The sequence below is a fragment of the Gambusia affinis genome, linkage group LG19 (genome assembly GCF_019740435.1).
Source record: "Gambusia affinis linkage group LG19, SWU_Gaff_1.0, whole genome shotgun sequence".
NCBI lineage: Eukaryota > Metazoa > Chordata > Actinopteri > Cyprinodontiformes > Poeciliidae > Gambusia > Gambusia affinis.
This window is the reverse complement of record NC_057886.1, coordinates 6,130,214-6,250,114: the sequence shown is the minus strand read 5'-3', so window position 1 is coordinate 6,250,114 and position 119,901 is coordinate 6,130,214. Positions and strand designations below refer to the sequence as shown.

The following is a 119,901-nucleotide window of genomic DNA, read 5'->3' as shown; positions in this document are numbered from 1 at the left end:
TTTCCATCAAGCAACAGTGGAGTTGTCTGAAGAGAGGCGAGTGTCAGGGTCAAAGGTCATCCCGATGATGAAAATGCTCCATCTTGCATGAGAGCATAATGTTTCAATCTTGTGCACACAGTCTGCCATACACCTACATGAACACCTGAAGCATTGAGTCACAGACACTGCTTCCACTCTGGAGTCGTTCAGTGTGTTGACCATAGCAACACTTCTTGAACCCCGATTTAAATCACTCGGGTTGTGCAGTTCCTCCAAGTGCAATAAGGCCATCAACAGACCACGGTCAGAACGTGTGTCTGTAATCAAATGCACAAATGAACCCCAGCTGGGAACGTCTGTCTGCATCCAGTTTAGACATGTTATTCAGCATTATTTGTTGTTTGGAAACCATCTACTAAAATGTCCGTTCCTTGTTTTTTTAAATAACCTTTGGCAACATCTGGACATGGAAGTGGGCAGGCAGACCAAAAGTGCCACAGCTGATGCCATCCAGGAGATGCAGAGAGGACAATATTGTCAGGTACCAGGATCCTCTGAGATACTGGGATAATAAAAAAACAATCTATCTAAACCTCTTCCACCCACAGGTTGCGCTACACTTTTTTGTTGTCCATCATTTTGTCTGACAGCATCAAAAAAAAAAAGTCTTCCAGCTTCAGTTATTAAAACCGCAGGTTGACTTAAGTTCAAATCTTCACAGTGTCAGAGCCACCTGTGCATTAGGTGTGCAGCACATTAACCTTGTTACAGTCTAATTAACTTCTGCACCTTTATTTCCTCAAGATTGACCTCATCCTCCTCTGTTTATACTATAAATAGATTCACACATTGCATTTTCTTTCATTTTTCTCAGTTGTGTATGTACTGGAGACTGGAATTAAATGCGCCATTTCAACCAAAGTTTGGCTTCTGAACCAGTCGCGCTCCAAGGCGTCCGATCCATCACTCTCTAACACACTGTCAGCTCCCGGTCAGCAAGATGCATTTAATTCAGTGACCATGAGATAATAATCAGAAAGGATTTTTATTATATACATTTTTAATAAAGTTTATAATGTACATGTGCACCAGTCAATGGTGCACAATTATAACCTGTAAAAATAGGGAAAATATTCCTTTAACATGATCTCTGCTTCTGCCTTTTCTTAGAATTTCTTTGAACTCTTGCCTCATCTGTGCCGTCTCAGCCTGTGTTTTCTACACCTGGAGAAGTTGTATCAGAAAAGCATAACAGAGGCTTTTATGTTGTAATACATAGTCGCATTATTTATTGATTTATCAAAAATATGAAATGTATTTTAAACTTAAAGGAAGATATGAAACAATTGTATATAAAATAGGACTTAAATTATACCATTGTGTATACTAGGTCATCAAATCAGCATCATTTGACAGTTTCAACTAGGTGACCTGTAGGGATTTTTAAGGTGGAGAGAGTGTCAGTATTCAGTGATACAGTATCAATACAGTTGGGCAATGTGTCGAAACGCTTCATAACGCCTCATTAACTTATCACTACTAAAACCTGTGGTGGAAAAAACAAGAAAATAATAAAAAAAATAAAGTTTTCTGCCTCTTGAAATTAAAATACTATTCTTGCAAAGGCAGCATTTTTGTCAGACTCAGCATACTATTGAAGGTAAACACTCAGGAGTCGAAGAACTGGCAACTGGCTCCTTTTATCCTGCTGATGAGCCCAGATGAATTGCAGGTGCAAGTAATCAGCCATCTTGTCCACCCTCTGTCAGGGCTGCAGTTCCCTGGCCCCCTCTGGTGGAGAAAAGTGGAAACCCATGCAGAACCCCAAACCCCACCTTCAAAACAAAAATCAAATCCAATGACAAGCAGATTCCAGACCAGCTTTTGTGATTAACTAGATGCTCTATTTTATGGTGATGCAGGTGATGCTTCCTTTGTGTGTACCTCAATGACTTCTGGAATGATGTGAGAAATAACTATTATTTGTCTCTGCTAATATTTACCCATGTAGTTCTTCAGCTTAAGAGTAAATTAAAGATACTTTTTCTGTATGAATCAGAATGACATGCTTAAAGTAGAACTTCATGGTGAATGGGAAATCCAGATGTCCAATTGTATTGATGTTATCATTTATAATTAGTGTAATGGGGGATTTTCAAACTGACAAAACTTTAAGATCCACTAAGAAATAAAGCTGTTGTTGCACACGAACACATATCTAAGAAAGTAGACTGGATTAAATTTATACTGAAATTAAAAACTTAAAGCAAAAGTCTTTTATTGACACAAAGGAACTACATGAAATAGAAAGTTTTAAAAGTTGTTCACTCTGCTTTATGTGATGCATAACATGATTCTTGCAAGAGATTATGTGAAAACTGAATCTACCAAACCAGATACACGTTTGTTTTATGAATTGGTGAAGATGAGAAAACAGGAGCAGATGTATCATTGTCATTTTATTAATCAGGTTATACAATTTACAATCAAAGCACAATTTTAACTGGTAAAGCAGTCTTCTGTCTTATTTGTGTTATCTATGTCCTATTCCATCTTACATTAAGCATTATAAAAGATATATATTAATTGCCTGTTTATTATATATATTTCAAGATAAAAATAATTTTTTTAGATGACTATATTGTATTGCAAAACTTAATATTATTTGGACTAACAAACAAAGTCAATATGGCACATGACCCTGCCCTTCACCCCTACCAATGGAACACGAAAATTTAAAAGGCCAAACAAACAAATCATTTAGCAATTTAAACATAAGTAAAAAAACAGTAAGCAATAAAAAAAATAACATTTTGTTCATAAAACTCAAATGTGTGATATTTTATATGTATTTACTCAATCATTATCATTGCCATTACTCTTCAAATTTTACTCTTACAATACATTTATTAAACATGAAACATAAACATGTGATGGAATTCATTTTGATTCCATCTAGATAAAGAGAAAACCTGTTTACATAATGTAACCCCTGTCAATTCTCATATTTGACATTTCAATGTTAGTGGCCATTTCAGTGATATTTAACTTGAAGCATAATTCCATCAGCACTTACAAAAAAAGGTAATATTATGCTTATCTATTCATTTTCACATCAATAGTTTTGTACACTGATTGGAAACAGACCTTCCACTTTATGAATGAGATTAGATTTTATGAATGGTTTTGTTTCTTCACAAACGACACATTTCATTCAGACTTTTAATGGCGTCCTTCTTACTGAAGGATTTCCAATAGTGAGGAATTTCACCACTACCCTGGAATTTCATTTCATAGTGCTCTTCCAGTTGCTTTTGAAAGCGGCAGACAAACCATTTCCAGTAGGCCAGCATAGAGTTATCAGCCGTAATGCTCCATGAACGATATTTTCCTCCAGCAGTTTGATAACGCTTATACGGAACTGTCTGCTCTGAGTCATGTTTCGGGTGAAATTTCATATCACTTGCAACTAACGTGGTACAGAAATCAATGACCAGATCAATTGTTCCTCTGTAATGCCAACCTTCGACTCCAGACGGTCGATGAAAAGGAACGCTGTGCTTCTCAGGACTGTGGTCCTTCAAAGTGTTTGTGCAAACAGCGGCACAGAATGGACACCTTTCCCAGCAGCAGTTGCACAGCTGATCAATCAGGATCTGATCAGGCTTCTGCCTGCAGTCATTCACTTTTTCCAGGGAGAGTTTGCTCATCTCTGTTGTGATGCTTTCCAGGCTTTTTTCTATCTCTTCTTTAAAGAAGTCAAAGCTGTTTATGTCGCTGAAGTTTTGACAACTAACAGTATCAAGTATCAACTTTGGTTTTAGCTTACTAGAAAATTCCTCCACCCACATTTCTATATTTCCTTTCTTGTGTTTGAATTTCTCCGTTGCCTCAAACAGAGCCTGACTGATGACTCTGGTGATGTCTTCTACATTTTTTTTAAGGATATTCTGGGCTTTAACTTTCTGCGTCGTGAACATGTATTTCTTTACTTCTTCTTTGATGAAAGCCTCTACTTGAGCTCTTGGATTTCTGATGTAGGTGGTGAATCTGCTAAAGTCTTCTTTCTCTGCCAGAGATGCCAACACATGCTTCTCTAAATTCAGTCTGTTCTCACTGAATGCTGGGAAATTGGACCTCATCTCGCCAGCAATATCAACTCCAGTCTTGTTACAGACGGCTTCAGCGGCAGAGACTTTAAGTTTTCCACAAATAATTTCTCCAAACACCACAGTAGATGAACTTCCTCTGCAGAAGCTTCTGAAAATGTTGTAATACTCATTTTTCTTGTTGTCCAAATAAGTCAGTGCATCATTGTTGTCTCTGTAGATCTTGTGGGCGTTTAAGAGCCAACCTTCTGCCCTATCAAACACATGCAGTGAAAGGTCAACTGTAAACTCCTTCTTGAATGTAAATTTCTTCCCTGATTCAAATTCTGTCACTCTTTGTTTGACATTTTTGGCAAGTTCCTGCAAGTAGGTTGACCTGTAACCTCTTGTTGCAACAGGTTTGCTCTTAATGGCTTCAAGACATTCTTTTACAACCTTTTTAACAAATGATCTGATCAGTTCCTGTTCTTCATACTGTAAAGGATTTTTTGGTTTACTTTCGTCCACATGCTGTGTTGTTGATGCCATTCCAAACCATTGTTGGAAAACCCCCAAAAAGGTTTTGCTTTGTCCACTTGTGTTTTTGTCTGCTTCTCTCTTGTTTTCCTGAGACTGTTGGCTTTCCTCATTGAGGTTTTGATACTTCTTTTGGGTTATGTAGCCGAAGTAGTTTCCAGTTTCTGACAGATTTTTGTATCTCTTACTTCTTTTTGACTCATCAATGAGTCCCCATTCTACACCAAGATCTAGAAGGACAAGTTGCTGATCCTCCTCCAAGTTTATGTTCTCAATGGGTTTTGTATCTGAGGTTAAGTCCTTTTCTAAGTTTGTCCAAACAGTGTTGAATTGTCTTTTCAGGTCCTCTTCATTTTCTGCCATTGCTTTTGACTCGTGAGCGAGCTCTTTGCTCTTCTGGAGTAGCTTGTTTTCAAACTCTGTCTTCTTCTTGTCAAGCATTTTTCTAGCATTATTTTGCTGAATTACTTCATCCAGTTTTCTTTTCACTCCTCTCACAAGTTCCTCATGAAACTCTTTGATTTTGTTCTCAAATCGGCCCCGCCATTGAACCAACATTTCTTTGTCTTTGTCATCTTCAAAGTAAGCCGTCATACTTTTTGTTACTTCTTCATATGTTTTAGCCATTTCTTTATTAAGGTAACTCAGCTCAACTTTGTCCAGTTGGCCCTTTTCAATTCTGGGATAAAGTTGGTTTTCAATATTCAGCATCTCACTCCTCAGGGCCCAAGTCCAGTTTCCATATTGGACCTCCAGTTTTCTATAAACTGCAATTTCCTGTGTATTTTTGAAACTAAAAACAAAGTGTTCATTCATCAAAGCGTTCCACAGGTCTTGAATTTTGGTGCTGAAATGTGACAGAGTGGTTCCAGTAGACTGTTTGGCTTTAGACAAGATGATGGACTTGAGTTCTTGGATGCTCTCACTATAACCTGGATTTGGAGGAGCCATTGGTGGACTTCCCTCCCACAGCTGAGCAAAGTATTTCACATCTTTTTGCACATCAAACGCGATGACATCACTGAAGCACTCAACATCACATCCTTCCTCTTTGGCAGCAAGTTGAGTCATCTTGTCCAGTTTTTCCTGCAAACGTCTTTTTCCATCCATGTTTTTCTCTGCTGCTGTAATATCTGTGACATTCTGATGGACAAACACACAACTTGGAGAAAGTTTGACTTTCTTCATCCTCATGAAAGCCTGCACAACAATTTGTAGGACATCTTGCATGTCAGCTGGATTCTCACCAAAGATGTTGATCAGTGTCATGTTTCCCAGACCAACAACAAATGTTGCAAGTTCATTGTCATGATGAAGGGTGATATTATCTGCTAACTCAAGAGCACGCAGTCCTTCAGTGTCTACAACTAGAATGTAGTCAAACTGGTATTTATCCTTGTTTTCCTCTGACAGCTTAACCAATTGCATGTAGGCACCCTTGGTGCACCTTCCAGCACTGACTGCAAACTGCAGGCCAAACATGGCATTCAGCATCGTTGACTTTCCGCTACTTTGTACACCCAGAACTGACAGCACAAAAACTCTCTGGTCACCAAGTTTGTTGATGACTTCCTGTAAAAGATTAGAGATCCATATTAAAGGCACATGGCCTGCATCCCCATCCATCAGCTCCATTGGGTGTCCTGATATCATCAGATCTGCAGCCAGCTCAGGGTATTTGGTCCAATCATGTTGTTTGTCCAGCAATGGTTTCTTCAAAGATTTATGGGCTTCATAGATCTGTCCCATCTCTCTGAAGATGTGTTCCAGACCAAAGGTTGCTGATTGAAGCTTTTGTGACCACAGTTCAAGCTCCGTTTGTTTGCGTTTTAATTTATCAGATTTGTCATGTTTATTTTTCAAGACCAAGACCTCTGACCAGGTTTCATCATAATTTTGGAGAATTGAAGAGAGATCATCTGTGGAGAGGGCATCTATAAGGATCTGAGTCCATGTCAAGAAATATTCTCTTTCTTTTGGAGGCACACTCTGGAGGCTTTGAGTGAACAACCTCATCAGTTTACTATTAGACACATCACACTGTTTCTCTCGTAGTTTCATTAGCTGATGTCTCTTCTGATGCTGTTCTTTCTCAATATCTCCCTTTAAATGATGCAAGTCTTTATTGATTTTGCACCAGTTGGACCAAAGTTGACCTTGGCAGGGAAGAAATTCATCTTTGATTTTGGCAACGTCCATCCTTTCAATCAATTCAATTATTTCCATTGCCGCAGATTTCCCATTCTGGCAGACTTTCTGATCTTCATCCACTTTGACCCCAGAGATTTTGGCCATAGTTTCCAGTCTGAAGGATGTGTGGGGTCCAGACAAAAGGCTTTTTATAATCTTCTTTAGTTCTTCAGAAACATCCGACTGGCTTCTTTCTTTCAGCCCTATTTTGTATTTTTGTGGTTCCATCTGAACTGCAGTACAGTCATTGTCAGCACTGAGAATAATTAGAGGTTTTGAAGACTTGTACAGTGTCTCAATAATTGTACTGCTTTCCTTGCTTTTTTCTAAAGCTGGTATCAGAACAACAATGACTGATGACATTTCAGTCAGGATTTCACGCTGTTTTCCAATTGCTAGAGAATCCCCATGAAGATTACAGAAGGCAATGCAGTCAGTAAAGAAATCATTGTCTTTTCCAGCAGGGCAGTACCAGGCAATCTCTGCCACGCCATCCATCAAATAACAAGATTTGGTGCTGCCTTTACAGTTTCTGTGGAAGAATGTGTCGTGGCGGTTGTTGATCAAGGCATTCATCAGCTGAGATTTGGACAAAGACATGGAGCCCAGTCGGAAAAATGAAACCATGGGAGTCTTAGCTTTGTAGATTGGCATGCTTTTCATGGTGACAGTGGTTGCATTTTCTTTGTTTGTGCTTATTTTCCATGTTTTTGTTATTTGTCTGAACGTCCACAAAGGACACTCAATATTTGTTGAGAGAGGATCAGGAACAAGCAGTGGTAAGGCATACTGACACTGTGACAACTTTGTGATCATTTTCTGTTTAAGGAAGCTGTCTGAGCAGTGAAATACTGCCATTTGAACATCCATTGGATGCACATGATTATTTTTTGACTGATCTGACTCTGTGTTAGTGCTATAAAGAGCACTAAAGTCACCTTTGTCTGTATTCTTGGTTTTGGACACTAGACCAGCCTTTGAATTGCTTACATCTGAAGGTATTTGTTGCACAGGGATATATCTGGCTCTATAGTCTAGCGTCCATAGCCTCTGAAGAAAAGTACAAACTAGATCTTTCTCCGAAACTTCATTGGTCTGCTTGATAGGTGGACCTATCTTAAGAAATTCTGCTGGAGTCCATTTGTTTGTAAGTTCAAGCCTTTCAAACAGCATTTCAGTCTCTTTTCGAAGCATTTTTTCTTGTTCTGCAGAAGAATTGTATAACGGCTGGAAAGAATACAAGAATTAAAATTAATTTCAGGAATCACAAAACAGCACACATAAACCATTAAAAAGAAAGATTTCTGACCTTTTCTTTGTTCCAATTCATATAAAGAGCACCTGCAATTTATTTGATAATTTACTAACAATTTATTTCCCAAATTAATCAAATGGCTTTTTTGACAAACAATTTATAAGTGCATAACAAATGATGATATACCAGAAATGATGACAGGTTGTGTGGATGAATGTTGCAAAGTTTTGCTCTCCTGGCTTGGTTCCCAAGTGTTGATTCCAGACCTTTTTCCTCTGTCTTCATCATTCATCTCTAAGTCTTTACGATCATCATGTTCCTATTTCAAACATGTACAAATATTACTGTCAGAATTCTAATTTTAGTGATTTGAATTTAAATGTACTACTAATAAGATCAAACATTACTGTAGTCCCAGTTTCACTCTTCTTCTTTTGTCCTGCTGAGAGATATAAGAAAGAGACTCATTACATGACCTTTATAGCAAACAGAGTTACGGGTGTCATTCACTTAGTTTTACCTTCCTTGCTTTGTTCTCTGCTATCATCATTCATGTCTGAGTCTTCACCATCAAAACTTTCCTTAACAAAGAAAGCATAGTACTTGAATAACTATTAACCAGTCAGTGTTTGGAAATAATCTTGTAAATGGTAACCGGCAAAATAAATAATCTTATCAGATCAACCTGAAGATGTTAAATCAGGTACTGTAGTAAAGCAGTTTATCATTTTATTATTATTATTATTATTTTAAAACATTTACTATTCTAATTTGCATTAGATATAATATAAATTAGAATAATTTGCATATTTAAGAAAAAGACCTGAGTTTATTTCCCAAACTTGAATTTAAATAAAATAGAAAATAGTAAATCAGCAAACAATTTCAGAACATCCAAACAGTAATTACAAAGTAATTTCAACATACCTTTAACTTATTTTCACTCTCCTCTTTTTGTCCTGTAGAATTATTTAGGAAAACAAAAAGCAATGGATAAAATTACAAAAGAAAAATTGATAATATAACCAATATCCATATTAGTAATGCTAGCAGGATGCTACCATGAGCTAATGTCTTGTGGGTGAAATTATTTGGTCCCCATTATTGATGATTGGTCTGGCTGGGTTTTAATACTTAAAAAGATCTTTATTACTATGCTGCAAATTTACTAACCTAACTTTAATGTTTTTTGTATAATAGCATGAGCACCCTGATATAATTGAATTTTATCACTACCAAAGCATGTCAATGGTGGAGACAACAGAGATAATACCAACTGGGTAAAAATTGTTAGGCATTTGTTCCCTTGTTATGATAAAGAGAAAACTTTGACTTTACACTCAAAAACTGGCAGCAAGTTAAAACAAGAATGTTGTCAACAGCCAAAGACAAAAGTGTGAAGTGTCTGTGCTAAGTGAGAAGAAACACAATTATTGATACGTATAACAAAGCAAACAAGATGAAACAAACACTAATTTGTTCTAAATTAATTTAGACTATTTCATATACATGGCTTTTTAAATCTATACTATATAAACATGTGCAAAGTACAGGTCGTATGTGTACAACCTTTGTGATGTCTATCCTTTTCTTTCCACAAAAGGGTAGTGGAGTAGCAATCTATGTGATATTTATTTTCACTATACAAATGTTGATTTCTAAATCTTCCCCTAATCCTGAAAAATTTTAAACTTTAAATATAAATTTAAAGCACAAAACCAGCAGGCACACACTGTTCCTAAACAAACCTATAAGCAAAGTACTTCTCCTCCCACTCCTTCTACATCTGCTGGGAAACTAGACTACTTCCTTTTCCAGCTCAAGCCCATGGCCTCAGATTTGGAGGCACTGATTCTCATTCCGGCCACTTCACACTCGGCTGTGAACCTCTCCAGTAGAAGCTGTAGATCATGACCTGATGAAGCCAATAGGACCACATCATCTGCAAAAAGCAGAGATGCAATCCTAAGGTCACCAAAATGAATCACCTCAACAACTTGACTGAGCCTAAAAATTCTGTCCATAATAGTAATGAACAGAATCGGTAACAAGGGCAGTCTGGGTGGAGTCCAACTCTCACCGGAGCCCATCTTACTGCAGACCAGACTCCGGCACCGGTCATAGGGACCTAACAGCCCCTATCAAAGGACCAGGTTCCCCATAGTGCCTTAGAAGCCCCACAGGGCTGGCTGAGGGACACAGTCGAATGCCTTCTCCAAGTCCACAAAACACATGTAGACCGATTGGTTCGCCCAGGACCCTACTGAGGTTGTAGAGCTGGTCCAGTGCTCTACGACCAGGACGAAAACCACACTGTTCTTTCTGAATCCAAGGTTTGACTATCCAACAAACCCTCCTCTCCAAGACCCCTGAATAGATCTTATCATGGAGGCTTAAGACTGTGACCCCCTGTAATTGGAGCACACTCTGAGGTCCCCCTTTTGAATAGGGGGACCAGGACCCCAGTCTGCCAATCCAGGGGAACTGCCCTGTCTATTCATTATGGTAGAGTCGCATCAACCAACAAAACCCTACAACATCCAGACCCTTAAGGAACTCCAGGCGAATCTCATCCACCGCCGGGTCCTTGCCACCAAAGGGCTATTTAACGACCTTGGTAACCAGAGAATGGAGAGCCCGATCCAAAGTCCCCATGCTCAGCTTCCTCAATGGAAGATATGTTGGTTGGATTGATTGGGTTAGTGTTCGCATTTGAGGTCAGCAGCACACCTTCCTCACTATAAACAGTGTTAGTGCTGTACTGCCTCCCCCTCCTGAGACACCAGATGATGGGCCAGAATCGCCTCGATACCATACGCACGTCTTTCTTTGTGGCCTCTCCAAACTCCTCCCATGCCAAAGTTCTTGCCTCAGCAACTACCCAGGCTACATGCTACTTGGACTACTGGTACCCATCAGCTGCTTCTGGGGTCCCATAGGCCAAAAAGGCCTGATAGGACTCCTTCTTCAGCCTGACAGCATCCCTAACCGAAGGTGTCCACCAATGGGTTTGAGGGTTCCACCTCCCTATGGAAGAGCTATGGTATGCTGGGAGACTGGGAGACTCAAACCCTTTCATCGTGATATGATAGAGGTCCATAGAGGGGCTACTGAAGTGCACTTTTTCCAAATGTCAAAGGCATTTGACACTGTGAATCATGAGTTGTTATGTCAGACTTTTTGATATCATCCCTACAGACAAAGATATCGACTGGTTTTCAAATATTCCTTCTGACCTATAAGCAACATGCTAAACTGTAAAATGTCTTGCAATTTACATTAATATTTTGGGCAGACATTATCTACCATTGGCACACTGCATAGCTTACAGGAGGTTGATTGACAGTGCCAAGACATTCTCCTTGGTTCTGATTGGTTGTTTTTGATTTGGAGTGGTGCATGTCTTCAGACCACAAAGATAGCTCAGGGAGGAGGTGGAAAAGCTTGATATTTTCACAGAATATCTGTCTCATATCATGCTGTCATAACATTGTGACAGTTTAATATGGACAAAACATATTTTTTGTGAAAGTTACATATTGCCGATTTAAGCCACAGATAACAAATTTGTATGACTACCTCATTTCACAAGACAGATACTTTTAGCCTTTGAAATAAAAAATAGTTTTATTTTAAGTGACCAAGCAATGGATTTATTAAGAAGATGACTACTGCAGATGAAACAAACTTTATAAATCTTGTGTATAACTATTTTAAAACCAAAAGTATTAAAATACTATGAGATTTAAATCTATTCTATGCAAATAGTAAACTGGAGCATGCTGGGGGATGAAACAGATTTTCAAGGGCTATCACAATAATTTGCACTGCAATTAAAAAAATGATTAGTTATCCTGATGTTAAGATTCTTACCTGTTCTCAATGTTTCATCAAGATTGGTTTCTTTTCCTTCAGTCTTTTGTCTACTTTCAAAAACCATGGCATCTATTTTTGTCAGAAGACGTATTATCTCATTTTCATCCATCATACTTCTTGTACATGTATGGTATCTTTTTTCAGAAAAACTGCTCTTTGCTTTCAGCTTCTGAAGTTCATTTTCACTAATTTCTTCTGAGTCATCATGAGTCACGACTGTCATCACATAAGAGCTGAACTCCTTTCCCAGTGTTTCTTCTAACCACTGCATTCCAGAAGTATACTGGTTTTCATGCTGGTCATTTGATACCAGCAAAATAAAGGCACGATCTTCTAGGATCTCTGGTATCATGTCAATACTTGGAAACCCAAGCATATTAATTACAGAGATCTGATGACCCAATAGGTCATACAGTCTTGATGAAAACTCTTTCACATGTATCTCCTGGTCATGGTCCAGTAAGATGTTTTTTGATCCAATCTCAATGGAATTTTTGTTTCCAATTAACACAAGTGTAAGTGGAGGAGTCACTGAAAAACAGAACATGAGAACTGTTAAATAACAGAGTTGTTTATAGCAGCCTTAAAAACTGTAGCTCATAGAAATATAATACTAAAATATTTATGATTTCATTTGAATCATGTTCTAAAACTCTTACCTTCATTTCTTGGTGGTGATCCAGAAATGTTTTCAGTCTCTTGTACATTTTTATCTCTCCTTTCTGCATGTTGAGTATCGCAGCCATTCATTACTATAAAAAAACATGTATTCATCAGTCATCGAGCCGTTTACATTAATATATTAAATGGTACTTTTTAAACTGAAAATAGTGTTTTATGCACAACCTGCCTATTTATTTATATTTATTTATATAACTGATTTATGGATCAGTTATTGATTAACTGATCCATGGATCAAAGGAACCATAACTGATTTAATGAGCCATTCACAGTTTCACTGTACCAGCCGTGTGTACTTAGACTTGCATGGCTTAATTTTTGAAACAAGCATATGCGACTGGCAGGATCAACCAGGTAGACCCCCAGGCGAGCATGTGTGGGTCATCGCTGCAGATCGGGTTGCCCCAACTGCTGCCTATTTAGGTTGGTTGTGCCTATTTATTTATGAATAAATAGGTATTATTTATGTATAAATGGTCTAAGTATGTCACTTAACAAAGTACTTGCTAAGTGACATACAAACACCTCATTGCTTCAGATGCACCGACATATGCATGCACCCACACCAAACCACATGTGATGTGGTAAGATTGTCAAGATCTTCCTCTTTAAGATCGTCCTTCCCTTTCTATCACTTCCCCCTTCAGCATGTCATTGGAAAACAATGCTCAATGCTTCTCCATTATGCTGTTTACAACCAGTCTTAGTAGTATTGTACTTTATATGATAAGTTTAGCAGACATGCAGTTCCACCAAGTGTTTATTAATTGCCAAGGAGGGGTGAATGTGGAGCTGGAGCTCAGCTGGGGTCTGAAGCTCAAAGGTGAATCTTTGGGTAAATAGATTATGTTTTGCATGCGCAGTCGTTAACTCTCCTCTGAATGGTTTTCTCTTGACATTCAAGGATTCCTCACTCATTACTAAATGACTAAAAGAGCAATACTGTAGTTATTGATGAGGGGATGACACAACATGATTTAAACCTCAAAAAGGTTGATTAAATTTGGCTAAACTGCAGGAGTGGAAGAGGGAGAGAGGGTAGAAAGCATCAGTGCAAACACAGAGGGCCCAGAGAAACTTAATGACGGAAGTAAGATTTTTGTTTAAAACTATCAAAAACGCCCAAAGCCTTATGGGGTGACCACTGTAAAACTTAGTTCTTAAAGTGGCAGTTTTATGTGTTTTCCAGGCACATTGTATCATTTAGTAGAATAATCGGGTAACTATGCTACCTTTAGTTATAAAATTGATAAGTCAAAGATGAGTTTTTAAAAAAAAAAACAAAAAAAAAAAACTTCCTGATTGAAATTGGGTCTTTGTCTCTTTAGAAACTCCTGCTTTTAGCAACGTTTCTACCAGAGTTGCACTGAGAAGTAGCTGCTATGATGATCTCGGCAGATGCAAAGTTCCACCAGGTGTTTGCTAATTGTTGCTGGCATCTGAAGGAGCTGAGTGGGAGAGTCACGAGAGAGGGCTGGTCTGTGAGGTGGAAGATCGGAAGCTTGGAAACTGCAGCTCAGAAGTTTGGTCCACCTATTTGTTTTGCAAAGCTGAATTCTTATTGTTTGTTGGAAGTCTAGTGTTGAAACCATTTGGTCTCTTTATTCTTCTAAAAAAAGCTGTCCTGCCAGAAATATTACTTTTGAAAAGATTCTTTGCAGTTTTCAAAAATAACCTCACAGTGTCATGTAAGCCAGAAAGTTATTCCTTGTGCATGTTAATGGCACCAGATCTTGGGGAATCTGATCCAGCAATAAGTGGCACACAGGCAGAACAATGCTGTAGTCAATATCTGTGAATCACAGAGGAAACAAGTTGCTATAATGTTGCTCCAGTCAGAGCTAATTTATTGTGAGCTGCGTATGATTGGAGCCAGAAAATTCATTCTCAGTGGCAAACCCACAGTGATACGAGAGTGCCCCTACTGGTAAGATGTTGCACATACATATTGAGGCAATAGCTTTTTGATTCAGTTTTCAAAAAACAATGCAGAGTCAGAAACTCTAATATTTCTTTCTGACGCAGATGACAGGGGACGAATATGGTGAGGTGGATTTCCTAATCCAATCATCGTCAACATTTGGTACATATTCTTTCACCTCCTTATTCAGGGGCTATGGAATTGCACTATAGGATGACGTTCTTAAGATAAATGATCAACTGCAAACTTTTAATGCAGCCATTGTCAAGGATTTCAGACTCCACAAACAACTTATTCCTGACTAATTTCTGTTCATTCTCCCCCAAGTGAGACAAATCAACAGCAGGATCTCAGACATGTCATCTTGTGTCTCACCACTTTCTGATATCAACTGTGCCATGCATGAGGTTACAGTAGAATGAATCATTCTGGTTGTTCTGAACTAGATTCACCTCAATGACCTCCACTAAAGTTAATAGAACTGTTCTTTTGCTATAGTAGATGGCATGTTTAGTGGGGTTCTGATTTGGGATTTTAACAGCAGCTATTAATCCACTTGGTACTTGAACTAAAGCTGGGAAAAGCAATAGATGATTGGACTTTACCAAGAGCTTTGTGTATCCTATGGTACAGTGTGTGCAGAAATGTACCCTGTACCAGTTCCTTGTAACTAAACTGCACCAGGTTGCTCTGACTCAAAAAGGACATGCTGTTTAAGTCCCATTATTCTGTACAGAAATTCCTGTGCACCTTTTCTCTTGCTGCTTTGCATTGCTTAAATCTTGGAAAGGCTCAGTGCTATTTTTATCTCTGATATGTGAGCGTAGGAAACGCTTACTCTCATCAATGTTTAAATCACATTTACTAGGTAACATTTCTTTGAATGTATGTGGCTTCATTATCTTGAGGATTGTGTGAATGACTTCTGTCTCAGGAAAACCTTTGTGCAATCCATCTATTCATCTACATAGGTTATTTTATGACACATCAGAACCAAAATCAGAGATTTGTCCACCACAAAGCCTAAACTCTCTGCATGGAAACAAAGCTCCAACATAATTTCACCTCATAATCTGGTCTCCCACACTGGAAGAGCGGCTCTTCTTACCAGTTTCATTTGCTGTTGGTGGTATGTCATCAGTGGAGCTTCCTGTTGTCTCTGTTGGTGATGGTATGTCATCAGTGGAGCTTCCTGTTGTCTCTGTGAGTTCAGAAGTCACTGAAAAATAAAACATAAGTACAGTTTATTGGAAGAATTTGTTATAGAAGCCTTTGTAGGAATAAACAACTAAAATATATATGAAATCACTGCATTTATGATCCCAGAAGTCTTACCTGCATTGCTTGCTGACATATTTTTGATCCCGTCTTGAACCTTTTTGTCACTGTTCTCTAAGTGTTGAGCGTCATGGCTATTCATGACTATAAAAAAAATCCATATATTAATCAATCAATCACCCAGCTGTAAACATAGCTATATGACATAGTACTTCCTAAAATAGAAATCTATAGGTTCCATATACTGTTATCAGGCATCTTATGCCCTCACCGGCCATTTTATTAGGTACACCGTGCTAGTACTGGGTTGGACCCCCTTTTGCCTTCAGAACTGTCTTAATTCTTTGTGACATAAATTCAACAAGGTACTGGAAACATTCCTGAGAGTCTGGTCCAGAAATTGAGTCTCATCAGACCAGGCAATGTTTATCCAATCTTCTATTGTCCCGTTTTGGTGAGCCTGTGTGAATTGTAGCCTCAGTTTCTCGTTCTTAGCTGGCAGTAGTGACACCTCTGAATTAAATTTTGTTGATTCAGAGAATGGTCAGACTGGTTCTAGCTGATAGAACTGCAACAGCATCTCAAATAACCACTAATTACAACCAAATTATGCAGAAGAGCATCTGAACATACAACATGTGGAACCTTGAGGCGGATGTGTTACAGCAGGCTGGTGGTAGTGGTACAAGTGTATAGTGTCAAGAAGCACCAGTCAGCTCAGACTGGTTCCCATTAGAGTTCACTGAACTCGAATGGCCTCCACAGTCACCAGATCTCAATCCAGTAGAGAACCTTTGGAATGTGGTGGAACAGGAGATTCACATCATGGATGTGAAGCGAACAAATCTGCAGCAACCTCACGATGTAACATGTCAATATGGAGCAGACTCTATGAAGAATGTTTCTAGTACCTTGTTAAATCTATGCCACAAAGGATCAAGGCAGTTCTGATGGCAAAAGTGGGTCCAACCCGGTACTAGCAAGGTCTATCTAGTAAAGTGGTCAGTGAGTGTAAGAACATTTGGATAGAAACGTTTACAATTACTTTGGAATTTGGTTTTTTGGCTCACTTCATTTGAGTTCACCAATCCTCCTTCAACTAAATGATCTTCCTTATATTTTAAAACTCTACTTAACTCTATTCTTCCTGTCTGGGAAATATTTCAATATGAAGGAATATGGCCTACTTGCATGCAGGACAAGATGTGCACCTTGACAAGACAAAACCCCCCACCATATGTAAAAAACAAACAAACAGCATGTCATTACTTTATGCCTAAATTTATTTCATTGCTTACCTCCAAACCTTCCTTGGGTTTGTCTTTAAAATTGATGCTTCCACCAGCAGCTTATCCTAAACAAACAGGGTGAACAGGTTAGGGAGTAAGCTTCAACTGAATTAATATTATAACATAGTACAGAATTTATCCAACTGTAAAAAAAAGCTAAAATTTAATGTCAACATTTTCTCTTTTTTCTCCGTATCACTGGCATCATCTCTCTCCTTTGCTTTTTCAGTGATGCATCTTATTAATACTGTTTTGCAAAAAATCAATAGTAAGATAATAACCTGAGTGTCACTGACAGGACTGTTAAGACTGATAAATTGTACTTATTTGTGCTTGCAAAATCAGGATTTGGGCTTTATGTCACCCTTTAAGGTGAATATGAGCTTTTCTATCTGTCCTAGAGTTTGAGATGATTTTCAAACTTTATAGTTCAAGAAAAAAGAATTAGAATCTGGAAACCTATTTAATACAGAAAAATATACAATATAATGTATAGTAAGAACAGAGAAATAGTTTACTGTTTCAGTTCTGGACCACACTTATACTCCTTATGGGAACAAACACAGTGTGACCCGAACAATAAGATCGAACTCTTCTTAAGCCTCCAAAGTATTTAAGCTACGTCAAAAAGGGCGTTCCCTTGAGAAGTCAGTTCCTTAATATGTTTATTCAGTGCTGGATGTCAGCAACTGGTTCTACTAGTTTTTCTATTTGCATAATATTGCATGTAATATGTAGATAAAAATCAGAATTTTCTGCTACAGCTGCAGGAGGCTGACGACCTTTGACCTAATCAACACATTTTAACTCATTGCAGTCTGATTAACATAAAGAAAACTTAAAAGCCCTAACATGTAAACATGATCCTGTAACAGCTGATTTTATTATTTTATGCTGTGATGCTTATAAAACTAAACAAATGTATTTCTGTGATTGAATGTAAATGTTGATGTGTGTAAACGGTGCTGCTGTCTTGTCAGGTTCCTCTTGAAAAAGAGATTATAGATCTCAGTGAGGTTTTTTATATGATTAAATAAAGGTCATAATTATTTAAAGTATTACTTAAACATTTAAAAAGACCCATCAATTTTTACTTTGTACATGGCAGGTTAAAACTGATTCAGTTTTTTGTGCTGTGTAGTTTATTCAGTACAACAAGGAAGTCTGCTGGGTCAGTACACTCTCTGTTAGGGTGTGGTGAAGAATAAAATGTAATTTTGTCTTTGCATGTTATAATTCCAAAAGGATATAAATTACATGTGGAAGAGGAGAAATACATTCTGAAATATTCACTCTTGCATTCTTTTCCAACTGCTGGACAAATTAGTAAAACTTTTTTGTAAAAATAATATTTTAAGACAAGATCTGACTTACATCATTGTCAAAACTTTCAAAATCTCCACTTACCTTGTTTCCTTTTTACTGACTTGACTCGCCTTCTGGACCTCTGACCACAGCAGAATGTGTTTGTTTCTGTTTAGCCAGAAATCGTCTGGATTCTTGTTTTTAATGTGTCTTCCTCTAACAGACTCCTCCTCTTGTGTATTGCCGTCGTCAATGTGAGGAAATGGAAACTGAAGTGAAGATTTGTTTTTTATCATGAGAAACTTACAAATAAGCTACATGAAAACACAAAAAAGTTACCTTAAAATGCAAAAGGATCATTTTTAGTTTTACAAATTAAATCTTAACCTTAAGTGACACCTTAGTTTAAGTAAAACTTAACCTTTAGTGAAACTGAAGGTTAAGGTAAAGGTTGTCAGACACTGTTAATATTAACTTTTTACAGATGCTGAAAAATTTAATTTTTTACAGTGTAAGCACAATATTTCATATATGTATTTCTTGTATGTATCATCTTACCATACAAACAGATGTGTATGGGACATGTATTGTCCTGGGAGTGTTCCTTACTTCATCTCAACAAAGCTGACCTAATATTAGTTATTTCAAGCTGAGTAAAGAAATACATTTTAATTTATTCAATGATAAACCAATAAAATATTACAATAAACAACAACTCAGTTTACAAATTAGATTGTTAAATGTGTGAATTAAATCATGGAAGAGTAGAATGTCCAAATTTCCTAAATATACATTTTACAAGAAGCTAAAACAAAGTATGGTTGTTATCACTGGATAGATGTACAAAAGTGTTATTTATAAAGTGTACATATCAGTAGGAACATAAAAACATTGATCTCATACATGTTTTCCAAACCACTTGCAAACACTTCAAATCAAAAGTGTTTTCAGACCGTTGTATTTTCATAGTGTCAGCTGATATATCACAACCACACTGGAAGAAAACCAGATGGACAAAAGTTAAAGACTAATAAAGAATGTTAAAGTGAAGAGACAACCAGTCTCCCATTTGACTGTAGATGAATCCAGATGTTTGGTTAGTCGTTCTTAATGTCTCTACACTTTGATCTCTTCCTCCTCCTCAGATAAACCATGTGGTGTTTTTTGGCTGGTCCTCGTTCCTCTGGTGAAGGATCCTCCACCATAATGTCTAGCAAGGACATCCGCCGCCTTCTGGAACCTCTCTGCCTCGATGGCCGATTCCTCCTGGTGAGAAGAACAGGAAGTGACATCAGGCGTCCTCACAGACCCCCGGTCCTCCTTACGCTCCTTCCAGGTAGAGATAACGCTCCCGTTCACTTTGGACCTAAAAGACGCGCTGCACTGCGACGGGTTGGGGGAACTCGCTGTCGGGGTCTGAACAGGTGTCTCTGTCAGAGAGCTGGTGTCAGCTTTATCCTCTTCCTCCTCTTCCTCGCCTGCTGCCTGGCTGTGATTGGATACCTGTAGAGAGCTGGGGTTGTCAATCAAAGCCAACACCTCAGTCATTAGAGAAGGTCCGAGGTCGACGGTGAAGGAGGCCAGGGAGTCAGAGCGAGTCAAGGCGCCGCAGCCGCTGTCTGCTGGAGACGTTCTCCACACGTCGCCATCTTGAATCTGTCTGTCAAGTCGAGAGACTCGAGGCAGAGTCAGGAATCCAGACTGGAGACCTGGAAAGAGAAAATGAAAACAAATGCTGGTTTAACCTTGTATTTAGATTAAGGGATTTTTTTTCAATATAAACTCAATTTAAAGAAAACGTGTTAAATAGTGCCAGGTTAGTTTCTCTGACCGGTTCCAGTTTGTCCATGCTATTGTAACTCTTTCTCATGCAACATGAGTTAATTATTGAGAACCACCTTCACACTTTTCTTTTTATATAAGACATAAAAATGTTCACGTCTTTGGACCTGAGGACCTTAGAACGAGACCAGTTAGGCAGTTAAATACGATGGATGCATTAATTTAAGACAAATAACTTGGTGTCACAGTGGGGCAACATGAATAAACAGCAGTTGGGATCTTTAACAAACATTAAATCATAGGTGCTGAGATACAGTAGATAGAAGACAAGGTGTGTGTTGCCCTTTAACCTATTGATATTGATACCTTGGTATTTGTCTTCAGTCAGCACATACTGGTTCAGTCCCATAATAGAAAAGTTTTTTAGATAACCTTTTATTTCTTAGTCCTGCTTATTCTTCCCACAGCGTTGTAGTAAACTTCCAGACTGGATTATCTTATTTCCTCATGATCCGAATACTAATAATTAACCCATCAGGCATCAGGACAAGCTTATCAGTCCTACCAAGTTATTTCTAAGCTACATGTTCATTTTTAAAAAAAAAATCCTGTTAAAACCATGTTTTCCAAAGAATGACTGAAGATGGAGGTCAACTCTACTCATTCATTAGCCTACCAGAAGATTGGCTGATAACTGAAATTGAAAATTGGACTACATTTAATATTTTTATTACATTAGTAGTACGTATCCTGTTGAATTAAAAATTTTCTAACAGGAAGGCATTAAACACTACCTCTATTAAGGTGTACATTGTTATAGTGTTTGTGAAAACATACAATATTAGAGAAACCATTGAGACTAAAGGCTTCATTCACTCCAGTTCAGTTTATTGTGGGGCTGCAGCTTTAGTAGATCGCCTCCTCTGACTGGAAGAGTTTCAAGTTTAAGTTTATGCAAGCTGGGTGGAGAACCATGTCTGACTTCCTGTTAATGCTGGATAGTAGTGAGCTTCATGTTTAGTGTTGTGGAGCTCTGATTGGTAGTCTGTACCTATAAACAGAAATATGTAAAGCGTCAGCTCCTCTTATTTGACCCAGAAATTAATAAGTAAATGTGACAACCATTAATATTAAGACTCTTTACAGACATTTGCTGTAAGTCGTGGACGTCATAAAATAGAAAAAGAAACTATTTGGGTTTTTGCTCAGCAGTGCAGCTGTCTGACCAGAAGGTGGCGGTATAAACTAAGAGTTTAGATGTTTCCCACTGTGTCATCCTGACTAAACTCTCAGGTTTCAACATCACAACTGTCTGGTCATAAATAATAAACATTTCAGTTAGATATCACACCACTTAAAGAGAGTAGGAAAACAATAACTGTATGAAGGAAATATCAAATTACCAAATTCACATAAATGCCATCAAATAATAATGTCCCATGTGAACAGTTAGAGGTAAACATGGTTGTAAATGAAAGCAAGTAATTATAAAACATCAAAAGCACAATCATCCCAAAGATCTCTGCCTCTCTCTCTCCGTCTCATTGGGCTAATTCCTTTTGAGTTGGATAAGAAACTGGGAAAGGGGGCGAGGGGATTTCCATTCCCTACACACAGCTGGCTGAAAGGCTCTGATTGGAGAGCAGATGCAACAAATGTTGGGTTTGTGCTCATTTTCTCAGGCCCACACACACAAACAGGAGAGATGACAGGAAATACCCGGTGAGTCTCTCTCCGCTCAGCAGAACGGTGTTTGTGTTTGTCGGTCTAATCGTGTGCAGGTGTTGCCGAGGTGAATCCAGATGAGTCAGAAGAAGCTGGGATGTTTGCTGGTTGTCTTGGAGGAATGTGGGGGGGGGGAGATGTAAAACAAAACAGAGGAGGTGGGTTTCGTCTTCTCTGTTTGCGTCTCCTGACTTTTATAGTTCTGTTTGCACCAAGGTGGTGATGAGTTAGATTTGCTTTGTGTTAAATCACTCTTACAATCTCATACGTTCAGAAAAAGTATTCATAGCACTTTGGCTTTTTCACATGTTCTCCCACGACTTCTACAGACTATCAGCTACAAACTGACACCAACTGAAAAAACTCTTATTTATGCAGTGGGAGGAAAATACAAGGTATTATATGAATAACAACCATAAAAGTGTGGTTTGCAATTTAGAAAAGTTCAAAACAGCATCCCAAGTTCTCACAAAGCATCACTTAATCCACACATTTCCTGCAACTGACTGCTAACATTTCGAGACATGGCCGTCCACCTAAACGTCCAGGTGGGGGAAGGAGAAAATTAATCAGAGAATCAGCAAAGATTCATGGTAAATGTGAATGCACTGACAGCCACATAGCAGATAAAGCAAACATGTAGAGGAAGGTGATCTGGTGATATGAAACAAAAATAGAACCATGTGAACTACATTAACTCTGAAACTGAATCACTCTCTGAACACACTTTTCATTAGCAGGTCCATGGTGGTTGATCAGAAATGGATGGAGCTAAATATAACAAAATGCTGGAAGAAAACCTGTTGGAGGCTGAAAAAGACTTGAAACCGAGACGAAAGTTCACCTTCCAGCTGCACACCGATCCTAACGAGAGCCCTGTGTTAGACTGGCCTAGCCAAAGTCCAGACCTAAATCCCAACAGATAATCAGTAGCAAGACTTGAAAACTGCTATTCAAAGATTGTCTTCATCCGACCGGACTGAGCAAAGACTCAGTGAAAACGTTGAAGTGGTGTGAATACTTTTGTAAGCTGTATGTCTTTTCAGCATCTCTGTGTTTTCTTGTACATTTTTATGCACAAAGTTTTATCAGTTGTATTGACAAGAAGCATTGCAGCCTTTCATAGAATCAGTTGTTCATTATTATTTTCACTGTCTTTAATAACTAACACCTGTAGGTTGTAAAACCCGCTGAAGAAAATGTCAAAAGTCCTCCTGAAAGTTGATGCTGACTTAAGACCGTAAAAGGTTTGGCCTGCGTTGGTCTGACAGTGTTCATAACCTGACCGATCACGTTCTTTCACTTACCTGTGACGACCCATTTCATTAATCTTGATTTATTTGTTATGAAATAATCCCTGACAGTGAGGATCATGCTTCATCGTCTAGTAAAACTATCATGTTTGAGTATGATCTCAACCTTTAAAGTATCTCTGCTCACTTTTAATGAAGATAATCCCCCGTCTGTAAGATCCTTAACACCAATCCCATGCTGGCACAGATTATCTGTCTTATCTCACCATATGTGCAGAAGGAGTCATCCGCCGAGTCCATGGAGTTGGGGAACAGCGTCCTCTGCAGGCATCCGTTCACAGCGTCTATGTTCAGCTGAGGCAAAGAGATGGCGTTTTTAATGATGGGTGAGATGTCCGGAGGCGGGGACGACAGGTCCCGGGAGCCGCCCCGGGGCCGCGGCACAGAGGTCCTCCGCACGTGGCGGAAGGTGCGCGTGAAGAAGCCGGTGGACTTGGAGCTGCTCGCCGAGTCGGGGCTCCCCGGCTCCCGGATGCCGCCGTAGTTGCTGAGGAAGGACGTGTCGCCAAACACGTCGCCGCCGCGGCCCACGTGCATGGTGTGTCGGAAGTCCCCGAGCGGGGGGCTGATCATGTCCACCGAGAGGTCGCTCTTGAAGCGACGTTTCCCCTGAGAGCCAGACACCAGGCCTTTGATTCCTGGCAGCTTTCCCAGACTCATGGTGGAAGAAAGAGTTGTGTAAAATCCCTTTTAAAATGACTGATTGTATCTTGAGTTTGAGTTCATGTCAGTCAAGTTTAGAAAATCTTTGGCTCCACTGTAAAACCAGAGAGAAAGAAACCAAATCAGTCAAGGACAGGAAGCATAAATGTTCAGCTGTTCAAATATTAAATCCATTCTTCATACATTCACTGCGCTTCCCACTGCTTCTCTTTATGATCCGCGCCGTGGGATGCCAGCACAGCCACTCTGTCTGCTTATGTGCTTTTCTCTCTTCCCTGCACATCTTTCCCAAGCAGCCCAACTCCCTTTTCTCCTGCTCAGCAGCAGCTTTCAGTCACGACAGCATAACAAAGAGGAGAAATTACAAGGCCGCGCTGGGTCTCCTCTGGTTACCACAGTCCGTGCGGTTGGAGAGTTGTGGTCCGTCAGGGCACCGGGTATATTTGGTTCAGTGGATGGCTGCCCAGACATACACAATCCAACCGCATGTGTACATACACCGAAAGCTTGCTGTGAGATGAAGGCAATAAAAAAAGACTTGCGTTTACTCTTAATTTTATATTTTTTTTAGACATCGGGGAACTGAACTGATCTCAGTTGGAGCTCGGCGCCTTAAGAGGATCACCTCCCCAGGAAACCGTACAAAGCTACAACGTGCGTGGCCTTCTACCCAAACCTACCAAGGTTTCTTGTGCTTAAACTTCATCTTCAGGAGATGGGCCAGCTTTCTTGCTGAAAGTTAAGCAACTTTTAAGAGAAAATGTAAAGAATCTTACAAAGTGCAACGCAGTTTTGTCTCTTTACCCTTATTTTATTAACCTACAAACACTTCATACGTTGTTTCTATCCTTGTACGATTACAACATGCTTGAAATTTCCTACAAACAAAGAAATAAATCGTTCCTTACTGTAAGTGAGGCCTGGTCACAAAGTCCAGCAAGACCTTCAGTGTCTCTCTGTCAGACTAAGGTGAAAAGGCAGGGGTCCATAATCGCATGCTGAAAAGGTTTATCCATGTGTGTGGCACCATGCAGTCCGGCAGGACATCCTGTCGCTTCTCTTCTCAGTCCACCGCTTCCTCTGCACCAAAGATCCAAGTCCGCACCGAATCAAAACCGTCACAGAAGAATTTGGACGCGCCGTCGTAAAGCGTTTAAATCCAGGAACTGTTTTGTCTGCATCGTCCTGGAAGAACGGCAAAACTCCCCCCAGGATTGTTCGTTGGCCTGGATTAGCTGCTAATCCTCTCTGTGTGTCTCCCCTCCCTGCCCCGACTCCCTCGATCGGTGGCTGCCTTCTTCAATCCACTTAGTCCCTCAGAGTTTTCCAGGTGGCGGCGGGGGGCCTCTGTTTTCATTTAGTTCACATTAGGAAGGCTAAAGACCAGAGAGAGAAAAGGAGAGAGCAGTCAGTGGTTTATCAGGGCGAAGGCAAGCAGCATTCAGGCGAACATAAAAACATTAGGAAACTTTGCTCTGATTGATGCTTTTTCACTGTAAAACAAACTTGACAGTGTAGGAGGCTTAAGTTGGGGTCTCTTGCCAGATTTCATAATGTTACATAGTTCACAATTAGGCTTATTTAACCAATGAGAGAGATGGTCAACAAAACAGTTACTTGACGCAGCGCCTTTTGAGCTTCTCACTTCTGCTGATGTACATTTTGAATTTTTCTGTTTACTCAATCCGAAGGCCGTGCTGTTTTGTTATTCCTGGTCAATGTTTTTCCTGGAGAAATGAAAATAAGGAAACGGTGCTGAGCTCCAAACACGTGACCTGTCCGGGACACGGCCAGAGTTGGATTAACGTCTCAGGGTGTTGGAATTTACAAGCCGGAGATGCAACCCGGTCGATCTTTAAATTGTGATGCAACAACTTTTAAATCCTCTTGCAGGACTTTTAGCTAACCTGCCTTTTCTATTGTTTTAGGAATGTGCCTATGATTTTAAGTATTCTATTGGTAAAGGAGACGTTGCAAGTACTCCACTCCTATTATGTATTGACACCCGATACGTAATGGTCTCCTGCATCATAGTGTAAGCAAAGCTGCACCAAAAAAGTAATTTTTTTTTTACTTGAATCTGCTCATTTCCAGCTGGAAACGCAGTAATTAAATTGTCCACCGATCAGTAAACACCACAACTATTAGCGCTGACTAATCATGATCTCAGCAACCATCTTTAGTATGAAGTGAAAAGATTGTGGTAGGAAATCAAAGGAAGCTATTTCAAGTACAGTAATATGTATCCAAAATCTGAGAAGTAAGCAGATATTCAATAGCAAACTGTTTTCTACCCAATTCTTACTCAAATTTAAACTTCTGTGGACATTATAACGGACATTTGCATTTTGGAGGAAAGTCTGTTGTCGCGCCACACAGAATAGGTGGAGCACTGTTCAAACCGGGCTGTGCCGCACGCCGAGACGTTTGAATGCAGAGCATATATGAGACAATCAAGGAGCCACTGAAATGCGATAATTGATTAAATTATTTTGCATGATAAAAGAAAGAAATATACCATAAAATCAACTGATTACAGAGTGAATATATGCATCGGCTGCTTCACATAGAGCCAACATCCGGCCTCACATGATGGAGTAAAAGGAGAAGTAGAGACAAGAGGAAGATGATGAGTCATTCAAAGCAATTCACACTTCTGAGAGGCTGAAATATATTTATATATATATATATATATACATAAATATATATATATATATATATATATATATATATATATATATATATATATATATATATATATATATATATATATTACATTTATTTTTATAGCTTTATTATACTAATTGTATGTAGTGTTTAAATCAGTGCTGTGAAAACAGCAGGTATCAAACTGAGATTCAATATTGGCACCTCATCTTAAAGGAATCTGGATCTGTATCAAGAAAAACTCTCGATCCAAACATCTGACTCGTTATATCCACCTCTGTATTTGGGTCAGTTCTCTTTGTAAAGTCAGAACATTTTGATGTACTTAGGGGTTAGCATCAAACAAGTACAGAATGTGAAAACAGCAAAGTCTTATTCAAACAATCTGTATGTTATGGTATGAGTTGTATATTGGATTTTACAGGATGAATTATCCTGTATGAATGCTAGTTCCATACAACACCCACTGTTACATTTGATTCTTTATAGCCTACTATAATTCTTTTCCCATTTTAATCCCATTTTGTCATCATGAGCCTTAATTTTCCACCACAAAATAGGGAGAAATGCACCGAAAGACATTCAATTATTGATCATTCCCTTTGAAGTTTGGGGGGAACGAAAAGCATCTGTTCTTATTGTAACGAAAAGAAGATTTAAGTGCAAAATAGTTAGTTAAACGTCTGTTAACCTGATTTTCTTGCTACAGCTGCAGTAGTGGATCTCAGGTCACAATGAGCCTATTGAAAAAAACAAACCCATCCCCAGAGTGCTGGGAAGCCCTGAAGCTAGGCGGACATGTGCTGTATCAATCTCCTGATCAGTCGATTTGGCTGATTGGCTGACTGTCTCCCGGAAATATTTTTCCCACAGTGAGGCCTGGAAAGCACAGGAATGTTCAATCTTCAGCCTGTCAGAAAAATCAGGAGTTTACGGCGTGATTGACCGAGTGAGGTCAGACTGGTGAGTCCCAGCTGATCTGGAGGATTGAAACGTTGCGTAGCAGGGACACAAAGGAACTCCAGGTGAAACCCAGACGTGATTCATCTGAACTAAACAATACCAAACATAACAACAATTGCTTGTAAAATTGTAGACTGACATAGTGTTCAATCACTAAGAACATTTTCAGTTGAAAGTGTTTTATAGGCGCAGTCTTATGTGAAATCGACTTTTTTGAGCTTTACTTCATGTTATTTTATTATTCCCTCGTCAGAAGCCTACCTGGAGTGTGTTTTTGATTATTCCATGACTATTTAAGAAATCCAGTAATCTCCCATGGTAACCATTCAGCTTGGCAAAACGCCCGGGTGGACCTAGCCGCGCCTTCAAGGACGAAGCTCCTCCTCAGAGCTGCAGTTTTTGGGCTTTTGCCTCCCAGAGCAGCCCTCCCCTGCAACTCCCCCACTCCGCTCCTTCAGACTAGCCAGCGGCAATTAGCAAACACCTGGTGGAACTAGACATCAGCTGAGTTCATTATAGGAGCTGCTTCTTATTGAAACGCTGGTAAAAACATTGCTAACAGATGAATAGAGGAGTGCTTTTATGATGAATTCCTGAAGGTGGAGTTTCAGAAAGAGCAGGAGATTTTAAAGAGGAGCCCAATTTCAAATTTCTTTTAAGTCATATTTTATTTGCACAACATTTTTAAAGTAACTGAAGTTAATATAGTTGCAGGATTGCGCTGTAAAACTCAAACTTTAGCCTTTCGAAAGGCTAAAGTCACCTGAAACAGTGTGCATCTGAGTATCATGTAAGCTTAGTCGTCTGTAAGGATTTATTTACACTCCAACAAGCTCAGGAATATGAAAAAAGTTTCCTATTTCCTTTGGAGTACATTTTTTAGCTACATTTAAGAGAATCTAACTTGTAATTCAAAGATTTTTTTAAAAACTTAATTGACTGGTTCTCACTTTCTACTCTCCATTTCAAATTCCTCTCCCCTCCTTTCAGCTCTACGTGTGACTTTTCTCCTTCCCAAGTCATTTTGTGTGCAGTTAAACTTAACCATAAGTGCTCCTTTAAACTGCAAAACCAGCACATTAACTCACTTTGGGTACTTCATTCCCTAAATTGGTCCTGTTAGAAACACAGAGAAAGTCATTAAGGTCTGTCAGACATGGCGTTTATCTCCAAACTGTACCTGCAGGCGCCCCGTAAACAAGCCTCAGAGCAGACATGGTGGTCGGAGGCCATGATGGGAAAGGCATGCAAATAAACTATCTAACATTTTTACCTTCTAACATGTGCTTCTACTTCCTTTCCTTTTCTTTTTGTCTGCCGAATAAATCAGACTTGGTGTCATTTGTTTCTGTCTTCCTCTTAGGCACACACACGCACACACACGCATACACACACACACACGCAGTCACACATACTTCCCTCTTCATGCGTTTTTCTTCTGCTGCAAGCGGACTTACTGCTTTAAGCAAACATCCGGCGCTACGGAACCAGAAACGGCAGAACAGAGCGCTGTTGATATTTCTGGGTTTGCCCAGGCATCTCGGTGAGGACCGCACAAACAGATGCAGGTCACCGCTGCCGTTGGACAGCTCCGGCCCCGTTTGCTCTGGTCCGACTGGAGGCACGGCACCAGCTAGCTGTGGTTGAGGTCAGAATGCCCTGACCGCTACGCAGAGCTCAAAAATACAGTAGTTTATAGGAATCTGCTGCTCCAACGTGGCGATGCATTTTTCTGTCCGGCCTCAGGCTTATAAACATATTTGACATATGGCTTCAGACTGGATATATTTAAATATCTCTACCATACAGAGATTGAAATTTATGCCTTTTTGTTTTGGAAAAGAGCTCAGACAGATTTTATGGAGAAAGGGGTTGTGTTATGTGTTTTCCAGCCATATAGTATCGATTTATATTACAATTAAGTGGGTATGTTACCTTAAATCTTTATTAAAAATGATTTAAAATAAATTTGACTTTCTAATTTGATACCTTGAATTTGGGCCTCTGTCTCTTTAAGAAGCTCCTGCTCTTGCTGAATCTCCACCTTCAGGAAGTCATCACAACATGGCTCCTCTATTAATCCTTTAACAAGGATTTTACCAGCGTTGCTCTGAGAAGTAGCTCCTATAATGAGCTCAGCTGATGCACAGCTCCACCAGGTGTTTGCTAATTGCTACTGGCTAGTCTGAAGGAGCTGAGTAGGGGGATGTTGTAATCAAGGTGAAGTACAGGGGTATTTTTTCCACAATGCATAAAGTTTTGTATATAAATGTGTAGAGTCAGGCATGTAGGCATTTCTTTCTTGATATTTATTACTATCAGAGGAAAGGAAGTTGAATACAAATCATGGTTTTCTTTTCTGTAACATGACAAAATATGAAAAAGTTCAACAGGTATAAAGTGTTTTTCAAATTTCTGCACCAGTGACAAATTTCAGATATCAGTTTCTCTATCCGGAGCTTCACGCTGCAACGCACTGAAAAGTGATTTGACACTCGGATCAGAACTGGCACTGTAAATGAACTTCCTGTTTCCTCCCCTTCGCGCTTTTATTGATGGTCTGCCGAGTCAACAAAATAGTTCAAGAGACAGAAAGGTGAAAAAAAAAAGATTCTCTAGGCTCCCATGGTGATTTATCTTATTGTACTGTAAAGAAGGCAGAGCAGGAAAGAAAAACAAACATGTCAGACGTTACAGGGAGGCTCATAGCTGTGCAATCGTTCGCTGGTTTCATAAGCTCTTCTTAATACATGAGGGGGTCTGTCAACAAACCACAAGGGGGGAAAAGGTCAAACATGAGTGAAGTGCAAACATTTCTAAGCTCTTTTAAAAGCTCGGCAGAACAAAGAGCTCATCTAAACTTCCACCCGGCAAACACAAGAGCTGCAGCAAAGATAAACCTGGATCTTCAAAAGGGTTTTTGCAAAGTCTACGCCCAAAAACAAAAGACATGCGTTGAACAAGTGCAGTACAGCTGACATATTGTGTCAAAACGTTGGACTGCCAGGTGGAAGAATTAAAGTCTGTGCTCTTTAATACATGCTTTTGAATTAAAGAACATTAAAGCATTTTTATTTTTTTTGCAGTTTAGATCAAATTCAAATTTACTTAGTTTGTTAAATACTGTCTTGCTTTTGTGATAAATTCATCTTACATAAGTTTTAACTTTGTAGCTGTTTCGTGTGTCAACATTAAGCAGTGATGGAGTTTAAGACTGAACTTTGGAGGGAAACTCCAAACTCTTTAAAGAACACCAGGAGATTTTCAATTTATAAATCCGGTGATTCAGCCAGTAAACAGAAAATGACTCTTTATTAGGTCTTCAAGTGGGACAATTATCCAAAGTGTTACACTTTGGTAATCTGACACTAAATCGACCCTCTTTTTGGTCATCAGACCCAATATCCTATATTAACTAATGGGATGAGAATAAATCTGGGAGTAACCAGAGAAATGCATGGGGAGACTCTGGCCAGGATTTAAATCAAAGACATAAAGTGAGGCAGCAGATCTTGATGTCACCTCTTATGTTTGATTGACATCTTTGTAAAATAGTTCTGAAACACACAGACAGATATTTACCTGCTCCAGCATATCCTTAAACTGATGTTCATCAAACACAATTTGTGGGTTTAATCTTCATTGTGCCCTGGTTTATGTATTTTGCGGTAACACTTTATTTGACGGCTTGTGAATAAGACTGTCATGACAACGTCAATTTCAAACTTTAGAAATTATGTAGCTTTGATTAAAGCTAAAGTTTAATCAGTAATACTTTAATAACAAAAATTTATGTCAGATCAGGATTTCTTGGTTAATGTCAAGTTGTCATAACAAAGACATTTTGAATAATGTCAACTTTGTATTAAAAGTCTCATGATTTACTGAATGACATTTCATGACAACAGTCATAAATATTCATGAAGACTTTATGACAGGTGTTATGTCATGTTTATGATGGTGTCATAACAGTCTTATTCACAAATAAAGTGTTACCACTTTTGCTTCCTGCAACATTCCTCAGTCGTTTACTTCTCATAATTCAACAATGTTCACCTCCACTGGCTTCCCATTTACATTTATTTGTCCTCCTGCAGCAGCTTATACACAACGCTAACAGGAGCACACTTGAATGTGAAGTTGAACTGAATTATGCATGACATCATATCAGTGGTGCTTCAGAAGTTTAGATAAATTAATGTTTTTATCTCAAAAGCAGAATCGTGGCCAGGTTAGCTGACCAATTATCCATAGCTCTAAGGATTGTGTGTTTGTTTTTAATACCTTGTGGGGACCATTTCCCTGACACACACACAACGCTGTGCGGACCGAAGCCTGGTCCCAACAAGGGTGAACGCTGTTTTTGGTTTCAGGGGTTATATTTAGGACTAAGGTGTGAATTGAGTTTTGAATCGGGTTAGGTATGTAATGATTAAGGGTTAGGATAGGGGAAAGGGTAAGGTTTAGGCTGTAGAAATGAATGGAAGTCAATGGAAAGTTCCCACAAAGATAGCCACGCAAACGTGTGTGTGTGTGTGTCTGGTTTCAATGGAGAAAAATGAGCTGCCTGGTTGTAGATTTATACATCTAATGCCAAACTTCTCATTGCGTCTCATATTACAACTGAATTCAGTCCTGTTGTAATTTCATAAAACGAGTCACAATCAAGATTAATGTGATGTTCCAAAAATAAAAAGGCTTAATATTGTCGCACTAAAACCACACAACTTATTGCTGTTTGTTTGGTGGTGCAGGGTTAGTCTGAGGTTGCGGCATGAATTTCAAATTTCACACAGAATTTTTAGAAAGTAGCATTAGCATGACTGATTGACAGTTTGGTCTTAGCTGCTACAGATTTTAATGCAATGTTATTTATGCACACAGATGGACTCCAGTGTGTTTTTGCAGATTAAAGGCAAACTCTTCCTGCACAACACCCTGCAGATGACTCTTTAACCACTGAAATTACAATCAGTTTCTGTTCAGTCCTACCTTAAATAGCTCGGATCGTGACTCTCTGCGCAGTGAGCACTTCCCCATCTGTTATCTTTGTCTTCCTGCTGGGTTTGCCGCGACTTTCTGATCAGACCCGAACTTTGCACTGAAGCAGAGCCGCAGTGGAGCAACTCCGCTGCTGCTGCTGCTGCTGCTGACAAGCTGGAAGAGGATGGAAAGAAGAGAAGAGAAGGAGGCAGAGGAGGAGGAAGAGGTGGTGGAGGGTGGACCCTATGGAACCTCAGTGACTGCATATTAATGAAGGTTTGCATGTTAAAGGGGCAGTGTTATGTGTTTTCCTGCCACATATATAGTTTCACCTTATAGCACGATCAAGTAATTATGTTACCTTTAGTTATAAAAATGCTATATATTTCAAATATGACTTAAAATAAATTTTACTTTGTAAATTGGGCCTCTGTCTCATTAAAAAACATCTTCTCATTCTGAAACTCCACCTTCAGGAAGTTGTCACAATCTCTATTATCCCTTTAACAACATTTTTACCAGAGTTACACTAAGAAGTAGCTATTAGATGCACAGTTCCACCAGGTGTTTGCTAATTGCTGCTGGCTAGTCTGAAGGATCTGAGTGGGGGGAGAAGCAGAGGAGGGGGGGGGGCTGATCTATGAGGCAGAAGATCTGAAGCTTGGAAACAGAGCTGCATCTTGAAGGTGGAGCTGGATCCAACCAGGCGTTTTGCACAGCTGAATGGTTGCCATGGAGTTTAAACGATTACTCAAACAGAATCAGAAAGAATCAAGGCAACACTTCAGGTAACCTACTTAATAACATGATGCAAAACTCAAAAAGTCAATTTTATGTAACACTTCTTTGTTTTATTCCAATTAATTTTTTAAATGATGAAAACAAATGTTGCATTTTAACTATTCTGGTTCATGCTGACAATATTTGTGCATTTATATGTTAATAATAAAATGAAAGCACATAATGATTCAATAAAACCAGAATATCAGCATGTATTCAACATGTTGTTTTTTTAGCACAAGTTTTGCTGCATTTGGATTTCTTTTAGGCATAAAATGTCCTAGAAATAGCAACAAGCTGTTTAATATCTTTTCAAAGAAAGTGGCATTTAAACATTTTCCCAGACAAACACAGCTAGAATGTGGTTTTCATTAGCCTTTGCTAGCAAAAATGAAGTTGAGCATTAGCGCATTTACTGGGCTGGAAAAAGCTCAATCCAATCTTTAAATCTGGCTCTAAACTACAACTGCTTATATAACATTTCTCAACTTTTACAAAGTTTGAATATTCATTCAGAATATAACCTGCTCAAATACTTTGACTTAAGGTTCTCTACTAGACACAACGCAGAACGAAGGAGCAGAGCTAACAGCTAGCCAAAACAACATCTTCAGCTAACTTTTCCAAAAGAAAGTATCTCAGATTGATAGAATTTAGCAATTATTAAACATTACATTTTCAACCTGTTACAGTTTACCACAATTTAAACACTTTTAATGGCTAAAATGTAATACCATACAAAGTTATTTTTTGCTGTGTACAAAAACTTTCTGTTTTGCTAAAATGTAGCCGTCCAAACAACAGAAGATAGTTCAGAACCATAACAGCGTATCACTCTGAGGATATCACAGGAGGCAAAGTGGTGAAGAATCACATTCTGATGTCAGGGTGAGGCCTCCAATAATAAACCGCTGTGAGTTCCCACACTGCTCTGTTTGCGTGTGGTTGGGCTCATGGTCTCATGTAAAAATGGGTTTTGTTTTGCCCTTGTGTTTTTGTTTTTTTCTTTTTCTGACCGTGCTCATTTGTTTAGTGTAAGAACTCTCCATGTCTGAACTGGTGATTTTATTTCTTCTCTGGGAATGAAGTGACTCTTTTAATCAATCACCAGACATTATCCCTGACCTTTAACCTGCTCCTTAAGAATGATACCCTCAATACTACACAGGAGGTTATATAACTTTTGGACAAAAAAGAAATTCTCTTCACCATGGTTATGTAGTATACTTACTTACTATACTTTCAAAAGTATCCATACTGGGTAAACATTTACACATTTTGTCATGTTACATCCACAAACTGTGATGAATTTTACCTGTTATGCAAAATGTATTTTCTGCCTGTTTTTATACTTCTATTTGAGTCTCAACAGCATCAAAACAGCCCAACCACTTAAGAAAATAACACCCAGACTTTTTTTGCCAATAAGTTAATGTTTTTGGTGTCTAGAAAATGAATAATTTTCCTACATCGTTACCCAGCAAACCAAATTGAGCTGGTTTTATCGCTGTTTGCGCTGTACAATGGCCGCTGGAAAAGTCAAGTGTTTTTTTGTTGACTTACCATTTAGAAACTACTTGCTGCATTCTTGGCTGTGCAGGAGGCTCCACTTCTGCTTTTTAAAAATGAAAGATTACATAAATATGCATCTGTTTGCAGCCATTGTCATGTGTGAGCAGCAATTTATGTAGATTTAAATTGACAAGAAGCCCCAAAACAGAATAAAGCAAACTAAAACCTCAAAATAGGTCACCTTTAAGTGACAGACTGCTTGTTTGGTGTTGGTTTATCACATACAATCCTAGTGAAATACAATGAAATTTGAGGTTGGAACCTGAAAAAAATTAAGGAAGTTCAAAGAAGATGAATACTTTTGCAAGACACTGTTAAATATAAAAGATTATTGCACGTTTTTGACTCATTACAATTTCTCATATGCATTACCAATTCTCTGGACACATGCATAAACTATCCTGCATTCAAGTTAAACTTTGCTAAAAGTTACATTATGATTTGTCAAAGTATATTTGCTGCGATATTTTTTATAAGGCAGAAACATTCAAAAGGAAACAAAAAAACCCAGCTCTTCACATCCTCAGGATTTCTGGGATTAGGTTTCATTCAGCCTGCCAATTTACTTATACGCACTGAGAGAAGACTTAATGCCAGCGCCGGCTGTTGCAACCTGAGAAATAATCTTTTAAAAGTTTCAAGATTCCTCCGGACGAGCCAGATCCCAGAGGTTCGGGCCAGCTGGGAAAAACTGATATCTTGTGACATGTGTGAGAGAGAAAAAATGGAGCAAGCTAAAAAACCCCCGGGGGGGGGGGAGCCTGGATCGACTGAGAGTCGAGGTGGAAAACGTAGGAAAAGAGCCTGGAGGATGCTGGGAGATGAGGATGACAGCTCTCTGTGTGAGAAGAAAAAAGAGAAGCAGATGTGAGGATGAAGGCAGACGTCGTCTGAGATGGGAAACATTTGTCCCGTCGACAAGCATCACATGGCCTCTGGTGAGCAGGGAGGGTAAAAAACAACGAGGAGACAATAACAGGAAGTCAGGCGGCGCAATCTATCATCCTCAAAACATCTCTGTGAAGATCTGTGAGGAATAATATTTAGGTCCTTGTTGCTTATTTTAGGCATGCTTGTAATAAGATCCAGTGAGGATTAAGAGGAGGACCACCCTACCAAAACACAAAGCTGAAGAGGAGGAGGAGGGGGGCAAACAGAGAAGGCGAGGAAACGGGCGGAGAGGAGGAGATCCAGTTAAACAGGATGAAGAGTTCCAGCCAGGAGTTTCTTCCCCAGGAAATGACTTTCTCACAAATCAGACGCCCGGCCAAGAAACCTCCACTTCTTCTTAAGCTACTACCTGTTTAGCAATATTCTTCTTCTTTATGTTTTTAGTGACTCTTTAATACAGTGATAATGGGTTGTGAAGCATAAAAACAAATCAATGATAGATTTTAAAGTGTTTCTCCGTCTCTCAGTCGGTTATCTTCCAGCTCCATGAAGGGACACATTCATAAAAACACGAGGACAAAAACATTTATTTGATTTAGATTGATACGGCAGAGCAGTAGATCCATGTGTTTTTCTTATTGACAGCAATGTTTTGTGTTTTCAGACCTGGCAGGAAACTGAGAGATGGACTATAGAGAGTTGCTAAGTCAGTCTTTAAATCTTAAATAGCTCTGTCACTTTAGTCCTGATTTTTTTATGAACCTTAATTTATCATTTTTATTTTTTGGTTGAATTATCACATGTTTGGGCAATTAATCCCTCTGGTTCGTCCCGTGTTCTTTAACACGGGACAAATTATTGTTTTTTACTTTAAGGCAGTTGTCATGCGTAACTTTTGCAGCAAGGTGATATTTTGACATTGGAAGCAGCTGAATTAGCATCTCAAAAGCTAAAATGCTAATAACAACTGAACACAGATGCATAAAGAGGTGCAGCAGAAGCAGATGAGGTGGATCAGAAGTGTTTGATAAAAACAGCTGATGGGGTCTTCCAGCACATATTACTGTGGAATATTGTTTCTACTGCCCAGAAATTGAGCTGACTGACAGTCTTCAGTCAGAGGCCTCTACAGATTTGTTGCAAAACTGACTGCTACCATCCAGAATGACTCTTAAAATGTACCATAAAAACAGTGGTTTTTCGTCATCAGGCCTCTGGTGAAAGTAAATTAAACATTTAAGGACACTGTTGGGTCTCAAGTTGTGCATCTTTTGTTTCTAAAATCAGATTTCTGCTCCTGTTAAACAGCGACCGAGACAAGAGTCGCTTCTTGTTTTCCTTCGGAAGAGAAAGCCATTGTTTGTTCAGACAGTCGCTGATGTCAAGCTGGACGTGGAGACAGTTTAGGGACCAAACAATGAATAGGTGTGGCAACAACAACAAAAATAAAACAAAGAGTAACCCTCATTCCAGACTTCAATATCTCTGTACTTCTGGTGCTTCAATGTTTTATGAACTCCGTGTTGTGTTAACTCCCGTCAGGTCAAGAAACCCAAATTACAGCGGGATTTGACTCAGCAGCAGGAGAAGCTGCTGCTCAGTCCAAATTTGTCCATTTAAGCTCTGAACGCTATAACTAACTCCAAAGTATGCACCCTGGCATTCTCCTAGAGAGTTCTGCTTATCGTGGTCATCTGTCTCCGCAAGTCGACATTTATCTGGCGGTTTGTGAAGGAGCATTTTTAACGCCGCACGTCTGGAAAGTGATGTGCAGCAGTTGGTAAAGTCTGCGTCTCCGGTTCCAGAGTCTGTGCTGCACCCTGTAATTCAGCCGCCGGCGTGAACCTCGCTGCCCTGGAAGGGAGCGCGGCGGGAAGCAGAGTTATTGTGTGTGCTGTTTTCCACCACACACAACAACGCTTGTCTGAGTCGGTGTTCCTAAATGTGAAAAGTACAGCCTGCGGAGAGCATGATGGGACCGTAATGACGGATGCATTCCCCCACCAACCGTGTGCTGGAGCTGGTGGAAGGTTTAATTCTGCACTATATTACGTCTCCTGCAGTGTTCAGTATGTTTTATTTAACACGGGTCATTTTTTAAATTTATTTTTATTGTAGCCGCTAAGAACAGCCGTAACCGCAGTATGATTTAAGGTGGTTGTAAATATGCAAACAGAGGATGAGGGTTTCTTAAGACTGGCCACACAAGCAAAAAAATAAAATAAAATAAAATTTAATTATATATATATATATATATATATATATATATATATATATATATATATATATATATATATATATATATATATATATATATATATATACATTGGGATATTTGGATTCTGGGTCAATTCTTACTGATACTTTAACTTTAACTTTAACTGATGCAACCAGTTAAGAGTCATTAAATGCTTCATTAAAACTATTTCCTAAAGAAAACGTTTCAGTTTTTCTTCTTACTTTAATTCTTTACCTTCAACCATTCCAGTTTATACTTTGTAGAAACGCCTTTAGCCGTAGTTACAGCTGCAACTCCTTTTTTCAGTGTTATGTTTGCTGATTTCCATGGTTTTTGGTGTATACTGTACAGAGTTGGGTAGAGTACCAAAAATATATACCTACATAGGAGTAGCATTACGTCAATATATTTTTATGCAACTAGAAAGTAGCCGCTGCTCTGTAAATGCGTAGTAATTCCTCCATGACTCAATGTTACCTGAGAAATTCCTACAAAAGGTGATTTCCTAATGACATAACCAGAAGAAAAGATTACATGCGATGCGTTTCTCTGAGTTTTCTCATCTTTATCCACTCTGGAGACCTGCTGACTGATGAGACATGGTTTGATGAGTCAACAGCTTTGAAATGTCATCACCATGACTTTCCTAACAATGACTGCGAATAAACCATTGCCCTAAGCTAATTAAGGAGTTAAGCGATCTTAAGAGTTAAGATCTGTATGAGTTGGTCCAGCTGTGACACGCTCATCTTTTCCTTTTCTGTCGCAAATCCATCTCAAAATAAGAAAAATAATGCTTTAGTGTATATTAACTAATTTTTAGAGATCAGTTGGTTTTCCTCTAGCTTCATATAACAAATAGGGAGACTTGGCGTTCATATTTTTCACATACCAGTGTAAGTCTTATTTGTATTACATATAATCAAACCAGACTCAAAAGTCTGACTGCGGTCTGGTTAGCGAGCTAGGCTAACATGCTAATCCACAGCTAGCTTATCAGAAGAGTAGGAATAGCTCTGCTAACTGTTGTAGCTACATTAGCTAAGTTGGCAGAAATGTTTCTTTTCATCCCCATGCATAGTTAGCCTTAAGAATCGTCATTGGTCAATTTGACATTGCCTGTGTTTACATCTACAAGTTAGTGCATTTTCAAGCTAACTTTGATCAAGGGATAAGTGCAATATATGTGATAATTTATAGTGTTTTTTCAAGTAAGACATTGTTTTTATCTGGAGAATTTCATCCAAATTTTATTGTACAATATTTTATAATAAAAGTAAAGTTTCTATTCTACTTTGTTCTATTGTATTTAAATTAAACTTTCTTGTTGAACTGCCTTCTTGATGTTTTAGCTGTTTATAAACTCCACTCTTCTAGGGTGACCAGACGTCCTCTTTTTCCCGGACATGTCCTACTTTTCAGACCTAAAAAAATGTCCGGGGGGAATTTTAAAATCGTCCGGGATTTTGGTCAACTGCCTCAAAACACATTACATAGCTTACAGTGCATTGTGATTACATTGCCACTCCGTTCCACTACTCCATTCCAGGTTTCTTTATATGGCAAATTAGGCTCGCCCTTCTCCCCAAATCCAATCACGTTGCATTATGTGTGCGAGTGTGTGTGGGAAAAGTAAAGATAGCTGAGATGACCTGTACACCGGCCGCTAGACTAGTTAAACCTTAAGTGTGACAGGCGATAGCACATGTGTGTCCGTCGATTCTACGGCAAAAATGAAGTATCCCCCCCAACCCCCCTGCCAACAAAAAAAAGTGTCCTCCTTTTCAGAAACCCAAATCTGGTCACCCTAACTCTTCTATTTTGTTTTTTACTTCCTGGTAAATGTTCAGTGTTTTGAAAGTGTTCACAAATAAAGTTTTTATTATTATTCTATTCTATTCATATCAGCTTCAGTATCTATAGGTCAGGTCAGAACTTTGACTAGACCATTGCAACACATGGGTTTGTATGATCTAAACTATTGCGTTGTAATGTTGCTGGAAGGTGAAACTCAGTCTTTTGCAACAAATTTGAAACAGTTCACGAACTGCTGTGCACAATCTGTGTGGCTTTCTATTTCTTCACACACACAAAAAAAACAGTTTCTTTGCGCTTCGTTTGTCCCTTTCTTTTCCCTTACTTTGGATCAGAAGTCTGCCCCGAAGTGTTTAATGGTGTTTTATTCCCGAGCCGCCGTCCCGTATCTGACTCACAAAGGAAACATAAATCACTGCAGATTTAAATCTCTGCCAGTTACTCATGCCTCCACCACTCTCTTTCTCCTCTTCCAAAAAAAAAGTGAGAAAAACAAAAAAAAAAAGACACATTCTTCTTCAGCACAAAGGGCCGATTCTGTGCAGCCGCCGGGCTTGAGTCATAGATCGGGTCCTGGGGGGTCAGCTGCTGGATGAAGAGCTGGGTCTGTTGTGCTCTGAGCGGGAGCAGAGTGGGACAAACAGCGCGAATAAAGGCAACAGACACTGCTGCAATTTAATCTGCGTGTTGTGGAATGTAGCTCTCATCCTGCTTTAAAAGCCTCTCATCAGAGCTATTTATTATCAGCTCTAACGTCTTTATAAAAGGCAGTAAGAAGCAAGGAAATCGGCTGAAATAATAATGTTTTATTTTATTGTGATCTAGAATGATGTTGCCTTCATGTTTATTGGAGATTAGGATCTGCAAAAAGCTTTAAATGATAATTCATTTATATTTTGAATGCAGTAATCTCAAAAACAAATACTCGGATAAGACTTTTTGACAACTACCACACCAGTTGGGTTTGGTGTGAAATAAAGAATGAATGTGTGGCAAAGCACATTGTGCTCCCTGTTTGGTACGGTGGAGAGTTGTGTTTCCATCAACCATAAAGTTACCCAAATTGAAATTGCAGAAATAAATTCGCTTAATGGAAACACGTCAATTTCGGTAAAAAAATTAATTAATTAATTAATTTAAAAATTTTTTGATAAAAAGTGTTTGCCGCTAGGATGATGTGGTTTTTCTACTGAATAAAAATTTGTGTATTTCGCAAAACCACAATGGAGATACTCTTTTTTTGCGTCATACGAGTCACATGACCAACAACTGGATGTTACTACTGGCGAAAACGACAAAGAAGACACAAGGAAGTGATAGTAGGATGATTGTTTTTTTAATGACTCAAAGCGTGAACAACCTTACTCTTGTGTTATTTGAACTGCGCATCTTGTTTGTTGGAAACACCACAATTGCAAAATTGCGGGGGGGTTTTCTACATTAGCAAGAATATCAATCACGTTTTGCATATATTTGCAATGGAAACACAACTTATATCTTCCAAATGTCTCAGGAACCTTGCGTTGAGTGCATGGCCTCATGAAATCATTGAAATGATCCAAAACCTGATCAAATTAACACAGAAATGATTTACAGTCAGCCTCTATCCATAGACCTAAATCCTAGGGGAGGAGTTAAGTAGTGGAGAGATCCAAAGCTCTAGAGAGATTGAGCAAAGATAATTGGTCAAAGATCTCTCTCTGTATGCTCTCTGCTATTAAAGACTAAGTGCTGAGCTGTTGGTAAACAGTACTCCATTGGTGCCAATTATTGTGCCACAGGTGATTTTGTAATTTCAATAAAAACAATAACAAGTCATAAAAGCTACAACTCCAAGCTCATGAGCCAAATGATTTCTGGGAAATCGGGCTATTTCTGTTAAGATATCCCACATTCCAGCATGAGTAAACCGTGGGGCGATGGCCTGGTTCAATGTCCTCTCTGTGTCGCCGTCACCTCAGAGACAGGAGCAGGAATGCCCTCCCCAAACATACTGTCACCCCCTGACACACAAACACTGCTGGAGGATGGGGTGTCCTGACAAACGCTGACGGCAGACCAAGGGAGGAAGAACACAGAGCAGAAAAGGGGTGGACATGTTAGGATCAGAGGGACATGGACGACTACTCTGACTTTCCAGGCTTGTGTAAATGCATGACCAAGAAGAAATGCAGGTGACAGAAAGCAGACAGAATCACAGGGAGATCCAAGTTTGATATCCACTTTAACATCTCAAATTTAAGATGATTGGATCAGCTGGTAGATCTTCATTAATTCAGGTCATTTTAACAAACTATTAATCCCTTAATATTGTTGAAATATTTACCAGCTATAAGTGACATAATCTGCCTGTGGAACAAGACATTTCCCCCAGATTGCAAACTAAAATGTCTTGTTCCACTTCCTCCCTTATAACTAGTGCCTTTTTATCAATATTAAGATTTATCAATATTGACCTAAGCAAGCCCCAATATCATGCTGAAAAGTTACTTGTAAGTTAGTTTTGTCGTATTGTAAGTGTGCCAAGATATTTGCACAGGAAACCAGACCAAAAATAGTTTGTAGGCTTGTTTTTTTGCAGAGAGCATCTTCAGTAACTATGGAAACCAAACTGTGACTACGACGGAACCAAACAAACGCTCAAGCAGAATCTCCTCAGCCAATCAAAATTCAGGATTCAACACTGAGTATCACTTTCACCCACGTCAACAGGGATCCTAACACATGAGTTTTGTTTTATTCAAACCGTTCTGCTGTAGCTCTGGATGAGAAATGTTTCAGGTTTTTGTTCTGTTGGACACTAAACCTCTGCTCCAGTTTTCAGCCCAACAGATTTTCTTCATCAAATCTAACCAGCTTCTCTGTCCCTGCTATAAACCTTATTCCTAAAGACTTTTGAACTTATTTCTCTTTTATTGCTTACTTTTTTTATTTTTAAGTTTTTAAACGCCCGCAGGTTCCATCTTAGGAGACCCGGAGACGGAGGGCAGCCTAAAGCTTCCTATTAACATTCCAGGGAAACGGGGAATTCTCCTGTGGCCGGTCATCCACTTCCTGTCTGGTCCTGTACTGTAACTGAAAGACATTTTCACACCCTGTCAGTGGCAGGAGGCGATATGAGCGACAAGCTGTTACAGTAAAATCTGGAATCACTTGTTCAGTCCCTCAGTTTCACGTGGCAGTAAAATATGCAACTTGACATACTGTTTCAACAGGTGAAGATTCAGAGAGGATTAATTACCACAGCAACAGAACACAGAGGAGACCAGAGATGTAGAGAACTGCAGAGATGAATTTTAGAACCACGGCGATGCCACCCTGACGTAAAACTGAATCCAGATAAGATGGCAGAAGAGCAAATAAAGTAAGTTCCACGTGACTCATGAAAGTTGATGCTCCCAAACAAACAATAACTTTGGGCTGTCAAAAATAAGAGCATCACATCTTATGTTTTTTGAACAATAACAATATTTGTTGTTAATCTGTTGCTAAGCGATAAGCTCTTTTTCTGGTAACCAAGTGCCACGAAGTAAACATCTGAGTTTTACTTTAGCAAACTTCACCAACTGTAAATTTGTTGCTTACTTATTAATTTGATGTTAAGATATGAGCACAGAGTATAAATCTGATTTTTACTTTTGTGTTGAATGTTTGCTTTATAATATATTCACCACCAATGAAAAAAAAAATAGAATTTTCTGCAAAATTCACCAACTGAACAATCCTTAGATAGTATAAGTAGTATTTCAAAAGAGCAGAGGAAATATTATGTTTTTTGAAGTAAACATCTGATTTTTATTTTTCTGTTGAATGTCTGTTTTATAATATATGTATAGCAAAAGTACACATCAGAAGACAGTGCATAAACTTTAGTACTAACGTTAGCAGGCAGTGCGTTTCCCCTAAAATAAGCTTCTTAGCTATTTTGTTTATTTATTAGCCATGTTTAGCACACTGAATGGAGGAAGTCAATAGGACAACATGCTAGTTATACTCCACATGCCGCTGGCAGCACATGGGCTAACATTAGCATTGAGGCTAATTTTAGCTCACACACTATTTTTTACATACTGAATGGAGTAGGGCCATGTTACTCAATATGCTTGTGACTCTCCACATGTTATTGAGTACATTGTACTTTACTTTGGCATTGATGCTAATGTTTAGCATCAGAACGCTGCATTCCAACCGACGGGCGCAATTTGGCAGGCCCCGTTTAAATTTCTTTTATTTAGTTTTATTTGTTGTTTTTGTCGTTCTGTTGATTTATTCTGGCATATTTAAAATGTATTTAATTTCAAAGTGTTAAATGCTCATTGGAATTTAAAGTTCATCACAGTAACTCCTGAGACAACAAAACATTTGTTGTCGCGGCAGGCCTTTGTTATTTTTTGCGGCTGACACCGTTTCTGAATACTTTCCATAGTTTCAAATGACTGATTTCTTGTTGGTTTGGATTTTTTGAGGTGATGTTCCGTGAAGTTCTCATTAGTAACTTTAGCTGCTTGTAGTAGAAAGACGTCGTATCACAGCAGGTTAGTTGTTATTTAAATTAGTCATATCACCAGTGGAAGCTAACAGCTACACTGTCTGCTTTAACTATGTTGAGCCGTTTAAAACAACTCAAATTGCCTTTCGTTGCCTGGGCAGGTTGCCAGTTCATCTCAGGGGGCAACACAGACACACACACAGTAATGGACAACCATGGGCAACATGCTAACAGTGCTAACAGCTGCAGCCCACACAAAGCCATGTCACCACATATTTAGAGTTGGCAGTTTCACAACACAACTTGTCACGTTTGGTGCTGTTTTCTCAGCCGGACGCCGTCCAGTGTTCAGTGTGAATCTGTTTTTGTTTGAGCCTGTTGGTTTCTATCGGTTCCCCCAGATTGCCTGCAGCTCATCTGTCCCCTCAAGAGATAATTAGAATTATACCATTTATCTCTTTAAAGGATGATGCACATTGCCAAGGGCAACCTGGAAAAAGGACTACAGGTGTGATTCAAACTTCTAACCAAATTCCTACTTGTGAATCATGTTCGTCAAATGAGAAATTTTGCAGTTCAGCAAAGTTCTCTGTGCTCCTCTCAACGAATTGTTCGATCACTGGCATAGAAAATGGACTCCTCATTTACTCTATATTGTTTTACTTTGCAGAGAAGAACTAACTGCTGTCGTTTTTGTAGTTCATATAAAAAAACTGAATCACACTGAAATAACATTTTCCAGTTCAAGTGGAGAAAAAAACTTAAAATATCAAATGATGAGAAAATTAAAAACGGACCAGCCCCTTTAATTTCCTTTCCATTTCTAAATTAAGTGATGCCAACGAGTCTGTGGTGAAAAGAGAGCGCTTGCGGACATTAAAGAGTTATTTTTAAAAGTGAGGTTCTGTGATGTCATGGGTAATAGTTTCCTTACCCATCTAAGAGAGATGTTGTGCTTGTTGAAAAAGTCAATATATCTTCAGAGCAGAGCTGCACTGTACTATTCTACTGTAGGAATAATGTGCAAAAATTCACTGTTTAACAAAAACGTTGTTAAAATGCCAACAAAAATATTTACACCCCTTAGACTTCATACCTTATTTATCACAAAGATTAAAGAACACTAGTTCTTTAATGTTTCATAAGCCTTAATTTGAGATATAAAGGGCCTTGTAAATAAAACTGATTATGATTATTATTACTACTAGTATAGTGAACAAAGATGACCACAGTTCTTCAGACAAAAATGAAAATGTTTCGACCGTCATGCAAAATGACAAAAACTACCCCTTCTGCACGTCATTGAACGCATCGCAGTGGCATCATCATGCTGTGGAGATGTTTTTCTTCAGCAAAGAGAGTAAAACTACTGAGTTTCATGGGGAATATTTCAGTCCTTGAAGAAAACCCGGAAGAGACAAACAGCAACAAACAGTGAGAGGTTCACTGAACCAGATCCAGAGACACAACAGAATGGTTTAAATATTCAACTTTTAGGTTAATTTGCAAGTTAGCTGCCTTAGTCAAATTTTCTGTTCCTGGGGAAAACTCCAGCTGCAGCCAACACCTGTAGTGAGTCCTTATTATTATTATAATTTTTTTTAAGAGGCTTGGTTTCATGACGAAACTCAGTTGAAACCTGAAGCCTAAAGGGACTGAGAGCGGATCTGCACTCCAGGAAGCGTTTCGTAACATTGGACAATCGTCTTAATAACACAGAGCTCGTGCTTTCCATAGCGGCCGTGCATAAGTCCAAAGCGCCATCTGGCGCTGGCGGCCGCAGAATACACGACCACTTCCAATCCATTGAGCCGAATCCGTGCAAATGTTCTGACCGCGGGGATTGAGGCAGCTGTTAAGTGTTGGCGCATTGATCCACTCCCCCCACCTGAGGGTTGTTGACTTTAGCAGGGAGAGACACTGAGCAGGAGCACGGCGCGCAGAGTCGTGTGAGTGTGGGCCTTAAGAAAAACCCGCCTGTGCGCTCCGGAGCTCCCCAGTCTCAGGAGGGCCCACCCACCCACTGCTGTCACCCCCCGGTTTTTACTCGAAACTCGTATTTGGAGCTGAAAGAGGGATGTGGAGCTGATTACTCTGCCTTCAGCCCGGTGTGATCCCCGCAGGAAGAAGAGATGAGCGGTAAGAAACGTTTTTTGGAGAAGTTTCTCACTCTATCTGTGCTCAGTGGGTAACGAGGAAATAACACCCGGCTTTGTTTTGGTAAATCCTTCTGCGCTTCAAACTGGAACAATAACCGATAAGGCGGTTATCGGGAGATCCCCACTGACCTGTAAAAATGGTTAGTAGTAAAAATAACTACTAACCCAGAAATATGCGTGTCAATTTTTTATTATTTATCTCATTTATATGTGACTATTTTTTAAATGCCGTATTGAGAATTATTTATGCCTTTTGAAACCCTTTTTGGAATGAATTTCCAGTTGAGTAGAGCACCCAGAAATTATACGCAAGTAAGAAATAGGCCTACTTCAATATATTTTTACTCAAGTGAAAATACAAAGTAGTCAAATGAGTCACGTAAGAGTAAAAATGTAATTTTGTAAAAAAAAAAAAAGGCTGAGTAACTGGTGATGTCATTAGATGGTATATAGTATACTGTATGTGCAGTTCTTTCACCTAAAACTCTAAAATTAAGTAAATTACACGAATAAATAACGTTAAGTACAAATTAGCATGATTACATAATGGCAAATTCAGACAGAATTTCAATTCTTTTTTCTTTTTTTTTAAATAAAGGACTCAGCAGATAGAAAATAATATTAGAATAACAAAGCTTGTGTACAAACAAGAGATCTCACTTCAACATAAGCTGTAAGTCTGTGGCTGGTGCATTTGTTTCTTATTTTTGTAAAGTTTGTTGTACACTCAGTGAAGTTACCCATAGTTGGCAGAGACTCTGTAAATTTTACTTAAGTAAGAGTTCATAATATTCTTACTCAAGTAAAGTACAACCACTTCTAGAAGTGCATTATTTTAAAAAAAAAAGTTACTCGGGGAAACGTAGCTGGTTCCTACCCAACTCTGGGTATTTGTGATGATTTTTCTCTGTTGGGAAGACCTACATACCATCACCCTAATATTTTATGTCCAGACTCTATGAAAGTCAAGCCAGGATTCTGCTGGGTCACTCCAAAATGTAAGCATGACTTCCAATCAGAAAAAAATAAATAAATATGACAGTCAGAATCGAAGACTAATTTAAACCTTAATATGCCAGGGGTATAAATAATTGTGGGTTTTAGCTGTAGTGTTGCAAAAATCACAAAATCAGCTCAAGATGTAAGTGGCATGTCAGAGATGGTGACTTAGGTTAAAGATTTGTCTTTTAGTCACAAAAGTAATTCTTTAGACTTGACTTAAACTTTAAGTCTGAGACTCAAGTTGCTACAGACAGCAGCTCTGACACCAGTGAGCTCCATTTACTGAGAGGCCATGTGTGACTTATTATCCTTTGACATTAAGGTAGTTCCAGCTCTAAATGATTTATAACATTTAACATCGTGTTAGATGTAGCATCACAATCTCAGGTTTCTCTGAACGACCACTGGAAACCAAAAATACCACATCACACTCACATCACGTTCTGTTGCTGTTAAGCTAGCAGCATCATTGCAAACCAACAACACTTCCTGCTTATGAAAAGATTATGTTCATTAAGAAATTCAACATTGCTTTTTGAGTTGCCACACTGAGCCTTTTTCGTTATGTTGTAATTTGTATTGAGCCTTGTGGATCTTTACATTTCCCACTTAATACGGGCTTTGGGTGACGATTTAAAACTCGGTTTCTCAATTCTGTCAACACTCAACAGTCACGTTTGTTTGATTTGTTCAAAGCTTGACATGAACCAGTGTTCAGATCTTTCTATTTTATAAATACATATTTAAATGTCTCAGAGTGCATCATTAGCCTTTAACACATTTTATAAATGTTATTAACATTTTTTTTCTTCACTGAAAAATCTTTGTTTCAGACATTATATGCCAGAAAAAATGAATTCTTGTGAACATATCTAACCTCATAACCAAAAGTTCTTTAATTCTTGCACTTTATATATACAGTAGATCTCAAAATAAAACATATCAAGACTTTCCTTTTTTCGGCTATTTAAAATTCAATTTCTAAATAATACATCTGATAAGATTTAAGCAAACTGACAAGTTTGCTAGTTGTAGGCGGTCATTTTACTACTCCAGACGTGTACAGTGTTGGTCTATTCATACCTGACTTGTTTGGGTTAAAACGGTTCTCTAATCTACAGAAATGTATTTATGTGACTCCATAAATAACATCTCAGCAACAGGAGGTCACTAAGAGCTGGTTTCGTTCAATCTGGGGTTGGAGTCAACGGGCCAAGATGGGGGTAATACATGCAGAGTAATAAAAGTGTTTTAGTCGATTATAAAGATGTTAATGTACATGGAATTTGATATCTTCTCTACAATTCATAAAAATATTTCCCCCAAAAAAATCTAATAAATTCATGTGCAAAGGTTAAATATATTCCCATGAAATGGAAAACGTTACTGAGGACAAAATGACAATGCGTAGTGAAGTCGTTGATAATTATGTTTAGTTATTTATTAATGCTTCCATTTTTGTCTTTTTTTTTTCCGCTCAGGTTGCATTTTGTCCCATATCGCATTTTGGATAAATCTAAACAAGATTTATCAGTTTAAGTCAAACCAAAAATAATTTATTATGCTCATTAGAATCTAAAATACTTAATTTTTAGTGTTATTGGTTTATCTAGTTTGAAGTGACTCATTGGATTCATCTGCCCATAAAGACTTTCTCCAAAAATCGACTCACTAGTTGACTATCAAGGCCCAATAGATAGATGGGTAAACAACTTAAATGGGATGGCGGTGTTGCTATGGCGACTGGTTGGTAATAGGATTATCTAGGAGCGGGTTTCCAAGTCCAGTCCTGGTAACCTTAAAACAACTCTGCAAAAACAACGTCAGAGCCTTTTAAAAGGTCACCATCATTCGCATAAAAAAGTCATTTTTATAAAATTATAAGTTAATGTGACTTGTAACATGTAAATGTTTCAAAAACAAAAGAGGAAAGCAATGAAGAAATGATCTTTACTTCGCCTTAGGTTGTGTGATTTTCCACCAGTTCACAAACAGTGGTTAAAATTTCATAAATGTTACAAAAACAAAAATATGAATGAAAGTTATTAATAGAGAGTACTTTTTTTCTATGCTTACTTTTTAGAAATGAAAGTATCTTGTTCTAGTCCTCCTTTCTTTGGTGATTATTAACCAGCTCCTACCTGTTCTGAGTTGCAAAACTGTTATTAATTTACAGATATTGTTGCAAAATGCAAGACAGAAATTTGCTACAAATTGTTTTCAGAGTTGATCAGATGAGAACTAAGTCTCTTTGGGCCGTTTCTGGGTAATAACAGAGATTCCTGACCATCCTGAAACGAGCCCCGACCTGCCTGCTGGTTCTGATGAACCTTCCTGGCACTCAGTCACAGAGTGAGTCAGTAACACACTTGGCAACAACAAAGATGTGATGGGTAAATAGCCTCAATCACAACTTATTTGCCCCCACAATGTTGATCTTAGTTGTCATAGCAAACCATCAAAAAAAAGAGGGGGGTGTGATTTGGCCTCTGGGTCGAAGCGGGGTCGATGGGTTTGTGGTTTGTTTGGATTTTTCTGGAAAACGTGGAGGAAACCGCAAACAACGACACATTTACTACGTCGGACTCCATCTTGAAGCGTTCACTGAAACTTTCTCTTGTCTCTCGCTCGGAGCGAACGGACAGAGAAAGCTCTGGCCGCTGGTCGGCTGGAGTGTTTTTAGGCGTGTGAGATGAGTCACACAATTGTTCGCATTCCTGTGCTCCGAGATAATGGCCTACATACGGTACTCCCTACCACTTATGAGCATGCCCCACTGCAGCTTTTGTCACTATAAAACAACCACCGACGGTTCCGGTCACAGGCTGACAGGCACTCATTACTGGCACGAGTGTCGCAATAATACAATGCTTTTAATGATGCATATGGGTTGTTTCTAAATGTTGTGTTGATAAAATACCTCTTAACTTCAGTCATTAGATACATCACTTAGATTTATTACGTGTTTTATTTTTCCTGGGAATGTTTGGGTTGCTTAGAGATTTTTCTGTGTCTGTATTTTTATGTATGCTTAGCATAGATCTCGTGAGTTGTTCTCTGCTTAGTTTATTCTAGTTTATTTATTCCTTATGCTTTAGTTATTCCTGCTTTTCCTTTTCTATTTATTAGATTGATGTTTATTTCCCCTCTAGCTTGTTTCTAGTAACATTTCTTTCCCTCAGCCTGCCTGCCTGGTCTCCCCTCTCAGCTGCACCTGGTTTCTAATCAGCCACATGTTCTCTGTCCAGTAATCAAGCTCCTCAGTATTTAAGACCCTCTGTCCCTGCTAGACTTTTCCATTAACTCTTTGCTCCTTTGTCCTGACTCTTCATGTGTTTGTTCATTAATGTAGGTTTTCAATTTCTTAAATTGTTTTAAGCCCAACCCATGCTCCAAGCTCCTGTCTGCGCCGTTGTCCACCTTTGACATTTGCCAAACCTGACATTTTCAAACTGCTTCAAAATTCTACATAGATTCTCATTTGTTTATTATACATTCATATATGGGGGAAATTTAATTGTTGCTTTGAAAACATGTGTTTTGTAGCCAGCAGGAGGGAGCTGGAATAATAATCACCTTGACTCCTTCAAGCTTATTTATTGTACTTGTGAACAAATATCTAAATGTTTCCTTCATCTGACCAAAACAAATTCCTTGGTATTTTTTTGTTTTATCCTTGTTGGAAGCTGCAGGTTGTTCAAGTTAAACTAGCATCCCTGTGGTTTCTGAATACACCAACCAATTTCCTTCCATCTCATAGCGAGAGTTCACGTTACGCTCACATTCAAAGGACTTTAGTATGGCTTAAGTAGATCATTTCCTTGATGTTATCCCTATTGGAAATTTATGGACTATGCCTAAAAGCAGTGTCTGTGCCGGGAAGCCAACCAGCTCAAAACGACTCTTCCAGTTTTAGTCAAATATCCAGTCAGAAATTTGCCAGAAGCTTGTTGAATGGCGACAGAAGTCACATAATTTCCCCTCCAATGCAGAAACAAACATTAAACCAAATATTAATGGGGCTGTATGAGTACATGTGAGCCTTTCTGTGTCATTTTGCCAGGATGGAGTAAATCACTTACGTTTTATTTCATCTTGGCTTGGGAAAGAAATAATTTAAAAGCACAAAAGTAGTTTAATGGAAACGTCTCCCCAAAACTGCTTTCCATAAAGTCTGAATAATTCAGCTTCTTCCTTATGCAGCTTAAATTTCACTGATTTTTTTTCTTTTCTTTTTTTGGAAGAGATTTATAGAGATACACACCTTATCAGTCAAGATTTAAAAACACACTTTCACAATCATTTCAAGACACAATATAAAAAAAGATAGATTTTTATCCATCGTCTCTCCATTTGGGAACATCTTTGTAAGTGCTTTAAGGTTAGATGGTTGATCTGCGTTAGAAATACATCAACTTGCAGCAGTGACCCAATTTCATGGAAACCGACAGAGATAAAGGGGAGCAGACAAAAACAAACTTCCTTTTTGGAGAATGTATTTAGTCTGGGCTGCGTCTGAAACTCCCGGCGAGCACAGAAAGAGAGACGTGTCGCAAAGTGGCAGGAATGCGCTTTAGGGAGCTGATACTAATCAGCATCGTGATAACTCACTCCGTACACCGTCTCTTTTCTGGTCCCATCCAGGCGACACCGACTGGCTGGAGGGTGACGGCGCCCCGGAGGAGGCCCGGCCCTCCCCACAGTGGTCGGAGGAGCGCTGCGAGGAGCTGTGGGAGCGCGTGGAGGGAGTGCGGCACAAGCTCACGCGCATCCTCAACCCGGCCAAGCTCACGCCGTACCTGCGGCAGTGCAAGGTCATCGACGAGGAGGACGAGGACGAGGTGCTCAACTCCACGCAGTATCCGCTGCGCATCAGCAAGGCCGGTGAGGGCGGAGGGGGGCGGCTGTCCGTCCGACCGGGGGTCGGTGCCGGTCATGTGGTTCTTTTCTGGAGCTGCTGAAGAGAAAACGCAGGATTACACTGTAAAAACACAAAATCTCAACAAAAAATTTGTCTGGCTCTTAGTGCAAAAATCTTATTAGACTTGAAATAAGACGAAACTAATTTACAAGTAACTTTTCAGCAAGTTATAGGAACTTGTTTAAAGTCAATAATTCCTTAAGTTATGCAAAATATACTTTTTTGATAATGTTGCTCTTTCATTAAAAACGCACCTGGAGTGTTTACTCCATGTGTGTTTGAGAAATCCTTTAATCTCCCACGGCAACCATTCAGCTGTCCAAAATGCCTGGTTGGATCTAGCTCCGCCTCCTCGGAGCTGCAGTGTCCAAGCTTCCTCCTCACAGAGCAGCCCTCCACCACTCAGCTCCTTCAGACTAGCCAGCACCAATTAGCACCTGGTAGGACTGTGCATCAGCTGAGCTCTTTATAGGAGCTACTTCTCAGTGAAACGCTGCTAAACATATTAAAGGGCTAATAGAGGAGCCATCTTGTGATGGCTTCCTGAAGGCGGAGTTTCAGAAATAGGAGTTTTTAAAGAGACAGGCGCCCAATTTCAAGGCATTAAATCAGAAAGTCCAATTTCTTTTAAGTCATAGTTTATATGTATGTAGCAGTTTTGTAACAACTGAGGTAACAAACTAACTTGATTGTGCTATAAAAAGGCACCATGATCCTGGAAACATATAATACTGTCCATTTAATACTGATAAAAAAAGTAATAGTTCCTGTCAGATTATTTCATTTGCAACACATCTTGCTATAAGTGGAAATAATCCCCCAGTGAAACGAGTACTTTTTTTTAAAGAAATTCAATCAAAGGAATTACTGACTTAAAGCAAACTCCTAAATCTTGTTGAAAAATTACTTTAGTTTTCTTATTTCAAGGTGTTTGCAGCAGAAACTATACAGGAATAACTGGCAAGATATTGTCCTTTTCAGTGTACAAGGAAGATGTTGATACTGCAGTTAGATAAACTGACATGCTGTGTGTTGAGAAACAGAGGTGGAGAATACTAATATACAGATAAAATATATTTTAAAACTGACCGAAGTGCTGATTCTTGTGTAAGTGAGTCAGTTCATGTCAGTCATTCATCATGTTCATCCTGAATACCTGCGTAACTACAGGGAAGCTGACGCACACCAGAGATCCTAATTACACAGCAGTGAAAACTGACAGAACTTAACCGTCAGAACTGAAAACTTTGTTGTGTCAGTTTTGATTTTTGTCTCTGCAGAGGGATTTTCTTCTGATCTTTCTTTCTCTCTCAGGTCGTTTGCTGGACATCCTGCGCACTCAGGGCCAGAGGGGCCTCCAGGCCTTCATGGAGTCGCTGGAGTTTTACCACCCGGAGCAGTACACCCAGCTGACAGGAAAACCGCCGACACACCGCTGCTCCCTCATACTCGGCAAGAAGCTGTTAACTTTACATCTGCAACTCATAAAACTACTTACTTACTGCGGATGAGTTATGGATGCTGTGGTTGATAAGGAGGGCTGTTATTACCCCTTCAGGATGAAGGTGAACTACGAGCTTTTTGAACTCAACTCTGAAGCTGTTAGTAGTAGGTAAAGATTAACAACTTGAGCTGGAACCATCAAAAATAATGTTTTAAGCATATTATGTCAGAAAAAGATCAAATAAAAAAAAAAAAGGTTTCAAACCTGAATATCTTTTTTTATTGTTTTGTTTTGGGGATCCTTTAAAAGCATAGATCGCATCATATTCGGCCAGTCAGGCAGCACCAATAGTCCAGCTCCTGTTTGGAAATGAGTGTCAAGATTCTACCAGGAAAACCTGATGTTTACTGGAATGGTACTTTCTCCAATCTGTTTGTATCAGACTGTAAATTTATACTCCTGGAAAAGAGGAGCATATATAAAAATCAACACAGCAGAAAAATATGTTGCTTTATATTAATGTTCATAAAGTAGGTTGTTTTAGAAAAGATTTTTATTGTTCTGCAAAGGGAAATTTCAGGTATAACAGCAACATCAGGTTTAAAGATTCACACAAAAGAAGTTCATATAGTGTTAAAAACAAGAAGAACAATAACAATGGTAATATTCCAATAATAATAATGAGATGTACAATAGAAAACGCACCGCAGTTATTATAAATGTTCGACGTTTGATTCACTTTTCCAAAACAAACAAAAAAAATTAAATAACTTGCTTGTGTGTTGGACATTTGTAACACCGCTGTACTGATTTAGCGACATGTTGACAGATGAGGAAGGTCCAGAGGGTCTGACTCAGTTCCTGCTGCTGGAGTTGCGCAAACTGAGGGAGCAGCTCCGAAACAGCCGCATGTGCGAGCGCCGCCTGTCGCAGCGCTGCCGCATGGCGGAGGAGGAGCGCAGCCGAGCCGAGCACAAGGCGCAGGAGCTGCGGCACGACAAGCTGCTGCTGGAAAGGTCTGTCTGCGGCTCATCACATACGAAGTGTGTCGGGTTTTTTTGTTGTTGTTGTTGTTTTTCAAATGTGCGTCTCTCTCAAAACTGGACCAGCTAACAGTCGCTTGTGTCTAGGCTGCGTCAGGACTGGGAGTCAGCCAGTCGGGAGCTGGGTAAGCTGAAGGACCGACACCTGGAGCAGGCAGTGAAGTACTCCAGGGCGCTGGAGGAGCAGGGCAAGGCCTCCAGCAGAGAGAGGGAGCTGCTGAGGCAGGTGAGTCCGCCGCGACCGGAGACAAAATGATACTCAGTTCATCGGTTTCACCTCTTGAGCTCACAAGTAACTGGTTGAACTCGTTGACATGTGTGTGTGTTAAACTGCAAGCTTTATTGACATAGTATGCAGCATAAAGCAGCTCATTAGTTATTGTACAGTGGGGAAAAATAGAGGATGAAGCTTATTTTAATTCTGCTCTCTCTAAATACTTTTTTCGAAAATATTTTTTTGAAGGATTGCTATTCCACTAGTAGATTTATCTAAATTTTTTCCATGTTATTAATGAAATAATCCACCAGCGGATCTGGAACTTAAATATAAAGGAATTATTTACTAAAAAACAAGCTCCTATATGTTGCTAAAAAGTTTCTTGTTAGTCAGTTTTGTCTTATTTCTAGTATACTAAGATATTTGAACTAAACTACTTGGTAAGATTGAGTGTTTTTGTGGTGTGTCACTTAACTTTTCCTGTTACTCCTGACTAATATCTCTGTCCCTGCTGAAGAAAACTGTCTTCACAGCATAATGCTGCCGCCGCCACGTTCCACTATGGTGTGTGTTAGTTGTCTGATACATTGGTTCCCAAAGTGGAGGGAGTCGAGAAATGATTGTCAGAATCATAGCAATGTGACCCCTGAGTTATAATTAGGGCTAAATTTAAATAAATGCATTCATAATGAAATAAATAAATGTGTTGTTAAGCATCTAATTTAATAATAATAATGATAATAATAATAATAATAATAATAATAATAATAATAATAATAATAATAATAATAATAATAATAATAATAATAATAATGGCTGCACAGTGGCGCAGTTGGTAGAGCTGTTGCCTTGCAGCAAGAAGGTCCTGGGTTCGATTCCCGGCCGGGGTCTTTCTGCATGGAGTTTGCATGTTCTCCCTGTGCATGGTGGGTTCTCTCCGGGTTCTCCGGCTTCCTCCCACAGTCCAAAAACATGACTGTCAGGTTGATTGGTCTCTCTAAATTCTCCCTAGGTGTGTGTGTGAGTGTGTGAATGGTTGTGTGTCCTGTATGTCTCTGTGTTTCCCTGCGACAGACTGGCAACCTGTCCAGGGTGAACCCCGCCTCTCGCCCGGGACGCAGCTGGAGATAGACAGCAGCAACCCTCCTGACCCCATTAGGGAAGAAGGGTGAACAGAAAATGGATGGATGGATGGATAATAATAATAATAATAGTATTACAGTTACGTACTTCTTATCAAAGGAATTCAATTATAAATATGTATAATTATTTGACTTTTTTATTCATTTGTAAACATATAGAGGGATCTAATTGTTTCTAAGCAATGCAGCTATGTTTCTGCTGACGGTTGGATTTGACTTTATTTAGGGGTATCAGAGTAAAAAATAAAATCACGATTATGCACTGCTTTCTGTTGGCCTGTCATGTAAGATCCCATTAAAATTCACGTGAGCTTCTATGTTTCAGCACGAGAAAACGTGAACAGGTTCAACCTGATGTTTAATGTGCTCACAGCATGGAAAACGTATATTTTTTACCTGGAACGCTCGGGGCGACCCGCACTCAATCAGAGCAGCTGGCGCCACAAATGATCTGAGCTGAGCTCCCAGGGGCACCTGCAGATGTTGTTCACAAATCTGAGTTGTGATTCGCTTGGCCGCACATGAACACAAGCGTTATTGTTGTTATTAACATTCTTACTTTGGGGTAAAATCAAGAACCGCGGCGTTGACACGCAACTCAGCCGATCCCATCTTGTCGACAGAATCATTGCGCTCGGTTTCTTGCTCCTTCTTCTACGAAAACAGAGGGATTTGTGTTCTGATCTGAAACCACGCGACCACTAATTGTCTGCAGTTATTATGCCGGTATATTTGGGTTGTTACTATAGAAATATACCACAGCAGAAGCAAGAGTTTTGCACTAAAAAGAAAGTTAGTAAACTTATTATAACTTCATTTACGCTACAAAAATGCTAAATCTTACCAAGTTTTTTTGGTTTAGTTTCTAGTGCACTTGAAATAATACAAAACTAACTTACAAGTAACTTTTCAGCAATAAACAGGAGCTTATAATTTCTCAATATTGATGAAAACAAATTAGTTACACATGAAATAATACATTAGTGGTACAAAACATTTTATCTTGTATAGGAAAAACGTCTTATTTGTCTTACAGGTATTGCTTTTTGATCAATATTAAGGAATTATTGATATAAAACAGTCTCCTGTAGTTTGCTGAAAACTTAATTGTAAGTTAGTTTTGTCTTATTTCAAGCATTTTAAGATATTTGGACTAGAAACTAGACCAAAACAATACTTGGTAGGATTTAGTATTTTTAGAGTGCAGTTATATTCATTCTGCTTACAGGTGGAGGAGCTGAAGTCCAAACTGATTGAGGCAGATAAAAGGACAGAAAAACCAGAGATTAACCCAACAAACGGCTCCCTCTCCAACGGGATCAATGGCTCCGCACCAGAACAACAAGAGGAGCCGCCGCACCTCACTGATGCTCAGAAAGCAGAGAGAAAGGGAGTTCAGACAAGGAACTCAGATCCCTCCACTGGAGTCATTGTAAGTCTGTGTTTATTTAAAAAGAAAAAACAAAAACTCTTGATGCTTGTCGGGTTTGTTTTGCTTTCTATAAATAGTATTTCTGCCTATCTCAGGCCCTGATGGATATCTTGCAGCAGGACCGCAGGGAGGCTACAGAGCAGAGACAGGAGCTCTGCGAGATCATCACCAGACTCCAGGGAGAGCTGCAGGCCGCCGAGGAGAACCGGGCCAAGGTCCAGAAAAAAAACAAAAAGAAAAGAAAAACACTCTACATTTGTTTCTTTCCCTGTTTTGGGTTATTTTAAAGTTGTTCCAAAACTGGTTACATTCTTTTTTTTTCTTTCTTAAAACTATGATAATGGGCGTGCTGCGGTGGCGTAGGGGGTAGCACGACCCACATTTGGAGGCCTTCAGTCCTCGACGCGGCCGTCGCGGGTTCGATTCCCAGACCCAACGACATTTGTCACATGTCTTCCCCCCTCTTCTTCCCCCTTTCCTGTCAGCCTGCTGTCATATAAGGGACACTGGAGCCCACAAAAGACCCCCTGGAGGGAAAAAAAAAAAAACTATGATAATCAAACCAACAAAGTTTAGTTGAGGGAATTTCATGGGAATTTGTAGCCCTTCTTCCAGAGGACCAACTCTGAGATCAGACACTGATGTTGGACAAGACGGCCGGATTTACAGTCTGTGCTCTAATTCAGTCCAGAGGTCTTCTGTCAGGCTCAGAGTCCTGTTTGACCAGGAATGGTGAGAAGGATTAAATTTTCCAAAGCGTCTTGGAAAGCTGAAACAGTAGCTGTGTTTACATGTGCAAATTTCTTGAATCAGATTGAATTTTGGGCACAAATTAATTTTATAAGATCATATGATGTGTGTTTCAATGCAGTGGGCTGGGGTTTTTTTCAGAATAGATTCACTGACATGGGCATCTAGCTTCTTCAGACTAGCCAGCAGCAATTAGCAAACAATTGATGGAACTGCACATCTGCTGAGCTCATTATAGGAGCTACTTCTCAATTAAATGCAGGCAAAAACGTTGTTGAAAGGCTAATGGAGGAATGTTGTAATGATGATTCCCTGAAGGTGAAGTTTCAGAAAAAGCCAGCCAGAGTTTTTAAAGAGACAGAGACCCAATTTCAAGGCGTTACATTACAAAGTTGAACTTCTTTTAAATCGCATTTGATATATTTAGAATTTTTATAACATCTGAAGGTAATTAAGTCATTTGATTGTGTTATAAAATGGCACTATGTACCTGGAAAACGCACAATACTGTCCATTTAATCCTGTGACCTCTATGTCACCTACTCACCCACGGATGTTTAGTGGCCTTCCACTTGGTGACAAAGCTGGTATTTTTAGCAAAGGCTCCCACTGTTTTCGTGAGAGGAAAAAAAGACATCATGCCATGAGAATTTAACAGAGAATGTGTTAAAGCTGAAGCGCAGCGAATACACACTCTATCTGTAAATATTTACTCTGATATTGACTACCTCCAGGACTATTTATAGCTCTAGTTTAAACATGATTCTTCTGCCTCTAAATAAAGGCGGTAATGGTGAACTGTGTTTGCAGCTGGAGGCGCAGTGCGAGCAGCTGCAGCTGAAGGTGAGGACTCTCCAGCTGGACTGGGAGACGGAGCAGAAGAGAAGTCTGTCCTACTTCAACCAAACCATGGAACTGGAGAAGGAGAGAGACCAGGTGAGTCTCTGGGAGTGGACGGCCTGAAGCACAGCCTTACAAATGGTTTGAAGAAGCTCCAGAGCATGATACTGCCACTGCCATGCCTCACTGAAGAGGAAGGAGCCACGGAGCCGATTGGTTTGAGTCACACTGGAAAAACACAAAATCTTACCAAGTATTTTTGGTCTAGTTTCTAGAGGTAATATCTTAGTACACTTGAAATAAGACAAACCTAACTTATTAGTATAGAAGCTTTTCTAGCAAGATATGAGTTTGTTTTAAGTTAATAATTCCTTAATATTGATAAAAAAAGTACTAACTTCATTGGCAGAAAATGTATTTTAACAAAACATTTGTGAAAAGACATTTTTTACAAAATAATCTGCTAATAGAAAAAAATACTTTTTCATCAATATTCAGAAATTATTAACTTAAAACAAACTCATATATCTTGCTAAAAAATTACCGTGAGTTACTTTTCACTTATTTCAAGTGTACTAAGGTATTTGATCTAGAAACTAGACCAAAAATACTTTTAAAATATTGTTTTTCTTTTTCTTTTTCAGCCTTTCAAATCAACTTATTCTCTTTCATAGCAGCCCCGTTGTGAATCTGTATGTCATACGTTTTTTTACAACCGGTTAAAGTCCACTGATAGATGTCCTTATCAATTTTTATGACTTTGTCGTTCTAACCTAAACATTTTTAAGGCTGACCTTCGTGTTGCTTGCTTAAATGTGTTACAAACTCCTGGGTCATTTCATATCAATGGAAAAGTTATGCAACACATCTTGACTTAGTTTTTTTGAGCAACCAGCAGCAGCTAAACATGTCAATTTTTTACATCACAAAAACTTTACAGTTTGAAAGCTGTAGATAACTGTGGAAAAGACATTATCTTCCGCAGGGCCGGAGGTAGAGGGATGTGGGGCCCTGGGCCAGAAACCATTTTGGTGCCCATTTCACAAAGGAAAAATTATTTTGCTCCTAATTCAAATTACTGTACACTAATAGGTAGTGCTATGCATAAGAACTCATGATCCCAACTGATGATGGTAGGTTGAAAACAACATATTTTCTTTTGCTGTTTCCATAAGAAAATACTATAACTTCATTATTCTCAAATACCTGAGTATTGTTCACAATCGTAAATATTCCCAAATCCTAAAATATTACTACAACTCACCTTATATGGGACTATAATTCTTATGTAAAGTACAAAATGTTCAAAACACATAGTCATTAAAAAAAATTTAAATGAAAAATAAAATTAAAAAACTGTAACAACCCCTCCCAAACAAAACTGGGGCCCTGGCCTACTGCCTGTGTGTAAACCCCTCCTAAAGTCTGACCCAGGCCTTCAGTCTAAACATCAAAGGTGAAAGGTAAAAGCTGTGCACGTCTTTTAATGTCCAAATATTGTTGGGCTAAATACTAAACATCATTGCTTAGTCTTAAACTGGACAGGACTTGTGAGCTAAAAACGTTAAGAAGTTCAGTAACTACCACTGCATGCTTTGCAAAACCCTTCAAAGTCTGGCTGTTGACATTGCAGCTCAGCTTTAATCCTGTATGAAATAGCCTTTATAACACAGTAAGATGGCCGCCACTGAGCAAATTCAGAAATTAAGATTTAAAATGAGATATTCCCTGCCTGGCTGTTAAATATTATCAAAGGTTAAAGGGTTAGTTTATGTTTTTGTGTTCTACAATAGCCATAAAATGATGCCTACTGTCAGTTTTTGGGGAATAAAACAAGGATTAACAAAGCCTCCAGTCTTCGGGGTTTTGCATTTATAGGCCTGTTGTCATTTTAGCATCTTTTTCTTGTGTGTGTGTGTGTGTTGTGTGTGTTTTGATCAGGCTCTGCGCAGCCGAGACAGCCTTCAGCTGGAGTACACCGACTGCCTGCTGGATAAGAACCGGCTGCGCAAACGCATCGCCGAGCTGCAGGCCAACCTGGAGCAGCAGCAGAGAGAGCTGGAGAGGGAGCGAGAGCGCTGCCGGGAGCAGATGCAGCAGAGTCCCTGTCTGAACTGCGTGAGTCAGAGCTGGACGCACACGCAGCTCCGTCCGATTGACTCAACCACAGAGCTTTGTTTACGCATCGGTTCCTCTGTGCTTCTGCTCCCCAGTCCCACTTGTCCCTGTGCAGCGAGGACCAGTGCTTCGGCCCCTGCTGCTCCCTGGACCCAGATCTAAGTCTGCAGCCCGTTCTAAGAAAGGTCAGTGCTGGACTCACTGTTACGGCTGTGATTCAGGCAAACTGTGCAACTAAAAGAGGCATCACTACGAATAAAGTCGAAATGATGTGAGATTAGAGTCATAATATTGCGAGATGTGAGAAAGTGTGAATAAGTTTAAGTTGCACGGAGACTTTTGGAGGGAATCGGATCAAAAGGAATCAGTTCTCATAAAAACTGCCGGATATTTTAGATATCTTTTGTGAAAGAAATTGTTTTGTTATGAGCTTTTTTTTTAACTTTAAATAAAATAATATGTAAAGTAAGACACATCAAAGAAAAGGGGAAGGGGCAAATAAGTTTGTACTTCTGCCTACCTCCTTTTTAAACATATTTAGATGAGTAAATATTAATTTAGATGTTTAAATCAATATCACAGTATGACAATAAGACTTGAGCTTGAAAATGAGTTTGAAGCTCAATAGCTAAGCTAAACTACATTAAATGTGAAAGTACATTTTCTACGTAACACAGAAATTGATGTTTAGATCAAGGAAAAATTCTAAAATATTACCAATTATCCTCCGCTTGTTTCTATTCTATGAACTTTCTCTGGACTGAACTGTTTATTATAATACATGTGCAGGCATCTGGTGTTACTATGATTAATACATGTTGTGTGTGCTTTCTGGTCACTGTTTACGCAGAGTGTAATCCTTTCCTAGTATTGTGAGACAGGATTTCCATGAGCCCCTGTGCCCCTCTGCACAGACATGTTTCTTATTTATTTCCTGCTGTTATTATGTTATGCAAGGAATGTAGCCTCTGAAGAGCAAAGCGAAGTTTTGTTGTTTTTGGGTGTAATGCGGTGTTATGTGACTCTGAGCGTGTTTGTACATGTCCGACCATCTCTCAGTGGCCCCGAAGTGATGCAACGTCTCTTGTTTTGTGTGTCACAGACGCCCCCTAGAGGCCAAAACAATGAGAACTCTGAGGGTAAGCGGTTTGATCTGGGAAAAAAATGCATTAATAATCCTTTGTTTACATAAAGAGGCTGATATTCAGTTGTTAATTTAATCATTCTCTCTAATCACTTAAAGGTTCAGTCTACAACTCAGAGGAGAACCTGCTGTCTTCAGTGAGTTTCATCATTTTCTTTATGTGAATAAATAGAATCCATGTTTTAACATTCACTTTGGTTTCCTCAGTCTAAAGATAGCGAGAAGGAGATAAACCGCCTGTCCACGTTCCCCTTCCCTCCGTGTGTGAACTCCATCAACAGGCGGTTTAACACGGAGTGAGTTCATCGCCACACTCTGACGATTTTTTTGCCTTTTTAACTTTGTCTCAGCTCACTGTTGACTTCGTTGTTCTTTTTCCCAAAGGTTTGATGTGGAGTCTTGGGGCAGCGACGAGAATGATAATATTCCAGGTAGGGCTGGAACGATTAATCAGATTAATCGATTACTGAAGTAACCGTCAACTAATTTAGCAATCGATTAATTGCCAACTGCCGTGCAAGACTCAAAAAACAAAACTAATTAAGAGAAATAATTAAGCCAAACAAAAAACTTGGCAAAATATATATACAGTTTGTGCTTAAGATAAAAAAAGACACCTTTGTCTGTAAAAATGTTTTAACCAAAACTCTTCAAGTGGCAAAGTTTCAGCTTCACCTGGTTCAAATTTACTAAAGAAATGCTATGTTATTGCATTTTAGGCAATACAATTTGGTCATTTAAAAAAGGATTTAAGTTCTTTGTTTATTTGCATCATTAATGTATTTTTAATATTCTGTTAAAAAAGACTCAAGTGGTTTAATAAAAAAAACATTATTTTATCTGATGAATCGATTAATCGTCAGAACATTTGATCGTTAAAATAATCGTTAGTTGTTGCAGCCCTAATTCCAGGTGTGTTTCCACAAATTTGGCATCAAACTGACAGTTTTCACATAAAGCTTGTTATAAAACACTGTCTTGATTTTATTTGCTTGTTTTAGGGGATCAGACTGAACCCTCTCTGTGGGATTCCTGGACCTCTTTGCACTCCCATCTCTTCCCCCCAGATTTGGTCAACCTGCCCCCAGTTCCTTCTCTCCCCTCCAGCCCTAATGTTCCCAGGTACCTCTGACCTAACAAAATAGTGCATAAAATATAATTGCGATAACAAAATTTTACTGTACAATAAATTCTCCCAGAAGTTATTCAGATAAATCATGATATTGTTGTTTTTGGGACCATTTTAAAGTGTCTTAAACACTAATAAAGACTAATACACTTCCAGTTTTTGTACAGAATACTCTACACTGAAACTGGGAGACATTTTTAAATATCCAAACAAAACATCCAAAAACAATAAATGAAAGAAGGAAATAAAAACCACTTACAACCGAAACAATAAATAAAAGGAATTATGATGTCACTGTAATCAAAATTGCCCTTCGAAAAACATCTGAATGGAAATGATTGGGCTCATTTTACCTTATCATGCTATTAATTGCTTATTGCGACTGTCTTAACAGAACTTTAACTTATACAGATATAATGGCAGAAGTCGCTGGTAGTCAACACCAGCCGTGTTTTGCATGTTGGATAAGAATCCTGGACTTGTACTAAATTTCGTTTTGTTGTTGTTCTCAGGAAGCCACCTTCACCCTGCTCTCCACCTTCAAGCCCCTCCACCTCGCCAAAGCTCGGAAGAGCCAGCCTGGCCGACGACATCGCCATAGTTGGAGGAAATCGGACCGGGATCTTCGTGAGCCACGTGAAAGCCGGCTCTCCTGCCGAGCAGTGCGGGCTGAAGGAGGGCTGTGAGCTGCTGGAGGTCCGTGTCTGCCGCTGTAACTTCAGGTTTTATGTCGTGAAGCTGTAAACGAAAACGAGACCGTAACGCCGTGCGGCCGTTTGTGTTTATGGTGTTCAGCTGGACCGGGTTCTGTTTGGCGGGGCAAGTGTGCAGCTGGCTCAGTGCACCGCTGAGGTGGCCCACTTTTCCCTGCAGTGTTGGGCCGAGCCCTCATCGCTCAAACACCAGAGCAACCCGGAGGGTGAGTCTGCAGGTTTACCTGATGCAAAAGGAAAAGTAAAATAGACCTGAAGGTTTTGGGAAAATGTTCCAGACTTCAGAGAAGTTCTGATCCGGTCTGTACTTGTGTGAAGTAGCCACACCTCGCCTTCTTCAAATTAAACAAAACTATTCTTCAAATTAAACAGAACTAGCGTCAGAACGTTTATGCTACGTTTCTCTCCAGAATTTTTTCTTTGTGTCACTATCATTTTAAAAATTTTAATAAATGCTACCAGAGGCCATTGAATGTCAACCAGCCAGTCCACATCCTTCGGCAGTCTTAAGAGACAGGGTTATTTAGTCCACCCCAAGTTTTTTACTATGACCGCAGTCCGGTGGGGTCACACTGACCCTATGTGCGCTTCTACAAGTTTTCTTTTTCTTGGTCTGGTTTTGGGAACTGACTGTCTGATGGGACAACCCCCAGTGACATTTGCCGCGGTAAAACTGTGGGAGGGTGAATCTGGGAGTGGCGGGAAGGGCAGGTTGATCTGTGATGACCTCTGGAAACATTTATTAATATCTACAAAATAATGGGAACTGAAATAAAAGTTTTTGCTCCTCAAATGTAGCACAATTTTGTTCATCTTCAAGAAGGTGGTGGGGAGTAACTTCTCTCAGGTCTTATCTGTCATATACTTTCACTTTCTTCCTGTATGCCAATCATTCTCCTGCCGTCGGTTCTTAGGCTACTCCAAGCTCCTCTCAGAGCTTTCCTCACCGTCCTTTGCGGGCGCCGACTCCTTCTATGCACGGGTCAATCTCAACATGGAGCCCCATAGCGATCCGCCATCTCTGGGCGTGTCCTGCGATGACATCATACACGTCACAGACACGAGGCACAACGGGAGGTACCAGTGGCGCTGCTCGCTGGTGAACCGGGAAACGGCCGTACCCCTGCAGACGGGAACCATGCCCAACTACAACAGGTGGGCCAGATTCAAATGGGTTTTAACAGCTTTATTTGAAATCATTTGGAAAGACGTCAACTGATTTCAGTCATGCTTTATAGTTTTCAATAACTTTCAAATGTAAGACACCTTTTCTCTTCCAGGGCACAACAGTTGTTGCTCATAAGGTTACGAAAAATGTCAGTGGAGCAGAAGGACTTCAAGAAGAAGATGGTAGGTCTGTTCCTAATGCAATGAAACTTAGGGTGCATTCACACCAGTCCTGTTTAGTCCACTTTAATCGAATTCAAGTTCATTTGTCTGAAAAGTCTGGTTCGTTTGGGGAGATGTGAATACGCAGTCGAGCTCTGATGCGAACCAAAAGAAAGCTAACTCTGGTCCGCCTTGAAACCTTTGCCCTGGTTCAGTTGAAGTGATTTCTGGTGCGCTTCAGTGTGTGAATGTCAAGCGCACCGAAGACAACTTCAAAAACAGGAAGTGAGCTATGGTGCAGGGCATTCTGGGTAAATCCAGCCAAAACAAATGCTGTAGAATTCCTGCAAACACTCAAATCTGACGCTACTCCAATTTTTGTGAAAGACATTGTGCTCATGTCTTCTTCTGAGGTATTTGTGTTGTTTCCTTTAGTAGTTCTTAGTGCAGCGCCACCACAGGTGATGGGGGGAAACAAGTTTTCAAAGAGTTTAGTTCGTTTGATACAATGCGGTGTGAAAGCGAACCGCAGGAGCTGAAAATGTAGCAAATGTTGCAATTTTGGTCCCCAATTGAACCGAGTGTACCGGACTATCAGATGTGAAAACACCCTGAGTTTGATAACGCTGGTAACCAAATTATTGTTGAACCTCTAAATCCATAACATTTCCCTCTGTTTCATTGTGCTTCATTTCTGTAGTTTGTAAAGAAAACATCTGACCGAGTCCGACTGGTCAAGGCAGTGGATCACAACTCTCGGGGTTCTGGTTCCTCGAAGCAAATTTTTTACACTCTCAGCAAACGTAAGCTGCTGTTCCCAGAGCGTTCTCCTTCTATCCGTCCACAGTGTATTATTCACATCGGTATCCCCCTCTCCAGGTCACGAGGACCACTTGATCCCGTACAGTCTGGTGAAGCCGGTGAAGGTCCAGACTAAGCGGCCGGTCATCTTCTCGCCCTCCCTTCTGTCCCGCAGGCTGATTGAGAGGCTGCTGCAGCCGGCGGAGTCCGGTTTGAACTTTAACACCTGCCCACCTGGTGAGGGGGATGTAGAAACGTACAATACCTTTAACTGGTCATAATAAAGCCTGAAACAATTATTGATATTAAGGAATCGATTATTGATTAAATCGTCAGCTATTTTAGTAATCGATTAATCGTTAAGTGGAGCAAAAAGAGACAGAAAGATGACATTTGCTGAAAGAACAAAATACTCAAAGGAGTAATTTAGCCAACAATACCAAATATGTATACATCTTTACCAAAAATAACTTTATGTGTTTAAGTTTGTTTTTTTTAAAAAACAAAACCTTTGTGTCTGTAAATAGGTTTGATCCTAAACCCCCTAATTGACATTTGGTTCAAATTTTATAAGAAAAAAAAATTCTATTAAGCACCTTTGGCTAATTCTTTTCTTCAAAAAATAATGAACAGATAATTAACATTGTGCGTGTTTATAAATTGTCCCGTCGCATCTTCTCAAGCTCGTACATATGACTATATAACTAAAATATTTCAGACTAGGCAGCTCGAACTATGACACTTTGCTAGCTACTTTGTCATCGATCTTAACTTAAGGAGAAAGGGCTGAACTTTTAACATGTTGATGTTGGAATTTTTTTTTTTTAGCTGCAGACGCATCCTTTGCTACAAAGGTTCAAGTGTAATTTTTTTTGTTTTTTTTCTTTTAAAAAGGAAGTTAATTACTTATTTATTTGCATTTTTCTGTGTTTTTAATACTGTATACAATAAGCCTAAGTGATTAGATGAAAAATCTGGAGAATGTGCCGTTTTGTTGTGCGATTAATCGATTACTAAAACAATTGTTAGTCGCAGCCAAACTCATAAGCCTTGATCAACACATCAAAATGCGTCAATTAGACAACAATTGTGAGGTGGAATTGAAATTATTAAGGTTTTTCCACATTTGTCTCACTAAGAAACATTCTGTGTGTATCTGAACTCATACTGCTGAGTCAGCACTTTGTAGAACCATCACTACAAGTCTTTTACAGGGTATACACCTCTACCACTTCTGCACATCTAGAGGCCACTCACCAAAGTCGCTCCAAATAACTCAAACTCAGTCGAATTTGGTGGAGAGTGTGTTAGAATATCAGTTTCCAAATGTTGGTTTTATGTGTGTAGGAGCACCGTGCCTCCTTATACAGTGCATGGATCGACAATGCTCTCTGATGAACAACCAGAGTTGGTTGTTCTGGATTTTATTCAGGGGAATCAGAGTAAAGGAGGCTGAATACAACTGTATGCCACACTTTCCTTTGAAAACCGCGCACAATTTTCCCTCCACTTCACAAATGTGCGCTGCTTTGTGTTGTTATATCACATCCAACTCTGTTGAATCACATGGACGTTTTTTCTCTCTTTCCGTTTACACGATGCTCTGTACAAAAAAACCAGGCGGTACGTTTCGATGATGCACCTCGTTCCGTTTCCCATTTTCAGAGCCCATTCAAGCGTCGGAACAAAAGGACAAAAGGATATTTCTGTTGGATTCCTGCAGTCCAGAGCAGGCTCTGGGAATACGGCTGGAATCAATACAGGATGTGATCAGTCAGGTAAAAAAAAACAAAAAAAAACAACTTGCCGTTCTTTTGTCCCGCGCCGCACACAAAGCAGCGGCCAAAACGCTGCTGAATGCACGCTGTCACACATTCTCCCATTCGTTCCCTTTATCTCCATCAGGGCAGGCATTGTCTGCTAGAGCTGGGGCTGCCCAGCGTCGAGGCTCTGCTGAGGCAGGGGATTTACCCCATTGTCATCCACATTCGCCCCAAAAACAAAAAGCACAAGAAGCTAAGGTAGGGTTTTTACCGGTGTCAGCGGAACGACGCCGGGTGTAACGATTCTAATCGAAATGTCTTCGCGTGACGCGAGCAGGAAGTTTTTCCCGAGGTGCGGCGAGGACAGCATAATGGAGGAAGTGTGCCAGGCCGAGGAGCTGCAGCTGGAGACTCTGCCTCTGCTTTACTACACCGTGGAGCCGAGCACCTGGAGCTGCACCGAGGAGCTGCTGGAGGCCCTACGCAATGCCGTCCAGCGGCAGCAGAGGGCGGTAGCATGGGTGGAACTTGACAGACTGCAGTAGAAGGTGGACGTGTGCGCACACTGTATTTAATGACACGCACAAACTTAATCGTCCTGTTGTTATGGGAGCGAATCTTTACAGTGACTGCAATGCAATGTATTTGTGCAAGGAAGTCAGACTATTAGGCCCTTGTGCTTTTAGTAATATTAACTATTTTCCATACCCTGTTATAAATTGTGAATACAAGTCAACCTGTAGCAAATACTACATGACGCAATTTTGCCCACCCGTTCAGGCTCCTCATTACAATTAAAGGCGTGTCATTTTCTAAAGCTGTAAATGTAATGTATGATCTGTACAGAAAAACAAGCGAGCACGTGTTTCTCAAACTACTGTGAATTGTGCTATGTTTTAACGACGAAGAAAACGTACGGATATTGGCATGTTTAAGTGAAATGTGTGTGTTTAACCCAATGTTTATTGTAATCTTTCTTTATTTTTTATTATTCTGGTGACTTTTTTTCACAAAAATAAATATACATTTGGGGGGAAAAAATCATGGTTTTTATTTCGTATTGCAATATTTCTGTTTACTGTTAGCTTAAAATAACAATGGATTTTAATATAAAAATAAAAGGCAGGACTTTTGTGTGTTAAGTAATCCCTCTATTCCAAGATGTGTGGTTTAAATCCTTATTACTTTCTATTATTTAATAGTAGTGTTAATCTTCTGAGCATAGTAACTTAAACACAAACCACCAGAGGGCGCTTTGATTATAAATAATGCGTTCAGTGGCTCAGTTATACAGACAAATGTGAAGTTCTATACAGTAGCAGCATCTCTGTATAAGCTCATTTAAAATGTGATCATTGACCCCTAAGTAAAATACTGTTAATACCAATTACAAAATAATTTATTTATATATATGAATAATATATAAAGATCATTATACAATTAAAGAATAATAATAAGAATTATGATTATTATAACTGATGGTAGTTACTTCAAAATATGTTAAATAATTGCAACCCTCACCATTCTAATAACACTCCTCTTCGTTCTTAATCAAAACTAAGTAACAGCAGGCTAAATTTAATAAAATGTCTCAATTTTACTGGGCCCCTGGGTGTATTACTAAACGTAAACGCGCCCTCTGGTGGACCAAACCTATAATTGCTACCTTCGCGGAAGGAGCTCGTAGCTCAAAGGCGCCCTCTGCTGGTCCACAGCCGATGTCACCGTGCTCCTCCTCCCCTCTCTGATCAACAAGCAGCCTGGTGATATAATACACTGGCTGAACCTCCACAGAGAAGCAAAATGGCCGATAGTAAACTAACCGATCACACAGCGATAGACAGTCATCAAGAGGATATGTATTTTTTGTTTACAGCTTGAGAACTACGTTTGCGCAAACAAGGGTAGTTGCGGTTTTTTCCCACTTTTTCTACGATTAACATTTTTTCGCCTACCGGTGATGTCATTTCTTATTCAATTTAGCCTTGAAAGCCTCGAAGAACTAGCTCGCTAGGCTAGCTACCTTGCTAGCCTGCTAGCGGTGGGTCTGCAAGAATACTTGCACAGAAGCACTTTATGTCCTGTGTGATTCCCGAGGTGAGTAATTATATTTTTAAATGTTTATGCGCTCCGGGAGCCTTTCCACATCGCATATCACGCAGATAAACCCGCGGCTATTTCTTCATTTACACGGCGAGCTACATCGCTGTTTTAGGGTAGCTTCGCTTGGACAAACGTCATACAAGTTCCGTCGTATAAATTTGACCCTGGCAAATGTTGGAGCCCAGCACCCGGGTAGCCTGCTAACCCGCCTCTCACTTGAAAATCTTCAAAGGTTGTCGAGGGTCTAATTGCAAAATGTGTGTAGGAGGGAGAACGAGAACAAGCAGCATATTGTTAGTAAGTTAACGTGACGTTGGTGTTGGTCGGCTGCGTTCAGGATGTGGCTGTGCGGAGCCGCAGGGAGACACCTTGCTCCCTGACAGCTCTCCGCCTCTAACCCCGGCTCTGTGGGTCAGAGAACGGTGCTCAGCCGCTGCTTCACGGGGGACCATGTTGAGCTTCTTTGAGTAAAGCTGCTCTGTTGACAGCTACCCCCAAACCTCCACTGTTCCTCGTTAGCGTGTTATTTATATTAGGCTTGTTAAATTTTTCTGCGGCTGCTCGCGTGCACTTAAAAACAATGTAAAGACATGTCGTGCGTTACATGGTGGGGGATTAAACCCACAAGCTATCCAGCTAGCTTGCGCTACCAACGTGAACATTGTGCTAATTACGTGCAGCTAAACAAGCTGGCTTGCGAAATTAACTTTTTGTCACTCTAGAACAAATACATTGAACAAATTCAATGTATTTAAATGTTATTTTATGTAGTAGGACAACATAAGGTGGTGCACAGTTTTCAAGAGGAAGGAAAGTGGAGCCTGACTTTCTATTTTTTAAAATTTATTTTGCAGGGGAAGAAAAAAAACTGGAAAGTGTTGCATGTATTTCCATTGAGACCACTCTTCCCCTGACGCCCCCAAATAAATTGCAGCGCTACCAACTCCCTTCTGGACTCCAGCATGTTTCCCCTTTGGATACTTTGAGCTTTTTGTAGAGCAAAGTTCAACCGAAAATGGAAACGGTGCGGCACAGCTGGCCCAAATCCTCATGTGAAGAGTGGCGAGAACAAAAAAACGTTCCTGAAAGAAAAGCCGTTCAAAGACCAAAATAGGGCTTTTGAACTAAATGCCAAATACTGTTGTAGAGCACTAACAACTGTACACCCCCTAAAACACACCATCTCCACCGTGTGAGGTGGAGGTGGCAGCATCATGCTGTGGGGCTGATAGATGGAGCAGAAAAATATTTGAAACTGTCGCGGAGGTTCACCTTCAAGGAGGACATCAACCATAAAAGCAGCAAGAGCTACAACTTTTGATTACAGTATATTCAGGTGTTTGAATGGCCCAGTCAAAGTAAAACTAGCTAGAGTCAAACTGACGCTCCCTTTCCAGTTTGACTTGGATTAGATCCCAAAAACTCTGGTTCAGACATACCCCAATGAATGAGGAGCTATGTCCCTGCAAATGTGCGCCACACTTTTCAGCTTTTTAATTTATTTTTCAATTTAAAATGTAAAACTTTTTTTCTTTTTTTAAACCATGTCACATTCGTGCACTACATTCTAAAATACTAAAATCCCCCCCCCCCGACATGCGTCGTAGTTTGTCGTGTTAAACGACGAGCATTCAGCGCGTTCGATTACCTGCGTTAGACGCTCCAAACGCCCGTCTCTAAAAACAGAATCTCAGTTATGTTGCAGTTGTGATAATGTAAAAGAAAAAAAATGATAGTTTTGCTGCGACATAAAGCACACAAAAAAGTATTTTGATGTGTTCGCAAGCTGAGCTCCAATAACAGGACGTGCTGTTTTAGGTCAGTGTAGCAGTCAAAAGGTTTCTTTTCTTGCAGGAGACTTAAAGGAGTTGTGGTTTTTCTTTTTTGCTTTATGAATTAAGTGAAACAAAGCTGGGAAATAACTGCAGATCGACATTCCGCTGAGGTCTCAGAGTCTTTTGGGTTTCTAGTGAAATTTTCTGTTGAAAAAAGAAAACCTTCTCGTTGTGGTAAATTTTCTGGACTTTCTCACTTTTGCTCCGCCCACTCACCTGTGATAAGCCCGCATGAAAACCAATTTTCCTCTGCTGCTAAAACGCATCAAACGTCGGCTTTTTCAGAAACGTATGAGTCCACGCGTGTGTACTTATATTTTATTTTATTTTTTTCTGCAGTCTGCACTGTCTGCCGTTTGGACTTGCAATGGTTTGCTGGTTAATGAATTATGCAACGCAGCGCCAGAGTACCAAGGCCTGCTCTCTAAGTTGTCCAGCCCTGGTTACCGTTTCTCTCTCTCTCTCTCTCTGTTTATGACGCCGACAATGTCGGAGACGATCCGACGAACGCATCGAAACGTCCCGCTTGTTTATGAAGACGGCGCGACTCTTAAACGTGCGTTTAAACTGCAGTGGCCTTAATAGCATGAATAATTGAATGTGTGCATTTCTTTTTCGCAGGCAGGAGAATCAAGAAGGGGAACAGCAGTTCATGGAAGACAAGAAAAAGAAGAAAGACGAGAAAAAGAAAAGGGAAACCTCTCAGAAGGTCAGTTTCGAGCTCCTGCTGCGCATTTTCAGTTGGTTAAAGAATAATAAATAAATAAAAAAAATCGTAGTTGAGGCGAAATGATATTTTAAAATGGATCTAGAAATGTTTCTCATTAGTCAAAACGGATTCAGTCTGAATGATTTGTCCAGGTAATTAAAGCAGAAGTTTATTCAGGCTCACACCATAGCATGTGCATGGATACCTGAGTTCTGACCCAGAAGTGTTAAACGCTTTATGGACAAAAAAACTAAAGTTTTTATTTTTATTTGTATTTATTTTTTAAACCAAAATTGACCAATTCTACCTGCCTGTAGAGGAAATTAAGATCATTTATGCATGTAGGAAAGAAATAAGTTTTTATTTTTATTTTTGTAACTCAAGCTCCGAGTTGTTGTTTTTTTTTTTTTAACATGTGAGATTGTCATTTCCATTCTGTCCTGAGAAAACCCACAAACTTCTCTGTTTGTTGGAGTTTTCTATTTTTATTCTGAGCTTGTGAAAGATTGTAGAAATAAAGTAGAAGGAAGTTTAGGAGTGTTTGAATTCTTCCGCAAGGTGCAGTTACCGTAGACTTTCCTGCAGGTAAAGACACAGATCCAAAGACTAGCCAAAGAGATTGAGGATCTTTAAGGATTTCTGCTTGGAACCATTTGAAACTGTTCCATTTATGCTGTTTTATGAAGGAAACATGATGTTTCAAATGATTTTTTTTAATGTCTGTTTCTTCTTTTAGGTGCCAGAACAGAAAATCAAAGGTAAATGTATATATTTAATAATGACTTCCATTGAATATCATGGGTAACGTAAAGATTTCCTCTGCATTAACGTTGTGAATAAATCTGTCGCAATTAATTATAAAATGAGATTTATTATTTGCGTTTTGTTTGCAGAGATGTCACAAGCCGTTTTATGTATGGTTTCGATTGTGTTTGGTTCTTAGTTCTGTTTATTGTTGTGTTTTATTTTTTGGTCATTTGCAATATCGTCCAGTTCCAGTTTTATCCGTTTTCTGAAAAACTAAAAGTTTGTTGGTCTTTGAGAGAGAAAACTTGCATTATTGTTCCATTTGTCGGTATATGATTTGAAAATGGTCTCAAACCGACAAAGTTGTTGACCGCAATAACTACTGGGACAATTGATCGTCCGGCGCAATTTATGGTGACGGGCCTCGTCGTGAATGTTGCACTAAGCGTACTCCGATGTCGTAAACGAGCTTTTTCTGACCTTTCAGTGCCAGAACCAGCCACGCCCTCCTGTTCCCAGCCGCTCGCCACCCCAGGCTCAGCGTCCCCCAGCCCTGGCCCCGTTTCCCCGTCGTCCCCCAGTCCTGGTGCAGGTGGGGGTTCCGCCCAAGTCCCTCCTGGTGGCGGGAACAATGCAAAGCAGCGAACTGCTGTGGCCAACGGACAGCCCTCCTCCTCCGCCTCGTCTCCTTCTGGAAGTCAGAGTTCGCAGCAGCAGCAGCAGCGATACATGTCTAGAGAAGTCCCACCGCGATTTCGCTGCCAGCAGGACCATAAAGTGCTACTGAAGAGGGGCCAGCCGCCGCTGTCCTCCATGCTGTTGGGGGGAGGGGAAAGCAGTACGGGAGAGGCGGGAGGAGGCAGTGGCTGGGATGTTGCCCCATCCTTACAGGGGGCAGAAGGCCCTAATGCAAACGCCGACGGAAATACAGGTGAGGCTAATGGCAACTAGGTACAGGGCAGCAAAATTAAACATGCAAATTTCTGTATCTCGATGTACGTTTAGCTGATGTTAACTGAAACCATAAATCTAGAGAAAAGCAGCTTTCAGTAAATGACTGAATGCCATTTGAAAAATAAATCCCAATGTTATTCTGATAAGGGGTGCACCAATTGCCCTTTTCTGGCCGATCACCAATATTTAATAAGTCTGACTCGCTGATTCTAATTTTGGCTGATATCGATTTCTTTTGTCTGAAAAGTTGCTAAAGAGAGCAACAAAGTTGCTAAGTCGGCAGCAGTGAGACGACTATTGTGCAGTCCTGACCTGGTGGGGGAGTCAGTCAGTCAGCTGTCCCTCATGGCAGAGTTAAAAGGAAAAGTGACTGATTTTCAGACCTTTGTGAAGGCAGATAAGATTGATTTCACATGCAAATATCACCAAACATTAAGGAAGTCTGTGCCGATTCCTTGGTGCAGCCTTAATTCAAATAATCTAGTCTCCAGAACTATTGTATCCTTCAATAGATTCGGTTAGAAACTGGAATCGCTCTGGTGGAGGAACCCAACATGTTCAATAAAACTCTGTCATAATAACTTCTTCAACTTTTGTCCACAGATTCCAACGTGGGTTCATCCTCCCTGTTACCCCCAACCTCATCCTCATTTTGTGTTGCTGCTCTGTCGTCTTCTACTACTACTTCAACTTATGCAAATTCCACATGGGGGGCCAGCTCCAGCGGCCAGTCCTCCTCTCAGGGCTGCGGGAAGGTGTTTATGGATGGGACTGACCTGGATGACTGGCCTAGCATCACTGCTGGCCCCAAACTGAGTTCTGAAGGGACCGGAGGAGGGATGCAGGAGCAGGACTGCCCTGGTAACAACAACAGTAGTGCCTCATGGGGGGAGAGAAACATGCAGCAGAAGGGAGGGACTGCAGGAGGAGGAGGAGGAGAAGGGAACATGGACAATATCTCCCCACCTCGCTCTTCTCCTCTTTCTTCTTCTTCCTCGCCTATTGAATGTGCTCAGCCAAGTGGTGTGTGGGTCTCCTCCGCCGCGACCCAAGTGGAGGTAGGCCAAGGCTCGGCAGCATCTTACAATTCCAAAGTCTCCCATCTTCTTCCTGGGCCTCAGGAGAGCCCGCTGGGTGGCAGCAGCAGCGTCCCTGGTGCCAATTTCAACCCTAATGTGAACCCGTCTGCCTGGCCCGCCCTGGGGCAGAGCGGGACCTCCGTTCCGGCTTGTAGCGCCTCATCGCAACACTCGTCCGTGACTTCAGCTTCCTCATTCTCTGCCAGCACCACTGTCATCACCACTCAGACACTTTCATCTGTGAATCAAACTGGTCTCTACCAGCAGCACACTGAAACCGCTGTGGGGGCCAAGACTGGAGAACAGCAGCAGCACTTAGGAAATCCAGGGCCAGAGTCGTGTTCGGACGGGGCGGGGAGGGAAGCGGGACCAAATCAGGAAGGCGTCAACGAGGGAAACTCTGAGGTTGGTGGTGAAGGTGAGGCGAATACTTCTGGGTCTCTGTCTTCTTCCTCTGCTGCCTCGTCGTCTTGGAGTGCCATGCCTCCGGTGACCTCCGAACCTGGCGCTGGTGCCTCGCAGGCAGACGGTTGGGGTGGTGGGGGTACTGGAGCTCAGGGGCATGAAGGGAACGTTTGGAGGCTAGGTAGCCAGGATGACAAAGCCGGGTGGGGCAAGGGGAATGGCGGAGGGTCAACCAACCCAGTTGTATCTCAGGGAGCTTGGGAAGGAGGAAGTACAGAAGTGAATTGGGGTGGCACTGCAGAAAGTGTAGGTTCTATTAACTTAGCAATAGGAAGTGGAGGAGAAGTGGATGGAAGCAGCATCAGCAGCAGCACGGACAGCGGCGGCTGTTTAGAGGACTCTGCCTCGCAAAACTTAGCAACTATGACAAAAGCTTGGGACAATCAGAAAGAGCTGGAAGGTGGAGACGGGACAGTCGGGGAGTGGGGAGGCGCGGGAGGGCAGGGTGGAGCTGTCGGAGGCGGCGGGGGACATTCGTCGTCAAGCGGCGGGGGATCTGTCGCTGGAAGCGGAGGCGGACAGAAGGAGCGCTCCACGCGGCACCATTCCGACCATTCCTCCGAGGCAGACGTGGCCTTACTTAGCATGCTCAACAGATCCGACCTGGACCCACGGGTTCTGTCCAACACGGGCTGGGGCCAGACTCAGATCAAGCAGAACGTGGCCTGGGACCTGGACACCTCAAAAGGTGTAGGGAACAGAAACGAAAGAAACCCTTCATCTTCCTCTGCATTCTCATCAGCAACCATAAACACTACCACCACCCGCAGCTCTAGGTACCCATCCGAGAGCGGTTCTGCGTCCAATGATGCGTCGTCCGGCAGCCTAAACCCTGGCCCCGCTACACCCAGGGATAATTGGGAGGGTGGCGCTAGGCAGTCCATCGGTGGTCCTTTTATGCCTAGCAGCACCATGAGGAAGCCAGGATCGCCGGAAGACGACATGCAGAGCAGTCAAGGAAAGGCAGCTGGAGGATGGGGGGAACCCCCACCCGAAAAAGAGGGCAAAGGATGGAGGACGGACGACCAGCAGTGGGGAGGTCACAGAGGAGGAAGGAAAAACTGGCAAGACTATGAACAACAGGGTAGCGGGTGGGGAGATGGAGCAGAAGACAAAGGAACAGGGGGGTGGAAGGGATCTACAAGAGGAGAAACAGGCGGTTGGGGAGAGGAATGGGGCAAGAAAGACTCGGCTTCTGGAGCCGGATGGGGAGACGGGAGGAGGAGAGTGGGAAGCAACTCTGACGAGGGATCCTCCTGGGGAAACCTGGACGAAGGGGGATCTCAGCGAAGAGGGTGGGGCAGTGGAGGAGATGTGGGTGGAGGCAAATCCCACCAGGACTGGGGGGGCGCCAAACCCAACGCAGCACAGATACCAAACAGCCAAGCGGCACCAACGAAAGCCCAAAATCATCATCATCAACAACAGCAGCAGCAGCAATCACCGGAGGGGTGGAACAGCCAGCCGAGCGTCGGAGGCGGAGCTCAACTTTCAAAGAACCAGAACCAAAGTTTGGGGTGGACTTCTGGCCCAATTCCTCAAATCTCCGGGGGCGCGGGGGACCCACTGGAGCCCAGCGGCTGGGAGGAACCGTCGCCTCAGTCTATAAGCCGGAAGATGGAGATCGACGATGGCACATCAGCCTGGGGGGACCCAACACGCTACAACAACAAGAATGTCAACCTGTGGGACAAGAACAGCACCGCGCCGGGGTCCAATCAAGGTCCACAAGGTCCGCCGCCAGCAATGCCACCACAACCTCCGAGACGGCAGCACAGCGTCAACTCCAATCCTGGCAGTGGGGCCGTGGGTAAGAGAAGCAGAATAACAATCTGGACTTTTTACAAGGGTTTCCATTGCAAATTATAAAGCTAAATGTTCAATTCCTTTGCAGGCATGTGGGGGGGAGCTGCACAAAGCGTGGATGATGGTACAGCGACTTGGAGCCAGGCGTCAGACGCTGCGACCGGCTGGAGAGAACCGGACGATTCCAGCAAATCATCTGGCTGGAGGAACCCTTCACCCAACCCCAGCAAACCTGGTAAGAACTGAAACATTTATCGATGTAGCTCCAGTGGCTTTCAGAAGATTTTAATCCACTTTTTAGCACGAATAAAAATGAGGATTCGCTCAATAATCTCCAGACTGGACTGCTTTTTAAGCCGTCTTGCTTTGTTTTGGCCGCAGGAGTGAAGTCAGTGGACAGCTGGGGCGGGAAGGGCGACGGCTCCATCGCCGCGTCCCGGCACCCGAGCTGGGAGGACGACGAGGACGGCGGCGGCGGCGGTGTCTGGAGCGGCGCGGGTTCTCAGGGAAGCGGCTCGTCGTTTAACTCTGGAGGCTGGGGTCAGAGTCATGCTGGGAAGAGAGGAAACATCAAGGTTAGGAATGAGGTGACTTTTCTGGAGCAGAACTACTTTCTTTCTTTTACTTACTTATCTTTTCACTTTGTTTTTTACTGTTTTCCCACATTGGTGGAAACAATCAGTCCTAAATCAATCCAAAACAGAAAAGTCACAGCAAACGATGGATGTTTCATGTTGTGTCCATCTTGTTTTTCTCCTCTCTTTTTTTTAACCATGTACATTATTTTTTATTGAAAAATAACTATTTTTAAGACTTTTTTTGCTTGCTTTTGATTAAGAGCAATGTTTGGGATTCTTTCTGACAGAGTGGAGGAGGCGACAGCTGGATGAATCCAGTATCTCGCCAGTTTTCCAACATGGGTCTTCTGGTAAGAAGTTCACCAAAAATCCCAAACCGCTTCGCTTTTATAAGAGGTTAACATTAAAAAACATCCTGTTTTTTTTTGTTTGTTTTTTTTCCTTAGGGTGATGACCCAGGCGTGGAAAAAAAGATGGACGGGGACAAGAGAGGAATAAATGACTACAATGGAGAGATGCGAAGAGGAGGGCGAAGCGGAGGAGGAGGGTACCGCATGCCTAGTTCCAAAGACTTGGGCCCTGGTGACATGGGACCCTATGGTGACAAGGTAAACATCTTATTATGCTATATTTACATAATTTCAACATCACATTGAAATCACAAGTCACCTGAAACTCTTCAAAGCCTTTAGTTTGATTCTCTTAGCACAGAGTTGCTAATGGTTGGTGGAACGTTGTTGTTCTAGATGGGAGGCCATGGAGTGTTTGTTGCAGGTGGAGGAGGGATGTCTCAGCCTCGAGGGATGCACCAGCCTGGCATGCATTCGATGAACTCGTCCCCAGGGTTACGGGCTCAAGTGCCTCATCAGTTCCTTTCTGCTCCGGTTGGCTGTCCTCTATTGTCTTCTCCTTCTTGTTTTTGCCAAACTAAAAAAAAACAAAACAAGATAATTACCCGCAAGTGTTTATCTTGCTGGTATCGCTACATTTTATGGTGCCCAATGAGGGTCATAGTCATTGCAATTTAGCTGGTATCTTTGAGTTGTTTGTTCGGTTCCCATGGTAACCTGTTGTCGGGCTGCAATGTTCTCCGTTACGTTCATTATTGATTCTGGTTTTAACTCAGAAATGCGCCACAGCATCAGGATATAGGTTTCACACCGGCTGGATTCAGAGTTGTTGCTATGGAGACAGTCAAAAACACAAGTGACTTGCAGCTGTAAATCTTTAAATATCGCAACGTTATGCATACAAAGACGACATGAAGTGATTATTTATTTATTTTTTTTCCTTTTTTGTTTGGTCGGGTCTAAGCCTTTGCTGTTTATTGATCTTTGATTGGGCGAAATTGTATTGTTATATCATTATCAATAAATTTCTTGAAAATGGTCTCAAAATGATAAAATTATCTTTTATCGCAATAATCACTGGGACAGTTTATAGTGCAGCAAAATTTATTGTTACACTTTCCTTGTTTGTTCATTCCTCCGTGCCTATAGACTGTGGCGTATTTCAGCTGTTGAGTAGAAAGTCTTGTTTACGGTTTTATAGTTTCTGTCCAACATTATTTCTACCCCAAACACCTTTTTCATAAGTGACAAAAGTTCCCAAAGCACCTGGAATCAGGGCGATTCTGTTTTGTTTTTGTTTTTTTTTTTGTCCTTTTGTGTTTTTCTTAAATCATGATTCACTTCAGAGTCACCAAATTCCAATTTTACATGCAATCTCTCGCTCTGTTTTTTTTTTTTTTTTTTTAACTCTCCAGGTGCCGGGTCCCATTCTGAAGCAGATGCCCTCTCCTGGCGGCAGCGTAGGGGGAGTGGGAGTGGGAGGTGTCGGCGGCGTTGGAAGTGTCGGCGGGGTTGGCGGAGGAGTGTTCCCGCCTCAGATTTCCCCGCAGCAGCTTGCAGTGCTCAGCAACATTTACCCCCACATGCAGCAGTTCCATCTGGTACGCGCTGAAATGTTACGTAGCTCACCGAGATGAGTCACCCGCCGGTGACCCTTTCGTGAGACTGCAGTCGCTTGAACGAATCGGTCGATTGTTGAACGGCGATTTTAATAAATGTTTCTTGCCGTCATTTGTGGCAGGCTTGTCAGCTGCTACTACAGCAGCAGCAGCAACAGCAGGTCCTGCAGAACCAGAGGAAGTTCCCCCAACCTCAGCCTCTCAGACAACAGACAGCAGACCCGCAGCAGGTGAGCATTTCAGAGGTCTTTTTAACCACGCACATCTTTGCCCTTTCTTGATCACACCACAAAGAGGCCGCTCTATCAGGGCTGCCACTGTTAGCCGACGTCTTCCAGAAACATTCAGAAGTGTTGCAGAGCGAGGCGTGGCATCTCCGTGGACAGGCTTCTCCAGAGAGGGTTGTTATGGTTGCGTTCCCCCCACCACCCTTAAGTTTCAGCGAGTTGAGTTAGGTTATTGTGTTGCTAAGCGACACGACTACACAATGAGGTTCACAGTGATGGTTGCTGAGTGAAGACAGTTTTATTTCTGTTTGCTGAAGCGTTAGCCACCGCGGCAGTGAAACAAGTGAAGATATGAGGTCGTCTGATTCGACGGGGGGGTTAAAAGCCATTTCATCGCTTTGGATGATTCTGGATGACCCTTAATTAAGCTCCAGTTCAAAATCTGAATAATACAAGACTGATGTTGCAGATATAGGCAATATACACATGTAATCAGACTCCAGTTTGTTTTTGATGCATAGAACTGCAGATAATTAGAGTATAGCAATATAAAGCTAATAAAACAAGATGATGTCGACTGGAAAACGTGTCTAAGCAAGTATGTAGACAAGTGCAGCCAATGTATGTCCTTTTTTTTCCCTTGTTTCTCAGTGGGTGGAGCTTATATTCAGGCGCGCTAACTAGTCTAGAAATTACAGTACTTGCACATTTTCTCATTCTACTTCCTTGTATTTTTTTTTTTTCTTCTCAGCTGGCGAGGATCATGGCGATTCTCCAGCAGAGGCAGCAGCAGGTTGGAGCTGGAGGAGCAACACCTGGAGGAGGGAACTCCAAGCTGTCCCCCTCTCACCTGGGAGGAGGCGTGTCCAAACAATCCATGGTAGACCCCCTCCCACACACTGGAATGGGGGGTCCCTTATCAGATCTTCATGCCAAATCACAAGGAATGTATTCTGGTAAGTTCCTCCAGACAGCTGATGTTTTTATTACTCACCCATGAGCCAGAGTGAAGGATTGATCCAGGATGTGTTTTTTTTTTTTTTTTTTTTTTGTCTTGTCAGGGCTCACAGCTGGTGGCAACCTGTCGACACTAGAACTCAGCCCCATGATGGGGGGCATGAAGGACATGAGTGGACAACAGTCCCGCTTTAAATGGATGATGGAGGGACATTCCCCTGCTCCGTCTCCTCCAGACACAGCCCTTCACAAGAACGGTAGGCTAGCAGATGGTTCCCAGTGGGACTGTTTTCTGCATCTCCAAAAGTCACACCTCCGCTGCTGCCGCGACTCCATTACTCACTCGCCATTCACAGTGTATCCGAGCGTGACGCAGCAAATGACTAAAGCTGTTTTGTGTGTTTTTTGTGCTATCCGCAAGGCCCTATACCCAGTACGATAAAGGTTCGAGGGGGGTCTCCGTACTCCCAGTATGAAATGCTGGGGAGTGAAGGGTTAGGGATCCCACCTCAGGGCTCTGCAGACAGCTGGCACCGAACTCCTGGTAGTAAAATGGGAAACAAACCTGCCACTTCAAGCTGGCCTCCAGGTGTGGACATGCTACTGTTTTTATTATTTTATCTGTTTTCGTCTTTCAGGATCAGTGACAGTCTGAGGAAAAATGTGCTGAAGAAAACTTTACACTTACGTTTTTAAAAATTAAATAGAGCTGCAGCCTTCAATTATTTTCGGAATTGAATTGATAAATTGGTACATTCTGCAGATTTTTTTTTTTTATTATTGATTCATTGCAGTCTTTTATTTACACTATCAAAAATGAAGAAATCAATTTCCTTTTTAAATAAGAAAATGTTTCACTCTTTAAAATGCAACAACAAAACCTTCATGTAGTGTATTCTTGACTATTTGTAGATTTATTGATCTTTTGTTTTCATTAACTGTTCAATAATTGGGTAGCAAAAAGTGCTTAAGAGAAGACTTTTTTTTTTTTTTTACAGAATTTGAATCAGGTGAAGCTAAAACTGCTACAAGAAGAGTTCTGGGTAGAATGTTTTTACTTTTTTTTTTTCTTAGATGCAAGTGTGTATATATTTTTGTACAGTTTTGGCTTAATTATTGTTCATAGTATACTGTTTTTCCAGCAGGTTAATGGTTGAATGTTAATTTATTTTGATAATTATTTCAATAATCAATTAATCACAAATAATCTGATTAATTGTTTCACCCTTAAAGTTAAATAACAGCAGATTAAGGATTGTAATTCAGAATTGGTGAACACTGAGGATTTTAGAACGTAGAAAGGCTTTAAATCTCAATACATGCAAATTATCCAGATCATTTAAGCTACTTATGTTTGTGTTGTGACAGAGTTCCAGCCCGGTGTGCCATGGAAAGGAATCCAGAGCACTGGGGACCCAGAGTCTGACCCCTACATGACCCCTGGAAGAGTCCTCGGCTCCCCGGCGTCCCCAAATCTCAATGATCCGGACCACCCATTACTACGAGACAACATAGGTGATTCACTGCCAAATATATTCCCGTTTTTAGTTCCTGGTTTGAGTGTTTACAAATTATCCTTGAGACAAAGGTACATGATGTACTAACTCTAAAAATGATGTTTTGACTAACTGTGGTTATTACACCACATCTACTGTTAGCTGCTGTTGCATTATATTGTATGCATTATACAGTCAAGGTTTTAAAATCAGTTTTTTTTTGGAATAAAGTTAGTTTACATAGACAGGCAGAGAGACGTTAAAGTGCCCTGGTACTTCAACAAGATTTTCTGAAGCTTTCTTGATTCATCGTGAAAATGTTATCAAAACCTTAGTCTCGTTCACATTATGACCAAAGCTCAGGATTTTGTGTGCTTAACAGAAAGCAACACATAATAATAAAGTAGAAAGAAACTTTTTATTAAAATTTCTTAAAGCATTTTTGAGACTGGATATATAAGCATAAATGAAATTCATCTGATTTGGGTGGAGGTTCCTTCCAAAGGGAATGAGCCATTTTCTATTGAAATACGGGGTGGTTTTTTGGGGGGGTTTTTTAAATGGCCCAGTTAAAGTACAGGAGTAAATCCACAGACATTTCAGGTTTCATGTGTATCCTATAAAATGTCAATAAAAAGATTCCTTTAAGGTTTTTTCCTAAAACATGGTGAAGCTGAAGAGTAGCTACTAAAAGCAAGAGGCTCAAGGTTTGTATCCTGGACGAGCCCCCAATTTATGTTCTGATTCAGGTCATTGAGCTGCAGCGTCAAATGGACAACTGACCAGGAAATAGATAATAGTTTTTTTTTGTGACAGTCATTCAATAATAAAAGTCCTCAACAAGCAGATCTGCCCTCTCTAGGCGTGCCGTTAATCTGTGCTCTCTCAGGTGCAGCCAATTAACCCCGTCGAGCTAACAGCAACTGTTGCCGTACTCTAAATCCTGTGAGGATTTTAAATAAACTCTAAAGGAAATGCCGCATTTCTAAGGAATAAATAAAAAAAGAGAACACTCCTTATCACTAAAGCTTCACTGGTCTGTGTACTGTAGCTCAGCCCTGCCATTTCCTAACACAAGGACAATCTTCTTAATGGCTCAGTATTTACTGCGCTAGTTGCTCAGTAGTTACTTTCTTTTTGCTGCTTTGCTCATGTTTGAACCGTTTGCAGGGCCAAATCCCTCCCTCAACACCTCGCTGCCTTCACCTGGTGCCTGGCCCTACAGTGCCTCAGACAGCCCCCTCAGCAATGCACACAGCACAGGTCTGATTTCTATGTTGCTTCTTCTTTGCATTCAACGCCTTTGTTATTTTTCCTCTCATTAATTTGGAATTCAAATCATTTACATGGTCATATGTTTGTTAGAAAAGCTTCCCCAAGGCTTTACGTCTGCAGAGTTGTCATATCTGCTGTCTGCAACGTGCCTCTGTGTAACTTGCATTTCATAACTCATTTGTCTCTCCCACTCTCCATACTCCTCCCAGGAAAGTACTCTGAGTACAAGCCCAGCTGGCCTCCAGAGCCCATCGGACAAAACAAATTATGGAAGACCAATCGCAGCAGCTCGCAGCTGCCGCGTCCCCCTCCTGGCCTGACCAATCAGAAGCAGGCCTCGCCCTCCCCGTGGGGAACTGGAGGTCCGCGGTTGGCTCGGAGCTGGGGAGGGATGAATCAAGAGTCAAGATTTGGGTCAGGTACTTTGGAGAGAGAATTGATTTTATAACCATTTTTCTATTTTTTTTTTTGTCAGCTTTTGTTTTGATTTCATACGGTTAAGAAAAGAAGGCTTCATGTATCATAGCTATGTTCTGACCACGGTAGCATGGTTAGCATAAAAGTGTTTCTCTCTATTCCTCTCTCTTCCTGTTATGGGTTTGGTTTTTCTAGGTTCAGCTTGGAGTGATGGGACCTCGAGAAGCAGCTGCTGGCTGCTGCTGAGAAACCTGACCCCTCAGGTAAGGACAGAGGACGTAAGGACACAGGAGACTAAAAATATCAGCACTTGTTTGGAAATTTAACTCGGAACAATAATTACAGTAGCAGAGGTAACCTTGTCACTTGTAGGTAACCTTTATATTTTAGTCGACATCAATCTTTGAATGAGTTATCCAAGTAAACAAACTATATTTACTCAGGTTCACATAAAAGGATTTCTGATAAAAGATCTACAGAGTCACAATCCCTAATATGCAAAATTCTGAATGTTGCTCACTGATAACCAACTTTTAAGTTACTTTTGATCATTTTTATAGTGATTACATTGTTTTGTTTGTTTTTTATGATGCAGATGCTTACTGTGTGAAAATAATGCAGTCCCTTTCAAAAGTGGCACACCTTTAAGCTGCGCACAAACTCAATAAACTTTTATTGAGCTGTTATGTGATGAGCCAAACAATGTGATATGTAACTTTAAAGTGGAATAAAATCATGGAGAGTTTTCCAAATTTCTCACCTCCTAAAATCTGAAGTGGATCTTGGGATTCGGACTCAGCCTCATCAATTTCCTTAAACAAAGAAAATAGGATAGTTTAGATGTAAGCATATTCATGCTCAAAGTCTGAAATAAGTGTTATTTGAAACATTTCAACCTCTTCTTTTATGCAAATCAAACAGACTAATGTGTGACTCTGCCAGAGCTGGACTGGAGAGATAACTGAGCCATTTAATGAGTTGGGGTGAACAGAAATTACTTTTCTCCAAAAAGCTTAAAAATGAAGATGATAACTTCTGGGCTTACATTAGTAATGCACACCGATTATCTCTCTAGAGACGTAGTGCTCTAGCTCACTGTAACGATTAAGAAATTATAAATGAATTCAATGCAAAGTGCGATGTCTGCTTTATTAACACGTAGCTTTTCCTCTGCGTAACCATTCTTGCACAACCTCTGACGTTCCTTGACCCTTTCTGGCCCAATACTTAATGAACCTGGTGAAATGTTTTACACCAAACATTCTCTTTTTTTTTTTTCTTTCTTTCTTTTTTCCGATTCTAGATTGACGGCTCTACGCTGAGGACTATCTGTATGCAGCACGGCCCCCTGCTGACCTTTCACCTGGGCCTAACCCAGGGCAGCGCTCTGGTTCGATATAACAGCCGGCAGGAGGCGGCCAAGGCTCAGGGTGCTCTTCACATGTAGGTTCACCAGCAGCCCCACAGTCGCCACGGATCCAGTGCTTCTCAAATATTGTTTTGAAAAATAAATCCCAACAATGCTTTAGAGCTTATTGTTGTAAGTAGGGAGGAAGTTAATGTAAAGTTGATTAATCGTATCAATCAACTAATAAGCGGCCAGAACCTGAGTTTTCTCTTGTTTTAAATTCCCCGTGATCGGAGAGATTTTCACGCAGAAATACCGTAAATAAGTACCGTCTACGTTTGCTGGAATATTAAAACTTTGCTCCATAAAATGCATTAACTCACAGCAGTCCTCAAAATCAACCAAGGTTTTATCCCACCACTATATAATTGTTCTGTGTGATTCCTTTTATTGCTTTTTTTTTTGTTATATTAACCTCACCTTTGTATCACATCAATTTCTGGTTGGGAAGTTGAACCCACTACCAAAAATGAAAAAATAAAATTATGAGCATAAACTCATACTGGAATAACCATAATAATATTACAACTTTGTTCGTAAAATTACCAGAACAAATTCCCTTACGGGAATATCCTTGTAATATTGACATTACTCTCGTAATTTTATGACTATATTCTCATAATTTTATGTCTTCATACTGCGTTATAGCTCCGCTCGGTGTTTATGCACTTTTGTTTTGAAACATGTAGGCCCTTTTGCATCTCACGCCGAACTCAGTTTGGTCGGGTTTTTTTTTCCTTCGTGTGTGTCTGCCATCTTAATTCCTGTGTCACCTGGCTCCAATTAATGAAGACCAGGGCGCCCTCTGCAGGATGGCGGCCAAACTACAACACAAAAGCATGGTCTAAGCGGAGGTTATTAGTTAATCGGGGATAATCATTAGTCAAATAGTTGTTTGCGTCCCTAGTAATAAGAAAACTTTGAAAAGTGTAATGAATATGAATAGTGTAGCATTCAGTTGCATTCCTAAAAGACGTTTGCCTTGACTTGCCTTCCAGGTGTGTTCTGGGAAACACCACCATCCTGGCTGAGTTTGTGAGTGAAGAAGAGGTTGCACGCTATTTTGCACATTCCCAGGCTGAAGGGGCCGGCTCGGGAGGAGTGGCGGGCAACGGAGCGCCCGGTTCATCTGGAACGGGCGCGGCCGTGGCCAGCAGTGGCGGCAGCTCCCCCGGGAGTGAGAGGCCGGCGGTGGGCTCGTCTTCAGGTGGAAACGGAAATGGCGCCGGCGGAGGGGAAAGGTCGTCCGGCTCTGGATGGCAGAGTCTCGACGGTACGGGCGCGTCTTCGGAAGCGTCTTCGGCCCAAGGACCGGGGCTCGCGATATTCTCCCAGTGGAGCACCAACGGGGCCGGGGAAGGAGGCGTCGGCGGGGTGGAGAGCGGGCGGTCTGGGCTGTGGGGTGGCATAAACGCAGGATACCCGAGCAGCAGCCTGTGGGGAGCACCTCAAATGGAGGAAAGGCACCAAATGGACAGCTCCGCCGGACTGTTGCCTGGCGACCTGCTGGGCGGGGGGGCCGACTCCATCTGATGAATGAGTACGATCGGATTCGAACACACTGATAGGGCATACACTGGGATACATATGTACTTAATATGGCACACATATTTACATGGTATGCATATTGATGTACTGAATACATACCCGTGCGTACATATACTAGTATGCATATTAACGTGCACACACTTAAAGCAGAAATGTGAGACATGCTTACACACATTCTCATGGCCAGACTTAAGCTATTATATATATAAAAAAAACAAAAACAAATGCAGGGACTGTTAGATGTGTATTCAGCCTTTTTTTCCACACATGAAGATTTCAACTGCTTAGACTTGAAACCTGAAAAAGAATGAAAAAGAAGAAAGGAAAAAAAGAAAGTCAGTGAGTCTTAAAGACTCGACTGGATCACAATGTGCTTAGTAAGTAGGGGGACTTTTTAACCGATTTACATGAACATGCACACACCAAATACAGAGAAGCCTTCAGACAGACAGGCACTGTAAACAGCATTACCTTCATCATTATAAGAGAACACTGAGGAGCGCAGTTTGTATTCACATCCCCTTAAAGACAGAGATTGAATCCAAACACATGCAAAACGGCTCTGATCCAGATCAGGGCTGTATCTTACTGTGTATGTTAAGTTTGTTTTTGTTGTTGTTTTTCTTTTATTCTTGTTTCGTTTGGATGTATGATTTTAATTTTTGAATAGTGAAATTTTGAAAGAAAAGAGAAAAAAAAAAAAACTAGAAAAAAAAAGTCATCGATCCGTTTTCAAAAATGCTGACCTCCTACTGTTGTATCTCACGCACTCTTTTGTTTTTTGTTTTCTGTTATTCGTTCTTGGACATGTTTGTTACTGTTGCAGTGATACATGTTTAATTGCTGGCATTTTCAGGCTACGATGCATTTCTCCACGTGTCGATGCTGTGTGCAGCATCGACACACACTATGAGTATGAGTGAGACTGAGACCAAGTAAGTGGATTATAAACCACCGCAGTCGCTGTGCATGTGTGTGAGAATGTGACGACGATGCGTGTGTGCATGGTAATGCCTGTCATAATGTGGGCAAGGCTGCTTACTTATACAGAAGGTCTATATAAAAAAAAATGTTGAGTGCATTTGGTATTCTGCTGACTGTGTTAAGAAATATTGGCACTAATGCTTTTTTCCCCCCCCCTTTTCATTTGAAGTGTTTTTTAGTAGATATGTCTTTTTTTATTGTCTGACCTGCAATAATAATAAAAAAAAGAAACATTTTAATGACACAAAGAGCTGAAGGCATACGCGTTGAGAAAAATTGACATGCCAAATCTTATCAAACTGTGTGCAGTGGGAGGGGCGGGGCGGGTTGTTTACAGATACAGTGTAAGCGTTACCGTTCGTTTTTAATGGTTTGTTGTGTATTTGTTTTAAATTAAGACAGGCTTTAACACTCCTGTTCAGTGTTTTCGTTTTGAGATTTTACAGAAGAAAAATTTATTTAAACAATGAGAACAAGATTAATAAAGATGAAAGTATTGGCTTCTAAGTTTGTCCTCGTGGTTATTTTTTTCATGAAATGTATGCAGCTCTGGTCAGAAATTTGCATAAATTCATCTTGGACATAGATGTTCAGATAAATTGTGTGCTTGTGAATGCAGTTGAACAGTTAAAAAAAATGTCATTATGCAAAGACAACTTCAATGTTGTTTTTTATAACCAAGTACTGAGTGCCCATGTTTACATTTTTGGGGAATTTTTCTGTGTTCTACACAAAGTGGAATGTCAATATTCCACTTAAATATTTAGTGTTATATGTATTAAACACAACTGAAACAATTTACAATTGTGGTTCTGTGTTTAGGCTGTGAGATGACGCCAGAGAGAACCCACTTGTGCACAGAATATACACACTCCGTTTAGGAAAGACCCCAGGTTGTATAGCCTCAACCGATTTGGTTCACCTTAAAAATAACAGCTAACGATACTTAAAAAATAAAAATGATGCTATTTATGCTAACTATGAATGTTTGTAGACTTCTAACCAGAATTATGTGAAATTTATCTCCTGTTTGGCGATTCGAAATGTAAATTTTCAACAGTATCGTTTGTTCTAACTCATATTCATATTAGCAAAGTATTACAACTAATAGTCTTGCAACAAGCCCTGTGTCAGTCATCGTTTTACCATCAACACACCAATCCAATTTAAAACCAACGTCACAACTACAGTCAACAATGGCTTACAGTTAACTGTTTGCATGCTGTAAAGTACTAATGCGATATAAAAAAAAAAATAATACGTTTAACTGTCAAAATTCTATTAAGTAGTTCCTTTTGGGGCGAATAACGGTAACTAGAAATTTAATGAATGGTGAAATTAAATAAGGGAGGCGTAGTTAGATTTGACGTTCCAGTTTTAGTACTCACGGTGACATCCAGAGGGTGACATCATCGACGTTGTGAGCACGTACGCCTTTAAGTAACGAGAGGAGGGGAGGCAAATCAGAGTGGAGAACAGCCGTTCGTTCTGCTGGAGCTTCTCAGGGACTATCAACAGGCAGCGCAACCGACGACTGAGCTCAGAGCTGGGGGTATGAGAGCTGTCATAATCCGCTCCCATCCTCCTCTGGTCGGGTTCTTGTCCGACTGACAACCATCGGATCAGAAGCTCCACTTAACCAGCTGTCAGACCAACCCGATATCGGGTGAGTGTTGGGTCGGGGAGCCATTAAAACCGAGGGGGAAAAGAGACCCGATTCGACCGAAGCTGAGTCTCCTATTCACGGCTTACGGGAGAGGGGGAGGGGGCAAGTAGTAGGACAGGCTGTCTACCCTGGCTAGTTGAATGCATGTAAGGGTGCGGTTGTAAGTAAGAAAAAATTTGACTTATTCAACTGTATTAATGTTAAGCTTTCTTAAATTTAGAACCTTTTCAGCAGTATGTCCCACAGTTCGGGTAACGTATTCCTCCTACTAGCTTAGTCGTAGCTGCTAACAGTCAATTTACGCTTATTCCTGTGGCTTTTATTTCTAACGCAAACTAGTAAAAGCAGATATAAGCTGTTTAAGGCACCTATTTATTATTTTTGTCAAACTATGACTGTATATGTTTTATAAATATTTTCTAAAAATATATCGCAGCACTTTGTCAAACGGAATACCGACTGAATTGTGCCACTATAGCTATACAAAACCGTCGTTTTGTTAGCATAAATGGGGGGGGGGGGGGGGGAAATTGCGCACAAAATGTGGCATCCGTTGAATTCAGAACAAAGTAGTTGTTTGTAGTGACAGCTGTGAGGGGCGTAACGTTAGCAGTGTTCGTGTGATTGCGAAATAATCTGGTTTTGCGTGACTGACATTGTTTTCTTTCTTTTTTACTTTAAGAGTTTTGGGCAGATATAATTTCATATGAAAGTGCTCCAAACAGAAGTTGTTTGGGTTGATTTGAAAGCTGAAAAAAATGCATAATAGCTCCTTCTTTACAGCCGAAACTGTGAGGTATTAAAGCTTAAACCATAGCATTCCAGCTCCTTAGAACATCATGTTTTCGCACCTACTACTAAGACTCCCCTTGAACCAGCAGATATGTACTGTACCATCCTGACCAATCCACTCTCCTGGAGACGATTACTACCGTAATAGCACATGTTGTTTTTCCAGTGCAGTGTGACAGGCTAATTCCCATTGCTTCACCTTATACACTCGCACTGTCTCTGAGATCTGAGAATGATGAATTCCTCCCATTGCTGTTAAGCTTAAGATACTCACACCTTTGAGAATCCTAAAATCCCAGTCGTAAGGCAGGCTAAGACCAATACAATAGCGTTTATTTGAATGCATTTATGCTAACAGTACATGCACCGGCCTGAAGGATGCAGAGAAATAGAGCTGAGTGTTGTGCGTCTCCGTTTCTAAACTGAGTGCTCTCTGTTTTAGTTTTGTAATTATTTTACTCCTCAACTCTGGTCTTTGGTTGCAACACCGGTTCCACACTCTTGCGTGTAATGACCCTAACCCTTTATTAACTCTGATCCGTCTGTCACATCTGCCATGGCCAGCTGCCGACATTCAATTTTTAAAAATGTTTTTTTTTTTATTGTTGCCCATGTGCTTTGGATTTTTCTTTCTCTATTAACTAGTTTGATTATAAAACCAGAGGGTGTATTTATCCATGTCCTTGTAGCCAAAGTATTCTAAATAATTACATTTTTGTGGGTTCGTCTTCTAACTAATGGCATACAGCAAGCTTCTTTTGGATCTTAAACAGGTAATAAATGTTAAATTGCTATGGATAAAAACATGAAATAAGTCAAATCATCAGAGATGCACAAAAAAATACACTTGTAAACCATAATTGGACTATTTTTAGCTTAACCATCACTGACCTGTGATCAACCTTTCAAAATATCCCATATGTAGTCAGTGCGTTGTCTTTTAAATCAAGCAAGAGGACTCACAGAGAAGCAAGAAGAGGTTAAATGGAAACTATTTCACTAAGTCTGAAGGTTTGTTTATAGTTTTTGGAGGCAGAGAGAGAGCAGAACTTTAAAACTGCAGTATGTGGCTTTCATGAAAAATGTTTTTATACATACCTATGTATACATTCTTTAAAATTGTCACCATGTCGTGACAGTGTAATATGAGACAATCTGTGAAAAGATGGCGCTCTTCCCTGAGTTGTTGTTAAAATGTACAGCTCCTGGTCAAAAGCAACCAATCAGAGCCAGGGGGGAGTGTCTTGGTGCTAACAATCAACCACAGTGTGCTAATGGTGGAGAGATGCCTTATTGGTGTTTTTTGTTGTTTTATTGAAGTTTTAAATTGCTTTGAAATCAGTTGTTTTGACTAGACGGAGTACTAACTCAGGATATCAGTAATGTAATTCTGGCTAGTCAGAATGTTAATTCAAGATATCTCAATTGATTAAATTAATTAATTGATATCACCTAATTCATTTGGAGATATCTGGAAAAGGAATTTAGACTAGTCCAGGATTATAGTTCCATATATTTCTAGTTTAGTTTTGTCTAGTATTGTCTTTAAAAAATGTCTGCAATTTAATTTGCATTAGTCAAATCTAAAAATCTTTTATCTAAAAATGCTTTTTAAGATGGCTTGAATTATGGTGTTGTTCAAGATATCTTTGATTAGTGAGATCTTAAATCTACTACATGACTAGTCATAATTTATTTTTTGATATCAGAATTTTTATTTTTTAATTTTTTTACAGATGGTCAGCAATTAATCGCTGATATCTCAATTAAAGCTCCCACACAAATTAATGGTAAGGTAGGCTCAGTCTGACTGCGTTCTCCATAAAGTAAGCCATGCTGCATTTTGGAAGCGGCGCATTTTGTCGACACGGCGTTCCCGGATTAACACTGGGAGTAAACCTCGTCTAATGAGCGCCGCTCGGCAGCTCTGGGCTTTTCTGGAGTTCGTTACACAGAGCCAACGGTCTGAGGGCTCTGACACAGATCCAGGCAGCCAGTGCTCTCCGTTGCCGTGGCTGCTCATGCCTTCTTTCCTTCGGCGTTGCCAGCCCAGCGTGGCAGAGAGCTCGGCCTCGCTTTGGCAGTGGCTGCTCAACGTGGCGTGGTCGAGCGAAGCGCTAAATAAGTGATGATCCCGCGCCGCCATCAGAAATTGCGCTTGATTTCCTCATGCTTCCCAAAGCCTTGTGCTCGTGCAGCATCAGGTCATCCTCGTTCCTCTTCCAGGTTTTAACCCGGCATTTCTACTTTGGCCTCTTTTTCTTTTCTTTTCTTTTTTTTTTCCTCGCTCCTCCTTTCTTCTGCTGAGCCCAAAGCAGTCTCCCACCCCGCCATCTCTAGCTACCCTGCAAGTTCAATCTTTCTTTTTTTTCTTTTTTTTTTGTTCTGGAGACTAGATGGGCGTCTCCCTCTAACAGGATGCATCCTCTTGTAAACATGTGGTGAGTTTTGCTGGGATAAATTCATCATATGAGAAACCGAGTCTCAACAAAGATTTCAGTCATTCTGTCACGTGGCAAAATAAAGAAACTGGCTCCGTTTATGACGCTGAAAGACCAAAGGGACAATGATATGAACTTAGTTTTATTACAAAACTATGTGGTAATATTGTCATATAAGTGATAAGAGCTGTTTTATTACTACTTTTTATGCAACTCTGTGACTGGATGGCACAGCAGTTGTAGCCTCTCATGCACAAATTCTGCTCTTGACGAACATTTCATTTTTATAATGTGCTTCTTCAGGACACCAGTCACACAAAGAAGTATTATTTATATCACTAAACCAAGGTCATTATAGTTAAGTAAAATGAGCAAAACGACAAAAACTGAAATCGAGAGAACGTTTTTGTTGACTGAAATAAATAAAAACGGTAGTTAACGGGGAAAAGCTATAACCAACTGGAACTATATCATGCATTTGTAAAACTAAAACATTCTGAAATTAGAGATATCCTCTGCTTCATCTTTGTGTTTATGAATCTATTGATTAACTTTTTGATCTAAATTGAAATAAATGTTTATTTTTTATAGTTTGTTTTTCCTGGCGGAACTTAAGCAAGTCCGCAAAATGGCGACTGCAAAAGTTTGGAGAAAACCGCATGAGTCGGTTGTTGTTCCACAATAATTGAATACATTTTTTGAAAATAGTATCTTCTGTTGAGTATCTATTAACCAATTGATGAAATGAAATAAAACTGAATCATAATGATGTACAGTAGCTGCTTTTAACCATATCTAATTCAAAAAAAATATTCATCGATGCACTCATTGAACAAACGGCAGAGAAAATGGCAACACGGACAGTTTCAAGGGATTAATTTGAATTTATCGAGCCAACAAATCAAAACTCTTAAAATAAATGTACCACCATGGATGATAAACGACACGTTAACCGGCCATCTTTATTTTGACCCCCAAAATATGTCTTAATAACGAGCCACCGAGTTGAGAATATGTGTGTTTAAACATTGCTTTTTTTTTTCCCCCCCTCGTAGATCTACGTTGTCCGTTGATGACAGTGACACCTCGCAACCATGGAGCTGAGAGTAGGGAACAAATACCGGCTGGGGCGAAAGATAGGGAGTGGATCCTTCGGAGACATTTACCTCGGTAAGCGGGGGAGGAAAATGTTCCTCACCTTCATCCATCGTCAGGCAGCACGACGAGCTCCTCCTGCGCGTCCCTTACAGATGTGGTTATTTTTGTCCGCTTCTCCTCAGGTGCCAACATTGCGACGGGCGAGGAAGTCGCCATCAAGCTGGAGTGTGTGAAGACCAAACACCCACAGTTGCACATTGAAAGCAAGTTCTACAAGATGATGCAGGGAGGAGGTGAGCACCTGCCGCTTCAACGCGCTCTGCAGGATTTTTCAGCGCATTCCTTTACAGACGTTGTGGCGCCGCGTAAACAACCTGCCGAACCTGTCGCTCGAGCAATGAAATTCAAATTCTCTTAATTTTTTCTGACCTTCAAGGTCAGTCTGGGATTTATTTTAATTATTTTTTTTTTTTTCAATTTGGAGAAATCACTTGCTGAAATCAACCACTTTTATGCTGGTTTTTATCTGGGTTTTTTTTTTTTATTGAGATAGTTGAGTCTTACTAAAAATACCAGGGTATATCGTATTACTGTCGGCATAACAATAGACAAATAACCAATTAAAGGTTTTCACATTACAGTAAAGTATTATGAATATTATATATATATATATATATATATATATATATATATATATATAGGTTGATGAACAAAAAATAGTTACTAAGGTCATTTTGATTCTGCTAACTGGATTCATTTCATCAAAATTGATGTATTAAAAAGTCATGGATCTTTTCCTTACCCTACCTGAGTACAAGTACAGTTCATGATTTACCCCTCTAAATTTCACCTTCACATCTTCCTATATTAATATGTAGCATTAACATAGTCAGTTAATGCTCATTTTTCCTTACCACCCTTGCAGTTTAATTGTTTTTATTCACTAAACATGATCGTGTGGGAAGCGGGGAACGGTAATAGAACGAGCAACCTGTCTGTGTTTACATGGCAGAGTAACTGTTTATTCTATTGAACTGATTAATTTCCTAAATACAGAGCACCACTGTTCAGATGATAATACTGCTACACAAAAGAAACGGCAGAATAACCAGTCCTTTATGTGTAAATAAAGGCTAAAATTCAACTTAAATCAACTGTGCTGCAGTTTTAATGATTTTATTTTCAAAGCAGTGCTGTTGTTCTCCCACTCAACCCTACATATTCCCATTTTATTTTATTTGACCAGTCGGGATCCCATCGATAAAATGGTGCGGCGCCGAGGGCGACTACAACGTCATGGTGATGGAGCTGCTGGGGCCCAGCCTGGAGGACCTTTTTAACTTCTGCTCCAGGAAGTTCAGCCTGAAGACTGTCCTGCTTCTGGCAGACCAGATGGTGAGACTCAAACTTTGCCTTAAAGAAACACTCAGTCAGCCAGTATCAAGGTGAACGAGACATTTACGCTGCCAGTACAGGAACATGATAGGAATGACTCTTTCTGCAGCAGGTCAGTGTGTACTCGGTGTGTAAACCTTATATACGATTCCCTTAAAGTCTTTTTAAAGGATATAGATGTTTTGATCTCCTCTCCTCGCCTGTTTTTGGCTTTATTCTGTGTTGCCTGAGATATTTCGTATCACAGATCAGACTCTAGACTCACCTTTTGCCCCCGACTCGTTGCCCTGTCTGACGTCCATATGGCCATCCGATTGGTTGCTTTTCAGCCTTGTGGGGTCATGACCTTCCTGTCCTGATTAGTCCCACTGCCACCACCAATCTGTCCTCCTTGCTTAAGTAGCTGTCGCATGGCCGACTTTCGGGGTAACACGATGTTTCCTTTCCAGATCAGTCGCATCGAGTACATCCACTCCAAGAACTTCATCCACAGAGACGTGAAGCCAGATAACTTCCTCATGGGTTTGGGCAAGAAGGGCAACCTGGTGTACATCATCGACTTTGGGCTGGCCAAAAAGTACCGCGACGCGCGCACGCACCAGCACATCCCTTACAGGGAGAACAAGAACCTGACGGGAACGGCGCGCTACGCCTCCATCAACACGCATCTTGGAATCGGTGAGAGTTGACGCGAGTTTTGCTGTGATATCTACTGAGGGAGAATGAGGCCATAGTCGTTTGTTTCACTGTGTTTACGCATCAAACCCAGAGGTTTTCCTCTTTATCAGGGTCGCTCTGTTCTGCCTCAATGACGGCTACATGATAATCTGGGTCGCGTTGACCTTTGCCTGGTGGTAGAGTTTAGTAGATGCACAGATCTAATTGTCCTTGGAGTTTTCTGTGTGTTTTTTTAAATTTATTTATTCATTTTATTCTTGTTGAAAGTATATTCGTGGTGAATGAACATGTTGGTGGTTTTCAGATGTGGAGGGGTTTGCTGCTACCATCTCATGAACAGCCGATGCTCCCTTTTGTTCAGGCTAAGAGAGGTTTTAAAATAAAGTGACTATGGCTGGGTGATATGTGTACGGAAGAGGATTAGAGCCACTGGAATAAAAAAATCAAAAAATCTCGGAATTCTGACTTTATCTCAAAATTCTGAAAAAAGTCAGAATTTATTTATTTTTTTAACTCCCTAATCATTTTCCGTGAACTTGGCTTAAAACCTTTTTCTCCCCATAGTATTTTGAGTTTAATTGATTTCTTCTTCTTCAAAAAAGGATTTTTCTTTTTCAAAAATAATTGACAAATGAGAAAAAGCATTTTCAAAATCTGGCCTTTACTTCAGTCATCCTTTTTGTCAGTTGTATTAAGTCGTGAAGAAGTTTTGTTTAAATTAAGGAAAAGGGTAGTATTAATAAGAAATAGCTCCTTCAATGATTTTGTAACAATGTCACCCAATTAACAAAGTATTTTTTTTTCTTTCAAATGAGATTTTTCAAGCAAGTCTTTTCTGCATATACATTAGTTCCATAATATTACCAGAAGTTGAACTAAAATTGCAACAATCCTTTAAACCCCCAGACATTTGTCCCTAAAATCATCAGGTTTAGTTCCGTCTCATTCATGCACACCTGACCCTTCGTGTCCACAGAGCAGTCGAGACGCGACGACCTGGAGTCCCTCGGTTACGTCCTCATGTACTTCAACCTGGGCTCGCTGCCCTGGCAGGGCCTCAAGGCTGCCACCAAGAGACAGAAGTACGAGCGAATCAGCGAGAAGAAGATGTCCACACCTATCGAAGTTCTCTGCAAAGGATATCCTTGTGAGTCCCTGTGCATTGGTACAGCCACACTCTCCTGAAAGCATCCACAGCTTCTGTGTTTAGTTCGTTCTGCTTAAAATGGAACCAGAGATTCTACTATTTGTGTCGACACTTGCAGGTTTTCTGGCTTCTTTCCTGTATATTCACTTTCTCAATCTGTTCTTTTTTTTGTTTGTTTTTGTTTTTCTTTCTACAGCCGAGTTCTCCACGTACCTGAATTTTTGCCGCTCGCTCCGTTTCGATGATAAACCGGACTACTCCTACCTACGCCAACTGTTCAGGAATCTCTTCCACCGGCAAGGATTCTCCTACGATTACGTCTTTGACTGGAACATGCTCAAATTTGTACGTTTATTTATGTGTTTATTTATTTTTTGGTATCCATACGTTCCTTGCTTGCTGAAACCTTCAGTGGAAATTTCCTGATCTCTGATTTCACTTCTCAGGGCGCCAGTCGATCAACTGAGGACGGGGATCGCGACAGGAGGACCGGGGACGATCGAGACGACCGTATTGGAGGAGCCCCCAGGGGGTCTGCGTCGCGGGGCCTCCCTTCGGGCCCCACCCCAGGCGCTCCCAACAGAGTCCGGAACGGACCAGAGCAAGCCATTTCAAATCCAGCCTCACGGGTCCAGCAGTCTGGTTGGTTACTGATTGAAACACATTCTAGTGTTAAGATTTAAATTGGAAGTGTTATGTAAAGTTGACTTTTTTCATGTTACATTATTATTCCTTCATCAAAAACCTACCTGGAGTCTGTTTTTGATTATTTTGTGTGTATGTTTAAAAAGTCCTGCAATCTCCCGAAGCAACCGTTCAACTTGTGCAAAATGCCTGGGTGGGCCTAGCCCCGCCCTCGAGTACAAAGCTCCTCCTCAGAGCTGCATTTTCCAAGTTCCTGACTCGCAGGGCGGCCCTCCCCACACTCTGCTCCTTCAGATCAGCCAGCAGCAATTAGCAAACACTTGGTGGATTTTTCCATCTTCTGAGCTCATTTTAGGAGCTGCTTCTCCGTGAAATGCTGGTTAATGGAGATGCGATGATGTGATGACTTCCTAAAGGCGGAGTTTTTTTAAAGAGACAGGACAATTTAAAATTGTTAAATTAGGAAGTAATTTTTGACATATACAGTATTTTTATGACACAGTTACTTGATTGTGCTGTAAAATGATCCCATGATGACTGGAAAACACATACAGCCCCTTTTAAATCACTGTAATTAGAAGAGAAAACTTTGCCAACACGAATGTTTTCTAGAAAATCTTACTCAGAAGTCGTCTATTATTTCTCTTCCCTATAGGCAACACGTCACCTCGTGCAATTTCCCGCGCTGAGCGGGAGAGGAAGGTGAGCATGCGTTTACACCGTGGCGCTCCTGCCAACGTATCGTCCTCTGACCTCACAGCCCGACAAGACCAGTCGAGGATTTCCACGTCACAGGTGAGACAACATTCAAGGCACTGATTTATTTATTTTTTTCCAAGCAAAACTTTTATCATCCTTGATGTTAGACCCAACTTTTTGACACGTATTGTGTTTTAAAACAAGAGCAACACGGAATTGATTTACTCTAGATTAGTGTTGTTTGCGCTGTTCCCTGCTGGGATCGACTCCCAACAATGAACCTCTAACTTCTGATGTTTAATCTCATGAGATTTTGGAGGTAATCACAGCTTACCGTTTCAGTGTTTCGCAGCGGAAGATTGCTAAACACTGAGATTTTCTACATTTTCCCACAATACATCTCCAAACGCTGATGTATTTGATATGATGGACAAACTCAGTGTATCACATGGTGGACTGTGAAGAGGTGTAACGATAAAACATGCCTCAATAAAATTCAGTTAATTCGGTTTTTGCTGTGAATCTTGTGTAGATCTGTCGATTACATTTTTTATTTTTTTTTGTAGAATTGAAAAGAAAATGAAAACCATGTATAATTTTCCTTCACTTCACGATTATGCCCTACTTGATGTTTCACTTTAAATTCTCCATATGAACATAGAAGTGTGTGTTTGTAGTGCAGTAAAATAAGTATGAACACATTTTTACAGTTCACTTCTGGAAAACTGCTGCTGCACATGTTACTCAATAGCTTGTTGCTAGGTAACCAAAGAGTGTGAGTGAGTGAGTTGATGCTACTTACTCAGCTTTTCCAGCGGTTGAGTGACTCAAGTCTTTCCTCTGCCTGCATCTCCCAGAATGCTGTGCGGTTCAGCGAATATTCCAAATAATGACTATTGAATATTCTATCAGACATTGATAAAATGTCTGATAGATGTTGTAACATATATAGTTATTGATTTATTGACTAGCCCTACTGCATCTTGTGGAGCCACAGCTGAGTTGGGAGTTATAAAGTGACATTTCAGACAAAAAAGCCAAAATCAGAATCAGCAGGGTGTCCTTTTTAAGGATCAGAAAACTGTGCAGCTCTAGTTTATATTATGGGAAGTTAAATCCATTCAAATCCATCCATTTACATTTCAGTTTAATGATATAAACTGGAAGTTGTTTGCCTTAAACTTTATTCCGTCGTCGTTTGCAGGTCAGCGTGCCGTTCGAGCACATTGGGAAGTGAGATTTTGCAGCTCCTCATGCACACACATATGACAGGTGAGTTCAAATTTTACATTTTCTATTGTTAGAAACACAAATACAAAGTCTAATTCTGTTCCTCTTCTTTTTGCAGGGCTGCAAGGAAATTTTGTCACTATATTTTTCTTTACCCCCAACGTTCTTTATACTTTGTTTATTGCAAAAACTGTTCAATGGACATGCAGGGTTTTTTTTTTTTCTTTTTTTTTTTTTTTTTTTTGCTGCAACAAGATATTAAATGTTTAAAGGATTCAGGAAAATACACAAAGGTATTCAACACGCGTTCTTACCTGCACCGTTGTAGGCTCACCAACCCAATACATGAAACTAACGACAATGCTGCACCTTGACAGTTGCTCATTCCCACCCTGTTGTTTTTGCTGTGGTCCTCTAAACATTCCCTTGAAAACAGTCATCATTGAAGGGGCAAAAAAAAAAAAAAAAAAAGAGCGAGAGATTTCAGGGACATGCATGTTTCTTATTGATGGTTAATCAGACTTAGAAATATTTTCCCCTTTTTCCCCAGAAAAAGGTAACTGTCATCTTCATTATTCATGAAGGAATATGAAATCGAAGGTTGAGTATCCCTTGTTTGTTTCCTTATTTTATTCTTTGTATTTTTTAATAATTGAAAGCTAAATCGGAGGAGGCATGTAGATTAGAGAGTGGCAATCAGAGAGGAAAGGAAGCGAATGAGTAAGTGATTATTTTTTAGCTGTTGTAATATTCCTGGTGAAGTAGCTGGTATCTGCTTTTCCCCTCACATCCACTTTAGACATGAAAATCCTCTGCACATCTACTCTGCCTATTTTGTTTTGTTGTTGTTTTTACAGAATTGATTTTAATCTGTGGCAGAAAAAAAAAAAATATGATTGTGGAAATTCGAAGGACTCACTCCTAAGTCTTGAGCGAAAGCTCCTCAGGAAATATCTCAGCATACCGATATTCGACCCGAGACCACAGCTGCCCGTTTTGGCTTACAAACAGGGGATGCAATTTTTATGATATTTCTTAAAAGTTAACTTTTTTTATTCATTTGTTATTTGGGGCTTTGAAGACGAAGAGGTGAGGGGGGGGGCAGTCACCGTTAGGAACATGAGGGCGGGTCGGGGCATCAAATTTCTTTTTTTTCTTTTTTTTTTTTCTTTTGTTTACTCCACTGTAAATATTTTTTTATTTCATTGTAAAGCCGAAATGTGGTTATTGTAAAGGTGTAAAGTAGAAAAATGCATACTAATGACTTATAGGGCGTCGAAATAAACGTGGAGATAGGCGACTGTTGCCGTGCCAGCTGGGTCATCCAACAGGTGTGAGTGAGTCGAGTGCTACAGTAAAACCTACAAGATCAATAACATCACTTCATCTGTTCAGATCCTCCTCTATTCCCAAAAAAAACCCGACTTCCAGTATTTCTGTTGCAGAAAAATAAATTGGTTTAGTTGACACCACATTCTCTTTATTTAACCTCTCTCCAACTTAGTCATTAGATGCATCTGCTGGCGTGTGTGTGTAAATGTGTATGGAGTGCACTGTGTATAGTTACCATTATACAGGCCACCATGACCCAGTGGCATTGCAGTTGTAGATTTGAGGATGATGTACAAGAGGATGAAGCAAAAGGTATTTCACATTGTGTATTGTGTACCGATATCCTGTACAGTTCTTTAACACTATTTACAGTATTTGTGTATATTTTATGAAGTAATAAAATGGATAATGTTGCTGACAATCTGTTTTGTTTTTTTTGTTTTGTTTTTTTATGAATGAATGACCTGGAGACTTGTATTTTGGGAGGAAAACATTCAGGGTCTGGATACATATGAGAGGATATTAGAAATATGTCCAGGTTTTATTACGTTTTCCTTTATTTAAAAGTTGTACACCTGTCAGTCCATTCCATCAGTTTCTTTACCTAACTATCGCTCCTGTCCTCCACCCATTTGTCCATCAAAATGGGTGATTAATTTTTTTTTCTTTCTTGTTTCATTACGGTCAGGGTTTTCTCTCGTTTATTCAAAGCACGACTGATTAGAAATAGCTGGCATAATTTCATAAGGACGTATATATATATATATACGGGTGGTATATATAAACTTTAACTGTTTAGGGAAAGCTAGGAAATTTGCAATATTTGACGAGTAGTCTATACCTCGCCATTAAAAACTTGTGGTTCTCTGAATGGAAGTTGGAGGAGGAGGGTAGTGGTGTTGAGAACTTGAACGTAACCAACCATGAACTGGGCGCGCATGCGCTCTCGGAACAGAGAGCTACCGAACAGAGTTCCAGCCAGCGGTTGTTGACACAGCTTTATGATGTGGGCGAAGTAACGGTCTATGGTCATTCTGTTTGGGACTGCTTCTAAAAAAAAAAATAGTTCTCTTTCTTTTTACTACCGCTTTTGCGTGGGGTCTCTAACACGAGTTCAATTCTTAGTTATCCCTTCATGTAAAGCGAGGCTTTGGGCGGTGGGAAGCTCTGCTACTCGCTAGCTAGCAGAGAGCGGATCAGCTGCCGAGCGGGCGATACTTAACAGCTTTTATGGGAAGAGAGGGAGAAGCTTCCGGTGCTCAGATAATAATGCAGTGATTACATACGTGGCTCGCTGTCGACTCGATATTAGCCGTTAGCCCCTTAACTTTTAGTTTGAACTCCTGAAGGTTCACCATTCAGCCGGAGATGAAGAGCTAAATTGATGCTTGGATTCAAACATCTACAAAGGAGGTAAGCTTACATTGGCAACACGGAGACATTCAGCAGGAAATATTAGTTTTCGTTTGTTTATCTCCGGGCTCTCTCAACTTCTGAATCCGTAATCAAAATCAATATCCGCTTTAGGATAAATATTAATGCTGTTATTCCTCTCCCCATTTTACGTACATGTAAGGTATGCGTTTCTGATTTCCTGCCTTATTAAGCGATTTTGTTCATTCCTGCTGACGTGACAGCAGATTCATTTGTGACAACACGCTGCTTTACCCCAAAGACAGCTGGTCCGATACCACCCGTGTTGTGAAACCTATCCTCGGATGAAGTCAGCAGGATTGATGAGCTGCTCCTATCTGTTTTCTGTGGCCCACTGGGAACCAGTAAGCTGTTCCTGGAGCTACAAGCTAGTGCTGGTGCGCTGCTGTGGTCGGTGGATCTCATTCCAGAAATTAACCCACTCTGGTTGTTGTCCATCTCTCCTTTTCTCATTTTAAAGGGCCATTCTAACCCTCATACTTTGTTTATAGGTTAAAGTATGTTAAATAATTAAACTTTATGTGGATTATTTTATACCAGTGAAACAAACAAACAAAAGAGTATTCTTAGGTTATTGTAAACCATAGAGGAACACGTTGTCATTTAAAAAAATATATTTATTGAATAAATGACAAAATAAGGTTTAAGGCATTTGCTGTTGTTGCCTTGAAAACTAGAATCAAGAAATAGACAAAAAGCCTTAAAATCACCGTCTTTCAGTTTTAAATTTTAAAACTTGCTGTTTATATTCAATCTGTCATTTGGACTCCTTAATCTAGTCCAGATTTGAAGCTCTGAATGTTTGTAATTTAATCAATAGTTATGTAAGTTTATTGATGCAGCAAAAATCCTTAAAGGAAAAGCAGAAAGAAAATACATTTTGTGCTTTAAAAGAGGGAGCTTACTGTGTCACAAACGTGTACAGAGAAACAACTGTTAAAAGGCAGATTTAAAAGTCAAAACTGAATCTAAATTTAAATCCAAATCTGAACTCAAGCTCCCTGAACAATCTGGTAAAGAAATGGATTTGATGTACAGACCCATTCAACAAATAAGAATATTATTGAAATAGCTTTTTATTTCAGGAACTTTATCACATTATATTGATGTCTTTATTTCTGTAAATGATAATGATTTTTTTTTTTTTTTTTTTGGCTTACCGTTAATGAAAACATGACATTTAAAATTTAAAAGATTAAAAAAATAACTTAATAAGAATGTGTACTTAACGAAGAGTATGTTTAATATGCTTAAAGGTTATCAGTTTTTAAAGGGCACTTTTAATCTGACAACACACATATTCAGATTTATTGAATATGAATGTTAATCACATGATAAATTAAAATTAGCTTGGTCATTTCCATTCTGATGGTCAGTTTTGAAGGGAAAGTTTGTTTACGGAGATGTCAAAAGCTGCTCTATTTACGTTTTCGGTTCTGGGTTGTTGTTGTTGTTTTTATTTCCGCTCTGTTTGCTTTATTTTGGGTGTTTAGATTATCTTCCAGTTCCAGTTTTGAGTGTTCTTTGCGAAATTAAAATGTGCTGGCCTTCGAGAGAGAGAGAGAGAACGCTTGCTATCGACATATTGGTTGAAACTGGTCTCAGAGCAACGAATTATTGTCCAGAAAGATCTGTTCTCATGCTATACAAGTTTGAAGAAAAAACGTAGTTGAACATGATGATAAAAAAAATTTTATTCACACATTTTCTTTTTTTTTTTTTTCTATAATGGGAGATGAAAAATAGCGGGAATGAGTCAGATTTCATTGAATCGGCTCTGGTTGTGGATCCAGGTGACTCAGCAAATGCAGGGGAATAGATTTGTTTGTTTATTAAATGGATTCAATTTGTAAAAAAAAAAAATCTATTTCCTGCCATTCTTAGTCTACAAACATGACATAGACTGCTGCAAATCTGACGGAGGTTTCTGATGCGTCACAATGGGGATTTTTCTACATTTTTAGTTTTCTTTTAAATTCTAAACTACTTTGTTTTCTGTTTTATTTGTTACAACCTTCCATCCATCCTTCCTTACTGATGTGTGCTCCCTGCTTCTGCATTGTCACAAGCTTATTGACTGTCAAAGCAAGGGGCATGAGTCACTCATGACCGCAGTGTGTGCACACACACACACACACACACACGCACACACACACAGATGCCTATATTTAGCTTCTACTCAGAAGGGCTCGGGCAGTAATCACGAAAATGAGTTTTCAGTCTGAACGAGTCGATCGCCACCTTCCTGGAAAACGCCGCCGAGACGCCGACGTAGTCGTCAAGGTGAGCGATGCGCGTCGGCCAAGTTGGGCGTCTTTTTGATGTGACGAGCTTTCAAGTTTGGCCCGCCTGGCTTTCATTTGTCTGAGTGCTGTGCGAATAGGTGGCACGCATCAAAGATCTCGGTGAAAGCCGTCAGGGAAAGATCTAAACGTGTTTTTGTAAGTCTGCAAAAGTGTGTGGATAAAAATAAAAAGGTATGGAAAAACGATTGTATTTCTGCAACTAATCTGCTTAAAACCGGGTTACAAAGTCTGGGCGTTTACTTCTGGAATAGATCGAAACTTTCTAATGAACTCGGCGGTGAAATTATTTGTTATGAATCTTTTCTGTCTGCATTTGTGGAACGAAACTGAAAATTAGAGACGCCTATTTCACTTTATTTATTTGCTTCTATGTAAATAATGGAAGGTGGTCAAAGCTTTTCTGGTGTACATCATGTTTTGAGCTGATTTCTGCTCTCTGTGGAAACTCGTTTCTATGGTGTTTCTATCTTTAGCACGCCTCTTCTTGCCCTCGGTGCAGAGAAATAACCAATCTTAAGTTTGATTCACGTTAGTCTCTCTGTGTTTTTTTTTTTTGCCATTCCCATGATTCTCTCCTCTCCCACCTACCTCATGCTATCTCCTCTCACCCCCTCGGTCTTCCTCTCACGTCACATCCACTCCGACGCCTTCTGCGTTTTAGATCTGTGCACTGTCCTACTTTCACTGTTTTCCCTCTCTCTCTCTCTCTCTCTCTCTAACATCAGTGAATGTTGGCTGCAGATTTAGGTCACAGCTCAGGCTTGTGCAGTTCTGTTCAGCTGTATTTTCACATGACATTGTTTGATTCGGGATTTATAAGTCATTTAGACGAACCGCTCGCGTTTGGGCTGATTTGTATCACATGAAGCATGATAACTGATGAGGCCCCACTGTCTCCGAACAGATGAGTCAGCTTTGGTGGCGAGCCAAGCGCCTGTCGGAGAGGTTGGGAAGCGACTCTCCCGATGGCCTTCCCCCGGGCTTCCCGAGCACCGTGGCCCCTCAGGGGTCCAACTCCTCCTGGGCCCCCATCCCCCTGATATTCAAGCCGGAGGAGCACTTCTTCCTCATGACGCCCACTGCCCAGACTATCTCCGGGTTCTTCGTCTGGACGGCGCTTCTCATCACGTGTCACCAGGTAAGAGTCGGACATTTTGAGCTAAATTCGTCCTTGGCCTCCTGATGGAAGTGCCGTCCAGGGGCGGTCCTAGCCCGTTTGGTGCCCTGGGCCAACATCCTCCACCGTGGGATCACTTAGGTCACCATGTACCATCAGAGACACACTCAAAATTTCTATTAATATATATGTTTTCTCATTCTTTTTATTTTATTTTTTATTTATTAATTCACCAATCAGTGCATAAAATACAAACATTACAGGCTAACAACCTGTTGTAGATCAGTGGTATTGATCTCCAAAATAAAGGTAAGAGAACAGTAAAAAAATAAAAATAAACAAACAAAAAAGGAGGTGCACACTAAAATGGAAACATTTCTGAGAAAGACAACAAAAAAAACACAGAAAACATGGAAGTGGTGTCGCATCAAAAATGGAATTGTTTAACATATGTTGGCAGTTATTTTCTGATTTGCATAAAATAGATTTATAAATATTTGAAAGCAAATTGTGGGAGAAACAAGAATAGTACTGTAGTAAACACATTTACTAAAGCACACAGTATTTGCAGCTAAAAGTATAGAAGTACAAAATTGAAATAAATTGCACCATAAGTGCAGCATTTATATAATCATTTATATAATCATTTATATAATCATGTCTGATCCAGTTGGATTTTGATGAAGACATAACTGTCAAACCAAATTCTTTAAATAAGACATGTTGGACTATATTGCACTTCAGTTAATTTGCACAACTGTTATAAAAAAGTCTTACTCTTAATAAGATGATTACTTTTCAAGCAAGAAGCAGGCTACAGGTTTAGCTGCAGAATCGTTTCATAGTGTTTCATAGGGAGACGATGCCGCCCTGCAGGAGGAGCCGCCCTGGGCGTCTGCCCACTTCACTCATGATACAAGCTTGCCAACCTGTTGATCAGTTGGTTGATGCAGATGGAGGCTTTTTATTTTTAACCAAGGCAAATTTATAGCAAATTACTATTTAGTTAAATGTTGCTTACAATAATTAGACCTCTTTGTCTTCTTTTGTGAGGAATCCAGCAGGCTTTGCTTTTAATGAAATGATTAAAACTTTGCTATGTACTTTTAAACAAAAGCAACCAGAGTCATGGTTCTATTTCTCAAAATTGACAAAAAAAAAAAAGAAAAACTTCTATTGTTTGCAGTCGAGACCTTTTCAAATTTGCAAAGACTACACCAGATCTCCAGTTTGTTTTGAAGCGGCTAGATGTTTTATGTTCAGTGTTAGCTCTGCTGAAGAGCTTATTGCGCCTCAGTTTGTTTGTTTGCATTCATTGTGCCTTTATGACCTGCAGATCTGTCATACCCTGAAGGCTAGATTACTTGTCTCTCATTGTTTGCCGATGCTCTTCACTTTCAGAGTTAAAGAATAGGCTGTTGTCGCTCAGGCAACAGGTGCTCCACTAGCATCTCATCAATAATCAGGAGATGAGTGTCTTTTGCTCGTGTTTGTGGGCGTGCCTGTTCAGCCCAAGGCCACCTAGCAACAGTGTGTGTAGATGGGCCAGCTTGTTCGGTGTATGGTCACCCACTTGTCGTCACTACACCCCAGGTGAGGGTCTGGGGGTGGAGGGAAGGGCAATAGGTGCAGACATTGTGTGAGGAGGGAAAAGCAGGAGGTGGGGGGGCCGGATGGAGCAGGCAGAGGAGTCCCGGTGATGAATGATTACCCTGTTGTTCCTGCCGTCTCCTGCTCTGAATAGGAGTGATAAAAGCTTGGTGTCAGTTTCCTAAAAACAACCCCCTACACGTCGGTTCACACGCACACATCCTGCGGGCTAACGCGCCTCCAGTGTCCGAGTTCGGCAAGTTAACACTCTCTGCGAAGATTTGGGTTTCAGCAGGTTGAGTTTAGTGTCAAACACCTTGTTTGTAAAACAAAAAAACAGACAATAAAGCATAAGATTCACACAAACCAGAGCTACTCGTTCAAGGCTTCCATAATGTCTCTGTTTGTTGCTTGCGTTTTGTCACTTTTGGGTGCATGCATGCTTAGGTTTAGGTCTCGGATTGATTGATCCAGGCTCAGTTTGTTTACAGTTTTCGATAACAACAACTTTTTAAAACAGTGGGACAGACACCCGAGAGCTCTGACTGACAGTCTTCCCAGTTACTGCACTTTGTTCTTAGGTTCCTCCCAGTGTCCTATTACTACTAGGCAATTAACCCTTTGCTTCTTGTTTAGGGTGTCTGTGCCTCCCTGAAAGGGATTTAAAAAGTCTGAAATTCATATATCTAAAATGAAAGCCTTAAAATATCTTAAATTCATCAAATAAAATGTGAGGTGGCCTTAAATGTGTTAGTCACAGGTCTTAAATTGTGTCATGGCAGAACTTTTTAATCTCATACAATTTTTTCTTTTTGGGACCTTTCTGTGAGTCAAAAGTTTGCGTGGCACGCAGACATCCTCATTGTGTTCTGGAACTACTGTTAGCTAAATGCTAACATACCATTGCTAGCTAGCTTTTTTTGCATATATCATGGATAAGGACAAACTTTCGTCTTCACCACTGGTTCACTTATGCTGCTAACCTGTGTGAGGCTAGGTGTATTATTTTTTTAAAAAAGGTCTAAGCTGGAGGGGGTTAAGGCTGTAGAGAGCCATATGCAATGTGAGAAGCACAGAACCATTGCTAAGAGCCACAAACAACCCCAGAAATGTCCCTGTTTTTGTTATTTTTCCTTGTAATATAGCATAAATCCCCCAACCAGCTCCTGTATTTATAGCTTTTAGGTCTTAAATTTCATTCAAGATGGCATTACAAAGGTCTTAAATTTAGCTTCCTGAAACCTGCAGCTACCTTGTTGTTTACTCAGACACTACCTGCAAAACCTTAAGTTTGTATAAATATCAGAGTAAAAATGTTTGTCTTATTATTTCTCTCCTAATCTTCTTAGATCTACATGCACCTCCGTTACTACAGCTCTCCAAACGAGCAGAGACACATAGTCAGGATCCTGTTCATCGTCCCCATCTACGCCTTCGACTCCTGGCTCAGCCTGCTTTTCTTCACCAATGAGGAGTATTACGTGTACTTCGACACAGTCAGAGACTGCTATGAAGGTTGGTACACGGCCACAGCCCAAAGCTGACTCTGGTAGACAAAAAAACGTCAGGGCAGAATGAACAGCTGAGTGTTTCAGAGTGCGTCTCCTGCTAGAAATGAGGCCATGTGGATTTATGTGAAACCCCGGTGGCAGATGGCCTTTGTAATGTCTTCGTTTACAAAGGTTGCCATCTTTGTTGTCACGTCTCCAAGGCCTGTTGGGACTGCAGAGGAGGGGGAAACCAGTTTCCTAGCAACCGTGTGAACACGGACAAATCCTTGAGAAAGGATCCCACCTTTGGGCAGATTGATCGTAACTTGTCCAGTCAATCTCATCAGACGATGGTTAAATTACTAAACACAAAATTGTGTTAATATAACTGTGAAGCGGAAGTAAGGAGATTCATAAACAAACATAAAAAGTGTGGCATGTATTTGTATTCAGCAATAATTTGCAGAACCGCCTTTGCAAATGAATGATGCAAACACAAATACACAACCGCAAAAAAAAAAAAGAAAAAACTAATGTAAAAGTTGCAAAGACAAAAATATGAGCAAAAATTGACAACAACAGCATTAAAGACCTGTTGCCTGAGTGATCTTATGGGACCTGAGTGGAACCAGAAGATCACTTAGGTCTTCTACCGGAAGTTCTACCAGAACCAAACACTCCTCTAATTGGGAACAAACTTCCAAAAAAACTACAAAACTGCTGAAATACTGAGTTCCTTTAAATCAAGGCTAAAACGCAACCTGTTTGCCTTTGATTCAGAATTATTAGACGATAGATCAATATCTTTCATGTGTATTTGCTCAATGATTTCGATGATGCAATTAAAAAAAAAAAAATTGTGATGTTTACTGCTTGTTTCATAATTGATTCATGTTTTATGTTTTTGTGGCGTAGAAGACGTTGACCAAATCATACGGTATCAGTGAAGTTGAGATGTTTTGAAGAAAGTTGGAGGAAGAAAGAAAAACTGCGTTATACTTTGGGACTGTTTCAAACACGCAGTCCTGCAGAACATAGCACAGGAACTGAAGAACAGCAGTGTATTTACTCAGGTAACATTAATGACTCTAGAGAACCCCTAGTGGTCTGGAGGACTTCCACTTGTTGGAGCTAGTTTGCAGCGTTTTATACTTGCTGTTGTTTTTGCTATTTTCCTTTTCCGCTTCTATTTCTTGTGGTTGCAGAATTTTCTATTTGCACCTGTTTCGCTAGTCACTCAAGTTTATTTATAGCGCTTCCTTGTTATCGCAAGCGTATTCTGAAACAATTTTAGAACTTGTAGTTTTGATAAGTTTTGGAAGTTGACACTTGATCTGTCCAGGAAAATGTGCTGTTTTGTCCTGCTCTGGTGAAAGTGAATACTTAGATTCATAGGGGTGCAGGAAGTGAGCAGTGACACGAAGCAGATCCTGCAACTCGCCATAAAAGATCGTCCCAGAAACATCCGCTGCACCTGGAAGTTTCATCCCAAACAGCCTTAAACGGAGTTTGGTTTTTATAAGCTGTGACTGCAGGGTCGTATTTTAGATCCTACAATGATCTTCGTGTCAGAGAATTCTCAAAGCAGGAACAGGACGACTTTTTGGCACGCTGGAAAAAACATGCGTTAGTCATAAGGAACAATACGGATTACTGACAGCTCAAAACCTGCAGGGGGCTTCTCTTCCACCAACACCTGAAAACACCTGCGGTTTAGACTCACCTCATGTGTTTCTGTTCTCTATTTTAATATGCAACACGAAGCATTTCATATGTATTAACCATCACATTACAACCTAAAGAAAAGTGGATTGTTTTATGCACTATTGCGACTCTTATTCTTGGGAATTTTCTCCTGAGCGTTTGCATTAGCGTTTTGCTTTCATGCACTGCTTGACCTTCTCAAGCTACAAGGCCTGAGTTCGTTTTAGAGGGAAAAACAGCATCTGTGATTATGCAACTCTTAACAAAGCCAGCTCTGTGCTGATCCTGCTGCTGCTGCTGACCGTGCTCTGGCGAGTGTTTTCACTGCGCTACAGAGTTGAGCTCAGCCACTTTGGACAGTAAAATTAAAAGACAGAGCGCAGACAGAGGGGAGCCGGCAACTGCGGGTTCCACCAGGGGGAGCAGGCAGCGCTTCCACGTTTATCTACTTCTCTGCAAAAGGGCCGTTACCCAGAATTAGATGTTTATGTTGGATTTAGGGCGTTTTGCAGCCTGACTGGAAAGACACAAGAGCAGATAGTGCCTGACATGTTTGCTCAAGCAGCATAATGGTCGCCAGTCGGCTGCAGGCTTTTAAACACAAAATCCGACGAGCTGCTTGAGAACCGAACTTCTAACTACCTCTTTACTTCCGACCGCATTCAGGGTTTCTGCAAGGTGCTAAAAGTCTCAAAACACATTTTGGCTATCGATTAATCTACTGATTATTCTGGTGATTAATCGATAAAACAGATTTTGTTTTAAAAAATTGGCACATTGTAGATTTTTCATTTAAGCAACACTCCAGGTTGTCTATGGTTGAATGAGGGAATGACAAAAAAATTTCATAGATTTTCTTTTTTACAAAATTTGGTGAAGGTAAAACTGCCACTCGAGGAGTTTTGGGTAAAACAAATGAGACAAAAGAAAGATTTGTTTGCTCTTTCAGCTAATGGCCTTTTTCTAAGTCTGTACACTCCAGTTGAAGATTAATCAAATACTAAATTACTGATTTCAATAATTGAGTAATCACAATGACTCCGATTAATTGTTTCAACCCAAAACATACTTCCCGATAGGCCATTTTTATTTGGCTCAACGGGAGCCGAGTTTTATTTTATTTTATTTTATTTTCTTACAGCTGATAAGTTGTATAAACAACAGAAATTCTCAAATCCACTAAAATCTTAGTGTTGCACCTGAAATCCCGGGTCCATGCCTGCAAGAGACACACGTGCACCAAGCAGGAATACAATACGGCGCCTGAACAAGCCTCCGCACGACATCAGCATTGTTTCTCTGTACCGTGGCTGAGCTCCGCAGCAAACAGGAGTTTGTTTTCCATGAACAGGGTTCCCAGAGGTCCCCTCTTATCACGCTGATCCACCGCTACACTGGAGACCGGCGCTTTAGTGTTTATGCACAGACAAAACCAGCAGATGGGTGGGATTCATTTCCAAGTCGGAATCTGGCAAAATCCGCCAAACAGAGCTGCAGTTATGAGAGAGGTGTCAGGCACTGTGGCGATTTCATAACTTTGTTTTCCAAAGAGTCAATTCAGTTTTAAAGGTCTTAATAAAAAGGGTAGTTTGCATTGAAAAATAACATGTTTATTCTCCTCCCTTTGCAGCGTTTGTCATCTACAACTTTCTGAGTTTGTGTTATGAATATCTGGGAGGAGAGAGCGCCATCATGGCTGAAATCAGAGGGAAACCCATCGAGTAAGTTTCATTTGCTGCTAGCTTAGGTTTCAGTTTTAATCTTTACTTCAACCTGTTTTACATGAAGATGACCCTAAAAACATGAACTCATCCTATGTTGACCTGTGCCCTCCCATAGGTCAAGCTGCATGTACGGGACCTGCTGTCTGTGGGGAAAGGCCTACTCCATTGGTTTCCTCAGGTTTTGCAAACAGGTATCATTTGCTGCATAACGTGAGAGTCAGCCTTGTCCGTTAAACCAAGGCCAGAAAAATAAAGCTGATAAGATATTTTAGAAAATTTTCCTCCAAAGTCAAGAATGGGAAAAAAAGAAAGAAAAGGAAACGTCCATTTTTAATGTTTGCCTTTTGGACGGACGAACGGAAAAATGCTGTTAGTAGTTTTCTAACCAACAAGTCCCATAACAGGAAGAGGTTCAAAAGTCAGAAAAGTGAAATACAGCAACCTTATATGTTCATCCTTCCTGGTATCTTCTTAAGATATCTTCAGGTCAAGGGAGCCTGACCTGCCGATTCTGATTTCAGCGATTTGTTTTTCTGTTTGTTTTTTATCTTCATTCACCCTTTCTTTATGATGAATAGATCTGAACCTGCAAACTCTCACTCATTCAAAGATCTGGAGAAAAAAAATGTGTATTTTCGAGCTCCTTCTGGCCGGCCAATCACGGCTCACCAGGCAGTTTCTCAGTGCGTCTCTGTGTGTATAAACCTCACCTGCCTTTCCTTGTTGTTATCTGCCCACCGCCATCGGTCACCGTCCTCTCCTGCTCCCTCAGGCCACTCTCCAGTTCTGCGTGGTCAAGCCTCTGATGGCGGTCATCACCGTCATTCTTCAGGCCTTTGGGAAATACAAAGACGGAGACTTCAAGTAAGAGTCGACCGCCAAACCCGCTCACACGAAAAATACTCAATACCCAAAGTGTTTTGATTCACGTAATATTTTATACCCCAAGCCTCAAACCAAGTTCATCACTGGGTCGCCTCAGTTTGTGCATTCATTCATCAGACTGTTCCTTCCCCGTGTTTCTGCTCTCCAGCGTTGCCAGCGGCTACCTGTACGTCACCATCATCTACAACATCTCTGTCAGCTTGTCGCTCTACGCGCTCTTCCTCTTCTACTTTGCAACGCGCGAGCTGCTCGTCCCCTACAACCCCGTGCTCAAGTTCTTCATGGTGAAGTCGGTCATCTTCCTCTCCTTCTGGCAGGGTGAGAAAACCACAACCGAGTCAGCAGAAATGTTACTGCAGACAGACCGATGTGAAGATTGCTGCCGATATACGATAACGTTGCAGCTATGGCCGATAACTGATATTTACTGATATTTCGTACCGTCCCACTGACCCCGAGAAATACACGACAGCAAGATGGAAATGAATGTCAGCTTTTAATCTCGGCCCAGCTTTATTTATCGGATCGATATTATAATTAAAAACAGACTAATATCGGCCGATATATCGTGCATCCCTAAATATAATAAAAGCTTTTTCAAATAGGGATGCACATAACCGTGTTTGTTAAGTAGGTAAATCTTAGCAATAATCTTAATAACTAATATTGATTCCTGTCTTGTGGATCAGGGTAGGAGAATTACTATCGGTTATTGATATCGGCCCAAATTTTCAAATCGGTGCCTTTCAACCTAAAATCCAGTATCTTAATATTAATTTATAATTTTTTCCCGTCAATTTACACATTTGCTTCAATATTTAAAGGGGTTTTTTGTGTCACTGAGTTCTGGCTGATAAAAAAATAAAAACTTAACCAGAAACCGTTTGTGGTTGAAGCCACGTGCAGCAGGCCTGAGAGACAGATTCAGGTCGAGGTGAATCTGGAAAAAGAAAAGCCCAGTAAAATTTCTGCATTATTTAAAGCCTCCCGACAAAGACTAAAACATTTATTAATCTTCCAATGAGTGCATAAAGTTAACTTCAGGAAGGGGAAAAACAACTTGCTGAGTGGTGAAGCTTTCTTTGTTTGGCCAAAGAAAAATTCATGAAGCTAAAGTTAGCATTAGCTTCCCAGCAGTCATGGATCTGGTCATTTTTGTAGTTTAACTTTGGATAAAATATTCCCCAGCGGGGAAAAGTGGTTCAGAAAAATCATTAATAGTGAACCACAACACTTTTACGCTGTAAACTCAGCAGGTAAAACGTTTCCCCTTGACCCGTTTGTTTTTGACGCAGGCATGCTGCTGGCCATCCTGGAGAAATGCGGCGCCATCCCTCAGATCGACTCCGCCGACTTCTCCGTGGGGGAGGGAACGGTCGCCGCCGGCTACCAGAACTTCATCATCTGCATCGAGATGTTCTTCGCCGCCGTGGCTCTGCGCCACGCCTTCACCTACAAGGTCTACATGGACAAGAGGCTGGACTCCTACGGTAGGGTGGGGGATCCGTCTCCGTTCAAACTCCTCCTGACTCAGGCTGGTCGGGACAGGACCGACCTCTCCCCCGCTTTTCACTTCGACTCCTGTCCGCGACTCGACAAACTGTTAACAGTAGCTCTCCTTTTCTCCTCCTGTTTGCTCTGCCGCTTGACTTTCTTTTGTTCCTTCTCTCTTTCTCTGCTCCTCGTTCTGCTGCACTTAAAGGCTCATTTCCCATCTATGGACAATACGGTAGGTCTGCCTCTGTCCCGTCTTTCCCCCTCCCAGTATTGTGTCTCAGCAGGCTGATTTAACTGTGGTTAGCGATTCATTACTGTGTCTGTGATCATTCTGTGATATTTGAAACGTGCCGTCTTTATTGCTTTTGATATGCGTTTGTAAAACCGAGTTCGGTCTGTTTCTCTTGGTTTTCCTCTCCCTGCAGACTACATGCTTATCAAAACTACTTTCATTTAAGCTGTGCTCAATTTAAAAGATTTAAAAATTGATGTCATAGAAATGCTTCTTTTAGCACTTTTTAAAAATGCTTTTTGTGCAATTTTTCAACTGAATTTCCAAATTATAATTTGGGAAACTGTTCTTTTTGCCTGTAGTTATTATTTTTTTAATTGGGGCTTAAATTACATCTTATTACAATTTTTTCTTATAGATACGCTATAAAAGTAAATGTTTTTCCGAACACACCTTCTAATTGAGCTCAATTGTGTCCATACGTTTGGTCAGTACTGTATAAATAAAATCTACTTCTTGAATTAAAGAATTAAAGCAAATATACTAAAAAAAGGCAACATTTAAGTTTCCAAGCTAATGTTATTCAGCGGTACCGAGGGTTAAATCTGTCCTGTGGATTGAAACGGTTACCGCTTTAAGCTCCAAAAACAACGACACCAAAAAACAAATGTGTGTCAACTTTGACATTTACTTTTGATCACAAAGTGAAAGATTTGAGCGTTAAGACTGAAGTTAGCACAGGCAGGATTTTCAGCTGCTTTCTGTTTGAACTGTTCTATTTTTTTTAATCCTTTTGCTCATTTAAAAAATATTCCTTTGCAAAACGAGGCCTTTTTTTGCTGTTTTTTTTGTTTTTTGTCACTCATCACTCATCACACACACACCCCACCCCCGTCTCGCCCAGTGTTGAGTCGTTTTTCCCGCCTCGCCCTGCAGGTCGCGGTGCTCCGATGAAGAGCATCTCCAGCAGTCTGAAGGAGACCATGAACCCGGGGGACATGGTCCAGGACGCCATCCACAACTTCTCCCCGGCCTACCAGCAGTACACCCAGCAGTCCACGCTGGAGCGCGGCGGGGGGCCGTCCCTGTCGCGCAGCCACAGCAACCTCAGCGCCCGCGGCGACAACGAGAAAACCCTCCTGCTGAGCTCCGACGACGAGTTCTGACCTCCGACCTCCTGACGTTTTACTCAAGCCTTAACCTTCAGCGGTGTTTTTTTTTTTTTTTTTTTTTTTTTTTTTTAGTTTCCATTCCGGATGAGAACGACCGCTCTGGTCGGAAACCGTGGCGACCGGCGGCGTCACGGAGGGACCATCCGAGGCTTTTTGAAGCCCGACTTGTTACTCGTGGTGATGTCATATAGCAGCTGTGGTTGTTACGGTTACAGATGCTAGCTAAATGTCTGCATACATCAGAATATGGGTTAGTACTAAATAGCCGTGCCTGCTTCTAGCATCTGGTTAATGCACTTTAGATGGTACAGCAGAGAAAATAAGTGCCATCTTCATCTAAAACACACTGCTTTCTTTGGTTTTAGTTTTTTTTGGTTTTGTTGGTTTCTTTTCTGAACATTGCCAAAAAAAAGAAAAAAAAAAGAAGAGAGCAGAGAGAGAAATCTGAGCTCCACTGATTTAGAGTTGCTTTATAGAGAAAGGTACGGAGATTCAATCTGCTGGCTTTAGGTGTGTTCTTTTTTTATTATTATTATAAATAATTTTATATGTCATGCTGTGTGTACGGCGCATTATTAACACACTATTTGAGAAATGTATGTCAGATATATTGGATATACTATGTACTTTGTTATTGTAGGTTTGTTTGATGAGACCAGTGACGGTGAACCCAGCTGTCAACCCAGACAGGACAGCTGTAGGAGAGATTGTTTTGTTTTGTTTTGATTTGGCGTTGGGGGGCGGGGACCGGAAGTACGACGCCCACGCAGATTACAGATTACCGAAGAAGCCATGCTTCCTGCTGAGCTTCCCCAGCTGTGATATGCTGGACTCTGTAATCTTATGGTTGATGCCGTCAAGTCCAGCACAGAGCCTGCTGCCCCCTGGTGGTTCTCACATGTCACTGCGTCTCCGCCGCAGCGCGTTTCAGACGTAACTACGTTTGAATAAAGGAAAGGCTTTAACTTTAATGGAGTTGATAATCATGACAACACGTGGACTTTTTTTTTTTTTACTTTTTGTTGTTGTTTGAAGGTGTTAAGAGAAATGTGTTTCAGCAGGAAAATCGTGATTTCTGGTGTTTTTGCTGTCCTCTGCTGGCTTTAATGACCTTTCTCCAGAACATGATGAAAACGTTTCCATTTCAGCCATTAGTCGCCGGTGTTTGTCAAGCCTCATGTTTATGAATGCATAATCCAATCAAATTATTGCAGACAAAAACAAGGTACCTCATAGTGCAGCTCATATGAATGAACAGTTTCAGTGAAGATGGAAATTTTGATGAGAACTTTATTATTTTGGGGGGATGTCCTGATCTGATGTGATCAGTGTCACATTTTTAATTTGAGTTTGAACTAAACCCAACTACACTTGTTGTTTTCCTGAGTTATTAAAATCCACAGCCTATGCTCATGTTGCCAGATCGCAAAATGGGATTAGTCAAGTAACGGGGTTTCCCTCACAAATCAAGCGTCTCTTGTGTTTACAGTAATATTCACAGTAGTTTCCATTGACCATATAATTACGCAATTTGGAATCACAAAAATAAATGCGCTTAATAGCGAATTTGCAAATTTCAAAAAAAGTCAAATTTTTTGATACGTTTTTTTGCACTGGGATGAAATTAGCGTAGTCTATTTCGCAAAAATGCAATAGAAACTTTTTCAGAATCTCAGGAAACAGCCGGATGTTACTACTGGCGGAAAAGACGAAGGAGAGACAGGAAGTGGTAAGTGGATTGTGGCGCACTTCTTGTCCAACGGAAACACCGCAATTGCAAAAGTGTTTTGTTTTGTTTTTTTTTCCCAAAATGAGAAGAAAACAAAGTTTTGCACATTTGTAATGAAACGAAGCTAGTGAATGATGCTAGCGTTAGCTAAATCTACCATTTCAACAACTAACGTGAGCTCACAGAGGACTGTAGTTTTATGTCTTGACAGTAATAGGATAAATATAGCATTTGAAACCCCCCCCCCCCCCCCCAGAAAGTACTGATCAGGACATCCCTGTTATTATTTTGACTTTTTATACCACAGAATATTATTTTTGCTTCAACAGTTTTGCAGTTGTTGGCTGCAACTACATTCCTTAAGGCTATGATTTGTGTGAATGTATTGCTTGTCTATCCTATAAAGTCTTCAGTCGAACTTCCTCCATAACCTTCATCACTGTTAACATTTTATCTGGCTGTAGAATCTTGATTTAAAACACTATAGAATATTTTTTAAATTTATGTATTAAGTCTGTCAAATCTAGGCGCTTCATTAATTGTGTATATAAAGCACTGTGCGATTCTTGTAGGGCATGAATGAGTGAGGAGTTGCTCAGTAGAGTTCTGTTTGACTATTTTAGCATCGAGTTGTTCCACTTTTATATTTGCTGACGTTTTTTTTGGTTAAAAAACTTTTGAATATGTGTATTGGTTATTTGTTTCGATGCTACGATGTTGGAAAGCAAATAAAGCAAATATGGGGGGAAATTCTGTTTTTCCTAAGATATTATTCAACTGTAGACAATCATTTCAACAATCTGTGACATTATGTGGTGATTGCTCCACATTTCCAACATGCCGGGCAATATTCAGCCAATCACAGCAGGTTTGAAGAGTCTGAGTGTTGCAGTTTTTGAAAACTAGAGTAGATGGAAGTTGCTTAAGTTAGTGAAAAATGAGGTGGAATTGCTGAGATATTAATGCATTCTGTAAATAAGAAGCATATAAATGTCTAATAATGTTTAACTTGATAATTGTGGTCTACTTTGTGTTGGTCCATCACATAAAACGCAAATAAAAACACAAAGTTTGTTGCAGCAAACTTTTGCTAGACACTCTTTGCGCGCC

General features: G+C 40.4%; 6 protein-coding genes across 11 annotated transcripts; 4 read left to right on the top strand and 2 right to left on the bottom strand.

The window, feature by feature from the left end:
• Positions 1-2,243: 2,243 nt before the first annotated feature.
• Positions 2,244-18,575, bottom strand: LOC122822174 (interferon-induced very large GTPase 1-like). 2 transcript variants are annotated; one of them, XM_044100636.1, is made up of 12 exons: positions 18,505-18,575; positions 17,107-17,162; positions 15,866-15,952; positions 15,639-15,749; positions 12,588-12,680; positions 11,926-12,459; positions 8,980-9,011; positions 8,573-8,633; positions 8,460-8,494; positions 8,239-8,371; positions 8,107-8,138; positions 2,244-8,024 (listed from the first exon to the last, which is right to left on the bottom strand). In XM_044100636.1, exons 3-12 carry the CDS (start codon positions 15,948-15,950, stop codon positions 3,177-3,179), a joined length of 5,964 nt encoding a protein of 1,987 aa, XP_043956571.1. In that variant the 5' UTR covers positions 15,951-15,952; positions 17,107-17,162; positions 18,505-18,575; the 3' UTR covers positions 2,244-3,176. The 2 variants fall into 2 exon arrangements, with proteins under 2 accessions (XP_043956571.1, XP_043956572.1); XM_044100637.1 differs by having other exon boundaries at positions 8,460-8,491.
• A 487-nt stretch (positions 18,576-19,062) lies between these two features.
• Positions 19,063-32,695, bottom strand: cdc42ep1b (CDC42 effector protein (Rho GTPase binding) 1b). Its single transcript, XM_044100635.1, has 4 exons — positions 32,508-32,695; positions 24,794-25,261; positions 23,429-23,979; positions 19,063-20,111 (listed from the first exon to the last, which is right to left on the bottom strand). Exons 3-4 carry the CDS (start codon positions 23,880-23,882, stop codon positions 19,519-19,521), a joined length of 1,047 nt encoding a protein of 348 aa, XP_043956570.1. The 5' UTR covers positions 23,883-23,979; positions 24,794-25,261; positions 32,508-32,695; the 3' UTR covers positions 19,063-19,518.
• Positions 19,617-69,323, top strand: zmp:0000000896 (caspase recruitment domain-containing protein 10). 2 transcript variants are annotated; one of them, XM_044100634.1, is made up of 25 exons: positions 19,617-19,738; positions 43,011-43,159; positions 52,090-52,329; positions 53,681-53,818; positions 54,640-54,826; positions 54,941-55,079; positions 57,441-57,644; positions 57,740-57,859; positions 59,205-59,330; positions 61,176-61,352; positions 61,448-61,537; positions 62,455-62,491; positions 62,596-62,633; positions 62,704-62,792; positions 62,881-62,927; positions 63,498-63,618; positions 64,138-64,321; positions 64,421-64,544; positions 65,253-65,493; positions 65,619-65,688; positions 66,368-66,470; positions 66,547-66,705; positions 68,134-68,246; positions 68,374-68,489; positions 68,569-69,323. In XM_044100634.1, exons 4-25 carry the CDS (start codon positions 53,734-53,736, stop codon positions 68,774-68,776), a joined length of 2,778 nt encoding a protein of 925 aa, XP_043956569.1. In that variant the 5' UTR covers positions 19,617-19,738; positions 43,011-43,159; positions 52,090-52,329; positions 53,681-53,733; the 3' UTR covers positions 68,777-69,323. The 2 variants fall into 2 exon arrangements, with proteins under 2 accessions (XP_043956569.1, XP_043956568.1); XM_044100633.1 differs by lacking the exons at positions 19,617-19,738; positions 43,011-43,159 and adding an exon at positions 45,887-46,423 and having other exon boundaries at positions 68,569-69,322.
• Positions 69,324-70,007: 684 nt separating this feature from the next.
• On the top strand, positions 70,008-89,295 carry LOC122822170 (trinucleotide repeat-containing gene 6B protein-like). 3 transcript variants are annotated; one of them, XM_044100631.1, is made up of 21 exons: positions 70,008-70,328; positions 72,791-72,878; positions 73,615-73,636; positions 74,113-74,556; positions 75,183-77,933; positions 78,018-78,164; positions 78,311-78,504; positions 78,795-78,857; positions 78,954-79,115; positions 79,254-79,391; positions 80,273-80,458; positions 80,599-80,706; positions 81,455-81,659; positions 81,765-81,917; positions 82,082-82,249; positions 83,029-83,175; positions 84,327-84,419; positions 84,641-84,850; positions 85,044-85,111; positions 86,152-86,291; positions 87,255-89,295. In XM_044100631.1, the coding sequence occupies exons 2-21, from the start codon at positions 72,822-72,824 to the stop codon at positions 87,787-87,789; spliced, it is 5,991 nt and encodes a 1,996-aa protein (XP_043956566.1). In that variant the 5' UTR covers positions 70,008-70,328; positions 72,791-72,821; the 3' UTR covers positions 87,790-89,295. The 3 variants fall into 3 exon arrangements, with proteins under 3 accessions (XP_043956566.1, XP_043956565.1, XP_043956562.1); XM_044100630.1 differs by having other exon boundaries at positions 78,311-78,516; XM_044100627.1 differs by lacking the exon at positions 70,008-70,328 and having other exon boundaries at positions 72,773-72,878.
• Positions 89,296-90,152: 857 nt separating this feature from the next.
• On the top strand, positions 90,153-102,332 carry LOC122822171 (casein kinase I). Its single transcript, XM_044100632.1, has 11 exons — positions 90,153-90,454; positions 94,743-94,857; positions 94,968-95,078; positions 96,032-96,180; positions 96,630-96,858; positions 97,835-98,005; positions 98,202-98,350; positions 98,452-98,647; positions 99,306-99,445; positions 100,554-100,621; positions 100,698-102,332. Exons 2-10 carry the CDS (start codon positions 94,782-94,784, stop codon positions 100,584-100,586), a joined length of 1,254 nt encoding a protein of 417 aa, XP_043956567.1. The 5' UTR covers positions 90,153-90,454; positions 94,743-94,781; the 3' UTR covers positions 100,587-100,621; positions 100,698-102,332.
• A 518-nt stretch (positions 102,333-102,850) lies between these two features.
• On the top strand, positions 102,851-118,033 carry LOC122822169 (transmembrane protein 184B-like). 2 transcript variants are annotated; one of them, XM_044100625.1, is made up of 10 exons: positions 102,851-103,324; positions 106,556-106,789; positions 109,708-109,873; positions 113,183-113,273; positions 113,392-113,467; positions 114,049-114,140; positions 114,310-114,479; positions 115,457-115,651; positions 115,864-115,890; positions 116,827-118,033. In XM_044100625.1, the coding sequence occupies exons 2-10, from the start codon at positions 106,556-106,558 to the stop codon at positions 117,054-117,056; spliced, it is 1,281 nt and encodes a 426-aa protein (XP_043956560.1). In that variant the 5' UTR covers positions 102,851-103,324; the 3' UTR covers positions 117,057-118,033. The 2 variants fall into 2 exon arrangements, with proteins under 2 accessions (XP_043956560.1, XP_043956561.1); XM_044100626.1 differs by lacking the exon at positions 115,864-115,890 and having other exon boundaries at positions 102,853-103,324.
• The last annotated feature ends 1,868 nt before the right edge of the window (positions 118,034-119,901 follow it).

What these genes read in the sequence shown, in the direction of transcription:
- LOC122822174 (XM_044100636.1), bottom strand. Translation starts at nt 15,950, where the DNA reads ATGAATAGCCATGACGCTCAACACTTAGAGAACAGTGACAAAAAGGTT. An exon ending in ATCACCACCAAGAAATGAAG is followed by an intron (nt 12,460 to 12,587) that starts GTAAGAGTTTTA and finishes TCTGTTTTTCAG; the next exon opens with TGACTCCTCCACTTACACTT. An exon ending in TGAATTGGAACAAAGAAAAG is followed by an intron (nt 8,025 to 8,106) that starts GTCAGAAATCTT and finishes TATTCTTTCCAG; the next exon opens with CCGTTATACAATTCTTCTGC.
- cdc42ep1b (XM_044100635.1), bottom strand. Translation starts at nt 23,882, where the DNA reads ATGAGTCTGGGAAAGCTGCCAGGAATCAAAGGCCTGGTGTCTGGCTCT. An exon ending in TGACTCCTTCTGCACATATG is followed by an intron (nt 20,112 to 23,428) that starts GTGAGATAAGAC and finishes TTCTCTTTCCAG; the next exon opens with GTCTCCAGTCTGGATTCCTG.
- zmp:0000000896 (XM_044100633.1), top strand. An exon ending in ATCCCTCCACTGGAGTCATT is followed by an intron (nt 57,645 to 57,739) that starts GTAAGTCTGTGT and finishes TGCCTATCTCAG; the next exon opens with GCCCTGATGGATATCTTGCA. An exon ending in TTTTTACACTCTCAGCAAAC is followed by an intron (nt 66,471 to 66,546) that starts GTAAGCTGCTGT and finishes CCCCCTCTCCAG; the next exon opens with GTCACGAGGACCACTTGATC.
- LOC122822170 (XM_044100630.1), top strand. Translation starts at nt 72,822, where the DNA reads ATGGAAGACAAGAAAAAGAAGAAAGACGAGAAAAAGAAAAGGGAAACC. An exon ending in TGAGAAACCTGACCCCTCAG is followed by an intron (nt 85,112 to 86,151) that starts GTAAGGACAGAG and finishes TTCCGATTCTAG; the next exon opens with ATTGACGGCTCTACGCTGAG. An exon ending in GCTCAGGGTGCTCTTCACAT is followed by an intron (nt 86,292 to 87,254) that starts GTAGGTTCACCA and finishes CTTGCCTTCCAG; the next exon opens with GTGTGTTCTGGGAAACACCA.
- LOC122822171 (XM_044100632.1), top strand. Translation starts at nt 94,782, where the DNA reads ATGGAGCTGAGAGTAGGGAACAAATACCGGCTGGGGCGAAAGATAGGG. An exon ending in CTTCGGAGACATTTACCTCG is followed by an intron (nt 94,858 to 94,967) that starts GTAAGCGGGGGA and finishes GCTTCTCCTCAG; the next exon opens with GTGCCAACATTGCGACGGGC. An exon ending in CGAGGATTTCCACGTCACAG is followed by an intron (nt 99,446 to 100,553) that starts GTGAGACAACAT and finishes CGTCGTTTGCAG; the next exon opens with GTCAGCGTGCCGTTCGAGCA.
- LOC122822169 (XM_044100625.1), top strand. Translation starts at nt 106,556, where the DNA reads ATGAGTCAGCTTTGGTGGCGAGCCAAGCGCCTGTCGGAGAGGTTGGGA. An exon ending in AGTCAGAGACTGCTATGAAG is followed by an intron (nt 109,874 to 113,182) that starts GTTGGTACACGG and finishes CTCCCTTTGCAG; the next exon opens with CGTTTGTCATCTACAACTTT. An exon ending in TCCCATCTATGGACAATACG is followed by an intron (nt 115,891 to 116,826) that starts GTAGGTCTGCCT and finishes CTCGCCCTGCAG; the next exon opens with GTCGCGGTGCTCCGATGAAG.